Consider the following 144,179-nt stretch of genomic DNA (forward strand, 5'->3'; position numbering starts at 1 on the left):
TATTGTGATATAGTTTGAAATCAGGAAGTGTGATGCCTCCAGCTTTGTTCTTCTTTCTCAAGATTGCTTTGGTTATTCAGGGTCTTTTGTGTGCAAGTTTGATTTCTTTTTTTCTTTCTTTCTTTCTTTTTTTCCTGCACTGCACAGCTTGCCAGATTTTAGTTCCCTGACCAGGGATCAAACCTGCACCCTCAGCAGTGAAAGTGCAGAGTCCTAACCACTGGACCACCAGGGAATTTCCTGTTCATGTATTTTTTAAATGAATGATAGTGAGTATCTGCTATGATATTTAAGGTCCAATGGAAATATTTCAAGTTTAGTAACAGTTTCACTTTAAAAGGTCTGTAGTTACATGCTGGATGTTACATCCTTTGCTCTTGATTAAACTTTTAATGAAACCTTTTAGATGTCAACTTTAAAGTATGCTAGAAGGTGATTTTTTTTAGGAGGACATACCAAAGCGTGTGAAGACCACTGTGTTTCATTGTAGAAATGTTTATGTGATGTTTCACGGTTAAGTCATATATTTTAGGGTGATATAAATAATGTAAAGGTAAAATTTATTTTTAGATGACTGCCATTTATGGTCTTTGACATTCTATTGGACTATCAGATCACAGCCAGAGTAAGGATTTTACGTGCACAAAACCTGAGACTCCAATAAGAACAAGATATATCTTGATTATCATAATCAGTCATTTATTCAATAAATATTTTGGCGAGTCAACTAGATGCCCAGAACCATGTTAGACTCTGAGGTCACAGGATGGAACTAAACAGACACAGTTGCTACTCTCATAGCACTTAACACATAATGAGGACAATAGACATGAAAGATAAACATGTAAATAATTCACTATGACTATAATGTGTCATGAGAACATTTAATAGGGAAATTCGAGAAATTGACATTGAAGGTGGTACTTGACTGATGGAAAGCGATTTTCAAAGAGAATACAGAGGCAGGTGGGAGGGAACCTGTAGGCCATGGAGGATGTTGACTTCTAAGATCAGTGAGAAACTATTTAACTAGGGGAAAGAGGTGATCAGATTTGTGTTTTGTTTTGTTTTTTTTGCAGTACGCGGGCCTCTCACTGTTGTGGCCTCTCCCATTGCAAAGCACAGGCTCCGGACGTGCAGGCTCAGCGGCCATGGCTCATGGGCCCAGCCGCTCCGCGGCATGTGGGATCTTCCCGGACCGGGGCACGAACCCGTGTCCCCTGCATGCGCCACCAGGGAAGCCCCAGATTTGTGTTTTAAGACGGCCACCCTAACTTCTGGAGGAGAAGGAGGTAAGATAAGGGGTAGAAATGTTTTGTACCCATAGTCTAGAGATTCAGTTTCAACTCTTTTCTTAGCTATGTCTAAGTCAGTTAATCTCCATCATCAAAAGTGCCTCTTTTTTCTTTTTTTTTTTTTAAGGAATGTTAATGTCAATTATTAAGTAATTTTAGCTTTTCAAAGTTAAAAAATTTAATCTATTGGTAAGACTAGTGGAGGCATAAAAAATTACCAAGAAAAAATTCAATTATTAAGTGATTTTTTTTCTTTCATGATAATTGATAGATACATGTCTTACACTTAACAGGTGTTTAATTATTTATTGCTGCATAACAAACTGTCCTAAAACTTTGTGATTTGAAACAAAATAATTATTGCTTTTGCCCACAGATATGCAGTTGGGCAGGGATCAGCGGGAAGGTTCATCTCTGCTTCATACAGCATTAGCTGGGACAGCTTGACTGGAAGCTGGAGAATCTGCTTGTAAACGGGCTCATTCAACATGGCTGGGACTGAGGGCCAGGGGTCTCATGTCCTATGTGCATGGTTAGAACAGCAAAACTCTCGTCCAAACCCCTGCACTGAGATGCCATAACTCTAGCATGGCTTCTAGCAGCATAAGGCTGTGTCCTAGGGTGACTCCAGCCCCTATTATTGATAAAATGCCTGCCTGAGAAACCTCAATGCTTCCAGAATTTAAAGATTGTTCTTGCCAACACCTGAGGAAAGGTCTCAGCCTTCCCTTTCTTATAGCATTTACTAAATAGGGCTTACAATTGTGATACCTTCCTCTGTCCTTTTGAGATGTACAGTTGTCCCTGGTATATGCAGGGATTGGTTCCAGGAGCCCTGCAGATACCAATAACTGCTGATGCCCAAGTCTCTTATATAAAATGTCATAGTATTTCCATACAAGCTATGCACATCCTCTTGTAAACTTTAAATCATCTCTAGATTATTTATAATACCTAATAAAATGTAAGTGGGATGTAAATGTAAATGCTAAGTAAATAGTTGCTAGGGTACGTGACAAATTCAAGCTTTGCTTTTTGGAACTTCCTGGAATGGTTGTATGTATTTTGTTTGTTTGTTTTGTTTTTGTTCTTTTTTTTTAAAAAAGGGAAAGTCTTGTTTTCAGTGAGGTGTTTTTTCTTTTCTTTTTCTTTAATTAAATTTACGTATTTATTTATTTTTGGCTGTGCTGGGTCTTCACTGGGGCGCACAGACTTTCTCTCTAGTTGTGGTGTGCAGGCTCCTCATTGTGGTGGCTTCTCTTGTTGTGGAGCATGGGCTCTAGGTGTGTGGGCTTCAGTAGTTGTGGTACGTGGGCTCAGTAGTTGTGGCTTGTGGGCTCTAGAGCACAGGCTCAGTAGTTGTGGAGCACGGGCTTAGTTGCTCCACGGTAGGTGGGATCTTTCCAGACCAGGGCTCGAACCCATGTCCCCTCATTAGCAGGTGGATTCTTAACCACTGCGCCACCAGGGAAGTCCCTGTTTTTGTTTTTCTTAATATTTTTGATCCACAGTTGGTTGAACCTGCGGATGCACAACCTGTGTATACTGCAGACCAACTGTATATCCTACAAATCAGGAGTGTCTTTCTCAATGACCTGAAAGCCATTCCTTTGATATGTAATCATCAGGAAGTACAGAGTCTCTGACTCCCAGTCTCTGTGGCAGGATACAATCCTAACTTCAACAAATTGATAACTAGCAGGTCCACTTGGCCTAATCACATATATAGTCACCAACCCTCTGTAACTTTTTGCTTGAGCTCTGCTCCCTCCCCATCTCTACTCTTTCCTTTTCCCTTTAAATCCCCAATTATCTCTGCACAATTCAGAAAGGAGTCCAGCACTTTCCCCTACTGTCAGGAATGACTGCATAAAATGTTTTCATCCCTTTCACTGATGTCTAGCTTTGTTTATCTTTGACAACAGGCTTCTCTAAGTGACCTGGGCTTCCTCACGGTATGGTGGCTGGGTTCAAATGATCAATGAAGACAGAAAATGACCCCATAGCAAACCAGAAATGCCTTAGGGCTCCTCGTGCATGAAAACATTTTATACCATACCCCTTTAAGAAATCAAAGACGACTGGAAACAAAGTGATTCATATAAATTTGAAAAGAGAAAGCAAAATGAAAATAAAAATAAAGGAAATGTAAATTTAAGCCAATTGGGTGACTTAGAGTAGGACAAATATGTCACTTATAGTGAATGTAAATTCACCCTATGGGGAAAAAAAGAATTACTACTTTAAAAAAAAAATCCAATAATTATTTGAAAGTCGCAAATAAAATTAAAACATAGGAAAGAACTAGAATTAGGAATGACGCCGAAATTTGAATTTAGGCAGACAGGCCCTTTCTATTATCTTTATTTTTTAGATAAGGACACGCAGGTGATGAGTGTTATTTCTGGGGACACTTTGGACACTAAACCTTCACATGTCAACGTTTCTTGGATGTTTTCTCTTCAGTACAGCCCTGCTGAATGGTCTCCCGATGAGGAGGTACTTGAAACGGAGAGAAGTCGCTTTTATTTCCACCCGAGGGAGACGATGCGAGATGATTTTTCTACGTATGAGTTTTGATCCCCGTGGGCCCCCGGCCTGGACCACATTTCCCATCAACCCGTGCTCGGAACTACGGGCACCGATGTGTGGCCCAGCGCCGTTGGCCGCGACGCAGTCGGCAATCAGTCGGCCGACTGGCGGGCGCTTCGCGGTTTGAATGGCTGGGGGCCCAGGCCCTCGGCTCACCTGAGGCGCCGCCGCCCAGGTGTGCGCTATGCCGTCGGGAGGCAACCAATCGCCGCCGCCGCCCCCTCCTCCTCTTCCGGCGGCGGCGGCCTCAGATGAAGAGGAGGAGGAGGATGCCGAGGCGGAGGACGCAGCGCAGTCGGCCCGGTCGCCGGCCCCTCAGACCCAACAGCGGTTCGACGAGCTGTGCAGCCGCCTGAACATGGACGAGGCGGCTCGGGCCGAGGCCTGGGACAGCTACAGGAGCATGAGCGAGAGCTACACGCTGGAGGTGCGCCCGGGGGGAGGAGACCAGCGGCTTTCCGGGCCTAGTGGTCCCGCCCCGCCTCCGGGAATGGGGCCCCTTGTCTCCCCGGCTCGGGCGCCCCGCGGTTGGGGGGTAGGGGGGACCCCTCCGCCCCTGCCGGCCCCGGCTCTCTGGGTCCCCAGCCTGGAGCGGGGAGGGAATCCTCTTTGCGAACCTTCGTCCTGGAAACCTGGCTTTTGAAAAGCTCTGTAGCGGCCCTGAAAGTGAACTCTGTCTCGCTGCTCTTCCCCCTCCGGTTCCGAAGCGGGAACAGCCCTTGCCCTAAAGTAGCACCGCGAGGCTGAGGTCGTGCTGCGGTCCGATTACAAAAACAAGCACCTTGTTGGCAGGATGAACAGGTGTAGTTGTCAAGACCGTACGCAGAAGGGGATGGGGTGGGGCGGGGACTTGCCTGCATTAGCTCTGAAATTAACCCGATGTTAGCGCCTGCGTTTCCGGGCTTCTTCAGTTCTTTTTGAACTGTACCAAATTGCCTTTGTCCAGGCCATTGCCTCCGTTTGAGTAAAAGCGTTACGTTTCGAGCTGTGTTTATGTATGTGTGAACAAAGACGAATCTTTCCCCTGCGCAAATGAAACGGGCTTTCTGCCCGCCTGGATAAAGACACGCATTTGTCTCTAGGAAGTCAGGACTGCGACGACCTTGAGGACCTATTGGTCTCTCCAGACATTGCCCAGGACTCTTATAGTCGCTGCGATCTAGGCATGTTTTGTCCCTTTCTTCCGACGGGGCTTGCAGCGGAGAAAATGGCCATTCTAGCCAGTGAGGCTCAACCCTGTAGGCACCTCCCCTTTATGGGCCAATGGGAAGTGACACGGAAGTCTGCATTGTTTATCCGCTGTTTGACTGCCTGTGTGAGTGGTATTTAAACTGCAGGCCATACGATTTTAAGTTGTTGAATAGTTTGTGGAAAGAGTAGGGCAAATAGGCTTAGAATGGGAAGGCCTAACCGAGGTGTTATTTAAGTATAAGAGGGTGTTTTTGCCTGTGTGGCACTCACTAAGGTTATTATTTTTTTATTCTTGCATTAATAGAATTTTAATTCAGTTCCTTATTCCCATTTTTACATCTGCAGCAGGGCGGGGTTGGGGGGGAAGCTAGTAATATACTGGCTTTGGAACCTGACAGACCTAGGTGACTTTGGGCAATTTACTTAACCATTCCAAACTCAATTTTGTGGTATGTTACTTTGAGATATTTGTACCTACCTTACAAAGCTGTTCTGATGGTTAAATAAGGTAACGTCGAGTTTCTGGAACATGAAGCACTCATATGGATAGCGCTTTGGAGTTTACAAAGCTCTTTCACATGCTTTGGTGATCTGGCTGAATAGGCCATGTTCTTGTTTCTTTCCTAGTGGTTCCTGTAGGCAGACAAAGAGAAGGACTCTTCTTTGGTGATGGGCATAAGTGCCTCCAAATAAGCTCTTATTTTACCCTCAGGATAACCCTGTAAATTCGATAGAAAAAGCATTATTTCAACTCACAGTGGTTAAGTTGTGTGAAGCCCAGGGTTATATAAGCAAGTGACAAATAATAGATGGTTAGTAAATTATTTTTAAAAATAACTGTTTGATTTCTCAGTTTTTTAAAGACTTCGATCTCAGATTCTTAGCTCAGTTTACCCAGTAAGTGAATGATGTTCATTCATTTCCCAAATATTTTTTGATCACCTGTTCATGGCCAGACACTGTTACGTAGGTGCTGGGGATAGAGCAAGGCACAAAACATAAAATCCCTGCCCTTGTGGAACTAGTAGTCAGGTATGCTGTAAAATAATGTCGGGCGTCAGTCTCGTGGAAGTGTACCCTGGAAAATAAAGCTCGTATGATATTTAATATAGAATAGTGGTTATAGAATTTTATCTTTTGATTTCTTGTATTTTCTCAATTCTCACAGTCCTCAGGTAAGAAAATTGAGCCTCTACAATTGTTAAGTAATTTGCCCAAGGTGATCTACTCCCATGCTGGGACTTCCACGGTGTATGTCCTGAGAGAGAGCACCAGGTGGAATTGTATTGCCTTTTATGATCTTGACAGTTATATAGCATCACTTTCACCTGTGGTACTGGTTGAGACAATTCAAAGTGAGAGAACACAGACTTCAACCTCTCCGTGGAAGAATGTCAGTGTCACATTATACGAAGAGCATTTGGGACAGGGACATCACTGAAAATGCAATTTCCCACAAACATATAAATAACACTTTGAATTTAAACGAGTTTTTCATACTGAAATATATATAGTTCATTTGCTAAAAATCAATTTTCTTTTATTTTACAGGGAAATGATCTTCATTGGTTAGCATGTGCCTTATATGTGGCTTGCAGAAAATCTGTGCCAACTGTAAGCAAAGGGACAGTTGAAGGAAACTATGTATCTTTAACTAGAATCCTGAGATGTTCAGAGCAGAGGTAACTATGTCAGAGTTTGTAGAGTGTGACTAATATAAAAGCATAGTGACAGTAGGAATTTCTCTTTATCATTTTCCAAGCATTTGTACCTATGGAGTGCTAAATTTAGAAGTTAGGTCATGGTTTTTCTTTACCACATCTAAGTTAGTGTCCATTATATTTTATTCCTTTGGTGAAAAATAATTAAATTTTAATGTATTTGGTACTTGTATGAAGCGTTTACTATTAGGTTATCATTACATTTAATTACATTAAGATAATCAATTACATTTTCATTCCTACTAGGTTAATATTACACAATGACTTATCATTGTGTAATATTGGGAGAACTCTAAATAAAGATACTCTAAATTGAAAAAGTAAATATTATATGGTATTAAACTGAGAACTACATGTACTGGACTTGTATCTAAAGAGGAGGCAGAAATTGCTTTTTCTATCTGTTGTATAATTGAATTGATTACATTTATTATTTGTGCCATTTGGGTTAATTTTCTCTTGGCTTATTAAAGATTGGTGGAAAAAGGATGTTTGGCATTTTGGAGGAAGTGCCACCGTCAAAATTTATGGACCTAGTGGTTTAAAAAAAAATCACTTACTATTAAAATAACAACAAATGTAATCTTTTAGCTGGAGTCTATTTATTAACCTTGAACTCCATCCTGAGTTATATTTAGGCCTAAGAACAAGAGGCAGCGTGTAAAGAGTTGAACACCTGGGCTGTAAACCTGCAGAAGTGGGCTTAAATAAGGTGCAAAGTATAATCATTACAAAGAAGAAAAGTGGAGTCAGACTCATCCAGTTAAATGACAGACAAGGGACTTTAGAAGCAAAGGTCAAATTATGGAATCATCATTATAAACTCTAGTAAGCTAAGCTTACCTAATATTTTAATGCAAGTAATATCTCAGACTTCAGTTTTATTTCCAATTCGAAAGCTCAATTTTTGTTTTTAAATTTTTACCTATGGGTTCAGATTATTTACTTCTCTGCAGCAATGGACTAAATGAATTAAAAAGAAAGAGCAGATTGGGAAAAGATATTTACAGTGTAACAAAAGATTAGTATCCAGAATTACATAAAGGACTACTAACAAATAGTTAAATAATTGACAAATAGCTACTAAAAAATGGGAAAAGTATATGATTTCACAAAGGCCTAAACTCACATAGCTAATACATGTAGGTAAAGATGTTCAGTCTCACAAGTAATCAAGGAAGTTCGAAGTAAAAATAAGGTAATATTTCATTCTCATCAGATTGGGGAAATTTGGAGTCTCACGATACCAAGTTTGGTCATTATGTAGGGAAATAGGAACTCTGTATTGCTGGTGTACATTGGAGAGAGTATAAATTGGCACAGTCACTCTAGTGGGAAATTTGGCAGTATCTAGTAAAGTTGAAGATGCATATTCTCTGACTCAGCAATTCTGCTTCTCAGGGTAGTTCTTAAAGAAACTTCAGCGTACAAGTACAGAAATGTGTTCATTACAGCATTTTTGTTATAGTGAAAAATTAGAAACCTCAATTTCCATTGGTTGGGGAATGAACGCAAGACATGGTAGTTCATATGAAGGAATATTTTTAGCAATTAAAAATTAGATCTACACGTAGCAACATTAATCTCATAAACATATTGAATGAAAAAACAAGTTGTAGAATGCTACTTACAGTATGATACCATTTATATAAAAATTTAAAACCACACATACAAAAGATACTACTAAACTGTTATGGGTACATATATAATCACACAGTAAGTGTAAAAACTCGGATGGGAAGACTCAGACTATACAGTGGTGCTTATCTTTGGGGAAGAAGAGTCCAGAGGGAACTGGCTGTTTCTGTAGAATCTGAAGCAAACATGGCAAAATGTATTTGATATGTTTATATTTGTTAAATCTGGCAATTGTTACATGAATGTTGGTTATGTTCTCTGGTTAACTACTTATTTTCCACTTCTTTTGTATTGATATGTATTTCATATTTTTTTTAAACTTTTAGGTAATCTCAGGAAAAGAGATTAGGGAAATTAGATTTGGAAGATGAGAGAAATAAACCAATCTGTGAGATTAGCCAGAGAGGCATGAGTTGTGATTTTATATCACTGTCTAAAAGTAATATAATTTAATGAGTTAATTTCAATTACTTTTAATTATCTAATTTGTATATTTTACCCTGTGTTAATTACAAAAAAAAAATCTCATTTTTTATTTTTAATATCAGCTTAATTGAATTTTTTCACAAGATGAAGAAATGGGAAGACATGGCAAACCTACCCGCACAGTTCAGAGAACGGACTGAGAGATTAGAAAGAAACTTCACTGTTTCTGCTGTAATCTTTAAGAAATATGAACCCATTTTTCAGGACATTTTTAAATATCCTCAAGAGGAGCAGCCTCGTCAACAAAGAGGAAGAAAACAGCGGTATGTTTTTATATTTGTTAAGCAGGAATACACGTTTGTCTGTACTACAGTTTTGATCCCTTAGTTTGTGTCCCTCAGTTTATTTTGCTGGTCTTAAGAAACAAATGTGATTTCATAAGTAATCTTTCTTTCCAATAATAATTTCTTGCTTTTCATTGTATGTTAGCTCTGAAGAGTTTGGCTTCTTTCACGTTGCAAAATGTGTGGAATCTCTGTTTCTATAAACTTTCCCTGTTCATTTAAGCAACCGAAAATGCAAAAATCAGACCTTAGATACTCTCACCAGTTAGCAATCTTGGGTATAGAATATGACTACTTAATTTTCTATTATCGATGATATTGACTATTTCTATTATTTTCTACATATTATAATACATATAGACTATTTCTTTATTTGACTTTTATGTCAAACTGAATAGTAAAAAAATCCCCCTGAAAAGGCTTCTCTATGTATTTTGATGTTTACAACCTGTGAAAAGTAGAGAAACTGGATTGGGGGGAGAATAGTGGAACTGAAAACTGAAACTATTATGAAATTCTGCTTCTGACTATGTGTGCAAATCTGTAAACTTATTCTGGCTCGATGTTTTCCATCTTTCCTGGTAGATAAGGGCAATTATGGGATACAAATTCTCTACTTTTATCACGAAAGTTTTTTTCATAAAGTAGAAATGAAAATTTGTTCTTAAAATAGAACTAGAAAAATGTTGACAAGAAAAGTAGGGGAAAAGAAGTTATTGTAATTGAATGAATAATGTTTGCTTCTCTTTCAATATAAAAATGTTCCCAAACTGTGAAGGATGTTTACAGTAAGTGAGCAGCTTTAAAAAATAAAACGATGTTCATTTTTATATACTTGACCCCACTGATACGGAAGCAGCTGGTCTAGTTTGCTTGCAGTTTTAGGGAATTGTCTATTTATAATTAAGTATTCTAAAGTTTGGATAGAAGCTTGTTTCTGAGTCTAAGTGAGGCTGATATGATCATTTATAGAAAGATATAGAATATCTTCTTTCTCTGAAGTGTTGTAAAAATGATTTCAGATTGTATTTGCTTTGATATTTATTAGGGTGTATGGACTACTTAATTCTAATTCAGAAAATTCTAATAAGTTTACCTAAAAATTTTACATCTATATCACCCTGTATACTTTTTATTAGTACTTTTGGCTAATATTAGTAATAGTAATGTATACCATTTACTGAGTATTTATTATGGGGCAGGGACTCTTCTAAGACTTAAGCATGTATTACTTCAGTTAATCATTACCATGGCTTTATGAGGTTGATACTGTTGTTACACGTGGGGGGAAACAAGCCTTTGAGAGGTTAAGTAATTTGGCCAAGGTCACACAGTAAGTGTGGAGCTCTTATTGAAACTTAAGTAGTCTGCCTGCAGAACCCGTGTATTTCACCACGACTCAGTATTGCATCTCACACACTGGTCTTTGAAAATTTCTCACTGAGTATTTATTGAGAGCTTACTGTATGTAGGATACAAATGTTAAAAAAAAAAACAAAAAAAAACCAAAACCCAGAGTCACTGTCTTTTGAGAGCTTACAGTAAGTATAGTCAGGGAGAGGCATGTATAAGTGCAAAAGATAATAGAAATGTAGGACTTTGGGGGCAAAAATAAGCCACTCTGTATAAGACAGTTAGGTAAGGTTCCATGGAGTAGGCAGAAATAGGACTGGAAGGATGGGTAGGATTTTGATAGGTGAATTTGGAGATACAGGTAGCCTTCTATGCAGAGGATGGAGAATGAAGACACCGAAGCAGCAAAGTAGGAGGAAATTTGGCTAAGCAGGTTAAGTTTGTTCTAGAGTTCTAGAGCCAGTTTTTGGAGTGGCTTGAGTGTTGTTTTTTTCTTCCAGTTTTATTGTGGTATAATTAACATGCAGCACTATATAAATTTAAGGTGTACAGCATAATGATCTGACTTACATACATCATGAAATGATGACCACAGTAAGTTTAGTGAACAGCCATCATCTCACTTAGAAATACAAAACTAAATAGAAAAAAAATTTTTCTTTGTGATCACAACTCTTAAGATTTATTCTCTTAACTTTCATATATAGCATACAGCAGTGTTAATTATATTTATGTTGTACATTACATCGCTAGGACTTATTTTTCTTATAACTGTAAGTTAGAATGGCTTCTAAAATGTTTGACTTTTATCTTGCTAGGTATCAAAACTAGGTAGTTTATCACATGCCTATGGTGGGGAGGCTACTTTTTAAAGCAGGGCAATGACGTTTAATCCTTGCCATCGACTGGTGAATGAAATACAGTATTATACCCAAGTAGAATGATCTTTTAGCAGATGGAGAGACTAAGGCACATGGAGAGCAAGTGTACTTAGCTAATGACAGTGCGGGAACTAAACCCCAGTCTTCAGATTCTTCTCTTCAAAGCACCTTGGTAGAATAAGGCTATTGGGATATGGAGCCAACAGATGTCTTACCTAAACATTGGCAGAGGATTTGGTAGAAAAGCCAAGTTTAAAACAGGTCTGAAACTCCCTGTAGCAGACATCTTAGCAAATATAACAGGTACACTTTTATTTTCCCCCTTCCTCCTCCCTGCAACAGGTACTCCTAATGATAGAAATATAAGGAATTAGGGGGAGCCCCGAATTTACATTAAAAAGTCCTTTTGTGGGACTTCCCTGGCGGTCCATTGGTTAAGACTCCGAGCTCCCACTGCAGGGGGCACGGGTTCGGTCCCTGGTCGGGGTAAGATCCCGCATGCCATGCAGCACAGCCAAAAAAAAAAAAAATCCATTTGTGACTCGATATATAATCTGGAATGTCTTTAGGGAGGGAGGGTTTACATTTCATCAACTATGGTGGAGGGGAAAAGAAGTTGGAGGAATATCTGCCTGCATACATGGGTCTTAAAGCAGCATTAGCCTTGCTGATGTCATCAGAAGAACTATTGTTACTCGTTTTATTTTCTACCTTACTTATCTTGACCTGCAAAAGCTTTTACACCTCTTCAGAATTTTCTTCTAAGATGAGTGCTTTCCCTTGCTCCCAGCTATTCCCTTACCAGTATTTGGTTGGAGCAGAACTTCTTGCACATTTTCCATGTGAAATGAATCTGCTGTCACTCCCTCTAACTGTGGGTTTTGTTTCTCACCTAGTTTACAGTCATTTGTCATGTCTTTTTCTGATTCTTCTGTTATCTCATGACTTTTTTCTCCCCCAAAGGCGACAGCCCTGTACCGTGTCTGAAGTTTTCCATTTTTGTTGGGTGCTTTTTATATATGCAAAAGGTAAGGAAAGAGTGATATTTATTTAAATATTAGTTTATTTAAAAGTTCAGGTACTACTATTGTCAACCTATAATGTGTATCAGGAAAAGATTCTCACTGAAAAATTTCTCAAGGCTTTTAGTCCCAGGTTCTTTTTTAAGTATTGCCTTTTCATAAGAGTCTTTTGAAATTCTTTACAGTATCCCAAACTTCCTTCATTAAATGGAAAATCCTTCGTTTTGTTCTTACACAACATTTTTTCCAAAGCACATTATCTCTGAATTATGGACTGAAACACATTAGTGTGTCTGTGCTTATATCTTGGGCTGTATTTTTCACGAGACATGTCTTATTTAATTGAGTGGGACTGATCGTTTTCAGAGTAGTTCAGATTACTTTTTACATCTTGTTCAGATAAATATGCTTGATCAAATACCTTTAGATACAACTTATTTTCTCTACCTCCTCTTCTCACTTAACCTGTCCAAGGTCTGCATTCAGTGAAATACATTTTTATTCTTATTATTGTCCTCTCTGTATTTTTTTAATCAGGAATGAATTGACTATCAGTAAGTTTATTGAAATGAAATATAAAATATGTGTAAAATTTATGCAGCTTATTCCTAGGCATAGTGTCTTTTTTTTTTTAATTGAGGTATAGTTGTTTTACAATGTTGTGTTAGTTTCTACTGTACAGCGAAGTGGAGTTCCCTGTGCTATACAGCAGGTTCTTACCTCTCTGTATTTCTATGTAGAAATGATTCTTACTAATATATAGAAGAGCAGAAAGTACAGTTACACAGCTTTTTCTATAGATTATATAGAATGCCTTTGCCATTAAGATATCCCAATAAAATGCAAAGTTAAAATCAAAGAATTATTAGAGCTGGCAGGTATTTCATAAATATAAGAGGTTCTCATTATTAGATCCATTTGTCCAACTTATTTAAAGAGTCAGTAACTGAGGCCCAGAAACTAGCTGCTAGAAACAGAGCTAGGATTTGAATCCACATCTCTTAGCTCTTGGTTTCATGCTGCATGTGTAGGCCCTCTAGCAGGGATGTGTCCCTTGGTGTCAGTTCAATTTGTCTGATTGTAGCTGGTCCTTTCTAGCTAGTTAGGTTAGAACTTATCCTTCCTTCCCTGAGTTGCATGCTTTATTGAAAAGAAAAATCTTTCTTTTGTCAAAAATGAGCTCTTGGTTATTTTTGCTTTCCATCACACTGGATGTTTCTTTAGCAGAGATGAAGGTGGTGTGATCAGTGGCATGAAATTTAGAAAGGCTTAATAAGAGCATATAAACAGTTTTCATGATGGTTGGAACATTTGCTACCACTTGGCTTACTGTGGCTGGTGTTATGATATTAGTCTTGACAGTAGATTGTGGGCAGGTATATCTGACTTCTAGGATTTATATCTGTTTTATGTCTTATGACATATGTATACTTGGAGGTAAGTATTTGGTACTATATAAATTATTGGAAGAGAAGTGTATTTATTTAGGTTTTGGTCTCACTTGATCAACTGGGGTGGCATAGCTTTTGTCTCTGCAATTAACTCAGTGTTTGAGTTTTACCTTACTGTTATTAATTCCGATATAATTATTTGGTCTAAAGAGCCTTTGTCTACCCACGATCCAGCACTATGATCGTTTATGATTCACTAGGATCTTTTCCAATAGAGTAGTTTAGTTGGTTTTATTCAGTTCTTGATTTAGTTATTTGGGGGATGGTGTACTCTTATAGACACCTTTTTCATGACTTTGTCTGCAACAGTGGGCATCCCAGATTATCTCATTCCTGATAAACAAGCTAACTTTTGCCTGTTATCTTTGTTGACTTCCAATGGCAAGTACACACGAGTGACAAGTTTGGGCTTGTTGTCATGAAGGGCTTTGTGGACTGAAGACTGTTAGGTGCCACTTCCTGTTTTACATGTTATCCCAAGTCTTCAGTCAGATTATCTTTGTTGATTGAAAGATAAAATATCTCACGAAGTGAGATTTATTTCTAAAGTCAGGATTTGAAATGTAGAGTATGTCATGATGGGAGAGTCCTGGCGTTTAGGTTCTGATCTTTAGGGGCATTTCAGATTTTTGTTAGAAGTCACTGTGCTGCCAGTTATTTCCTTCCGTGGCAGGTACAACACCAGCGACAAGTTTAGGCTTGTCAGTGTGTACGGCTTTGTAGCTTGAAACTGGTAGGTACCACTTCCTGTTTTACATCTGAGGAATTGAGTATATTTTAATATTAAGCATCTTTTTTGTGAAACCATGCAAGTTAGTTTGGTTATATCAATGCAAAGTTTAGCTTATTAATTATCATTTGTCTTTTTGGCAGCAGAAAACTATTTTTTCTCTTTAATCCATTTAAATTGATTTGTTGAAATATTTCCATCTATTAAAAAAAAAAAAGAATTGCTTATCCTGCTATGCTGAGGTAAGTGGTAACTTTCTTTAGAGGAAAGGAGAGAAAACAGCCTGAAACAGAGTAGTGTGAGTGTGTGTGTGTATGCATTTGGGTAGTCATTTAGTGTGAAAATGTCAAGGTTTAGAAATAATTCTTCAGATGTATGTTAGCTATTTAAGTTGAATTCATCTGATGTTATAAGAGTGTAAAATCAATATGAAGCATATATATGCAGTGTTTAATGCTTAAAGATACAAAAAAATCTAGAAATATTCCTTAATTTCTAAGAATAATAAAACTGTTTTAACTGCCTATAAAAACTCTTTTCAATGTTAGAGTTAAACCAGAACTACAGAAATGACATGTTTCTTTAGGTTTAGGTTTTGGTTTATTTTTTTGTTACCAAGCATCAACAATTATTCCTGGGATACTAGCTCTAGAACTGAAATATCTTTTATTGTGGTCCTGTTGCATTAATTTATATGAGCTTGTATTACTACATCAAAAAGTATTTAAAATATTACTGTTAGGAGTCTGATTATAGTTTCTGGTCTTTTTAAAATACATACATGAAAAAATAATTACATTAATCATTTTTTCAGCTTTTCCCATCTAAGCATTTCTACCAGTTTTCTTGACAGAAAAATATTTTCATACCAAACAATTTCTTAACAGCTTGAGATAATTTATGAAGTTGTTTGTGTTCAGAATTTTCAAAAGAAAAACCAATTATGATAAAATTTTGATCAGCTATTAGGCATTTAATAAATGCTTATTTAATGAATATTAATGAATGGCATTTATAGTAAAGTTTTGGTTTTTCTTAAACTCTTTTTTTAAAAATATTTATTTTTAAAATTTATTTATTTGGTTGTGCCAGGTCTTAGTTGTGGCCGGCGGGCTTCTTAGTCTTACTCTTATCTATCTAGTTTAATAAATTTCTAAGAGTTTAATATTTCAAACTGTGAATTTGCCAAAACACTTTCTGTAGCTCTTGAGTCAGCTTTGTACACTGTTGTATAATGTCATTTTAACTAAAGGAAGAAATTATTTTAAAAATATTGTGAAGTTGAGGCAAATTTAACTCTATAATTGTTTATAATCCTGTAGGTAATTTCCCCATGATTAGTGATGATCTGGTTAATTCTTATCATCTTCTGCTGTGTGCTTTGGACTTAGTTTATGGAAATGCCCTTCAATGTTCCAATCGTAAAGAACTTGTGAACCCTAATTTTAAAGGTAAGTTTGTAAATCAAAGACTATCAGACAACTCACATTTCTACATTATGTTTACTGTTGGGAGTTGTACACATACTATAGCTTTCCTAGCATCAGAGAACATAAATGCTTTACAAAGCTTCATCACCAGAGTACTTACAACTAGGAGTTGAGCTCTCTGTAAAAATATTTATGGAAAAAGAAATTGCAAATATCACAAAGTTTAAAGTCTTAGATGACAACTTTAGAAGTTTCTGAAATATATATTCAACAAGAAGAAGGAATTTAAAAACCTGGAGTAGCGAAGATGACATTAGAGCTGACGGTGGTTTTCTGCATTGGCAAGTTTCATGGCTGACACACAGGAGGAGGTCAAAGCAGATTTATTGAAAGAATCTCCATTTCAGATCTTTTCTATAGAAGAGGAGTAGCTATGGTTCTAAAATAAGTAAAATGAATTTTCAACTCTAAACTAAAAGGTGTTTGGAAATGATAGTTATTTTGGCTATCCATTTAGTAGGCTTTAAGGTATATAATTTCTATGAATGATATACAGTAAGAGACCAATTATGTATAAAGCAAATATTAAAAAGTATTTATTGGGCTTCCCTGGTGGCGCAGTGGTTAGGAGTCCGCCTGCCGATGCAGGGAACGCGGGTTCGCGCCCGGGTCCGGGAGGATCCCGCGTGCCGCGGAGCGGCTGGGCCCGTGAGCCATGGCCACTGAGCATGCGCGTCCGGAGCCTGTGCTCCTCAACGGGAGAGGCCACAACAGTGAGAGGCCCGCGTACCACACACAAAAAAAAAAGTATTTATTGAGCTATTATATAATGCTGCTGCTATTTGAATAATAACTTGGTAGGATTCTGAGTGATTGTTAGTTGTGGGGTGGTTACAATTAGAATTTCAGCTTGTCTGAATCTCAAGGTAGATTTTTAAAGTCAGTGGAGTTAATTACTTCAGTTGCTTCTGGTTTGGTAAGTTTAATGTTCTCTGTATTCTGTCCTTTCTTTTATTTCTTTCCTAACTCCCTTTTATATTTCTATATAGCTGCTTCCCTTCATTTTATCCCCTCTTCTTTATTTCTCTTGCATTGAATCTAGAACAAGGGCTGTAAATTAACATGATAAATACATATAGTATAATTAAAGTATATAAAGAGTGTGTACTTTGAACAGTAATTTTTTTCAAAGTGCTATTTTTTATTTGAATGTGACGCTTATTGGCAAAATTTTATTTTTCTGGTTTTTAGATCTTATAGCAATATACTAAATTATTTTTTTAGTTTTTCTTTTTTAACCGTCTCCAGGTAGATAACTGAATAACTGAAATCTTTTGAGCAGTGATACGCTTTACCTCTATTTGCTATTTTTGAAGTATATTTAAATAGAGTCAAATTAGGCCCTTACACTATTTCCTGTACACTCATATGCTAACTCAAGTGCTGATTAGACTCTCTATTATTTATAGTTTAGTTTATTACAGTTTGGTTTATGGAATGCTACCTGCTATCTCTATGATTTTACCCATCACAGGTCTATCTGAAGATTTTCACGCTAAGGATTCTAAACCTTCTTCCGACCCACCTTGTGTCATTGAGAAACTCTGTTCCTTACATGACGGCCTAGTTTTGGAAGCAAAGGGAATAAAGGAACATTTCTGGAAACCCTATATTAGGAAACTTTATGAAAAAAAGGTTTGTAAGTAGTAAAGAAGTAATTTGAAAATATCTTCTGGGCAAAGACTTGATTTAATACGATGACTTAAGGATCTTTTCTTTCATCATAGCTCCTTAAGGGAAAAGAAGAAAATCTTACTGGTTTTCTAGAACCTGGGAATTTTGGAGAGAGTTTGTGAGTACTTCTGTTATAAACGTACTTTAATGTTTTAAATTATGTACCGAGGAAACCTCAGAGTTTCATGTTTTTTTGTTTTTTTTTAATTTATTTAATTTATTTATTTTGGCTGCGCTGGGTCTTCATTGCTGCGCGCGGTTGTGCCGAGCAGGGGATGGTCTTCATTGTGGTGTGCAGGCTTCCCATTGTGGTGGCTTCTCTTGTTGCGGAGCATGGGCTCTAGGCGCGCAGGCCTCAGCAGCCGTGGCTCACGGGCTGCAGAGCTCAGGCTCAGCAGCTGCGGCTCACGGGCCTACTTGCTCCGCGGCATGTGGGATCCTCCCGGACCAGGGCTCGAACCCGTGTCCCCTGCATTGGCAGGCGGATTCTTAACAACTGTGCCACCAAGGAAGCCCGAGTTTCATGTTTTTATTGTTTGTGTCCTGGAAATTTAGAATATGTCTTGTGGCAGAATATAGGGATGCAGTAAAAAATTCTGTCAACTATTACTCGAAGCACATGTTTTAGATTTATTGAAAACTGTATGGCCGTTCTTTAAAGCTTTAATAGTTAAGCTTTTGGATCATGATTTTTGAAATAAAGAAATTCTTTTGGAACTACACAGGGGAAGAATGATGATGTGGAAGTACTTAGGTCTTCAAACTTGCCTGGAGCAGCTAAGAAAGATAATTAGGCTTCTCACCAGAAGCTGTACCTACCAGGCAGCTTGGTACAGGATACCCATCCTGAAATACTGTCACCAAAATATACTTACTGTACAATGCATGAGCATAATGGAGCAAGCGTGCATTTTATACTCCTCAGTTTTTATAATTAACAGTGATCCCACTAAAACTTAACTTTTACAAAATTATTAGAATTTTTAGTAAATGAAAAAAATGAAACAAGTAGCCTAAAACAACTGAAATGGCAGTTCCGTGAGTATACATTTTGCCTATTTTTTTTCCCCTATAGTAAAGCCATCAATAAGGCCTATGAGGAGTATGTTTTATCTGTTGGGAATTTAGATGAGCGGATTTTTCTTGGAGAGGATGCTGAAGAGGAAATTGGGACCCTCTCAAGGTGTTTGAATACTGGTTCAGGAACAGAGACTGCTGAAAGGGTGCAGATGAAAAGCATCTTGCAGCAGCACTTTGACAAGGTGAGTTGAGCCATGCCAGAAGAGTGGAAATACAGGAGCAGACATGCCAGAGGTTCTATTTTATTTTGGTAATTGTGTGTGTAGATGCGTTTTACTTGCTTCCAGTGTGAAAAAGAAAATTCACATCCTACTTACCTTAATTGAAAAAGTTATCTCCCAGGAGATGGAAACAACCTAAGTGTCCATCATCGGATGAATGGATAAAGAAGATGTGGCACATATATACAGTGGAATATTACTCAGCCATAAAAAGAAACGAAATTGAGCTATTTGTAATGAGGTGGATGGACCTAGAGTCTGTCATACAAAGTGAAGTAAGTCAGAAAGAGAAAGACAAATACCGTATGCTAACACATAGATATGGAATTTAAGAAAAAAAAATGTCATGAAGAGCCTAGGGGTAGGACAGGAATAAAGACACAGACCTACTAGAGAATGGACTTGAGGATATGGGGAGGGGGAAGGGTGAGCTGTGACAAAGTGAGAGAGTGGCATGGACATATATACACTACCAAACATAAAATAGATAGCTGGTGGGAAGCAGCCGCATGGCACAGGGAGATCAGCTCGGTGCTTTTTGACCACGTAGAGGGGTGGGATAGGGAGGGTGGGAGGGAGGGAGATGCAAGAGGGAAGAGATATGGGAACATATGTATATGTATAACTGATTCACTTTGTTATAAAGCAGAAACTAACACACCATTGTAAAGCAATTATACTCCAATAAAGATGTAAAACAAAACAAACAAACAAACAAAAAACACTTTTGGGGCTTCCCTGGTGGCGCAGTAGTTGAGAGCCTGCCTGCCGATGCAGGGGACATGGGCTCGTGCCCCGGTCCGGGAAGGTCCCACGTGCCGCGGAGCGGCTGGGCCCGTGAGCCCTGGCCGCCAAGCCTGCGCGTCCAGAGCCTGTGCTCCACAACGGGAGAGGCCACAACAGTGAGAGGCCCGTGTACCGCAAAAAACAAAACAAAACAAAAGAAAAAAAAACACTTTTGAGGACGAACAAAAAAAGTTATCTGTATGTTTACTGTTTTAAATTTTGTCAACCTTGACTTTCAAAATTTTTGGTTAGATCTGGGAAAAAGAATTTAATATAAATGTAAATGAATGTATCATGCTGATGATTGTTGGTTTTGAGAAGATGGGCCAGTAATATACAGCCCATATTGAACATAGTAAGTGTTTAGAAAATGTTGATTGACCCAAATTGGTACCTTCATCTAAGAGACTAGAGAAACTGAGAATCTGTAGTCTTCAAGAAAGTTCTGTTAAACTGAGTTTCAGGATCATGTGTATATTTCATGCAGACACTTAGGATGATGGCGACTAGGAGTTTCCCTTTGTTGTGTGGTGTTCATACAACAGAAAATAAGCACCTTCTGACAGGTGCTTCCAGAGGCAGTGTAGCTAATTCCAAGGGGTAACTCACCTGTAAGACCAGACTTAAGACTGGTTTGCTTTCTCATTCAACGAATATTCTCAAGGTATGCTGTATGTCAGATTGTGTCCTGGACACTGGGGCTATGTCAGTGAACAAAACAGCTATGAATATCCTGGAATTTACTGATGGCTTGGATCTAGGGTGTGAAAAAAAAGAAAACAGTGATGACTCCAGTTGGGTGAATGGTATAAAAGCTAAAGTCCTTACAAATGCCTAAAAAGTCTTCAGTGATCTAGCTGTGCCACCTCTCTGAATTCATCTCCCACCACTTTCCTCCTCACCCTTTCCACTCATGCCACATTAACCTCCTTTTTCATTCTTCAGATATGCCAAGCATACTCCCAACTCAAAGCCTTTGCTCTTGCTGTTTTCTCAGCCTAGAGCATGTTTCTTCAAGATGCTCATGTGGTTTACTTCCTCGCTTCCTTCAGATCTCTGATAACCTGACTACTGTATAAAATAATAACCACTAGCATCCTCCCCTACCTCAGGACTTGCTTTCCCCCTTACTTTGCCATTAGTGTTCCTGTTAGTATTTATCAGTGTCTGATGGTTGGTAGGTAGGTAGGTAGAAATAAAGAATTGTTTGTCTCAAGATAATAAATACATAGAAAGAGAGAGAGAAGGAGAGAAAGGGAGGAAGAGAGGGAGAGAGGAAGAAAGGAAGGAAGGATAGATGGATTGTTTATTATCTGTCTCCCTGCATTAGAATATAAGCTTTATGAGGTCTATGACCAGTGTTGTATTCAGTGCTTGTAGGCATTCCATAAATATTTACTATTTACATTTATTGAGGGGAAAGAACAAGTCTAGCGGGGAAAAAATCAAGAATTAGAGTTATGAGCACGTTAAGGGTGAGATGTCTTTGAAATATTCTAGTAGAGGAGTTAAATAGGCCATTTAGAGATACAAGACTAGAGCTCACAGCAAAAGTAAGGGCTGTATATATATATATATATATATATATATATATATATATATATACCCTTAGGATATATATAGTGTCATTAGGATATGGATGGCTTTTAAAGCCATGGAATTAAGAGAGGTTACCTAGTAGTATGAGTTGATAGACAATAAAAGAGGTCTAAGAAGTTAAAGAGAGACTCTTCTTGATCAGAATGCACAGGAAGCTTTAAACTAAGAACTTAAACAGGGCTACCAAGAAGCCCCATGCTGACCTTGAGGACTACAGGCAGGAAGTTGTTTGTGGTTGTCGTATGTCATTTCCTTCGTGGAAGTGCTGCTACCTGTGGGCCACGTGGTGAGATGCTGCTGGCTGCTGTTGCTTCTCCTCCCAGCAATGCACTGGTTCATAAACAAGGAAGAAGGTGGCTGTAAGAAAAGCTGTTAAATATAGGGAGAAATCTTCTGAATGTAGTTAATCTACGTAGATCATCTTATTGACCTAAAAAAAATTACAGAATTAATTTCTTTGAAACAAAGTGAAAGTCTTGGCTCTACTCTTGTTTAATTCACAGAGAAGACACATATAGATTTATTTCTGTATGGCGAATTACTGTGTTTTTCTGTATCTCATGAAACTTGAATAGTTCTGTTGCCAGGTAAAAATTTTGCTGGGTGTTTTTACAACTATCTCTAGAATAAGCACATTTAATACATAGGGAAATATAGTCTATCTTGAATAGTAAAAAACTCTTTAGCTATCTTAACCTTTCAGAGTTTGTTGGAAAAATTAGAAAAGATATTTTATTAGCCTATGTATTTTTTTAACATCTTTATTGGAGTATAATTGCTTTACAATGGTGTGTTAGTTTCTGCATTATAACAAAGTGAATCAGTTATACATATACATATGTTCCCATATCTCCTCCCTCTTGTGTCTCCCTCTCACCCTCCCTATCCCACCCCTCTAGGTGGTCACAAAGCACCGAGCAGATCTCCGTGTGCAATGCGGCTGCTTCCCACTAGCTATCTATTTTACGTTTGGTAGTAAATATATGTCCATGCCATTCTCTCACTTTGTCACAGCTTACCCTTCCCCCTCCCCATATCCTCAAGTCCATTCTCTAGTAGGTCTGTGTCTTTATTCCTGTCTTGCCCCTAGGTTCTTCATGACCATTTTCTTTTTTTTTTTCATATTCCATATATATGTGTTAGCGTACGGTATTTGTTTTTCTCTTTCTGACTGCCACTCTGTATGACAGACTCCAGGTCCATCCACCACACTACAAATAACTCAATTTTGTTTCTTTTTATGGCTGAGTAATATTCCATTCTATATATGTGCCACATCTTCTTTATCCATTCATCTGTTAATGGACACGTAGGTTGCTTCCATGTCCTGGCTATTGTAAATAGAGCTGCAATGAACATTTTGGTTCATGACTCTTTTTGAATTATGGTTTTCTCAGAGTATATGCCCAGTAGTGGGATTGCTGGGTCATACAGTAGTTCTATTTTTATTTTTTTAAGGAACCTCCATACTGTTCTTCATAGTGGCTGTATCAATTTATATTCCCACCAACAGTGCAAGAGGGTTCCCTTTTCTCCACACTCTCTCTAGCATTTATTGTTTGTAGATTTTTTGATGGTGGCCATTCTGTCCGGTGTAAGATGATATCTCATCGTAGTTTTGACTTGCATTTCTCTAATAATTAATGATGTTGAGCATTCTTTTATGTGTTTGTTGGCAATCTGTATATCTTCTTTGGAGAAATGTCTATATGGTCTTCTGCCTAATTTTGGATTGGGTTATTTGTTTTTCTGATATTGAGCTGCATGAGCTGCTTGTACATTTTGGAGATTAGTCATTTGTCAGTTGCTTCATTTGCAAATATTTTCTCCCATTCTGAGGGTTTTCTTTTCATCTTGTTTATGGTTTCCTTTGCTATGCAAAAGCTTTTAAGTTTCATTAGGTCCCATTTGTTTATTTTTGTTTTCCATTTCTCTAGGAGGTGGGTCAGAAAGGATCTTGCTGTGATTTATGTCATAGAGTGTTCTGCCTATGTTTTCCTCTAAGAGTTTGATAGTTTCTGGCCTTACATTTAGGTCTTTAATCCATTTTGAGCTTATTTTTGTGTATGGTGTTAGGGAGTATACTAATCTCATACCTTTATATGTACCTGTCCAGTTTTCCCAGCACCACTTATTGAAGAGGCTGTCCTTTCTCCACTGTACATTCCTGCCTCCTTTATCAAAGATAAGGTGACCATACGTGCGTGGGTTTATCTCTGGGCTTTCTCTCCTGTTCCATTGATCTATCTTTCTGTTTTTGTGCCAGTACCATACTGTCTTGATTACTGTAGCTTTGTAGTATAGTCTGAAGTCAGGGAGCCTGATTCCTCCAGCTCCATTTTTCTTTCTCAAGATTGCTTTGGTTATTCGGGGTCTTCTGTGTTTCCATACAAATTGTGAAATTTTTTGTTCTAGTTCTGTGAAAATGCCATTGGTAGATTCATAGGGATTGCATTGAATCTGTAGATTGCTTTGGGTAGTATAGTCATTTTCACAGTGGTGATTCTTCCAATCCAAGAACATGGTACATCTCTCCATCTATTTGTATCATCTTTAATTTCTTTCATCAGTGTCTTATAATTTTCTGCATGCAGGCCTCTTGTCTCCTTAGGTAGGTTTATTCCTAGATATTTTATTTGTTTTGTTGCAATGGTACATGGGAGTGTTTTCTTGATTTCACTTTCAGATTTTTCATCATTAGTGTATAGGAATGCCAGAGATTTCTGTGCATTAATTTTCTATCCTGCTACTTTACCAAATTCATTGGTTAGATTTAGTAGTTTCTTGGTAGCATCTTTAGGATTCTCTATGTATAGTATCATGTCATCTGCAAACAGTGACAGTTTTACTTCTTCTTTTCCGATTTGGATTCCTTTTATTTCCTTTTCTTCTCTGATTGCTGTGACTAAAACTTCCAAAACTATGTTGGATAAGAGTGGTGAGAGTGGGCAAACTTGTCTTGTTCCTGATCTTAGTGGAAATGGTTTCAGTTTTTCATCATTGAGGACGACGTTGGCTGAGGGTTTGTCATATATGGCCTTTATTATGTTGAGGAAAGTTCCCTCTATGCCTGCTTTCTGGAGGGTTTTTATCATAAATGGGTGTTGAATTTTGTTGAACGCTTTCTCTGCATTTATTGAGATGTTCATATAGTTTTTCTCCTTCAGTTTGTTAATATGGTGTATCACATTGATTGATTTGCGTATATTGAAGACTCCTTGTATTCCTGGGATAAACCCCACTTGATCATGGTGTATGATCCTTTTAATGTGCTGTTGGATTCTGTTTGCTAGTATTTTGTTGAGGATTTTTACATCTATGTTCATCAGTGTTATTGGCCTGTAGTTTTCTTTCTTTGTGACATCTTTGTCTGGTTTTGGTATTAGGGTGATGGTGGCCTCGTAGAATGAGTTTGGGAGTGTTCCTCCCTCTGCTATATTTTGGAAGATTTTGAGAAGGATGGGTGTTAGCTCTTCTCTAAATGATAGAATTTGCCTGTAAAGTCATCTGGTCTTGGGCTTTTGTTTGTTGGAAGATGTTTAATCACAGTTTCAATTTCAGTGCTTGTGATTGGTCTGTTCATATTTTCTATTTCTTCCTGGTTCAGTCTCGGAAGGTTGTGCATTTCTAAGAATTTGTCCATTTCTCCAGGTTGTCCTTTTTTTTTTGCGGTACGCGGGCTTCTCACTGTTGTGGCCTCTCCCGTTGCGGAGCACAGCCTCCAGACGCACAGGCTCAGCGGCCATGGCTCACAGGCCCAGCCGCTCCGTGGCATGTGGGATCCTCCCCGACTGGGGCACGAACCCGTGTCCTCTGCATTGGCAGGTGGACTCTCAACCACTGCGCCACCAGGGAAGCCCCCACGTTGTCCATTTTTTTGGCATATAGTTGCTTGTAGTAATCTCTCATGATCCTTTGTATTTCAGCAGTGTCAGTTGTTACTTCTCCTTTTTCACTTCTAATTCTATTGATTTGAGTCTTCTCTCTTTTTTTCTTGATGAGTCTGGCTAATGGTTTATCTATTTAGTTTATCTTCTCAAAGAACCAGCTTTTAATTTTATTGATCTTTGCTATCGTTTCCTTCATTTCTTTTTCATTTATTTCTGATCTGATCTTTATGATTTCTTTCCTTCTGCTGACTTTGGGGGATTTTTGTTCTTCTTTCTCTAATTGCTTTAGGTGCAAGGTTATGTTGTTTATTTGAGATGTTTCTTGTTTCTTAAGGTAGGATTGTATTGCTATAAACTTCCCTCTTAGAACTGCTTTTGCTGCATCCCATAGGTTTTGGGCCGTCGTGTTTTCATTGTCACTTGTTTCTAGGTATTTTTTGATTTCCTCTTTGATTTCTTCAGTGATCTCTTGGATATTAAGTAGTGTATTGTTTAGCCTCCATGTGTTTGTATTTTTTACAGTTTTTTTCCCATAATTGATATCTAGTCTTGTAGCGTTGTGGTCGGAAAAGATACTTGATACGATTTCAGTTTTCTTAAATTTATAGCCTATGTATTCATGCTTAAATTCTTGACGTTAAGCTATATCTTTTTCATATTTGTGTTCAAGAATTTCACTTAAACTTATTTCTCTGAAGATCTGTCTGCTTTGGGGGGAAGAACTGTGATAGGTTCTAGTAACTAAAGGTAAAGAAGGGCAAGAAGGCTGAAGAAGGCTGTTCTGCATCAGGTTGTATTCTGCATCTAAGAATGTTTGTTTTATCCTCCTGTGAAGCAAATTTGATTATTTTTTAATAAATTTATTTTATTTATTTATTTTTGGCTGTGTTGGGTCTTCGTTGCTGCGCATGGGCTTTCTCTAGTTGCGGCGAGCTGGGGCTACCCTTTGTTGCATTGTGTGGGCTTCTCATTGTGGTGGCTTCTCTTGTGGAGCATGGGCTCTAGGCACGTGGGCTTCAGTAGTTGTGGCACATGGGCTCAGTAGTTGTGGCTTACAGGCTCTAGAGCGCAGGCTCAGTAGTTGTGGCGCACGGGCTTAGTTGCTCCACGACATGTGGGATCTTCACGGACCAGGGCTTGAACCCATGTCCCCTGCTTTGGCAGGTGGATTCTTAACCACTGCGCCACCAGGACAGTCCAAATTTGATTATTTAGATGAGCTTTTGTTAAATCATGGATTTCATTTGGGCCAGATTTATTCTCAGCTTTCCTTTGTCAATCTTTGAGTAATTACAAAAATAGCAGTAGATGGGAACGGTGAAATTCTGTTTGTCAGAGATAGCCTTAATATTTTCAGGCTTATGTTTGCCTTCAAACTCAAGTTTTTGTTTTTTTGTGGTACACGGGCCTCTCACTGTTGTGGCCTCTCCCGTTGCAGAGCACAGGCTCCGGACGCGCAGGCTCAGCGGCCATGGCTCATGGGCCCAGCTGCTCCATGGCACGTGGGATCTTCCCGTACGGGGGCACGAACCTGTGTCCCCTGCATCGGCACGCGGACTCTCAACCACTGTGCCACCAGGGAAGCCCCAAGCTTAAGTTTTGAAGGAGGAATAATAGGGAACTATGCCTTATCTTAAACATTTAACCTTTTTTTTTATTTTTACTTTTTTTTTTTGGCTGTGCCACACGGAGTGGTTGGTGGGATCTTAGTTCCCTGACCAGGGATTGAACCTGGGCCCTCAGCAGTGAAAGTGTGGAGTCCTAACCACTGGACTGCCAGGGAATTCCCATAAACATTTAACTTTTAAGAGACAAACTTCTTAGTTGTCTAAAGTGCAGATTGTCCTTTCACACAATTTCACATGGATAGTCGTGGCTCTTGGTGGTGTAACGTTTAAATTCCAAGAATAATGACAGAAATCACTAATATTTATTGATAATATAAAGTTCTGATTAGCTTGAAATTCCCATTCATGAAGTAATTGAAAGTAGTTTAGGTCTTTTTGACCTAAAATAATGTTCTTCTTCCTCCTCTTTAGTCTAAAGCACTTAGGATCTCTACCCCACTTACTGGTGTGAGGTACATTAAGGGTAACAGCCCTTGTGTGACTCCAGTTTCTACAGCTACACATAGCTTGAGTCGTCTCCACACCATGCTCACAGGCCTCAGGAATGCACCAAGTGAGAAACTGGAACAGATTCTAAGGTTAGTTTGAGCCATTCTTGTCTTCTAAGATTTGGTTGTTGACTATTTTCCAATTTTCTATTTTAATTTTTCACCCTTTGTGCCTTAATTCACCCATTGATAATTTTATATCAATTGCATGCTCAGTTCTGTTGTTAGTCCTTAGAGGACATAGCAATATAAAACGTATGAATAGAAAATGACCCTTTTTTTCTCAGTATCTTAGTCTTCTTGGGCTGCTATAACAGAATATGGTAGACTGCTTATAAACAACAGAAATAAATTTCTCACAGTTCTAGAGGCTGGAAGTCCAAGATCAGGGTGCTAACGGATTCAGTGTCTGGTGAGGACTGCTTCCTGGTTCATAGATAGCTGTCTTTTGCTGTGTCCTCATGTAGCAGAAGGAGGCAAAGGAGCTCTTAGGGTCTCCTTTATAAGGGCTCTAATTCCATTCATGAGGACTCCACCCTCATGACCTAATCCCTCCCAAATGCCCCACCTCCATACACCGTCACATTGGGGATTAGATTTCAACATATAAATTTGGGGCAGGGGGTAAGGAGGGGGGCAACACAAACAGTCCAGAGCTCTCGATTATTTTTTAACATAGTTCAGGAGATAGTAACTAATAACACTAGACAGTGTAGAATAAAGCACCAAACTATCTATTACCAGTTGTTCTCTCTTAAGATTTCAGGGAAGCAGGGGATCTGTAAAGATGGGTGTTTGTCAAAGGGCTTCAGGAAGAGGATTGGACCTGAGCAAATTTCTGAAGGGTTGGTCAGATTTGAAAAGATAGCCAGTTAGATTCATAACCAATGTAAAACCACTGTAACTTTCTAAGTTTTATGAAACACCCTTAGCCTGAGAAGGAAGTCAACTACCTTTAGTTCCTTTGAGCTGTCTGATACTAGTAGGAATATCAGGGAGCATTAGTGAAAAACACAATAGACTGAATTTCATTACCTGTGCATAATTTTTGGCAAATTTATTTGACAAAATTACCTCCAAGACTGCTCCTGTTCCTAAAAATTTATGATTTAATGATGTAGACTCTATAGGAGCCAATTTGATTTCTGGTGATGTGGTGTAAGAAAGCTCTGTATAAACATAAAATAATTTCCCACTCATAGCTAGACTCATTAAATACCAAGGCTGACTAATTTTCCTGTACATTTTCATGAAGTCTACTTTATTCATAAACTTGATTGTGATTGACACCCAACAGGGTTTGTCTGTATGGCCTCTTCCTAAGTCATATTTCTCAGATGGACCTTGTTTACCTAGAATTCAGAAGCATTTTATAAATACATTTTAGAAGCCTGTCTTAACTGTTATGTCTTCCAGATCTCTTTACAGTCTCTAACTAGGAGTAGCAGCTTCTTTAATCTTAAATAACCATTAGTGGAGTTAAATATTGCCAGTAGCTACTAGGTAAAACCAAAGGGTCCTGTTTTTGTAACCTCTGTGTATGTTCATAAATAAAATTCTGCTTGCATATGATATTCAGTAGCCATCTCTACCAGGATTATATTTGATTATATTTCCTTTATAATTTTCTAAACTTGCTGCATTTTTATAGAGAATATTTATGTTTATGATCGAGATAAAGACATAGTTGTTACAGAAGCCCACATGGTGATCATCTGTATTATGCTTCTGCATTGAACATATATTGCCTTTCTAGTAAAAAAAAAAAAATCAATGAAATAAACTTCATTTTAGAGGAAAAAATGTAGAATGCCAATAATGATTTATATAAGTTTGTTGTAGTATAGATCATATACCCCTTCATTCTGTTTTTTTCTAGGAGTTCTTAATAAGAGTTGTACTGCCCTCTAGGGAAACAGTTGAGGGCAGTTTTGTTTGTCATCAGTGATTGCAGATGTGTAGGCTAGGTGGGTCATGCACATCAAATAGGCACTGGTCAAAGTTCCTAAACTTAACTGCAGTAAAAGGTACAGCTCCATGAAAGAAATATTTTTTCATTCAAATGGTAATACTAACACCTTTGATAAGGAATTATGGGATCTCCTGGATTAATAGGGAAGTGTATAGTTTCTATCTGAAGTATTTTATATTTACAGGTTAAAATTACTCTGAAATTACAGAGTTGTAAATAGTTTATCACTTTGTGACTTGACAAAACCTTTAACTCAGATAATTTCTTCTTATTTTTTTAGGACATGTTCCAGAGATCCAACCCAGGCTATAGCCAACAGATTGAAAGAAATGTATGAAATATATTCTCAGCATTCCCAGCCAGATGAGGATATCAGTAATTGTGCTAAAGGTAAGGCTTAATATTATCTATATTGCTCTCATCTTTGAACTTTAACTACATGCATTCCTTTCTTGGAAACCGAGTCAGAAATATGAAGAAAAAATTTGACTTTAGACTGAGAGCCAGAATATGGATGTCCAGTTTTTCTGTCAACCAACTGATTTCTGGGCCATTCTCAATAAGAGAGAAATTTTAGACTGATAATCTCTATTATGTTGGACTTCTGGCACTTTAAAAAAATCTTTGGTTTTCATTTGTAGGCTGGATTTTCAGTATAGAACTATAGTGATTCTTCAAAATGATAAGAACAAGGACAGAATATAATAGTTGTTACATGCCCAGACCCATTGGAGTTGTCTGATGTCATGAAGTATGAATACCAAGTAGGAGTGGAATAATAAACCAATTACATATGTCTTAGCATAGAGCTGCTCTATTCAAAATACAAAAAAAAAAAAAAAAGTGTGAATCTTGATGGAATGCTATTGCAGTTTTTATGTGCAAACTTCATTTCACAATTTTAGAAAAATTTCAGTGTTACCATGAAGATGAAATTAAGGAATCTTAGGGATGATTGAAATAGCAACTGTAGGAAGTGCATGTATATGAAGTGTTGGGTTGGTTTTTAAATTTTATTCTGCTGTAGGGAATGGGATGGATCCTCATTTTCCCCAATATTTATGTTCTTTGCATGTGATTTTTGTGTTTTTTATTATTTATGCAGAAATTGCCAGCAAACATTTTCGTTTTGCAGAGATGCTTTACTATAAAGTGTTAGAATCTGTTATTGAGCAGGAACAAAAAAGACTGGGAGACATGGATTTATCTGTGAGTAAATAGCTAATGTACTGAGCACCACAATAAAATGTAGTTTCCTTTCAGCCCCACCCACCAAAAAAAAAGCCATTATTGAAAAAATAATATATGGCTTTGAGGGAATAAGATTGGCATCTAAGAAAACTTGTGTTCTGAGTCCTCTTACCTCCAGTCCCCCACTTAGTGTTTCTCATTGCAGCAGTTTCTGTGGGTAGTAAGACTCTGTAGTCAAGGATTAAAACATTCAGACTTAACCTTAATTGAGGTTTTTAAATAACATAGAGTTTTAATTCAAGCCATGTATAGAATAAATTGAGTATTGACTATATAGGAATTTAACATAAACATTCAACCATTGATCTTTGGCTAAGATAATTTTTCTAGATTGTACAAGTGATATTACTTTTAATGACATCAATAAAAATAATTTTTTTAAAATTAATTTTTAAATAAATTTTAGAGAAAATTGTAAAATTGACAAATAATTGTTCTAACTCCTTGTAACTATTTACACTTCTCTTATTCTATATAAAAATATGGCTGTGTATACAATGGAATGTTACTGAGCCATAAAATAGAGTGAAATTCTGCCATTTGCAGCAACATGGATGGACCTAGAGATTATTATGCTTAGTGAAATAAATCAGACAGAGAAAGAAAAATACAGTATGATATCACTTACATATGGAATCTAAAAACTATGCAAAACAGAAACAGACTCACATATATTGAAAACAAACTTGGGTTATCAAAGGGGAGGGGGAAGGGGCAAATTAGGCGTATGGGATTAACATATACTAACTACTGTGTATAAAAATAGGTAAGCAACAAGGATATATTGTATAACACAGTCAATTATAGCCATTATCTTGTAATAACTTTATTTAGAGTATAATCTGCAGAAATACTGAATCACTAGGCTGTATACCTGAAACTAATATAATATTGTAAATCAACTGTACTTCAATAAAAATATTATATGGCTGTATATGGTTGTAGGAATTTAAAAGGCTGTTTTAGGACAGTTTTTTTTATTTTGAAAACATACAGAAGGGTATATAAAGGTTTCTAAATGTTCAAGCTTTGTTTTTTTTAATAGGGCATTCTGGAACAAGATGCATTCCACAGATCGCTCTTGGCCTGCTGCCTTGAGGTCGTCACTTTTTCTTATAAGCCTCCTGGGAATTTTCCATGTATTACTGAAATATTTGATGTACCACTTTATCATTTTTACAAGGTATTTTTAAAAATCTGAAACTGATGAGGAAATTGTGGATGAGATCTACTTCCTGTGGTTAGCCATCTAATTCATTTTAATATATGAGTACATTTCTTCTATTTTTAATTACATATTTAATAATTTCCACTCTAAATGGGGAGCAGAGAAGAAATAGGAGTCTTAAGAACTATATATATTCTTTCAATGTATTGTATAGACCTATTTTGTGTAAAAGTTTCATATAATTCCTCCTTTTGTCTGATAAAGTCTTTTAGAATACTTTCATTTTATGAGCTAAGAAGGTTTTAGAAAAGTAGCAAACATATCACTAGCTAATCATGATAGCAACCTTCTTTTTTTTAAAAAAATTTTGACTTATTTATTTGGCTGCGTCAGGGCTTAGTTGCGACACACGGGATCTTCGTTGTGGCATGAGAGATCTTTCATTGAGGTGCGCAGGCTCAGTAGTTGTGGTGCACAGGCTTAGTTGCCCTGCGGGCACGTGGGATCTTAGTTCCCCGACCAGGGATCGAACCTGCGTCCCCTGCATTGGAAGGCAGATTCTTAACCACTGGACCACCAGGGAAATCCCCACAACCTTCTTTTTTATTTTATGAAAATTAAATGAAAGTGTCTTTCAAAAAAAAAAAAATTCCTTTTCACATATTATATAGAAGCACAGAGTTATAGCATTGATTTGGTTTCCCTCTTAATATTGATTTAGTGTATGGATTTAATTCTCCTATAGTAGTCAAAACTAATTTTTATAGTGGCATAAACTGAATGTTCAGAGTTTTTAAATGTGAAATTTTGGGACTTCCCTGGTGGTGCAGTGGTTAAGAATCTGCCTGTGAATGCAGGGGACACGGGTTCGAGCCCTGGTCCGGGAAGATCCCACCTGCCACAGAGCAGCTAAGCCGGCAAGCCACAACTACTGAGCCCGTGTGCCACAACTACTGAAGCCCGTGCGCCTAGAGCCCGTGCTCCGCAACAAGAGACGCCACCACGATGAGAAGCCCGTGCGTCACAGTGAAGAGTAACCCCTACTCAGCGCAACTAGAGAAAGCCCATGAGCAGCAACAAAGACCCAATGCAGCCAAAAATAAAATAATAAATAAATAAATATATTAAAAAAAATAAATATGAATTTTGAGTAATGTTTTTTAATCTCAATAGACAAGGCATGTTTTTTAAAGATTTTTGAAATTTTTAATTTAAAGATTTTTTGAAATGTATTACTATACAAAAGATTTTATATAATTCATACATGCAGTTTAAATAATTATTTATAAAGATAGTGAAAGGAAGAACACCTGTTTCAAAATAGTACTATTCTTTAAACTTGTAATTTTTGATAAATTGACTTTTTTGTTTCTATAAATATGTAAAAAAACTTAAATAAGTTTACCAATTTTGCTTTTGCACTTGAACAATTTTTTTTGTTAAAAAATTATTGTTACTAAACAAACCAAGACATTTTTTAAAATTTCAGGTGATAGAAGTATTCATTAGAGCAGAAGATGGCCTTTGTAGAGAGGTGGTAAAACACCTTAATCAGATTGAAGAACAGATCTTGGATCATTTGGCATGGAAACCAGAGTCTCCACTCTGGGACAGAATTAGAGACAATGAAAACAGAGTTCCTACGTGTGAAGAGGTTTGTGAAAAGATGTTAACATCTTTCTATGATAAAAGTATATCAATATATAGTCTATTCATAATTCTCTTTCACCGACCACAGTTAAACTTAGCATCTTCCTCATAAGTATGGGAGGGTAATAGCTGGGTTTAATTTGGTACAATCACCCCTATATCTAAGAGGAACCAAGAGTCAGAAATAACTTGTGACTGCCCCAAGGTTTCAGTGACAGAGTAAGAGTTCAGTGTTCTTTCTTGATTTTCTAATCAAGTTTCAATACCTTAAAATGGTTGTCTAATTCTCTAAATCAGTAATGAAGGTTAATTTATATTTAGTATCCAATTATTAGATTTGAATTTTTTAAGCCTGCCAGAATTTTTTTTAACTTCAGTATGAAAGTGGAAAAGACAGGGGATTTTATTTAGGTGGAATAACTGATGAGCCAAGATAGTTTTCTTTTGCCTTAGATTATTATTATATTTCTAATTAAAATACTCTTTTGAATAATGGCATTCTGTGTAAACATTCCCTAATAGGTCATGCCACCTCAGAACCTGGAAAGAGCGGATGAAATTTGTATTGCTGGCTCCCCTTTGACTCCCAGAAGGGTGAGTGAAGTTCGTGCTGATGCTGGAGGACTTGGAAGAAGTAAGTTTAAAATATTAAGGGAAGTATTTTGGGGCCTAGCATCTGGAGATTTAAATTCCATCTAAAACTACAAGTGAAGTTAGTAGGGTGTATATAGAAGAAAATATTCTGTACATTATAATACCACATGGATCACTTTAACGCTTTTGAAAAATATTAAAGAACACAGGAAAATGCGTGCAAAGTCAAGTGTCTTTTAAAATAGATAGAATGCTGTATAGTAATGTGATTCCTATTTATTAAGTGTATCTTTTTTCTATAAGCATGCAAAAGGGCTGAAATGGAAAAACCAAACTATTAATGATTATTGTTGGGTAATAGAATTCTAGGTGATTTCTGTAAATTTTTTAAGATGAATATGTATTACTTTTAAAATCGGAAGAAACAGAAAAATCTTCTTAAAGGTAGAGTGTAAGATCTAATTAGGTACAGATGAGCCATTGAGTTAAGAGGACTGAATGGCCTGAGCATGTTCAGCTTCTTTTTTTTTTTTTTGGCTGCGCCTTGCAGCTTATGGGATCATAGTTCCCTGACCAGGGATTGAACCCGGGCCGTGGAAGTGAAAGCAAGTCCTAACCAGTGGACTGCCAGGGAATTCCCAAGCATGTTCAGCTTTGACTCTTGTCAGTTGAGCAGTGCTACCCTGGTTAATACAACAGCATTGCTGGCCCTGAGGTACAGAAAAGGGAAATTTTGCTTTTCATCTGGTTACATTTTAGGCAGTTCTTTATAACATCTGCCAGGTGCAACGTTTAAGTTTACATCAGATAAAACTACTTTTTAAAAAAAGCAATTCTGTAAATCCAGAGAGTTCTAAATCCTTGGATTCCATTAGAAGGACATTCTTGTTTCTAGATCAACTTTTTAATGTAATTGATAAGCACTGGCTATAGAAGAAAGATCAATTTTAAAATGAGGAATCACTCTATGTCAGTGCATATTCAATGAATATGGATGATCTATATGAAAACTTACTCATTTTTGAAAGAAGAGGCATAAAGGCTTAATGGTTTATTTTTCTGCTTATTATCCACTCAGACCCATAGATCTGATAGCTGGTCTTCCTCAGTCCTATTTCTGTAGAGTTTTTCCTTCCCTAATCAATGGATTAGGACTTGACTTTAAACTTCATTTTTTTGTACTTATCACTTCTCCATTTTCATGAGGTCTTTTAATATTTTACAAGATAATGATCATAATTTGAAACACTTTTTTTTTTTGGCCATGCCCCACGGTATGTGGGATCCTAGTTCCCCACCCAGGGATCAAACCTGTGTCCCCTGTGTTGGAAGCATGGAGTCTTAACCACTGGACCGCTAGGGAAGTCCTTGAAACACTTTTAAAAAAATTTTATTGAAGTATAGTTGATTTACAATGTTGTGTTAATTTCTGCTATATAGCAAAGTGACTCAGTTATACATATTCTTTTTCATAATGGATTATCAAAGGATATTGAATATAGTTCCCTGTGCTATACAATAGGACCTTGTGTTTTTTCCAGAGATAATGATCATAATTAGTGTATTCTTCCTAACTCTGCAGCTTTGTTCCAAATATAAATCTAGTACATTTATTTGCTTTTGTATCACCAGGAAATTATAATGTTAAGCCGCAGTCTGTCAGAACTGCTCCTGTCAGTCCTCTTATGAACTCTCTACATAGATTTTAATATTTAAAACCCAGTGATGTGCAGTTTTTACAGCTGGACATGGAAGAGGGAAAGGGATGCCTCTCAAAAATTCAGACAGTGGTGTGAATACTTAACTGTAATGGTTAACAGAGTTTCTGTGTGGGATGTTGAAAAAGCTTTGGAAAAGATGGTGTTGGTGTTTGCACAGCACTGTGAATGCAGTGCCGCTGAGCTGTACACTTAACAGCGGGTGAAATGCCAAGTCCTATGCTATACGTATTTTACCACAATTTTAGAAAGCTAGTGATATACCCAGAACCACTGAACTGTACAATTTAAGTGGGTGAAATATGTGTGAATCATATCTCAGTAAAGTTGTTTAAAAAAAAAATAAACTAAGCTTAATTGAATCCAAAACATGTATGTCCATTCTTGCTAAAGAACCGAATTGAATTTTAGTAACTTTCTACATGTAAAAAATGACAAAGATGAAAATGCATAAAACAGGGGGTAAATGCTCCCAGATGATACGTAGTAATATCAAATCCATCAAGTCTTATCAAGTAGTATCTTTACAGTGAAATCACATCTTACATGAGTGTTCTGTAGGAATTGAATATGGTAGAAAAATAGAAAATTATTTAAATTGCCCCTCAGTCCTCAGGACCCTGTGGTAGTGGAGGGCAAAGTCTAGTTTGATTTAGCAAAAGGTGGAGTGAAGAAGGGAACACTGTGAGACACATAGAGAAAAATCCTTCCTTTAAATCTTGCTCTTAATAGTATTCAGTTGAATTTTCATTCATTGAATGTAGCTATGATGTGACTCCTGTAATTTTTGTTTTTTGATTATATAGTATTTCAAACACTAATTGGTTGTGAACATCACTTCTAGGATGGAAGTCAGATCTGTCTCCTTGAGTTAAATGATTTTTTTTTTTTTAACCCTAGGCATAACGTCTCCAACCACATTATATGATAGGTACAGCTCCCCAACAGCCAGCTCTACCAGAAGGCGGCTATTTGTTGAGAATGATAGCCCCACTGATGGAGGGACACCTGGCCGCATCCCCCCACAGCCTCTAGTCAATGCTGTCCCTGTGCAGAATGTATCTGGGGAAGCTGTTTCTGTCACACCAGTTCCTGGACAGACTTTGGTCACCATGGCAACAGCCACTGTCACAGCCAACAATGGACAAACAGTGACTATTCCTGTACAAGGTAAGGAAGGCAGAGTTGAATATTGCGTTCCTTCTCTGTGGCACTTATTAGAAAGTTACTCGAAATTTGGCTGGAATGATGATATGAGAGAAGAGTGGGGGAAAGGGGTTGGGAGGGGAAATAATTGAAAACCTCCGCCTGGAGAATCTTATAGTATCAACATTTTCTTCATGCTTTTTTTCTCTGAAACAAATTTTAGGCATTGCCAATGAAAATGGAGGAATAACATTCTTCCCAGTCCAAGTCAATGTTGGGGGGCAGGCACAGGCTGTGACTGGCTCCATCCAGCCCCTCAGTGCTCAGGCCCTGGCTGGAAGTTTAAGCTCTCAACAGGTGACAGGAACGACCTTGCAAGTCCCTGGTCAGGTGGCCATTCAACAGATTTCCCCAGGTGGACAACAGCAGAAACAAGGCCTACCTTTAACCAGCAGCAATATTAGACCCAGGAAGACCAGCTCTTTATCGCTTTTCTTTAGAAAGGTAATTTTTCTAAAGAAAAATGTACCCTTACCAGTTCTAGAGCTTGGGAAATACAAGGGTTAGATAAACAAAGTTTGAGATATTTTTGTTTATCTACTAGGTTTATCACTTAGCAGGTGTCCGTCTTCGGGACCTTTGTGCTAAATTGGATATTTCAGATGAACTGAGGAAAAAAATCTGGACCTGCTTTGAATTCTCCATAATTCAGTGTCCTGAACTTATGATGGACAGACATCTGGACCAGTTGTTAATGTGTGCCATTTATGTGATGGCAAAGGTGAGTACCATTAGGAATTTAAAGGAAAAAGTAAAGATGCTACTTCCTTACTCTCAGAACACTTTTAACAGCTTTATTGAGATAAAATTCACATACTGTATAATTCACTCATTTAAAACGCACAGCTCAGTGGATTTTAGTACATTCATAGGTATGTGTGACAATCACCACAGTCAATGTTGGAACATGGTATTCCATTGTATGCATATATAATATTTTGTTTACCATTCATCAGTAATGGACATTTAGATTATTTCTACTTTGGGGCTATTATAAATAACGCTGCTATGAACATTTGTATACAAGTTTCTGTGTGGACATCTTTTCATTTTGCTTCTGTATATACCTTAGGGTGGATTGCTGGGTCATAGGGTAAACTCTATGTTTATTTGAGGAACTGCCAGACTGTCTTCCAAAGTCATTGCACCATTTTACATTTCCACTGATAGTATATGAAGGTCCTTATTTCTCCACATTCTCATCAACACTTTTTATTATCTGACTTTGTTTTTTAAAATAATTTATTGAGGCGAAACTCACATAACATTACCCATTTTAAAACAAACGTTTCAAGTTTTAACATTGGTAACTTTTTTCTTCTTTTTCAAGGTTTGTTTGGCTAGTCTAAATCCCTTGAAATTCTTTATGAATTTGTCAGTTCTGACTTCTTGTCACAAAGAAGTCAGGTGGGGTTCAGATAGAGATTATGTTGAGTCTGTAGATCAGTTTGGGGACTATTGCTATCTTAACCATATTTCACTTTCTGATCAATGAACGTTTGGGACCTGTGCTTTTCTTTATGGGTAGTTTATTGATGGATGATTCTTTTTCTTGTTATGAGTCTATTCAGATTGTCTGTTTCTTCTAGAATCAATTTTGGTAGTGTATGTCTTCCTAGGAATTTGTCTGTCTCCTCTGGGCTTTCTAATTTGTTGGCACACAGTTGTTCATAATATTCCTTTTAGTCCTTTTTATTCTTTGTCAGTAGTAATTTAACAATCTCTCTTTTTATCTTAGTGTAGCTGAAGGTTTATCAATTTTGTTGATTTTGTCAAAGAACGAGATTTTGGTTTCATTTATTATTATATGCTCTAATCTTTATTATTCCCTTCTTTTTGCTTGCTTTAGGCTTAGTTTTTTTTTTTTTTTTTCCTGGCTGTGCTGCACGGCTGGTGGGATCTTATTTCCCTGATCAGGGATCGAACCCAGGCCGTCAGCAGTGAAAGCGCCAAGTCCTAACCCCTGGACCGTCAGGGAATTCCCTAGGCTTAGTTTTTGCTCTTCTTTTTTCAGTGTCTTAAGATGAATGGTTAGGTAATTAATCTTTCTTCTTTTTTACTATAGGCATTAAGAGCTATAAATTTCCCTCTAAGCACTACTTTAGCTGCATCTCATAAGTTATGGTATGTTGTGTCTTCATTTTCATTCATCTCAAAGTGTTTTCTGATTTCTCTTTTGATTTGACTTACTGGTTATCTAGGTGTGTTAATTTCAACATATTTGTGAGTTTCCCAAATTTCTGTTAATGATTTCTAGTTTCAATCCATTGTGGTCAAAAAACACACTTTGTATTAATTACTTCAATCCTTTTAAATTTATTGAAGTTTCGTAGCCTAGCATATGGTCTATCCTGGAGAATGTTCAATATGCACTTGAGAAGAATGTGTATTTTATTGTTGGGTGGAGTGTTCTATAGATGTCTGTAAGGTTTTTTAGTGTTTTTTATAGTGTTAAAGTCTTCTGTTTCTTTGTTGATCTTCTATCTAGTACCCATCCATTATTGAAAGTGGGGTATTGAGCTCTCTAAATATTATTATTGAATTGCCTATTTCTCCCTTCATTTCTGTCAGTTTTTACTTCATATATTTTGGTACTCTGTTATTAGGTGCATGTGTTTTTTGTTTGTTTTTTTGCATGTGTGTTTTTAATTGTTGTACCTTTCTGTTGGATTGACCCTTCATCATTATGAAATGTCCCTTTTTATCTCTAGTAACTTTTATTTTTTGTTTTAAAGTCAGTTTTATAGTGTGATATTTGTATAGCCACCCAGCTTTCTTAGGGTTGCTGTTTGCATGATATACCTTCTTTCCATCATTTTCTTTCATATCTGTTTGTTTTAATGTAAAGTGTGTCTCTTATATAGGGAGTATAGTTGGATCTCTTTTTTTATCTAGTCGGACAATTTCTGCCTTTGATTTTGTTGTTTAATCTATTCATATTTTAACATAATTGTTGTAACTGGATTTACATCTATCATTTTACTTTTTGTTTTTTATATATGTCTCATGTCTTTCAGATACTCTCTTCCTCCTTTACTGCTTTCATTTTCATGTGCATTCATGGCATTTTAATTTCAGTGATGACTTTTTTTTTTGTGTGTGTGGTATGCGGGCTTCTCACTGCTGTGGCCTCTCCCGCCACGGAGCACAGGCTCTGGACGTGCAGGCCCAGCAGCCATGGCTCACGGGCCAAGCCGCTCTGCGGCACGCGGGATCCTCCCGGACCGGGGCACGAACCCACATCCCCCACACCGGCAGGCGGACTTCCAACCACTGTGCCACCAGGGAAGCCCTCAGTGATGACTTTTCAACTTTATTTTTCTTAGTGGTTTCTTTGAGGCTTACCATATACTTTTCTTTTTCTTTTTGCTCTATCCCCCCCCATTTTTTTGCCCCATCTTTATTGATATATAATTGACATATCACATTGTATAAGTATAGAATGTACAGTGTGATGATTTGATACATGTATATATTGCATTATGATTACCACCCAGCTACTTTTTCTTGGTAGTAAGAATATTTAAGATCAACTCTCTTAGCAACTCTCAAGTATACAATTCAGTTTGTTAACTATAGTCATCATGCTGCAAATTAGTTCCCCAAAATTTATTCATCTTATAACTGGAAATCTGTACCCTTCGATCAGCATCTCCCCACTTCCTCCAACCCCCACATATACATCTTTACTTATGAAAAACAGCTTCAAATTTATAGTAACTGAATGCCAGTGAGATATAGAAGTGTTACTTCTATGTAACTGTTTCCTTTTTGTTATACAGTGGTAGTATTGTTATACATATTATATCCATGAATGTTATAAATTCAAAAACATTGTTATTATTTAATATTTTTATGACTTTTAAAGGAGCTGAGACAAGAAAGAAGTGCAGGTATTTATTTATAGCTTTTATCATATTAACCTTATTCACTATTTACTTATTTACCTTATTTCTCTCTGTTGGTTCCTGGGGATTTGAGTTGTCATCTGGAGTCATTTCCTTAGCCTAGAATAGCTTTCCTCCTAATCTCCTCCTTTGTGCTATTTTTGGCAAATATATATATCACGTTTCTTCATGTATGTATGTTGTTTTATACAATTTTTAAAAAATCAGTTAAGAAATATGCATTTTATACTGCATTTCCAGTTACATAACAATCTTTACCATTGCTCTTTGTTTTTTCACTTGTATTTGAATTTGTGTGGGGTCACTTAACTTTTATTTTTTTATTTTATTTTATTTATTTAATCTATTTATTTGGCTGTGTTGGGTCTTCGTTGCTGCGCACAGGCTTTCTCTATTTGCGGCAAGTGGGGGCTGCTCTTCATTGCAGTGCACGGGCTTCTCATTGCGGTGGCTTCTCTTGTTGTGGAGCACAGGCTCTAGGCGTGTGGGCTCAGTAGTTGTGGTGCACGGGTTTAGTTGCTCCGCAGCATGTGGAATCTTCTTGGACCGGGGCTTGAACGCATGTCCCTGCATTGGCAGGTGGATTCTTAACCAGTGGCCACCAGGGAAGTCCTGGGGTCACTTACTTTTATTATGAAGAACTTTCCTTAGTATTTTCATGTAAGATGGTTCTGCTAGCAGCATATTTTCTTTCTTTATGTTTATGTGAGATTGTATTTATTTCACTTTCATTTATGAAAGATAACCTTGTTGGATACTGGATCCTTAGTTTTTACTTTGTCCATCGTCTCATAGCTTCCATGGTTTCTAATAAGAAGTTTTCTGTTACTTTATCGGAGTTTCCTAGTAAGCAAAAAGTTGCTTTTCTCTTGATGCTTTCAAGATATTCTCCCTTTCTTTGGCATTCAGCTTTTTTACTCTATGTCTTGGTATGGAGCTCTTTGCATTTGTCCTACTTGGAATTTGTTAAAATTCCTGGATATATAGATTGTTTTTAAAATAAATTTGGGAATGTTTCTTTATTTCTTTGAACATTTCTTTCAACTCCTCTCCCTCCCCTCCTCCTGGTACTCCCACACTCTCTTGGTGTGCCACATTTCTCTGAAGCTCTGTTAATTTTCCCTCATTCTTTTTTTCTCTGTTCTTTGGATTGCACAACTCCACCTTCAGGTTTGCTAAATGTTTTTTGCCAGTTCAAATCTAGTGTTTCATTCCTCTGATGAATTTTTTGTTACTATAATTTTTTATTCTAGGTCTTGGCTCAAATACCATTTATTCCCTCTGTTGTTACTGAATTTTAGTAGATTTTCTTGAATATATATTTCTTCATTTGTTAAATGCCTTTTAGGGCCATTTCCAGAGGCTTTAAATGATGTTTTTTAATATAATTTTCACCAGTTTCACTGGGGAGCAGGTTCACGGACCATCTCATAGTATTATGCTGGAAGTCAAATTCTCTCTCAGAGAACTCTTATTCTTTGCCAGGTCACAAAAGAAGACAAGTCCTTCCAGAATATTATGCGTTGCTATAGGACTCAGCCACAGGCCCGGAGCCAGGTAACTTACTACATTTTCTCTCATGGCTGAAAATAAAGATCAAAGTCTTTGAGGCATACAAAAAAGTTAACTACAGCTGATTCTGTGGCTTTTTCTCCAGGATAAAAAACTAAGGTTCTACTTTAAGGGAAGTCTTTATTTTAATCTTATTTAATTATTGACAGATAGCAACGCATCTTGATTAACAGACAGCTACACATCTTGATTAGTTTAAGTTCTCTTTTCACCAAAAGGTAATGATGTGAAATAACTGATTCCTTTTTAATTCAGGTAATCACAAGATAGATGTAAATTCGGAAGGTGTTTGGATTCTGTGTCACCTTGAATTCAGTCTGGTTTAGGAAACATAACGCTGTACATTTAACCAAAACGGCATTAAGTGAAAATTTAAAACTCATTTTACCTTTAATGCTATTCATTTGTTTCAAGAGGTAGGTAGGTATGTGAGATCTTTGTATTGATATTTGACTTAGAATGACTTGATTTTACAATTGCATATTATTACTGCTCTGTAGTATTGTAGGCAGTACTTGGAAGTTGAAGCCTGACAGGCCCTGATGTATATATCCTGTATCTGTTATTTAATAGATATGTAACCTTGGCTGCATTTATTAACCTCCCCTGAGTAGGAAAACTACTACTATATGGAGTTGTGAGAATTAAATAACATGTCAAAGTCACATAGTCTAGGATGTGCTCAATAAATAACTCGTTTCTGTTCCCTCCTCATGACCTGTCTAAAGGTGTATAGAAGTGTTCTGATAAAAGGGAAAAGGAAAAGAAGAAATTCTGGCAGCAGTGACAGCAGAAGTCATCAGAATTCTCCAACAGAACTAAACAAAGACAGAAGTAAGTGGGATCTTTATGAACTTATAAAATGAAATTAAAAGCTTCTCTTATTTTTTAGGCCTAGGACTAAGGATTAATAAATTACTGTTGTAGAAACTATGAAAATATTTTATTGGCAAAAGATTTGTTGGACAATAAACCAAATTCTAAATTTAGCCACAGAGCTGTTTGTCCTTTATCCCGTGGCTTTGAGGCACATTGTGCATAACACTTTTCTCTAGAGGGATTAGCACAGGATGGAGAAGGCAGGCATTTGTTGACTTGAGTTTGAGAAAAATGTGGCATGTCAACAGAAACCATGCTATGGAAACACTATCCTTAATTGTTGGTTTATACCACTTAATGCAGGGCTCAGGTCCTAGAAAGCTTGGTGTAAATTAATGAAAACTACTCAGTAAGTCCTTGCTACATTAATAGCATGGTAGTACAGTTAGTATTTTTTTTTATTAATTAATTTCTTTTTGGCTGCATTGGGTCTTTGTTGCTGCGCATGGGCCTTCTCTAGTTGCGGCAAGCTGGGGCTACTCTTCGTTGCGGTGTGTGGCCTTCTCATTGCGGTGGCTTCTCTTGTTGCGGAGCACGGGCTCTAGGCGCGTGGGCTTCAGTAGTTGTGGTATGTGGGCTCAGTAGTTATGGCTCACAGGCTCTAGAACGCAGGCTCAGTAGTTGTGGTGCACGGGCTTGGTTGCTCTGTGGCATGTGGGATCTTCCTGGACCAGGGCTTGAACCCGTGTCCCCTGCTTTGGCAGGCGGATTCTTAACCACTGTGCCGCCAGGGAAGCCCTGAAGTTAGTATTTAATATCTTATCTGTGCTTTGCTCCTTGGTATGAAGAATAAGAGTGCCCATTTGCTGCTGTTCAGTGAGTAGAGCAGGTAGCCATTCAACCTTACCTTACTGAATTTTCTTTTTAAAAGCAATCTGCACTAGCAGTCTTCCTGTTTAACACTTTTTGTTCCACCGGTTATAGCCAGTAGAGACTCCAGTCCTGTCATGAGGTCAAGCAGCACCTTGCCAGTTCCACAGCCTAGCAGTGCCCCTCCTACACCTACTCGTCTCACAGGTGCCAACAGTGATGTGGAAGAGGAGGAGAGGGGAGACCTTATTCAGTTCTACAACAACATCTACATAAAACAAATTAAAACATTTGCCATGAAGTACTCACAGGCAAATGCAGTAAGTTTGATGAGGATCATTTCACACTTTTTTTCACTTGTGAGGAATGAGGAATCACTTATGTTTGAGCTGCTTCTGTGTAAACTAGTTTTACAAATAATTCTTTTTGTTAAGTAAGACTAAGGAAGTCTCTAACAAATAATGGGCTTAACCAACATAATTTCTACTGTTGTGAAGCATTAAACAAGATGATATTTGGATTCCCTACAAATTATAGTAATATGAGACAGATTGCATAGGTTCAAATTATCCAAAACTTACCAGTTGTGGTGACCCTGCAAGTTATTTAACTTCCTCTGTATCTTGTTCCCTTATATATAAAATGGGACTAGAAGTAGTCCCTCGCTTATAGGGTTGTTGTGAGGATTAAATTACATAATGTATTTAAAATGCTTAAAACAGTGACTGGCACAAAGAAAGCACTTAGATGTTTGCTATTTGTATGGTTTTCTTTAGGTTAAATTTTTGCCGCTAATACATCACTATCTACCATTCATAAAGCTACTGGTTTATTATACCTCTTCACTCTTTCAATAAAAATAACCATTTTCAAAAAAAAAGCACCTGGTTAGAAATTTCGTTTACCTTTCTTAGAAATTTTTTTTGTTAAACAGATGGATGCTCCTCCACTCTCTCCCTATCCGTTTGTAAGAACAGGCTCTCCTCGCCGAATACAGTTGTCTCAAAATCATCCTGTGTACATATCCCCGCATAAAAATGAAGCAATGCTTTCTCCTCGAGAAAAGATTTTCTACTACTTCAGCAACAGTCCTTCAAAGGTGAGCCTAATATAAATCTTGGCCTTTATTAACCCCAAAATGCTTAGGATTCTAGAAACAGGGTTTTTGGGAAACCCTCAGTACTCACATGAGTGATGGGATCTGTCAAGGAAGAGTGACCAGTAAGTCCCAAAGCAGCAAAAAAACAAGGGTTTTGGGGGAGAACTTTAGAGCTGGAGATAGGGTAAGGGATCTGGATTTTCATTCCTCCCATTTCCTATTTGTACATTTGAATATTCTGCTATAAATCTGGAATTTTATTTTTTTATTCCATTTGTAAAACTTTTAAAATTCCGAATTTCAGTTAGGGAAGGAAAATTTGGATCCCTTAACTGATTTATTTACTAAGTGCCTCCTTCTGGGACAGGAAGTGTCTCAGTCTAAGGGGAGAAATGGGCATTTTGGACACTTGGACAGTGTTACATTAGCACAGATTTAAGTGGTAGCATCTGCCTCAGTCTGCAATGGGGAGGGAAGCTTGAGTGAAGCCTTAATGGATGAAAAGTTAGCAGATTGCTGAGGGGTAGAAGGAAGGGCATCCAGGATGGAGCAGATAAGGGAAGGGAAACAAAGTTCTTGAGGCAGTAAGGCTAGATCCCTAGGAATCATATGCTATGTTAAGGAGTGCACCTGCATCTTAAAGGTCCTTAAGTGATATTTGTATTTATAAAGATTGCTTAGGAAAAACACATATATAACACATTGCCTAGACTCTCAAAAAATGCCAGTATCATGAAGAGATAGATGATAGATAGATGGTAGGGAGAGTACTGATCTAGAGTAAAGGAGACTAAACAGACATGACAACCAAATGCAAGGCATGATGACTGATTGGATCCTGCATAGAAAAGCACAGCTATAAAGGATATTTGGGGGACAAGTGGGAAAACTGAATATTTACTTTAACATTAATGTTTATCTTTAAATTTCTATTAAATGTCTTTGGTATGGATGATGGTACTAGATTATACAGACTGTACTGTAAATTTATACATATTAATGTGCAATGTATAAATGTATGTTCTACATTAATATATATTAATGTGTTATGTATAGTAAGGTACACAATTATACACTGCACAGTATATTCATAATATAATGATGTATACACATTATATACAAATAACATTTATACAATTAGTGTATACAGTTAACAATTTAAGGAATATTCAAGTAAATGGGAGACTAGAGATAGGAAGTGCAGAGCAGACTTAGGGAGGCAAAGAGTAGAAGAGTCAGTCAGAGGAAAGCTTTCTTAAGACGGTTGAAATTTGAGAAGGTGCATATACTGATAATGAAAAACTGGTGGTTTTATTTAAAACCTCAGAAAAGCCTATTATTTCAAAATAAAAGTAAAATAAATATCTAGGATTTGGTTTAAAACAATCTGGGGGGTGAGAAATGAATGAGGGGTATAGATCAAATAAGACTGGCCAAAATTGTTGAAGTAGGGTGATGGTCATGTGAGGGTTCACTATACACTTCTACTTTCCCGTATATATTTGAAATTTCCTATAATAAATGCATATGAAATGTGCTCAGTATGCTTTTCACTAGGAAACATGGACAATGACATTAGCAGCACATGAAAAAAAATTTTTTTAACTACCAGAAAATAATGCAATAGCTAACTTTTGGGGCTTTGGAGAAACTTAGTGCTGAAGGCACCTATAAATAAATCCAGTCTCTCTAGCCCTCTGGCGAAGTTTTTCTCAATCCGAGTTCTTCATGTGAACCAGAGAATGCAGAAAATAATTGGCCTGAATTTTTCTCAGTTCTCCCAAGGATGACATGTAACTAATATCAATACATTCTAGAATTCTAGATCATACTAATAAATTACCTACAATGGATGCCTTAGGGAATTAAGGCTTCTCTTGTGAAATTCCATGGCTGTTAAAAAATGAGTAACACTAGACTGGGGAAAAATGGCCTAATACTGTGTAAAGTCGTGCTATTTTTTTAAAAAGAAAATGGAAATGTATGAAACTGATTAAATGTGGCATAACAATGTGATGCTCTATAACTTTTGTAAAAAAAAAATCATAAATTTGTGAACTCTTACATTGTGGAAAAGCTTACATCAAAATCACCTCTGGAGCTTGTTAAAAAATAGAAATACTCTGCCTCTATCCCAGATAGTCATCAATGTCAGGCAGCTGAGAAGTGAAATTGGAAGGACATAAAATTTGGTAGTACGTTTCTTTATAAAGATGTTCAAACTCTTCAAGATAAACCGCTTAACTTATTTGAGGTTCTTTGACTTAACACTGAACTATGTGTATCAGAATTTTAAAGTTTTTATATTTATTTTTAACCCCCTGCCCCCCCCAGAGACTGAGAGAAATTAACAGTATGATACGGACAGGAGAAACGCCAACCAAAAAGAGAGGGATTCTTCTGGAAGATGGAAGTGAATCACCTGCAAAAAGAATTTGCCCAGAAAATCATTCTGCCTTATTACGCCGTCTCCAAGATGTAGCTAATGACCGAGGTTCCCACTGAGGTTAGTCTGTTGTTGTACTGAAACTGTCTTTTCACAAACTCTGTTTAGCAGCATCATGTAATGCATGCTGGATTATGGGGCCCTTTTCCTTAATCCTTCCAGTATCCTTAGGATATTTTTACTTATCCCAACTGCCTTTTTCCCTACCTTTCAGTGCTTGCCATCAAGGCTGCTTAGAATCCAAACTTGGATTTTTTTTAACTCTTTGGCAAAGCTACTACAAGAATTGCAGAGAACAGAGCGCACTCAAACGTGTGTATAAGAGGTCTCTTTTAGCGTGTTCCAGCAGAGGAACTGTATTTCAGTTCATTCCTACCTGGCCCTCATGAAAAGCAAAAGTAGGTATTTTTGTCCTAAAACACTTGGTAGGAGTGTAAGATTTTTGCATTCCTAAAAGGTGACAAGGTAGAGCGCCCAGATTTGAAGGTCCTAGGTTATGAGTCCAGTCTCCCATTCCCTTTGTGTAATTCTTCCCTCTCCCCATTAGGTGTGGTGCAGTGTGACAAGTGCTTGACTGGTGTGCAGTGTGTGAGTGAACCTGTATAAGAAGTGGCACTTTAGGGCTGTATAAAGCATGATTTTGGAACCCAGATTTTGCTGTATATTTGCAATGGCACTTTCTACAATGTGAACTTCATTAAGTACAAAACTTCTAGGCTGAACTTAATTCAGTATCTTCTTTGATGCTTTTGTACTTTTTAAAAATTGTTAAAGCCCCAATAGCTACCTTTTGGTTTTGGGCATGTGTTTTAAATTCTCCATTTTTTGTTGATAGGGATCAGCTGGCTAGTAAAGAGTTTAAATCAAGTTGAATTAAGAGATTATGAAAAATTATGACCTCTTCCTTTAGGAGGTAGTTATCCAAAAGACGTGTGTCTTTATTAAGGTGATATATTTTAAATATCTTTGGGTGTGTTCCTGGAAGTTTAAAAAATAGATTGGAGAATTTAGGTTTTTATTAGTACATAGTACCATTTATACAAATTAGAAAATGTTAATTTAACAGCTACTGAATTATCTATATATACCTTTATTAATCACTATTGTTGCAGCAGTTTTAAAGTTGAATGAATAATCTTATTAGGGAGAAAATTCAATTGTAAATTGAATCAGTAAAACAAAGTTACTAGGTAACTTCATATTGCTCTGAAAGAAATATGGAACTTACTTACACTGTTCAATTAGAATAGTGTTCTGCAAAAATATTTATAAAACCTCTCAAGATACTTACTGCTACTGTAATTTTATATGAAAATAAGTATTTTTCAATAAAGCACTTATAAATTAATCTTTGTTTAGTTATATTGAGAAAAGGGTATTTAATGTCCTGCATAAATGACAAAGAACAATCATTTATTGGTTTATTGTCTCTACGAAACACATTAGTCATTCATCATTTAAATATCTGACTTCATTAGAAACCGTTTTAACACTTTTTCTCCCTCCTGCCATAAAAATACAATAAGTAATTTGCTTAAAAAAAAACTATGAACAAGTGTTCTGGTTTCTTCTCACTCACCTAATATGTACCTCAGTGACAGCAGTTTGTACATCAGTAACACAGTAGGCTGAAGACTGAGGTTCAAATGCTCTTCCACTTAAAAGTGCTAATAAGCTATGGAAACTGCTCTCTCTATACATCTCCTCTCCATATCCTAACATATGTACACCTGAAACCACTGATTTAAAAATCATTAGATAGTGCTGAACTCCGCCTACTTCATTAGTTTAAATGAATGCAACTTACCTTTAGCATTATATTCAGAAAAATGCATAAGCCTCCAGGTCCCCAAGAATTTGGAGTACTGAACTAGATAACCACCCTGAAGACACTTCTGACAGAAGTAATGCATTACGTAAAGAGAGGTTTCCAGAACTTGCTGTTAGAACCTAAGCATACACGGACAACACTGACACCAGTCACTGCGCACACCGTTTTACTCTGCAGGCAGTCCTTTGCCATTGGTCAGCTCTACTAGCCCAAGTCCAGCAGGAAAGTGCATGGTGCACCAGATTCGCCAGCTCTTAAGTTGCTACCGTTTTCTCTTCTTTACTGAAAGGTTGTACTGAGCCAGGCTTTACCCATGACAGGCCAGCAACGTGAACACTTTTATTGTGCTGTTCTTCAGGCTTCTTCTAGGCACAATGAAAAACAGACATTAAAAAATGACTGATGAGGGGATTTCAGCACTGTGCAAATTTGTTTCCTCAAAAGTTATTTGTATATACTGAGTAGTCTCCAGTGAAGATATTTTAGAAAGGAAACAGTGAGTTAACGATTTCCAAACTGGTAATCTACTTACTTTCTGAGTTAGCATCTTCTCTCTGGCTTCATCATGTACAGAAGGATTCCATGGAGAAAAGCTTCGGGAAGAGAAAAATATTAAAAAATAGCTTACTAAATTTGTTTAACATCCATTGTTTTTTACATTTTTAACCCACTTCCCCTAACAAAAGTTAACAAGGAACAATCTTTAATCAGTTGTCAATATGTAAGTTTTAGACATTATCTAAATGATTTTCTCACAATAACTATCCCTTAGCACTTTACATGGGTTAGCTCATGTAAGCCTCACAACCACCCCTGAAGTCCTATTACTTGAAGAAAGTGAGGCACAGTAAAATTACGTAATCGCTCTGGGTCACCAAAGCCAGTAAGTGCAAAAGTCACTCAGTCTAACCGTAGAGCCCAAGCCCTTGACCACTCCCACTATGCACAGCAACACCAGTGCTGCCCAAGAGCTCAATCGCTTCCGTTTTCAATACTCCTGCAGACACCCTTCCTCAACATAAACTAACACAATGCTCAAGGAACCCATCATTCACACTATTCACACTGTTCAGCTTCCCTCCTTTCACCACATCTGTAAGTTGGTTGGGGTATGGGAGTTTAAGAGGGGCTCCAACTGGAAAGAAAAGTCCTTACATTTGAATGAGCACATTACAAGGATCCTTAGGAAACCAAAGTCATTAAATAGCTTGCTATTGCCACAATGTGTCAGTCCACGTTGAAAGCAGAAATCAAGCTGATACCAAGTTAGAAAGGTTGTAGGCTAACAGATTATACACTTTCCTTTTAAATCCCCATTCTAAGGCCACCTGGAAAACAGCAGCACAGTACTGCAAAGTGTAGTTTATCTTGATAATGTACCACTTACCTAATTGCATAGGGGTCTTCTATTTTAGGTTGGTCAAACAAATGAGCAGTGCACACCTTAACACTGTCAACCACTTTACTTTTAAAAAGCTGAATATCTTTTTCGTACCTGTGTTAAAAGTTTAAATCAAAAGGTTACCAACATAATCTACTTGGCTATCTTTTCAAATTTATCTTACATAACAAAGCAAAGTAACATACAGTACTGCAGCCTCTGGGTTTAGGGGGCTTGCTGTATCAATCTTGTAGAAAACTCTTCTTGCATACATCAATACTTGCCAAATATGATTATAGTTCCGCCTAAAGGGAAATATGGCAGGATTACTGAGGCTTCCTCTTGCTGGCTTATGTCACCACACGAAACTTTTATTTACTAACCTCCATTTTGCAAATGCTCTCTTCACATCCAGTTCACCTGAGGTGGGATCAACTAGCGGGTGAAAGACGGGAATATCAAACACCAAACGCTACATTGAAAGAGAGACACATCCTTTAATGGAAGCAATGGAGCATATTAAACCCACGCGGATAAGTTGTAAAAGAAGCTTCAGGACAAGGCAGTTTTGTTGCTTAAAGTCAAAGAGCTGCCTCAAGAGGGACACCTAACTACTTTCACCATTTTCCTGTAAGACTAAATTTTGCAGTGAGCAGGGGAAAAGTCGCCCTTCTCTACCACAGCGTAACAATCGCAATTCACGTAGTGAGAGCTGTACTACAGCTTCCAGCCTCACTTGCACACCCTGAGCAGAGAAACAAGTAAAGCTGAAGGCAGAGGCTAGCATGGCAAAAGATGCAACAAAGCAAAAAATCCCCCTGAAAGACTACTGAGTAGACAAAACATTTCGGGAAACTGAAATCATGAAAGTATTAGGCCAGGAAAAGAACCAAGAAATCTTTAAAGCCCCTTAAACCCTCTTCCTGCAGTAAGGAGGGTGAGGAGGGTCCAAGAAAGAAAAGAAGCCAGACTGTATCCCCAACTTACCGGACAGTCACCATCTGGGTAGTTATCGGGGATGTAAACTGTAAACTTAAATACACCATCTTGATAAAGTCCATGCCGTATGAATATTACTCCAAACCACACTGTAGGAAAAAATAAAAACAGTTACAGGCTAAGTTTGTGTCAGAGGAACCAAATATGCTATAAAAAGAGCGAATCCTTCTTACTTAATGCAGATCGATAAGATGGCTGCACATAGACACCAGGTAACTTCTGCTTCACAACCAAGGTACTAAAACAGAAGCAGCAGAACAGTGAGATTGCACAGATGGAAACGACATACAGACCAAACCACCCACGTTCATTTTTTGAAAGAAGGAATAGTCCCTTGAAGGGCAGCTGATACTCTAACCATACAGACAGAGTCATCACAATCTCTCACCTGGCCCTGACTGCTGCCTGTTTACTGGTTTCATAACACATGCTTACAGAGAAACACAGCCAAATAAGGGCCCCAGATTAAGAAATTAAAGCCGAAAAGGGATACACAATCAAGTTTTCCACCCAGAAATCAGCTTCCCCAAAACACCACCGTGGAAACCAACCTGTAGGTAATTCTGGACATCAAATTTTAGGTCAGTGCGAGTATCTGTACGATTATTGCTTTTGTGACCATGAACAACACATCTTACCCACACACGTTTAAAAGCCTTTTTAAAATACAACTTTAGGTAATTAAGACATTAAAATTCCATGGAATTACCCTCATTTGGGGGTCATTTTAAGTTTGAACACCAGTCGGTGCGGCAGTGTTCCTGGTAGAAGGCAGGCAGCCTGAGGCGCTCACACTGTACTCTGCTCCTGAATTTACCCCCAACTCAGACACTTGAACTCTGTGGGCCGTGGCGTGGGAAACGGTGGGTGCTGAAACAAGGGAAGACAGAGGCTGCACTGGCTCTTCTGGGACCTGGTCACCTGACAGCCATTCTGCTCTGTTCCTGTTTTAGCTGAGCTGTGAGCCTAAACAAGTAACACTGTGACCAGACCTTGAAAAGAACAATGTTGACTGAGGGTCTTAAGACACATTAACCTGCCAATCCTGAATGTTACTGCGAAGCAGCTTATTGGACCTCAGCTGTCTGTTTTTATTTATGACCTATGTGCTACCACACTTGTATTTCAATCATTTTAAAGTAGTTATCCCATTTTTAACTCACTGTAATTCAGCATGTCAACAGCAGCATGGTTGGCAGATGTATCTACTACAGTGAGGTTTGCCAAAAAGGCAATTTTGTGTCCTAATACAGACAGCAGATTTAATGCCACAATAGAAGCCTGTCCAACTCACTGCCTCGCCTCAAACACAGGCTTCCATTATAAAGCTAAAGGGACCTGTGCTACCAAATCACACTCGCCATTTACACTGGGGCCTCAGACCCTCTGACCATTACAACGTTAGCACAGTGAGAGACGGCTGGAGGATGCTTTTAAAATTAAACTTCATGTACAAAGGAAGTTTTACATGACTGAAATTCAGAATTAATTCTCCAGACGTTCTGCCCACATAACAAATGATCAAATCAAAGGCCATCTCTACTCAATCACTATTTGAGCCCCTCTGATGGGCCAAGCACTGTGGTACCACTACTAGACTCTGCAGAAGTGCCCGTCTCCTCACACTCTACTGATATGTGCAACTTCAGTCCAATTTTTGACTTCTGTGACCAGTCAAGTTCTTACTTACATGGAGCCCAAATCTTTAAAACTTCCCCATAATGGCCTAGTTCTGCCCCTGGGGGTCATACAGAATAAGTCAAATCCCCTTTCTAATGATGGACCTTCAGGTGAAGACAGCTTTAATAAGTACTTTCCAGGTTTTCTCCAAGTCAGTGGTTCCCGTTCCTTCAACTGCTGACTGCCAAGGTCAGGCTTCCTGACCTCCGCCTACTGGGACCATCTCCTCCTGGGACCATCTCTTTTGGGGACCCTCTCCTCAGTCTGTCAGGATAGATGCCTCTTACAGGGTGATCACCAGAATGGAGCACAAACCTCCAGCTGGGTTTGACCCAAGAAAGAATAGATCGCCACCCGCCCACTGTCCCACCCTCTACAACAACCTCTTCAGAGGTGAGTTCCTCACCTCATATAAAGGTAGACCAAAATTAAGTTCCTGGTTGCTTAATAAATCTGTTTCCCCCCCTCTTGCTCTCCAAAACAGACATGGAAATTCAAGCACACATTTGCCTTAAATCTTACTTAGCCAAGCTCTCGATAAGAATCATTACTTTTAGAAGAGGATATTTATATAACACCACTTAGGCCTTGGTGAAGAAAGGTGATTTTGCTAGCAATAGAGTCCATCCTATATACATTAAGGCTAATACTGGAGGGGGATGGGTTTGAGCTTTAAGATTAAATGGCTGCTGTTTACTGAGTCCTTCAGAATAAGTTTCATTCTTCACCTTCAAGGGTCATTCAAAAGTTAACCCGTTTGTTTCAGAACTTACAATTCCGCAAGAAGGGAGTATTCCAGGTAGAAAGGTCCGTAAGAAGCATGCGTGCCATTTGCTGACTGTGTTGCCGGGGCAGGAGATGAAGGCTTAGTTATGGGCAAAGCATTTTTGGGAATAGAAGGCAGCTGTTTCTTTGGAGCAGTGCGTGGAGGACTGGTTTTCACATCCCCTGTTAATGTCTTTTCTTCACCATCAGATCGCTATTCAAGATGAAGCGGTGAGAACATTTGTTAGGATGATTCTTAAATCACAAGACTACATGTGATGTCCTTTAGTCTTTGACTGAAAAGCTGGAGTTACTCTTTTACAAGGACATTCTAGCACCATGATCAAGATGACCTGAAAGTCTGTTGAGCAGGCAGGCTATTACAAAGAGCAGAGCAAAGCTGAAGCAAGGCTAAATCGTAAGAAAATTCATGCATCAGCTGCAGCCTATAAAGACAATAAGGCCAATATTTACAGGATTTACTTGAAACGGAGAAAGAAATGGTTTCTCCTGGTGGCCCCAGAAAGAGGGCAAGGGGTTACTACACAATTAGACAAGACTAGAAAGGTCCCCTAGCATTTAGCTGTAGAAAGTCGGGTGCTAAGCATCTCAAAATAAATAGTATAGAGGACTGAAAGCAGTCACTACCTGATGCCACCACTTCGGTTAGAAACTAAGAATGAAGCTGTTCTCTCACTTGCATGGGTCTGATTTTGATCTTGTCCCTAATGGACACGTTTCCACATCTGGACTATCATCAGTATAAACTATCATTCTTAGTCAAAGACAGAGGGGTAAATGAGTCAGAGGCTAAACTGCCGTCTCACAGGCATCTCCTCGGCTCAAGCGCAGTCAAAGCCTGCGGAGTTAGCTGTATTAAAAGCGTACACAGCATCGTGTACAGGAAAAAAGATTAATAGTGGTGTTCTCTTACACGTGGAATTATGGGTGACATCCATTTTCTTTTTGTTTATTTTAAGCTTCCCTAAAATGTATTTTATTTAGAAAACTTAAACCAGTGCCCTCAAGTCTGACTTGACCATATTGGACTGGTCTTGCCCAACCAACACTTCTCTGACCATGAAATCTTGCAGTTTGTCAAAAGACTACTACAATAAAGTGTCACAAATTTCATCATGTGTAAATATAACCTAAGTCAAAATAACAGAATTTTGATTACTAGAATGATTTCTATTTGAGATGTGATCTTGGTCTCAGAAACTGACTTTAATCAACCAAATAATTGTTTCCCAAAAGTAAAACCTAAACTAGAAAAACAAGGTAATTTTGTTAACATTATAGGCAACCCTGGTATGAATTATTTTGGCCTCTGGTCTGACACAGATGGGTTTCCTCAGTAAATTTATCAACTATACCTACTTTGCGTACAGAGCTTGTAGACATGCTCCAGAAAGGGTTCATAACGTGTACTCCAAACAAAGAAATTCAGTGGTCTGTGTCATCAAACTCTTCCGTCCGCAGAATTCACTTTACCTTAAAATGAGATGGGAAAACAGAGAAACAGACCAACACCAACAGTTAAGACTTCTGAAATAGTTAAGAACTAAATCTGTATCTCTAAGCAGAAATACAGTATAATGTTATATAACATGTAGTTATAAAAACCTAGGGGGAAAAATCTTTAGAAATAGTTTCCTTCTATACCCCCTCCCTCTCCTGACTCCAATTTCTTTCCCATCTTTAAATGCCGACAGGAATCTGTGTACCAAGTCCTTGGCCAGGATTCAGAATATTCAGTGACACAGTTCAGCTCTGGTGCCAGAAGTGCAAAAGATATGGACTACAGCAGCTGCTACTAGCATAATGTCTAGGCATTTAACTACTGGGAAAGCCAGGTTCAGAATGCACTGTACCCACTGACACAAAAGGTCTATCACAGTTCTCAGGGTTATGGGAATTAAAGATCCAAGGGAGCTGATTTGAGAGTGTCTTAAGTACAGAATGATTCTCTCCCACAAAACTAGCAACCAAAGGCAGAGCATACGAGACAGAGGGGGAGGGAGAACTGGGTCCTGTCTGGACCATCCACAAAACAAACAAACAAAAAACGACCTTTTCCAACTGCTTCAAGTGTGGAAACAGCAGAATTATGCAAAGTGGATAAGAAAGCATGTCTCAAAAGTCACCAAGTCAGTGGGTCATTTACTAAAAATACAAAGGAAGAGGCAAAGGACAAGCAGCAAGCGGAGCGTAAGAACAGTAATTTGTCTGCTCTGGTGACTTCCCCCAGGCTTGGTCATGTTTAAAACAGAGCTCTGCTAAATTCCTACTTGCACCAGTCAACAAGCTGAAGGTGAAAAGGGTAAAAATTTAAAGCAACATTTTACAAAATTTGTAAGAAGCAAATCATTAGAGAAGCATGTACCAAATGTCCCTAATCAGCAAAAATTTGTTTTCTGCCGAGCCTACGACATCCACAGGTGGGTCCCATACCCAACCAGTGCCCATTACTGCTGCTTTGCTTTCCAAGATACAATGCCACCCAATAACTGAATCCAAGTAATGAGGATTCTGGTTCTCCCACCTACCTGATGACTTACATCCAGTAAGTAGCAACTTATTGCTGAGAGCTCTCTGCAAATCTGTCTTTAAAGGTAACTATGATACAAGCCAAAATGGCTGGGACATCAAAACTGTGTGGGTGTGTATGTTCCTGTTTGGTGCAAATAAGAACAACACTGGTTTTCAGATCCAGAGTAATGTGCAGCACCCAACCATCATCTAGAACAGACCTGATTTAACAGGGAATCCTGTCCCCCTGGGATACAGCGCTCACCACCATGTAAATTTACTGGGGTGGATCAGTCACCTGTAAGGTCCCTTCCAAGTCTAACACGTAAAGATTCTATGACTTTGCCCTTAAGAATCAAATAAAACTTAGTCCCAGTTCCTCCTGTCTTTAAGAAGGAGGTATTGTCTACTGCTGCCTTTGTTTCCAGCGACGACATAATCGAGAAATTGTAGCACGCTTTTCCTGAGCAACTACACTCTTTAATAGCTATCTACTTTAGCCAGGCACAGTACAGCATTTTTCCAACAGGAGTGACATAGATGGAAGAAAACACAAGGCACGTCCTACTCATTCCGAAACAACTTTAGAATTTCTGCTGGTCTGGTCGTACAAACAACACATGATTGTCTCTTTATATCATACAGCTGAGAAGTCGTAGCTCGGCCTTATAAGAATGATCCGCACCTGTCCTGAGCCAAAACTTAAGAGACGGGCGGTGCTTACCTCCTATGTACCATAGTTCCTAAATAGGCACATCACCCCGAACAGCCTTAAATTCCATGTTAAGAGGCGACGGAGCAGGGCCCAGGGAAAAGATGAAAACAGCCTCTGCCCCGTCTCTCTGGGGAAAGCCGGGACGGGCACCCGCGCCCGGGGCGGAAACCCATCTCCGCGCACGCAGGGAATCTGGACAAACCTGTCTCGGGATGATGCAAGGCAGGAGCCAAATCCCGACCTCGCAAATAGCTCGAGGCCGGCCAGGCCCGCGAGACCCTCTGGTGGGGGACTGCGAGCCTCGGACGCCCCCCTCAACCTGGGAGCGGGGACAGAGCCGGGAGTGGGGAGCGGGCCGAGGAGTGCGGGCCCCGGACGGGGCGAACCGGTCCGGCTCACCTCCCCTCCTCAGGCCGGCCCGGCCCCGCTCCCGGGCAGCCCCCAGCGCCAGGCCCCGGGCCCCGCGGCGGCCGGTGCAGCAGGTGCCTACGAACGCGGACAGGTGCCCAGCCCCGCCCCCGTGTCCCAATGCGGCCGCCGTCGCTACGGAGTCGAGGGCCCCTGGTAGGGTATACAAATGCCGGCCCCGAGGACGCTGGCGGTCCGCGTTTGAGGACTCGACAGCCCTCGCGTACCTACCACCGGCCTGGCAGCGCACCCCACCTCGGTGTTTTTAATGCAGTGCTCCCGGCTGCAGAGCGCCGTCGCGGCCCCTCAGCATCTCTGGCCGCAGAGCCAGCCCAGCCCCTACCTACTCCCCGCCCCGCCCAGCCCGGCTCCCAGCCTCCGGCTCCGCCCCTTGCCCCCTCCCTTGGACCCGGACGCTTCCGCCCAGCCTCGCGGCGCCGAGTGGCTCCTACACCTGTCCGTCAAGGGCGTTCTTCCGGGGGCGTTGGGGCGGCAGCACTAGGTCCTGCCAATCAAATCTGCTCGGTTCGGGTGGGGCCGCACTTGACCCTCCCCTTACGTAACAGCGTCCAGAGGGAACTGTCAGTCACGGAAGTATCGGCCCCGGGGGAGGGATGGGGCGGAAACAAACGCCGGTACATAATTGGTCACAGCGTCCGCCAGTCACCATGGAGACCCGCCCACAGGTTTGTGCGTGGCCACCGCTGTTATTCAGGCAGGCTATGGCTGCGGGTTTTCGAAACCCGAGGCAGGGCGGGGCCGGGCTCGGGGCAGGAGTCCGAGAGAGGAGCCCGGTCGCCGCCCGACCGCCTGGTGCCCGCCCCTGCTCGGTCCTCAGTCCCTGGCGTCGCTGCGGGGCCCGAGACCGCCACGTCGGGTCCGCCCGACGTGGGAGGGACTGGGGCCGCTGTCAGGTTGATAGACCCTGGAAGAACTTCTGGTGTAACATTGAGAAACGCCCATTTTCTGTGTCAAAGAATGGAGGAGCGAAGGGATGCAGAGGATGGGAGCTAAACTCCCAACTCATCCCTTGGCAGTAGCGCTGCCAGAAGGCTTTTTTAAAAGTGTACGTATCGGACCCAACCTATAGAATCCCAATCCGGGGGGGTGGTGAGTACCAGGAATTTACATTTTTCACAAATTCCTCTGGTAATTCTGGTACGGACTGAAGTTTGAGAACCTCTCATGGTAACGTAGCGCCTGGTCCTCTGTTTTTTTTTTTTTCAACCTAACAAAGGTGATCTGGAACACCTTTACCACATCTAACTCCTTACTGTTCAAAAACCTTCCACGGGAACCGTTTCAGACTGAATAAAATGTAAACTTAGCCTGATTTACAAGGCACACCCTATGCTGACCTCGTTCCCATATTCCCATCTCATTTCCCACGTTTTTCTCCAGCCTCATTCTGTGACGGATGCCCTTGGCTTACACCCTCCGAGCCTTTTATTACGATGGTGCCTCCTCTTGGGATGCCCTTCCAATCTCCACCTAACTCAGTATCTTACACTCAGAAGAGGAGGAGTATTCCCTGATCAGGTTGTTTGTTCAATTTTTGGTTGCCTTTGAAATTCTGGTAAAATGACCTCCTTGTAAAATGGCAGACAGCCAAACTCCCCTAATCCCAAGGGTTGGTTCTGAAATCCAACTTCCTCCTCTAGCGAAAACATTCCTGAGCCACTTCCTTTTGTCCAGTTTGAATACACTTAGGAATGTTATAATGCCCTTCCTTAATATTAGTCTCAATCAATATAAAGAGGAAGATAAACAGGAAATCCTTTCTCCTGGCCACAGGTGGTCTCCCTTGGCACCTCTCTCTGACCCAATCCCTCCTAAACTTGGCAGTCTCATCCTCTCCTAAACTTTTTTCTGATCTCACCTTCTACTCTCCTCCTTGGCAATCTATCCCTTCCCTCAGCTTCACCAAGGACTCACATATATTTCTCCAGCTCAGACCTCTCCACTGAGCTTCAGCTGCACGTATCCAACTGCCCATTTGGCACCAGATGCTTCAGACACATATCAGAATCCTTACAGCCGCACATGCCAGAAAACCCAACTCAAATCGGCTTGCATAGCCAGGGGATTTGCCTCACATGTAGGGCAGTTTCCAGCGGTGGCACTCTGGGCTTTAGGCACTGCTTTCAGGCTGGTCGCAAGATGGCTGCTGCCATTCCAGACACACCCAGATGTGACAATGCCTAGCAAAATAAAAAGCATCCTTTTCTCCCAAAGGTCTTTTTCGAAGAACAAGAAACCCTTTCCCAGAAGCTCCCCCCAAGCGATGCTTACCAGAAATGAGTCACTGGGTCTCTGCCCTCAATGAAACCAGTCAAGGGCAGGTGGAATGAGTCTGTCATGATTGGCTAGGGCTCAGCGAGATTTACCCCAGATCCCCGGCCTTCAGACAGAGAAGTGATATGATTGGATTTGTAGTTTGAAAAGGCCATTTTGTATGGAGAACAGATTGTGCAAATACAAGAGCGTGTGGGGAACCACTGCGGTGGCTCAGCAAGACACCATTGCATGAATTTGATGGTGGAGATGGAGAAGTGAATGAGTTCAGATATTTAAGAGGTAGAATGGACAGGACTTGGCCATGGATTAGATATGGAGGGTAAGGGGTTGAAGACAAGGGGGAGTATCATGGATGGAGCCTAGATTTTGACTTGAGCTACTGGGTGAATAGTGAGGCCACTCACTGAGATGAGAAACAGTAAGCCATACTGTTTACAGGGGTGGGGGAGATGGGGAAATAGTTCTTTTTGGGATAGGCAACATTTGGGGTGTTTCTGTAAGTACTGTTGCTTGCGTACCTGGTAACCATTTCCCCCTTCTTCATTGCTAACAGAGCCTTGATTTTTATTGAGGAGCCCCCCCCCCCCCACTTCAGTGGTTTCCTGTTGCTCTTGGGACAAAGACCAAACTCCTTACCATCACCAAGGGCCCAGCATGGCAGGGCCAACACCTGTCCAGCCCCACAGGCCCCAGGTTCCAACCACTTACATCCTTTTAATTCCTTGGAGGTGTGATGCTCTCCCTCTCTGCCCCACCACAAGAGGGGGCCTTTGCACTGGATGTTCCCTTTGACTGGACCTTTCTTTTCTCTCCCCCTATACAGACCTCTGCTCAAACACCACTTCCTCAGGGCAATTTTCTGTCTATTTGGGAGATGACTTATTAGTAGCTCTCTCCATACTATACAGTAAGCTCCACCAGGCAGGAACCATGTCTGTTTCATTCTTTCTGGTCTCTGCAGCATCCAGTCCAATGCCTGGATGTAGTAGGTATGCAACAAATACTTGACAAATGAAGGACAGAAGCAACTAAAGTATATTTAAAACACCTGCCTACCTGCATGCCCCCAGCTCTGCACCAAGAAAGGATCTCATTATGAAAATGAGGATGATTTATTTAAACGGAAATGAGGAGGCAGCCTTGAGGTACCATTTCTTTAAGACTAAAATATAAAGTACTAAGAAAAAGAAAACTACTGGCCCTAAACACTACCTGTAAAACATTTTTAATCACTTCATATTACATTCATTATTGTAAGTTTTGGAAACATATCTGATATTTGTGTCAAAAGATGAATTCTGCATAGAGGGAACTTTCCTCGACATAATAAAGGTCATATATGACAAACCCACAGCCAACATCATCCTCAATGGTGAAAAACTGAAAGCATTTCCACTAAGATCAGGAACAAGACAAGGTTGCCCACTCTCACCACTCTTATTCAATATAGTTTTGGAAGTTTTAGCCACAGCAATCAGAGAAGAAAAGGAAATAAAAGGAATCCAAATCGGAAAAGAAGTAAAGCTGTCACTGTTTGCAGATGACATGATACTATACATAGAGAATCCTAAAGATGGTACCAGAAAACTACTAAAGCTAATCAATGAATTTGGTAAAGCAGCAGGATACAAAAATTAATGCACAGAAATCTCTTGCAATCCTATACACTAATGATGAAAAATCTGAAAGTGAAATCAAGAAAACACTCCCATTTACCACTGCAACAAAAAGAATAAAATATCTAGGAATAAACCTACCTAAGGAGACAAAAAACCTGTATGCAGAAAATTATAAGACACTGATGAAAGAAATTAAAGATGATACAAATAGATGGAGAGATATACCATGTTCTTGGATTGGAAGAATCAACATTGTGAAAATGACTCTACTACCCAAAGCAATCTACAGATTCAATCCTATGAAACTACCACTGGCATTTTTCACAGAACTAGAACAAAAAATTTCACAATTTGTATGGAAACACAAAAGACTCCGAATAGCCAAAGCAATCTTGAGAACGAAAAACGGAGCTGGAGGAATCACGCTCCCTGACTTCAGAATATACTACAAAGCTACAGTAATCAAGACAGTATGGTACTGGCACAAAAACAGAAAGATAGATCAATGGAACAGGAGAGAAAGCCCAGAGATAAACCCACGCACATATGGTCACCTTATCTTTGATAAAGGAGGCAGGAATGTACAGTGGAGAAAGGACAGCCTCTTCAATAAGTGGTGCTGGGAAAACTGGACAGGTACATCTAAAAGTATGAGATTAGATCACTCCCTAACACCATACACAAAAATAAGCTCAAAATGGATTAAAGACCTAAATGTAAGGCCAGAAACTATCAAACTCTTAGAGGAAAACACAGGCAGAACACTCTATGACATAAATCATAGCAAGATCCTTTTTGACCCACCTCCTAGAGAAATGGAAATAAAAACAAAAATAAACAAATGGAACCTAATGAAACTGCAAAGCTTTTGCACAGCAAAGAAAACCATAAACAAGACTAAAAGACAACCCTCAGAATGGGAGAAAATATTTGCAAATGAAGCAACTGACAAACGATTAATTTCCAAAATTTACAAGCAGCTCATGCAGCTCAATAACAAAAGAACAAACAACCCAATCCAAAAATGGGCAGAAGACCATATAGACATTTCTCCAAAGAAGATATACAGACTGCCAGCAAACACATGAAAGAATGCTCAACATCATTAATCATTAGGGAAATGCAAATCAAAACTACAATGAGATCATCTCACACCAGTCAGAATGGCCATCATCAAAAAATCTAGAAACAATAAGTGCTGGAGAGGGTGTGGAGAAAAGGGAACACTCTTGCACTGCTGGTGGGAATGTGAATTGGTACAGCCACTATGGAGAACAGTATCGAGGTTCCTTAAAAAACTACAAATAGAACTACCATATAACCCAGCAATCTCACTACTGGGCACATACCCTGAGAAAACCATAATTCAAAAAGAGTCATGTACCAAAATGTTCATTGCAGCTCTATTTACAATAGCCTGGAGATGGAAACAACCTAAGTGTGCATCATCGGATGAATGGATAAAGAAGATGTGGCACATATATACAATGGAATATTACTCAGCCATAAAAAGAAACGAAATTGAGCTATTTGTAATGAGGTGGATAGACCTAGAGTCTGTCATACAGAGTGAAGTAAGTCAGAAAGAGAAAGACAAATACTGTATGCTAACACATATATATGGAATTTAAGAAAAAAAATAAATGTCATGAAGAACCTACGGGTAAGACAGGAATAAAGACACAGACCTACTGGAGAATGGACTTGAGGATATGGGGAGGGGGAAGGGTGAGCTGTGACAGGGTGAGAGAGAGGCATGGACATATATACACTACCAAACGTAAGGTAGATAGCTAGTGGGAAGCAGCCGCATGGCACAGGGATATCGGCTCGGTGCTTTGTGACCGCCTGGAGGGGTGGGATAGGGAGGGTTGGAGGGAGGGAGATGCAAGAGGGAAGAGATATGGGAACATATGTATATGTGTAACTGATTCACTTTGTTATAAAGCAGAAACTAACACACCATTGTAAAGCAATTATACCCCAAAAGAGATGTTAAAAAAAAAAATAAAAGATGAATTCTTGGGACTTCCCTGGCAGTCCAGTGGTTAGGACTCTGCGCTCCCAACTCAGGGGGCACAGGTTCAATCCCTGGTTGGGGAACTAGGATCCCACATGCCACGCAGCAAAAAAAAAAAAAATAATAAATAAATAGAAAATAAATTTTTTAAAAAAGATGAATTCTTCTTGCATCAGGACTTAGTAGATGTGTGATCTGTATGAGTATTCAAGACTCGTGCTCATTTTCTAATCAGCAAAATATTCATTGAATCCATTCTTCTTTTGGTCTTTGGGAAATTAACTGTACAAAGCAGTTTAGATCACTGATTTACTACTAAAGGAAGGCCTGAACAGAAGGAAGGGACCAAATGATGGTTAGTTGGAATGTATATGTGTTTCATACATGTGGACACATATGAGCCAGTACGTTAAGCTCAATTCATTTGCCTCCTAAATCCTTTTCTGAAAGGTAGATTCCTATATAGTATGGTATGTGTGTCACTGATTACACCCATCGTTAAAGATACATGTGATGATTGTATAGCTATGCATTTATTTTAATACATCAGAGAAAAACTCAACAACACATCACAACCATGACTTTATGGATAGTAATGTTTAGGATGAGACCACAGTAGGCATTTAAGTTGTTTTTTTCTTTAAGTGAATGGATTTAAGAGAGGATATTAAGTATTACAGTTAATGGTCCTCAGATATGGCAGAAATCATGAATTTTTGTCAATGATTGAAGTTTGAGAAACACTGCTATAGAGGATGATGTGGCTTTTATCCTTTCTACATCCTCACTGATCATTATAATTCTTGCTTATAACATCACAAATGGGCTTCCAGTTTTGGGGTGCATCACATTTTCTTCCCTGACCTTGTTCCTGTAACTCCTGGTTCTTGAATAAATTAGTGAGTGGATGGTTGGATGATTGGATAGACAGATGAAAGGATGAATTTTACAGAATACAGTATTTCAAGTCTAAATCAGAGTAACCGATGGACCACTGTATTTATGCCTTAAGGAAAAGCAACCAGTATACAACATTGCAGCTCATAGAGGGCCAGAATAGAATTGATTTTCTTTTATAAACAGCGCTTTGGGGACTTTCCTGGTGGTCTGGTGGGTAAGACCCCATGCTCCCAATGCAGGTGACCCACGTTTGATCCCTGGTCAGGGAACTAGATCCCGCATTCCTGCCGCAGCTAAGAGTTTACATGCCACAACTAAGAAGCCCGCGTGCCACAACTAAAAGATCCCATGTGCTGCAACGAACGTCCTGGGTGCCACAACTTAGACCCAGCACAGCCAAAATAAATAGAATACTTTAAAAAACCAAAACAGAACACAATCAAACAGTACTTTGAACATGGCATGACACTACAAATAACCACCCACTCTCAGCATGCTAGTAACTATTCCACCAGCCACAAGAGCTATCTTCTCTTTAATTGGCATTCTTTGCAAAATCACCTCACTCTGCAGTTTTAAAGCATTTAGAAAGATGATAAAGGCTTAAGGTTAGCTTTAACTAGAGTGGCAGATTTAGAAAGGGAAAACCAAAAAGAGAGAAAGAAATATTCATTCATTGATAAATAATTCAGGGTCTGCTGTGGGTAGGACACTGTTCCTGACATAGACACCTTCCTTTCTTACACAGGTAAATAGTGATTTGTGGAAGACAAGAAGTCCCAATGATTTTGAGAGTCTGCTACCCAAAGCAAATGACATTGTCACCATCATTTATTCCAACTTTTTAATGTAAAAATTTTCAGTCATACAGAAAAGTAGAGTACAATGACCATCTTATACTCACCACCCAGTTTCAACAACGTTTAATGGTGTAATCGTTTTGCTATATTTCCTTTCCCTGTCTACTTTTTTATTCCTGAATCATTTCAAAAGAAGTTGCAGAGAGAGACAAGATGACAGAGAAGGAGGATGGGGAACTCACTTCCCCCCACGAACACATCAAATACATCTACATGTGGAGAAATTCCCACTGAAGACCAACTGGAGACTGGCAGAAAGGCTCTTGTATAACCAAGGCTGAAAGAAAGTTCCACATGGAATTGGGTAGGAAGGGAAGAGAAGCCATCAGGTCGGGACCTGTGCCCCGGTAGGGGACTCAGAGGAATTCCCTTGGACTCCTTTTACACAGGTGGGGTTCCTCCCTGGGGAGTAAGCACTTTGAGCCACATACTGGCCACACCAGCCATGGGGGATCTGACTCCAGGAAAGGCGTCCGCTTGGCTGGCTGGAAGGCTGGTAGGACTAACAGGAGGACTGTAGGAAGCCTGGACTCCACCTGTGAGGCATGCATAAATGCTTGCTTACTCCCCAGACAGCGGGGAAAGGGCAGATTGAAACTTCCTGGGATGCTGGGTTCTTGCGAACACCCTGGCACTCAACCCAGCCTGAAGTGAGTGCCTCCACCAGCCCTGCCTCCTCTGCAGCACAGCTCCACACTACAGTGAGGGCTTCAGGGGCCAAGGGGAGAGCTCCGTTGTGAGGAACAAAGGTGGCTCTGACTCAGAGTGGCCTCTGAGTGGGGTGGGGGCAGCCACTATGGGTGCTCATGGAGACAGTACATCAGAAGCGATCAGGGACCCTGACTGCAACCAGGACCACCACAGCTGTACCCAGACCCAGGCCAAGCACCAGCACCAGCCCCTCTGGCTCCAACACTGCTCGCCTCTGGGACAGGGGAGCCAGTGCTGGGGTGGGAGGAGAGCACACCCTTAAAGGGAACAGAGCCAGGTCAGACCTGACCGTCAGGGCTTCTGCTCCAGCAACTTGGAACTTGCCTCCACCCTCAAAATAGTGGTGTTGGCCACTGAACAGAGGAGAAGCCCTGGCTCACACTTGGTGCTGGCTCTAGCCCCTTCATCTCCAGCCCCACCTCCTACCAAGGTGATAGCTGCCAGAACACCCTGGAGAAAGGGGTCAAAAATGTATTTGATGGAATTATGGCTGAAAACTTTCTAAACCAGAAGAAGGAAACAGATATCCAAGTACAGGAAGCACAGAGGTTCCCAAACAAGATGAAGCCAAACACACCCACACCAAGACATATCATAATTAAAATAGCAAAGGTTAAATACAGAGAATTCTAAAGGCAGCAAGAGGACAAAGAGTCATATACAAGGGAACCTCCACATAAAGCTATAAATGATTTTCTCTGCAGAAATTTTGCAGGCCGGAATGGAGTGACATATATTCAAAGGGCTAGAAGGGAAAATCCTGCAACCTAGCCTAGCAATAATATCATTTAGAATTGAAGGAGAGAGAAAGAGCTTCTCAGACAAGTGAAAACTAAAAGAGCTCATCAATACTAAATCTACCCTAAAAGAAATGATAAGGCTCTTCTTTAAGTAGAAAAGAAAGGGCTATAACAAGACGTAAGTATAGGAAAGGAAAAATCCCACTAGTAAAGGCAAATATATAGTAAAGGATCAACCTCTTAAATAAGCTAGTACAAAGATTGAAAGACAAAATATTGTAAAATCAATTATAACTACAATAATCAGTAAAGGGATAAACATAAAGATGTAAAATATGACATCAAAAACACAAAATGTTTGGGAGGGGAGCAAAAAGTGTAGATCTTTTGGAATGTGCTTGAACTTAAATGAATGTGCTTAAACAAGTAGATATAGTTTTAGGTCAACATATATGAACCACACGGTAACCACAAATCAAAAACCTACAATAGAAAAACAAAAGTAAACAAATGGGACTTAATTAAACTCAAAAGCTCTTGCACAGCAAAGGAAACCATAAACAACATGAAAAGACAACCCACATAGTGGAAGAAAATGCTTTCAAATGAAGAGACTGACAAGGCATTAATCTCCAAAATATAGAAACAGCTCATGCAGCTCAATATCAAAAAATCAAACAACCCAATCAAAAAATGGTCCTAAGATCTAAGTAGAGATTTCTCCAAAGAAGACATACAGATGACAAAAAGCACATGAAAAGATGCTTAACATCACTAATTATTAGAGAAATGCAAATCAAAACTATAATGAGGTATCACCTCACACCAGTCAGAATGGCCATCATCAAAATAATCTACCAAAAAAAAAAAAAATCTACAAACAATAAATGCTGGAGAGGGTGTGGAGAAAAGGAAACCCTTGTACACTGTTGGCGGGAATGTAAATCGGTACAGCCACTATGGAGAACAGTTTGGAGGTTCCTAAAAAACTAAAAATAGAGCTACCATATGATCCAGCAATCCCACTCCTGGGCATATATCCAGAGAAAACCATAATTCGAAAAGATACATGCACCCCAGTGTTCATTGCAGCACTATTTACAATAGCCAGGACATGGAAGCCACCTAAATGTCCATCGATGGACATAAAGAAGATGTGGTACATACCTACAATGGAATATTACACAGCCATAAAAGAGAATGAAATAATGCCATTTGCAGCGACATGGATGGACCTAGAGATTGTCATACTGAGTAAAGTAAGATAAACAAAGACAAATATCATATGATATCACTTATATGTGGAATCTAAAACAAAAATGGTACAAATGAACTTATTAACAAAGCAGAAATAGAGTCACTGATGTAGAAAATAAACATGGTTATCAAGGGGGGGTGGGATAAGATGGGAGATTGGGATTAACATATACACACTACTATATATAAAATAGATAACTAATTAGAACCTACTGTGTACCACAGGGAACTCTACTCAATACTCTGTAATGACCTGTATGGGAAAATAATCTAAAAAAGAGTGTATATATGTATTTGTATAAATGAGTCACTTTGCTGTACAGCAGAAACTAACACAAAATTGTAAATCAACTATACTCCAATAAAAATTAACTTTAAAAAAGCCCTACAATAGATACACAAAAACTAGAAAGAAAGTAACACAAGCATACCACTAAAGAAAATCATCAAACCACAAGGGAAGAAACTAAAAGTAGAAAATAGAGAGGAACTACAAAAACAACCAGAAAACAAGTAACAAAAAGGGCAATAAGTACATAACTATCAATAATCACTGTGTCAATGGACTGAAATGCTCCAGTCAAAAGACATAGGATGGCTTAATGGATAAAAAACCTAGACACATCTATATACTGCTTACAAAGAGACTCATTTTGGAGCTAAAGACACACACAGACTGAAAGTGAGGGGATGGGAAAATATATTTCATGCAAACGGAAACAATAAGACAGTGGGGGTAGCAATACACATATCAGACAAAATAGACTTTAAAACAAATTCTATAACAAAAGACAAAGAAGGTCATTATGGAATGATGAAGGGATCAATACAAGAAAAGGATATAATACTTATTAACATATGTACATCTAATACAGGAGCACCTAAATGTGTAAAGCAAATATTAACATATATCAAGGGAGAAATTGACAATAATACAAAAATAGTAGAGGTCTTTAACATCCCAATGGACAGATGATCCAAACATAAAATCAATAAGGAAACAGTGGTCTTAAATGAAACATTAGACCAGTTGGACTTGATAGATATCTACAGGACATTCCATCCTCAAACAGGAGAATACACATTCTTTTAAAGTGCACATGGAACGTTCTCTAGGATAGATCACATGCTAGGCCACAAAACAAGTTTCAACAAATTTAAGGGGATAGAAATTATATCAAGCATTTTTTAATACCACAATGGTATGAAGCTAGAAATAAATTACAGGAAGAAAAATGGGAAAAACACAAACATGTGGAGACTAAACAACATGCAACTAAAACAAACAAACAAAGAAAAAATGGATGGAGTTCCCATTTAAAATCACATCAAAAAGGATAAAATACATAGGAATAAACTTGAGGAAGAAGGTGAAAGACCTATACTCTGAAAACTATAAAACATTGATGAAGGGAATTCAAGATGATACAAAGAAATGGAAAGGTATTCCACACTCATGGATTGGAGGAATTAATATTGTTAAAATGTCTATACTATCCAAAGCAATCTACAGATTTAATGCAATCTCTATCAAAATACCCATGACGTTTTCCACAGAACTGGACAAATAATCCTAAAATTTATATGGAACAACAAAAGACTCCAAATTGCCAAAACAATTGTTAGAAAAAAGAAGATAGCTGGAGGTATCATGCTCCCTGACTTCAGACTATACAACAAAGCTACAGTAATCAAAACAGCATGTTACTGGCACAAAAACAGACATATAGATCAATGGGACAGAATAGAGAGCCCATAAATAAACCCACACACTTACAGTCAACTAATCTATGACAAAGGGGGCAAGAATACACATTGGAGAAAAGAAAATCTCTTCAATATGTGGTGCTGGGAAAACTGGGCAGCTACATGTAAAAGACTGACATTAGAACACTTTCTCACACCATATACAAAAATAAACTCAAAATGGATTAAAGACCTAAATGTAAGACGTGAAACCATAAAACTCCTAGAAGAGAACATAGGCAGAACACTCTTTGACGTAAATTGTAGCAATAATTTTTTGGATCTGTCTCTTAAGGCAAAAGAAACAAAAGCAAAACTAAATGAATGGGTCCTGAATTTGTTATATTTGAAAGCTTTTGCTCATCAGAGGAAACCATCAACAAAACAAAAGGCAACATACTCAATGGGAGAAACTATTTGTAGATGAGATGGACAAGGGGTTAATATACAAAATATATGAACAGTTCATACAACTCAATATCAGAAAAACAAACAACCTGATTAAAAGATGGGCAGAAGACCTGAATAGACATTTTTCCAAAGAAGATCTACAGGTGGCCAACAGGCACATGAAAATATGCTTACCATCGCTAATCATCAGAGAAATGCAAATCAAAACCACCATAAGGTATTACCTCACACCTGTCAGAATGGCTATCATCAAAAAATCTACAAATAACAAATGTTGGCAAAGATGTGGAGAAAAGGGAACCATAGGGCACTGTTGGTGGGAATGTAAATTGGTGCAGCCACTGTGGAGAACAGTATGGAGGTTCCTCAAACAACTGAAAATATAAAACTACCATATGATCCAGCAACTCCACTCCTGGCTATATATCTGAAGAAAATGAAAACACCTATTTGAAAAGATACATGCACCCCAATGTTCATGGCAGCATTATTTATAATAGCCGAGACATGGAAGCAGTCTAAGTGCCCATCAACAGATGAATGGATAAAGAAGATGTGGTGTATATATATACAATGAAATATTACTGAGCCATAAAAAAGAATGAAATTCTGCCATTTGCAACAACATGGATGGACCTAGAGGGTATTATGCTTAGTGAACTACATCAGACGGAGAAAGAAAAATACTGTATGATATCACTTACATGTGGAATTAAAAAAAATAAAACAAATGAATGAATATAACAAAACAGAAGCAGATTCACAGATATAGAGACAAAACTGTGGTTACCAGTGGGGAGAGGAAAGGGGGAGGCAAGATAGGGGTAGGGGATTAAGAGGTACAAACTACTATGTATAAATTAAATAAACAACAAGGATGTATTATGCAGCACAGGGAAATATAGCCACTATTTTGTAACCACTTTAAATGGAATATAATCTATAAAAATGTTGAATATGTTGTACACCTGAAACTTTTATAGTGAAAATCAACTATAATTCAATTTAAAAAAGTAAGTTGGGGACATCATGAACTTCACTCCTAGATACTTCAGCATGTATCTCCTAAGGTCTAGGACATTACACTACCTACAGGGCCACTGACACACCTGAGAAACTGGTCTAAATTCCTAGCCTCATTGCATGCCTACACCTATTTAAATTGCCCTTATTTTCACACAGCATAAAAAAAGCTTTTATTGTTACTATTTTTCAAAACCACCATCCAATCAAGATCCATTCATTGCATTTGGTTGTGATGTCGCTTTAATCTCTGTTATAGAACAATCCTTCCCTCCACCCCCATAACATGGACCACTTGAACAGACCAGGATGGATTTCCTGTGATGTTGTTTAGCTTGATCATCTATCCCTGTATTTCTGGTATACAGTAAGGGCTGAACACTTGATTAGATTTAGCATTTCCGGCAGGAGTACTTCGTGGGGGAGGAGCTTATTCTGACTCCTTGAACTATTGATTTAATAGAATTGCATCCTAATGATGATGGATGAACAATTAAAAACAGAAACATTGTGCTGACACAAGTTACTTGACTATCTGACACTGTAAACAGTAGTAAATTTTGAAGTTTCCAGTTGGATAATTTGGCCTTTGCTACTTCCCACTTTTAAGGCTGACTTACTGTAAATGACTTTGTTCTCACAGGAATCAATGAGACCATAAATTGGACTTGCTATTCATGGCCACTTGCTGAGCACTTAATGCCAGCCACGTTGAATCCAGTTGAAAAATTAACTGAATGCGGCTCGGAAGACACTAGGCGGAGAAGGGTGGTTGCTGTGTTAGCGAATGTGAGCGAGGAGAAGTGGGGCCGGCGGGCGTCTTAAGGACGATGGTCATGCATTTTGCACTTGAACGTTTGTTACATCCCACCTGCAGCCAAGCCTGGGCCTCAGGTCCCCACTAAGGGGTACCCTGTAAACCTGAACGACGCTCACTTTTTTCTCTCTCTCTGGATATGACAAGGTACCAAACATTCCTTAACGTGTAGAGCAGGGAAAATAAAGACTGCTTGAAGGAATATTAAAGCCTGGTGCACTGTTGCTTCCTTTGGCAATGTGACTCTAAACAAAGGTGACGGCAGAGACCGTTACTGTATATCCTAACGGGCTCATGTGAATGTATTTGTATTTCCCCAGTAACAGGCAGCAGTTTTTCCTGACACCATTTATATCGCCCTTCCCTTTCAATTGACACTAACTGGCAAACCTTGCCCTGCTGCGTCTAATATGGCTCCACGCCCGGGAAAGCGCAGGGCGAGTAAATTACCCAAGGGGACGTCGACCTTAACGCCTCCTGGTGGAGGGTCGAGTGCCCTCTGGTGGGCAATGGGAAGAATGCGTGCAGCAAAGCAGGAATTAATTTACCTAAGGATGTTTCTCATAGAGAATATTATATGTACATTTTAAATAGACCCCTGCTCTTAAAATCCTGCACCTACACTTGCATTCCTGAAAAAAATCCACAGCTAAAAGAGTTATATTTCCCTTACACAAAATGCTTAATAGTCTCAAGCACGACAGCATCTCCACCAGGGGTTTAAGTACCCAGAGATGAGGGACGGGTTCAAGAAAGAGGTTTTTACTGAATATTTCACTGAAGACGCCTTAAACACGCTGTAAGTATTATCCCAGAAGCCATTTTCCAGGGCTGCCCCACCTAAGAAAGTTCATGCCTTTAACCCCCAGCGTCTCCCCGTTGGTTCTCGCACTTGACTTTATCCCTCTACAACTACCCTCCTCCTACTCCCATCAAAACCAGAACTCGGAATCTTCATTCCCTAAAACATGAATGACTAATGAAAGCTGAACCCTCCCGCACACTCTAGGACCCAAAGCCCGAAGTTAAAGACGTGAAATGCGAACGGGGCGTTTCCAGCACTGACCCAGAGCACGGTTGACCAATTCTATCCACCGCTGGAGGTGGTCTGGGGAATGAAAGGACGGGGGAAGGGATTAGGAGAAACGGGGCTGGGATGAGCAGGCGACCGCTGCATCCCCTCCCCAAGGCTCCACACTGAAGCTGTTAGACGGCTGCGACACAGTCGAGGAAAAGGCCAGCCTCGAATATGCCCACGTGACTAAGGATGGGGGTGGTCAACTGGGCGTCTCTGACCAGGTTTGCGTTTAGGTAGAAACGCAGGGACAGAGGTGTTCCCCGGGAATACGAGTCACTTAAGAGTTAGGCCATCGCCTGAGGGTCATGTGATCCAGCTTCTAAGGACAAATATTTACATTAATCACTAATGACTGGAAGCTGCACTGGTTGCCCTGTTCTGCTGGTATGGGCAGATTAACCCAGATGATGAGTCCTCTGGGGTCAGCTGGGGAAATCCCAACTTCCAGGAGGGTTTGGGAGAAAGCCCGCAGCCTCAAACCACCATCCAGTCACATCTTCACAACCAGTAACTGGGTTTACTGGGGTCTTTCTATCTTAAATCCCAGCATGGGGTGCAGTAGGAGGCCCTGCCTACCCCCGCTGTGGGAGTCCTCCCCTTTCTCTTCCCTTCTGGAAGAGCCACAGTGACTCAACCCAGCCACTGTCCCAAATGCAGCTCTTTGGCTGATTAGAATGTGTGTTGCTACTGCTTCCTGACCAGAAATATCACTCAGCAGTAACACGCAAGGTCGCACACACGGAGAGGAAGGGGAGCAAAGAATTACGCCACAGTACAGACAATCCCTAAGTCATTCATATGCCTCCACTGCTACCACCCTGGTCCAAGCCACCATGACCTCTGACCTCTCACCTGGATGACAGCGCCAGCCTCCTTGCTGGGCTCTGGCTTCTCCCACCTCCTCTTAGTCTGTCCTCAACATGGCGGGTAGAGTGAGCATGTTAAGTCTCAAGTCAGGCCATGTCACTCTCTGCTCAAACCTTCCAATGGTTTCCCATCTCATACCAACTAAAGGCCTAAGAGATCCTAGGTAATCTAGCCACCGTGACCCACTCACCTGTCCCCAGCTCCTTCTCTGACTTAATCCCCTATCACATTTCTCCTCCTCACCCTACTCCAGTCTTGATGGACTCAGCTGTTCCTGGAAATTTCCAGGCATGTGCCTGCCTCAGGGCCTTTGCACTTCCTGGTTTCCCTCTACCTGGAATGCTCTTCCCCCAAATATCTACACAGTTCATTCTCTTACCATTTCAATTTTTTTTCCTATCCATACCCTAACCCTAGCCCTAGCCCTAGCCCTAGCCCTAGCTCTAGCCCTAGCCCTAGCCCTAACCCTAACCCTATTACATTGTGGGCTTTCAATGAAGATACAAGGGGAATGGTATGGCTAGTTATTTTGTTCTTAAATATTACAGAGGATTGTGCTAAAATCTGCCTAATCTCTGCTGATACCAGAGTACAACAGTTACCAAAATACAATTGTTCAGAACACTACAATTATTTTTGCAATACTGTATTTCATTTTAAAATGGTAAAATGTTTAGTCAGCCAAGACATAATTGTGAGTAACTGGATTTTTTTCAGTGTAGGATTTCATTATATCAGGGAACTAGAAATTGGTATATTAAAATTTCCATGAACACATATGCAGGAAAAGTAGTTCTGTGATTTCTTTTTTCTTTATGTTACATGGTTTCCTTTCTTATTTTATTAAGGTATGACACAAAAAGTTGTACATATTTATTTATTTATTTTTGGCTGCATCGGGTCTGTTGCTTGTGCCGGCTTTCTCTAGTTGCACAGAGCAGGGGCTACTCTTCATTGCAGTGTGCGGGCTTCTCATTTTGGTGGCTTCTCTTGTTGCGGAGCATGGGCTCTAAGCATGTGGGCTTCAGTAGTTGTGGTCCGTGGGCTCTAGAGCGCATGCTCAGTAGTTGTGGCACACGGGCTTAACTGCTCCAAAGCATGTGGGATCTTCCCAAACCAGGGCTCAGAACCCGTGTCCCCTGCATTGGCAGGCAGATTCTTAACCACTGCACCACCAGGGAAGTTCCAAGCTGTACATATTTAAATTAAACAACTTGATGAGTTTGGAGGTAAGTATACATCTGTGAAACCATCACCACAATCTATGCCATAAATATATCCTCCCATCCTCTCTCTTATCTGTCATAATCAACGCTTAATATCTACCCTCTTAACAAAAAAAAAATTTTTTTTTAATATTTTGGCCACACTGCACAGCTTGTGGGATCTCAGTTCCCCGACCAGGGATTGAACCTGGACCACAGCAGTGACAGCGCCATATCCCAACCACTAGGCCACCAGGGAACTCCCTTAGCAAAAATTTTAAGTGTACAAGTTTTATACTTACAACTCTATTGCTAACTACATGCACTATGTGTACAGTAGATATCTACGACTTATTACTGTGAATAACTGAAACTTTGTACCCTTTATCAACACCTCCTTATTCTCCCTCCTCCCCTGGTAACCACCATTCTACTCTCAGATTCTATGAATTTGACTATTTTAGATTTGTAATATAAATGGTATTGTGTAGTATTTGTTCTTCAGTGTCTGGCTTATTTCACTTAGCATAATGTCTTCTAGGTTCATCCATGTTGTTGAAAATGGCAGGATTTCTTTCTTTTTTAATGGCTGAATAACACACCTTTGTATTTAAATACCACATTTTCTTTATCCACTCTTCTATCAACGGACATTTAAGTTTCTTCTATGTCTTGGTTGTTGTGAGTAATGCTGCAGTGAACGTGGGACTGCAGATATCTCTTCAAGATCCTGATTTCAATTCCTTTGGACATATACCCAGAAGTGGAATTGTTGGATCATATGGTGGTTCTATTTTTAATCTTTTGAGGAACCTCCATACTGTTTTCCATAATGGCTGCACCAATTTACATTCACATCAACAGTGTAAAAGGGTTCCCTTTTCTCCACATCCTTGGCCACACTTCTTATTTATTTTTTGATAATAGCCCTCCCAACAGGTGTGAGGCTACCTCACTGTCATTTTCATTTGCATTTCCCTGATAATTTTTCATATATCTGTTGGCCAGATACATATTTATATGTCTTCTTTGGAGAAATGTCTACTCAGGTCTTTTGTCCATTTTGTAATTGGGTTATTTGGGGGGTATTTTGCTATTGAATTGTAGGAGTTCCTTATATGTTTTGTATATTAACCTTTTATCGTCTATATGGTTTGCAAATATTTTCTCCCATAGAGTACATTGCCTTTTCATTTGGTTGGTGGTTTCCTTTGTTGTGCAGAAGCTTTCTAATTTGATGTAATCCACATTTATTTTTGCTTTTGTCACCTGGGCTTTTGGTGTCATATTTAAAAAATCATTGCCAAAACCAATGTCAAGGACCTTTGTTTTTCCTGATGTTTTCTTCTAAGAGTTTTATGGTTTCAGGTCTTTCTTTCTTTTTTTTTTTTTTTTTGCGATACGCAGGCCTCTCACTGTTGTGGCCTCTCCCTTTGCAGAGCACAGGCTCCAGATGCGCAGGCTCAGTGGCCATGGCTCACGGGCCTAGCTGCTCCGTGGCATGTGGGATCTTCCTGGATCGGGGCACGAACCCGTGTCCCCTGCATCGGCAGGCGGACTCTCAACCACTGCGCCACCAGGGAAGCCCCAGGTCTTACTTTTAAGTCTTTACTTTGAATTGATTTTTGTGTATCATGTTTTTAAGGTCCAATTTTGTTCTTTTGCATGTGAATATCCAGTTTTCCCAACACCAGTTATTGAAGAAATTGTCCTTTTCCCATTGTGTTTTCTTGGCTCCCTTATCAGATATCAGTTGACTGTATACGTGTCCATTTATTTCTGATGTCTCTATTCCACTGGTTCCACTGGTCTGTACGTCTGTTTTTATGCCAGTGCCATGCTGTTTTGAATACTGTAGTTTTGTCATATATTTTGAAATCAGAAAGTGTGATGCCTCCAGTTTTGTTCTTTTTTTCTCAGGATTGCTTTGTCTATTTGGGGGTTTTGGGGTTCCATATGAATTTTAGGATTGTTTCTTCTATTTTATAAAAATTGTCTTTGAGATTTTGATATGGATTGAATTGAATCTGTAGGTCACTTTGGGTAGTATGGATATTTTAACAGTATTAATTCATTGCATGAGCACAGGATGTCTTTCCATTTATTTGTGTTTTGTTAAATTTCTTTCATCAACATTTTATAGTTTTCAGTCTTTCACCTCCTTGGTTAAGTTTATTCCTAAGTATTTTATTCTTTTTGATGCTATTGTAAATGGGATTGATTTCTTGATTTCCTTTTAAGATTGTTTGTTGTTAGTGTACAGAAACACAACTGATTTTTATATGTTGTCTTTATATCCTGCAACTTTACTGAATTCATTTATTTCTAACAGTTTTTTTTTATGGAGTCTTCAGCATTTTCTACACATAAGATCATGTCATCTTAAACAGAGATAATTTTACTTCTTCCTTTCCAGTTGGGTTGCCATTTATTTATTTTTGCCTAATTACTCTGGCTAGGACTTCTAGTACTATGTTGAGTAGAAGTGGCAAGTGAACATCCCTGCCTTCTTCCCCATCTAACAAGAAAACCTTTTAGTTTTTCACCATTGAGTATGAGATTAGCTATAGGCTTTTCACATACAGCCTTTATCTTGTTCAGGTAAATTCCTTCTATACCTAATCTGTTGAGAGTTTATATCATAAAAGGGTGTTGAATTTTGTTAAATGCTTTTCTGCATCTATTGAGATGATCATGTGACTTTTATTCTTCATTTTGTTAATGTGGTGTATCATATTGATTAATTCACAAATGTGGAACCCTCCTTGCATCCCAGGGATAAATTCCACTTGGTCATGGTGTATGATGCTTTTATTGTGCTGTTGAATTCAATTTGCTCCTATTTTGTTGAGGATTTTTGCATCTATCTTCATCAATTGTTTCAGTTTTCTTCTCAAACACCCCTCATCAGTGAGCTCTTTCCTGGCCACCATATTTAAAATAGCAACTCCTCTCCACCCTCTAGCACCTGCTCTATTTTGCCCCTTAACGTTTATCACCAAACATACTTCACATGTTTATTTATGGTCTGTCTCCCCCACCTCCTTCTCTGACCCATGTAAAGCCAGTAAAGGCAGGGATTTTTATTTTTTGTCTGTTTGGTCACTTCTATAGTTCTTTTGCCTATAAAAAAAAAAGTGTGGCACACAGCAGACAAATAATATGGGTTGAATTGTGTCCTCCCCAAATTTTTATGTTGAAGCCCTAATTCCTAGAACCTCTGACTGTGACTATATTTTGAGGTAGAGTCTCAAAGTGTTGATTAAGTTAACATGAGGTCATATGCATGAGCCCTAATCTGACTAGTGTCTTGGTAAGAAGAGAAAATTTGGACACACAAGGAGACACCAGATTCACACTCTTAGAGGGACAACCATGTGAACAGGCAGTAAGAGGGTGGCTATCCACAAGCCCAAGGTGGAGGCCTCAGAGAAAATGAACCCTACCAGCATCTTGATCTTGGACTTCCAGCCTCCAGACTCTGAGAAAATAAATGTTTGCTGTTTATGCTACCTAGCCTGTGGTATTTTGTTATGGCAGCCTGAGCAAACTGATACAGCATGAAATATTTGTTGGCTGAATCAATGTCTTTGGAAGGCCTAAAATAGTTGCTTCCAGCTGTGGAATGGCTTCAATGTTTTTCTCCTTCCCATATTAACATAAGCGTTCACTATATATCTTTCACTCCTGGAGGGATCTGTTGGCCCCAGGGAAAGTTGGCCTGTGATTAAGGTTTCCCCACATCTGTACCAACATGTGGGGTGGGCCACACTGGAGGTTCTCAGGAGGTAACTGTACAGAGGTGCTTCTAATGATGCTTTCCCCAATGGCCTGCAGCATGGGTCAGTAGAATTGGCCGTCTCCTACGATGACGCTCTGACCACACTTAAAATCAGAAAACCCTATAAACCGGAAGGGGCGGTAAAGATCCCTGTAATAGTAGTAGCAGCTGTGGCCGTAATAGCAGCTATAACTACTGTTGTTTCTGACATTTAGTGAGCTTTTACTCTGAGTCAATATGGTAAGCACTCTATAAATCTTAGCTCTTTAATACTTGCGATAATCCAGTGAGATGGGAGCTTGTACTGTCCCTACTTCACAGAGAAGGTAACTGCGGATTGGAGAATGAGGCCACAGTCAGTGAGAATAAGCAGAAATGGAATTTGTTTTGCAAGTGAACATCTGGATATGCAGATTGCCACCTGGGCCCCTGGGGCAGCTGACCAAACCCCGATCACTGTTCCCTCCTATGGTCCTTCTATCTGCGCACAAAGAATGGGCAGCCTTAGGGATTCCAGTGACCAGTGAAGGGACCATGAGAGAGCGTCCAAAGAAGGAGAAATCACAGAGATAAATTTTCACACAGAGATGAAAGAACAGCCAGGAACCCTGCAGCCGTGGGTGCAAATAATACAGCTCTAGTAACTGGAAAAACCAAGGAAATTAATTCTTCCCCAAAGCTTCCAGAGGGACTGCAGCCCAGCTGACGTTACGTGGACCTGCCCACCAGAAAGACAAGATCCAGCCTCATCCACCAGAACACACGCACTAGTCCCCTCCACCAGGAAGCCTACACAAACCACTGAACCAACCTTAGCCACTGGGGACAGACACCAAAAACAATGGGAACTACGAACCTGCAGCCTGCAAAAAGGAGACCCCAAACAGAGTAAGATAAGCAAAATGAGAAGACAGAAAAAAACACAGCAGATGAAGGAGCAAGGTAAAACCCCACAAGACCTAACAAATGAAGAGGAAATAGGCAGTCTACCTGAAAAAGAATTCAGAATAATGATAGTAAAGATGATCCAAAATCTTGGATACAGAATAGAGAAAATGCAAGAAACATTTAACACGGACCTAGAAGAACTAAAGAGGAAACAAGCAATGATGAACAACACAATAAATGAAATTAAAAATACTCTAGAGGGGATCAATAGCAGAATAACTGAGGCAGAAGAACGGATAAGTGACCTGGAAGATAAAATAGTGGAAATAACTACTGCAGAGCAGAATAAAGAAAAAAGAATGAAAAGAACTGAGGACAGTCTCAGAGAACTCTGGGACAACATTAAATGCACCAACATCCGAATTATAGGGGTCTCAGAAGAAGAAGAGAAAAATAAAGGGAGTGAGAAAATATTTGAAGAGATTATAGTTGAAAACTTCCCTAATAAGGGAAAGGAAAGAGTTAATGAAGTCCAGGAAGCACAGAGAGTCCCATACAGGATAAATCCAAGGAGAAACACGCCAAGACATATATTAATCAAACTGTCAAAAATCAAATACAAAGAAAACATATTAAAGGCAGCAAGGGAAAAAAAAACAAATAACACACAAGGGAATCCCCATAAGGTTAACAGCTGATCTTTCAGCAGAAACTCTGCAAGCCAGAAGGGACTGGCAGGACATATTTAAAGTGATGAAGGAGAAAAAGCTACAACTGAGATTACTCTACCCAGCAAGGATCTCATTCAGATTTGATGGAGAAATTAAAACCTTTACAGACAAGCAAAAGCTGAGAGAGTTCAGCACCACCAAACCAGCTTTACAACAAATGCTAAAGGAACTTCTCTAGGCAAGAAACACAAGAGAAGGAAAAGACCTACAATAACAAACCCAAAACAATTAAGAAAATGGGAATACGGACATACATATCGATAATTACCTTAAATGTAAATTGATTAAATGCTCCCACCAAAAGACAGACTGGCTGAATGGATACAAAAACAAGACCCATATATATGCTGTCTACAGGAGACCCACTTCAGACCTAGGGACACATACAGACTGAAAGTGAGGGGATGGAAAAAGATATTCCATGCAAATGGAAACCAAAAGAAAGCTGGAGTAGCAATTCTCATATCAGGCAAAAGAGACTTTAAAATAAAGACTATTACAAGAGACAAAGAAGGACACTACATAATGATCAAGGGATCAATCCAAGAAGAAGATATAACAATTGTAAATATTTGTGCACCCAACATAGGAGCACCTCAATACATAAGGCAAGTACTAACAGCCATAAAAGGGGAAATCGACAGTAACACATACATACTAGGGGACTTTAACACCCCAGTTTCACCAATGGACAGATCATCCAAAATGAAAATAAATAACGAAACACAAGCTTTAAACGATACACTAAACAAGGTGGACTTAATTGATATTTATAGGACATTCCATCCAAAAACAACAGAATACACATTTTTCGCAAGTGCTCATGGAACATTCTCCAGGATAGATCATATCTTGGGTCACAAATCAAGCCTTGGTAAATTTAAGAAAATTGAAATTGTATCAAGTATCTTTTCTGACCACAACGCTATGAGACTGGATATCAATTACAGGAAAGATCTGTAAAAAATACAAATACATGGAGTCTAAACAATACACTACTAAATAACCAAGAGATCACTGAAGAACTCAAAGAGGAAATTAAAAAGTACCTAGAAACATATGACAATGGAGACACGACAACCCAACACCTATGGGATGCAGCAAAAGCAGTTCTAAGAGGGAAGTTTATAGCAATACAATCCTACCTTAAGAAACAGGAAACATCTCGAATAAACAACCTAAACTTGCACCTAAATCAATTAGAGAAAGAAGAACAAAAAACCCCCAAAGTTAGCAGAAGGAAAGAAATCATAAAGGTCAGATCAGAAACAAATGAAAAAGAAATGAAGGAAACGATAGCAAAGATCAATAAAACTAAAAGCTGGTTCTTTGAGAAGATAAACAAAATAGATAAACCATTAGCCAGACTCATCAAGAAAAAAAGGGAGAAGACTCAAATCGATAGAATTAGAAATGAAAAAGGAGAAGTAACAACTGACACTGTAGAAATACAAAAGATCATGATAGATTACTACAAGCAACTATATGCCAATAAAATGGACAATCTGGAAGAAATAGACAAATTCTTAGAAATGCACAACCTGCCAAGACTGAATCAGGAAGAAATAGAAAATATGAACAGACCAATCACAAGCACTGAAATTGAAACTCTGATTAAAAATCTTCCAACAAACAAAAGCCCAGGACCAGACGGCTTCACAGGCGAATTCTACCAAACATTTAGAGAAGAGCTAACACCTATCCTTCTCAAACTCTTCCAAAATATAGCAGAGGGAGGAACACTCCCAAACTCATTCTACGAGGCCACCATCACCCTGATACCAAAATCAGACAAGGATGTCACAAAGAAAGAAAACTACAGGCCAATATCACTGATGAACATAGATGCAAAAATCCTCAACAAAATACTAGGAAACAGAATCCAACAGCACATTAAAAGGATCATACACCATGATCAAGTGGGGTTTATTCCAGGAATGAAAGGATTCTTCAATATACGCAAATCAATCAACGTGATACACCATATTAACAAACTGAAGGAGAAAAACCGTATGATCATCTCAATAGATGCAGAGAAAGCGTTCAACAAAATTCAACACCCATTTATGATAAAAATCCTATAGAAAGTAGGCATAGAGGGAACTTTCCTCAACATAATAAAGGCCATATATGACAAAACTTCAGCCAACGTCATCCTCAATGGTGAAAAACTGAAACCATTTCCACTAAGATTAGGAACAAGACAAGTTTGCCCACTCTCACCACTCTTATCCAACATAGTTTTGGAAGTTTTAGTCACAGCAATCAGAGAAGAAAAGGAAATAAAAGGAATCCAAATCGGAAAAGAAGAAGTAAAACTGTCACTGTTTGCAGATGACATGATACTATACATAGAGAATCCTAAAGATGCTACCAAGAAACTACTAAATCTAATCAATGAATTTGGTAAAGTAGCAGGATACAAAATTAATTCACAGAAATCTCTGGCATTCCTATACACTAATGAAGAAAAATCTGAAAGTGAAATCAAGAAAACACTCCCATGTACCATTGCAACAAAAAGAATAAAATATCTAGGAATAAACCTACCTAAGGAGACAAAAGACCTGTATGCAGAAAATTATAAGACACAGATGAAAGAAATTAAAGATGATACAAATAGATGGAGAGATATACCATGTCCTTGGATTGGAAAAATCAACATTGTGAAAATGACTATACTATGCAAAGCAATCTACAGATTCAATGCAATCCTTATCACATTATCAATGGCATTTTTTATGGACCTAGAATTAAAAAATCTTAAAATCTGTATGGAGACACAAAAGACCCCGAATAGCCAAAGCAGTCTTGAGGGAAAAAAACGGAGCTGGAGGAATCAGGCTCCCTGACTTCAGACTATACTACAAAGCTACAGTAATCAAGACAATATGGTACTGGCACCAAAACAGAAAGATAGATCAATGGAACAGGATAGAAAGCCCAGAGATAAACCGACACACATATGGTCACCTTATCTTTGATAAAGGAGGCAGGAATGTACAATGGAGAAAGGACAGCCTCTTCAATAATTGGTGCTGGGAAAACTGGACAGGTACATGTAAAAGTAAGAGATTAGATCACTCCCTAACACCATACACAAAAATAAGCTCAAAATGGATTAAAGACCTAAATGTAAGGCCAGAAACTATCAAACTCTTAGAGGAAAACATAGGCAGAACACTCTATGACATAAATCATAGCAAGATCCTTTTTGACCCACCTCCTAGAGAAATGGAAATAAAAACAAACAAATGGGACCTAATGAAACTTCAAACCTTTTTCACAGCAAAGGAAACCATAAACAAGACCAAAAGACAAACCTCAGAATGGGAGAAAATATTTGCAAATGAAGCAACTGACAAAGGATTAATCTCCAAAATTTATAAGCGGCTCATGCAGCTTAATAAAAAAAAACACAACCCAATCCAAAAATGGGCAGAAGACCTAAACAGACATTTCTCCAAAGAAGATGTACAGATTGCCAACAAACACATGAAAGAATGCTCAACCTCATTAATCATTAGGGAAATGCAAATCAAAACTACAATGAGATGTCATCTCACACCAGTCAGAATGGCCATCATCAAAAAATCTAGAAACAATAATTGTTGGAGAGGGTTTAGAGAAAAGGGAACCCTCTTGCACTGTTGGTGGGAATGTTAATTGATACAGCCACTGTGGAGAACAGTATGTAGGTTCCTTAAAAAACTACAAATAGAACTACCATATAACCCAGCAATCCCACTACTGGGCACATACCCTGAGAAAACCATAATTCAGAAAGAGCCATGTACCAAAATGTTCATTGCAGCTCTATTTACAATAGCCTGGAGATGGAAACAACCTAAGTGTACATCATCGGATGAATGGATAAAGAAGATGTGGCACATATATAGAATGGAATATTACTCAGCCATAAAAAGAAACGAAATTGAGCTATTTGTAATGAGGTGGATAGACCTAGAGTCTGTCATACAGAGTGAAGTAAGTCAGAAAGAGAAAGACAAATACCGTATGCTAACACATATATATGGAATTTAAGAAAAAAATAAATGTCATGAAGAACCTAGGGGTAAGACAGGAATAAAGACACAGACCTACTAGAGAATGGACTTGAGGATATGGGGAGGGGGGAGGGTAATCTGTGACAAAGCGAGAGAGAGGCATGGACATATATACACTACCAAACGTGAGGTAGATAGCTAGTGGGAAGCAGCCACATAGCACAGGGAGATCAGCTTTGTGCTTTGTGACCGCCTGGAGGGGTGGGATAGGGCGGGTGGGAGGGAGAGAGACGCAAGAGGGAAGAGATATGGGAACATATGTGTATATATATAACTAATTCATTTTGTTGTATAGCAGAAACTAACATACCATTGTAAAGCAATTATACTCCAATAAAAAAAAATCTTCCAACAAACAAAAGCCCAGGACCAGACGGCTTCACAGCTGAATTCTATCAAACATTTAGAGAAGAGCTAACACCTATCCTTCTCAAACTCTTCCAAAATATAGCAGAGGGAGGAACACTCCCAAACTCATTCTACGAGGCCACCATCACCCTGATACCAAAATCAGACAAGGATGTCACAAAGAAAGAAAACTACAGGCCAATATCACTGATGAACATAGATGCAAAAATCCTCAACAAAATACTAGGAAACAGAATCCAACAGCACATTAAAAGGATCATACACCATGATCAAGTGGGGTTTATTCCAGGAATGAAAGGATTCTTCAATATACGCAAATCAATCAACGTGATACACCATATTAACAAATTGAAGGAGAAAAACCATATGATCATCTCAATAGATGCAGAGAAAGCGTTCAACAAAATTCAACACCCATTTATGATAAAAACCCTGTAGAAAGTAGGCATAGAGGGAACTTTCCTCAATATAATAAAGGCCATATACGACAAACCCTCAGCCAACGTCGTCCTCAATGGTGAAAAACTGAAACCATTTTTACTAAGATTAGGAACAAGACAAGGTTGCCCACTTTCACCACTCTTATCCAACATAGTTTTGGAAGTTTTAGTCACAGCAATCAGAGAAGAAAAGGAAATAAAAGGAATCCAAATCGGAAAAGAAGAAGTAAAACTGTCACTGTTTGCAGATGACATGATACTATACATAGAGAATCCTAAAGATGCTACCAAGAAACTACTAAATCTAATCAATGAATTTGGTAAAGTAGCAGGATACAAAATTAATTCACAGAAATCTCTGGCATTCCTATACACTAATGATGAAAAATCTGAAAGTGAAATCAAGAAAACACTCCCATGTACCATTGCAACAAAAAGAATAAAATATCTAGGAATAAACCTACCTAAGGAGACAAAAGACCTGTATGCAGAAAATTATAAGACACAGATGAAAGAAATTAAAGATGATACAAATAGATGGAGAGATATACCATGTCCTTGGATTGGAAAATCAACATTGTGAAAATAACTATACTATGCAAAGCAATCTACAGATTCAATGCAATCCCTATCAAACTACTACTGGCATTTTTCACAGAACTAGAACAAAATATTTCACAATTTGTATGGAAACACAAAAGACCCCGAATAGCCAAAGCAACCTTGAGAACGAAAAAAGGAGCTGGAGGAATCAGGCTCCCTGACTTCAGACTATACTACAAAGCTACAGTAATCAAGACAATATGGTACTGGCACCAAAACAGAAAGATAGATCAATGGAACAGGAGAGAAAGCGCAGAGATAAACCCACGCACATATGGTCACCTTATCTTTGATAAAGGAGGCAGGAATGTACAGTGGAGAAAGGACAGCCTCTTCAATAAGTGGTGCTGGGAAAACTGGACAGGTACATGTAAATGTATGAGATTAGAACGCTCCCTAACACCATACACAAAAATAAACTCAAAATGGATTAAAGACCTAAATGTAAGGCCAGAAACTATCAAACTCTTAGAGGAAAACATAGGCAGAACACTCTATGACATAAATCACAGCAAGATCCTTTTTGACCCACCTCCTAGAGAAATGGACATCAAAACAAAAATAAACAAATGGAACCTAATGAAACTTAAAAGCTTTTCCACAGCAAAGGAAACCATAAACAAGACCAAAAGACAACCCTCAGAACGGGAGAAAATATTTGCAAATGAAGTAAATACCAAAGGATTAGTCTCCTAAATTTCCAAGCAGCTCATGCAGCTCAATAACAAAAAAAACAAACAACCCAATCCAAAAATGGGCAGAAGACCTAAATAGACATTTCTCCAAAGAAGATATACAGACTGCCAACAAACACATGAAAGAATGCTCAACATCATTAATCATTAGAGAAATGCAAATCAAAACTACAATGAAATATCATCTCACACCGGTCAGAATGGTCATCATCAAAAAATCTAGAAACAATAAATGCTAGAGAGGGTGTGGAGAAAAGGGAACACTCTTGCACTGCTGGTGGGAATGTGAATTGGTATAGCCACTGTGGAGAACAGTATGGAGGTTCCTTAAAAAACTACAAATAGAACTACCATATGACCCAGCAATCCCACTACTGGGCATATACCCTGAGAAAACCAAAATTCAAAAAAAGTCATGTACCAAAATGTTCACTGCAGCTCTATTTACAATAGCCAGGCAATGGAAGCAACCTAAGTGCCCATCATCGGATGAATGGATGAAGAAGATGTGGCACATATATACAATGGAATATTACTCAGCCATAAAAAGAAATGAAATTGAGTTATTTGTAGTGAGGTGGATTGACCTAGAGTCTGTCATACAGAGTGAAGTAAGTCAGAAAGAGAAAGACAGGTACTGTATGCTAACACATATATATGGAATCTAAGGGAAAAAAATGTCATGAAGGACCTAGGGGTAAGACAGGAATAAAGACACAGACCTACTAGAGAATGGACTTGAGGATATGGGGAGGGGGAAGGGTAAGCTGTGACAAAGTGAGAGTGGCATGGACATATATACACTACCAAACATAAAATAGATAGCTAGTGGGAAGCAGCCGCATAGCACGGGGAGATCAGCTCGGTGCTTTTTGACCACCTAGAGGGGTGGGATAGGGAGGGTGAGAGGGAGACACAAGAGGGAGGAGATATGGGAACATATGTATACGTATAACTGATTCACTTTGTTATAAAGCAGAAACTAACACACCATTGTAAAGCAATTGTACTCCAATAAAGATGAAAAAAAAAAAGAATAAGAGGATCTGTCCATCAGCTGTGGCCTTCTGTGCATCTATACACATTTTCCTTCAGTTCTGTCACCTCTTCCAGGTCTGAGGGAGAATCTCGATGAACGGTTCTCTCAGAGTCTGTGCTTGGGAGGAGTGAATGGGAGCACAGTGGTGCCTGGGCGAAATTTAGTGAATCCGGAGGGAGGCCTCCACCTGCCAGAGCCTTCCTCTGGTTGGGTAGATCACTACCCTTATCTCTGCTTACACAGGAGACAGCTGACTGCATGTTGTGAAAAGGGGACATGAAAGACATGGATCTCAGCACAAAACAGTGGTCGCAATAAACCCCTTGGTTTGGCTTGACAGTCTCGGAGACACTGAGATTTTCTTTTTTTTTTTTTCTTTTAAGTTTTATTGGAGTAGAGTTGATTTACAATGTTGTGTTAATTTCAGGTGTACAGTAAAGTGAATCAGTCATACATATACCCACTCTTTTTTAGATTCTTTTCCCATTAAGGCCATTATTGAGTAGAGTTCCCTGTGCTATACAACAGGTTCTTATTAGTTAGACACTGAGGATTTTCCAGTGACAGCAAATACTTCTGCTTGTCCCCTCCCTTTTGCTAACTACACACCCAAGAAGCCCACCCAACAGTAGAGGAAGGGGCAGGGCCGTGCATCAAAGGAGCAACCCCATCTGAAACAGGATCAGGACAGACCACATACATCCTGGCTCCAGAGGACCCTAGGTGGAGCGTCACACATGATTTCTGCATAATTCAGGCCCAGCTGCTGCTTTAGCTGAGCTGTGTCCACAAGTTCGTCACTTTGCAGCTTGACCAACTGAAGGTTGGGGACTCCAGGCTCAGAGGTGTTTTCTGGCACACCCACCCTTGCAGCAGCCTGGCAGAGTTGGAGCCGTGCTTCAGATTCTTCCATGGTCAGCCCTTCCTGAGAGCACCCACAGCTGCCTACATCCTCACATGTCATTTGTATTATTTTCCAAGACACGCTGCTTCGTATTCGTGTCTCTCCACCCAACCCCTTGCTCTGGCAACGACAGGACACCTGACAACGTGGCCACTTGCCTGAGTGTCCCCAGAGAAAGGTCTTTGTGCTTCTACAACTTAGAGTCTTTCTGCTCCTGAGAAAGAGAAAAATAACCCTCGGCTGCAGGGAAGTTGCAGGGAAGGGAGGAAGTTGCAGGCTGCAAGGAAGTTGCAGGCTGCAAGGAAGTTGCAGGCTGCAGGGAAGTTGGGGCTGGTGGAGCTGTGGTCAAGAAGTCCATCCCCAGCACTATCCTGCCATGATTGTCACTATCAGCTGGGACATGGGTTCCCTCTCTTGCAGGAGGAGCCTCTGCTTCCCACACTGGGAACCAAGAAGACTGGTTTCAATTCCCTCGCCCCTCCCAGCTCTCAGCTTGTCGGTGTTAAAGATCTCAAATCAGAAAGGACTTTAAAGATAAAATAGTGCAATCCTCCGATTTTGCAGAAGAAATGGGGACCTAGGAAGTGAGGTTTAGTGTCTCCCAGCTCATCAGCGGCACGTGTGGTGGTGTGTAAGCCTGGTGGAGTGTGCGTGCCCGGGCACGTGTGTGCAACGTATGTGCAGTGTGAGTGCAGAGAAGGGGCAGAGAGGGTGAGAGGTGGCGAGCGAAGCAGAGAGAGAATGTCTCTTTCCTTTCACAGATCACCCCAGAGATTTTCCTGACTTTACAGGTGGAACTGAAGATAAATGGATTAGCCAGATGAATAAACCTGTATTAAAAACTTTCTGAAAAATCAATTTGAGAGAGAAGATTTGGGAGAATAAAATATGACCAACTGTGTCAGGTAGCTCGAATAAATCGATGCCTGCAAGTCTGATAAACAATTTCTGATCTATGGCCCCCATGGTCTCCTTGCTGGTGATAGTTACCTCGGTAATTGGACCGTGGGATGAGGCCAGGCCAGAGCGAAAGGCATTAAAAATGATGTTTCTTCAAGTGAAAATTAATTTATATACTGACCAACAAAGACCAAAGTAATTTCAGAATTTTAAGGATGGCGAGACATCATAAAATTGTTTACATTTTTCACCCCCTCCTGAAATTAGACATAGAAATGAAAGAGAAGTGAGCTTCTCCATCCCCACACATGATATTCCAAGCACAGAGGCAGTCAGCTACTGTTTAGAGGAGGATCTGATGGCTCCAGGAGCGGGGGCGAGGGGGTGGGTAGCATCCCACATCGGGCCACACTGAACCAATATCTGTGCGTACGGCAGGAGGGAAATCAACATGGAAAGTCAGAAAGGGCTTTCTCTTCTGCTCTGGACTTTCTCCACACAATAGTTAAAGAGAAGTAGCTTTTGGCCCTGGAATGAATCAGCCTCCAAAAAAAAAGATGAAATCCACTGCTGAAATAAAATTAAGACCTAAGGCTAGCTTTTCTATATAGAATGGATAAACAACAAGGTCTTACTGTATAGCACAGAGAACTATATTCAATATCCTGTAATAAACCATAACGGAACAGAATATAAAAAAGAATATATATATATAACTGAATCACTTTGCTGTACAGCAGAAATTAACACAACACTGGAAATCAGCTACACTTCTATTTAAAAAGATTGATTAGAAAAAGAATCTAAACTCAGTGTTTATTGCCAAGTAATATCTGCTTATGTACTGCTCTGTGGATATGTCTGAAACAGGCCAAAAATTCCCTTGCCATCTTCACAAGGAATATTCAATACTTTTCTTGTCAGTAGAATGAAGTGAAAGTGTGAATAACTAGTTTTATACAAGTGGATATACTAGTTTTACACAGCATTAAGATAAACTGTCATTGTCTTTGAAATCTGTAATTTCAGAAGTGTATATTCTTAGACCCTGTTGGAAATATCTAATTTTCTAAGCTCAACAACAACAACAAAAAGACGTAAGGCACCTTAGCAGAAAAGGAAGGTGGGATGGAAGAAGGAAATGTGAGGAAGTGATCGGCTTGGCCCTGTAGCAAAGGTGGCGTGTAGGCATGTGTGATTTCAGGGACTCCAAAAGGTCCATAGGGCAGCCGGCATGATCTTGACATGGATCAAAGCATCTCACTTCCCAGCTTAAACCAGCGGTGCGCTGGGGCCCCTTCTTTCCAGCTTGGAATGTTTTGTTTTGTAAAATGCCCTTTAGTACTTTCAATAAAATGAATCCTGAGATGCAAAGAGTTATCATTTTCACCCAATGGATGGTCTTTTGGACACACAGCTCTTCCCAGCCTCGGGTCCAGGGACCTCGCTTTAGTAGCTTGAAATTGGTCATGATGGGAGTATTTCCACCATTGAAATCTGCCAACAGTACAAATCAGCCCGCACGCCCAGCTGACTGTTGCCCATTTACCAGTGCACCATTGCTAAAAACCCTCCTTACTCTTTAAACTGCAACCAGAGACAATGCAGTCCTTCACTGTGGCCTCGGGGGCTCACCTCTCCACCGTCAGCTGGTATTTCTCCCCCTTTCCCCTGCTCTGCGTCAGCCCACGAGCCTTACACCTACTCCTCAGATGTTCCCTGGATAGCCTGTCTCCTCTGCGTGGAAAGCTCCTTCCCCAGATCCTTCTTCAGGCCTCAGCTGAGATGTCACCTCTCCAGAGGCCTTCTCTGACCTTATCCTCTTCACTCACTGTTACAGCATCCTATTTTATCTTTTTTTGCAGAATTCACTACTTCCTAAAATCCTCATTTGTTTGCCTAGTTTTCGTCTGGGCTCCTGCTAGGACATAAGCTTCCTTAAGTGTGGTGATCCCAACTTTCTCATGTCCTCAGAGTCCAGCCCAGTGCCTCATACATTCATTCCAGGCTCTCGGTCAATAGTGGCTGAGTTGAATAATGAATGAATGAATAGCACAGAGCCTCCAATGCCACTATGGACCAGACATCCTTTTTTGGTAAGTATGGCTCCTTGATTACTGTTCTGAAAGTAAATCATTTCAGGGACAATCCCACTTCTAGTCACTAAAACCCTTGAGGGAATAAGTTTCTCGAGTTATTTCCTCCTGGGCAAAGGGGCCCAGAGCAGCTTGGACCTTTGGAAGAGGCCAAGCAAAGGAAAGGACACCAAATACAGACTTTGCTCATATAATTCTTCTGCTGAGTGACATTTCTGGGGGCTGTGTTGAGAGCCACAGGCAATCTCACCTGTACTAAGAGAAATGCAAACTAAAAGTCCATTTTTAAAAACTCAGACTGGAAAAGATTGAATAATTTGCTTACAGACTGTTGGAAAATGTGTCCAACACTCTCATATATACGGCTTGTAGGAGCTTAAATTGGTACCACCTTTGACAATATCTATTAGAAATCCAAATGCATGTGCCCTTTGACCTAACAATTCCACATCCAGGAATTTACCCAAAAGATTTATGTTCACACGGGTGCAAAATTCCAAGCATATAAGGTTATTAATTGCGGAAAAAGATTGGAAACAATGTAAAAGTCCCTGACTGGGGGCCTGGTTAGACAAATGACAGTACATCCAGAAAAGGAAATACTACAGAAATAAAAAGAATCATGAAGTTCTTTATGTACTAATATGGAACAATCTTCAAGATACACTAAATGAAGAACAATAGACCTATGATACCATTTGTGTAAAAATGAGCAAAGGGAGAAGTGGGTGTCCACATGGACACACTGATGCTTGTATATGCTAAGAAGCTCTCAGAAAGAAGGTACAAGAAACTGGGGACTGGACTTCCCTAGTGGAACAGTGGTTAAGAATCTGCCTGCCAATGCAGGAGACACGAGTTTGAGCCCTGGTCCAGGAAGATCCCACATGCCACAGAGCAACTAAGCCCGTGCGCCACAACTACTGAGCCTGTGCTCTAGAGCTCGCGAGCCACAAGTACTGAAGCCTGCGTGCCACAACTACTGAAGTCCACATGCCTAGAGCCTGTGCTCCACAACAAGAGAAGCCACCGCAATGAGAAGCCTGTGCACCGCAACGAAGAGTAGCCCCTGCTCTCCACAACTAGAGAGAAGCCCGTGCTCAGCAACGAAGACCCAACGCAGCCAAAAATAAAAAAATGAATGAATAAAATAAATAAATTTATTTAAAAAAAAAGAAACTGGGGACCTGGGGGGCTCTGGGTAAGGAGTCAAGTGGCTGAGGGGCAAGGGTAAGAGGGAGCCTTTTCACTCTGCTTTTTGAATCTGAACCATGTAACTATATTTCCTATGATAAATAAATAAATAAATAGATAAATAAATAAATAAATTTAAGCTATAGATTTGGCACCAGAGCAGTTGAGAGAACATTCTGTATTTCAGTCATGTTAATAAGTCAGCAGAACTTTTCCACCCAAATTTCCTCCCTGTAAAAGTGATCCAGATGGGGAACAACTTCTAACCCCACTGGCAACTGGCCTGATGCTGTCTTCTTTGCTGGTTTTGCCATGTGTCCCTGGCCTCAGGCCCGGGACCCCCTGTCTTCTTCCACACTCACTCGCTTGGTGACCTCATCCAGTTGACACACTGGTGCCTCCCAATCTGAGTCTCCAGCCTGGATCTCTGTGCCTGAACTACAGACTCCTACCACCAAATGCCTAATCTGCGTCTTTACCCAGATGCGGTCATCTCATCTACTGTGACACATGAGTCCTCCACGGGCTTCTCCTGTTGTAAATGGTCAGAACCTTACAGTCAGCCCTCCTCTCACCTGTCAGCACGTCTGGGTCGCCCCTGCTTCAACTGTATGCTGAATCCAACCGCTTCTCACCATTAACCTGGTCTATCCTGGCTGACGCCACTCTTACTGTTCGCCTGGGCTGTTGGCAATGCCTCCTAATCGATCTCTCCCCGTTTGCTCTGCAAACACAGCCAATGTGATCCTGTTAAAATCTAACTCAGACCATGTCACTCTTCTGACTCAAACTCTTGACGCTTTCCCATCTCAGAGTAAAATCCAAAGTCCTTGCAGGGTCCCTTAAGACTTAGACCATCGCCTGTCCTCACCCCATCACTGTGACCTCGCCTCCTAGCGTTCTCCCCCCTCGCCTGTGCTGCTCCAGCCATGGCAGCCTCCTTGCTCTTCCTCAGATCTACCAAGCACAGGGCCTTTGCACTTGCCCTTTCCTCTGCCTGGAAAGTTCTTCTTCCAGATAACTGTATGGCTCACCCCCTCACTTCCTTCAGGGCTTTACTCAAATGTCACCTCCTCAGTGAGGTCTACCCTGGCCACTTTATCTACAATCGCAACCCTTCTCCCCCCATGTCCACCAACACCCTCCTTTCCCCTGCTTGGCCATTGCCCTTCTCACCATCTACTAAACCATGTGTTTTACTGATCTGTCTTGTATATTATCTGTTTCCTGCTCATGGATATCCACTCCACAAGGGCAGAGATATTTGTCTGTTTTCCTCATGGCTATGTCCCCAGAATTTAGAACAGTGCCTGACACATAGTAGATGCTCAATAAATATGTGTTGAATGATGAATCATCCACTTGCTCGGCTGTCTGGGCAGTGAGTGTCAACCTCCTTGAGTTTGTGTTTCACTGTCTAAAGACAGAATTCTCAGCAGCAACCGTGACGGACTTAAGCTGCATCCCTGCTTATCACGCTGGTCACCTGTACATCACCTACATCACCATCGATCGCCCTGACCACACTCAGCAGGCAGAGTCCTGTATATTCCTAATATCTACTCTTTTTGGTGCTGCATTAAGGATACTGTAGAGCAGCGGTCCCCAACCTTTTTGGCACCAGGGACCAGTTTCACGGAAGACAATTGTTCCACGGGCCAGCGGCAGGGGGATGGTTTTGGAATGATTCAAGCGCATTACATTTATTGTGCACTTAATTTCTATTATCATTACATTGTAACATATAATGAAATAATTATGCAACTTGCCATAATGCAGATTCAGTGGGAACCCTGAACTTGTTTTCCTGCAATTAGATGGTCCCATCTGGGGGTGATGGGACCACCTCAGCTCCATCTCAGATCATCAGGCATTAGATTCTCATAAGCAGCGCACAACCCAGATCCCTCACATGCGCAGTTCACAGTAGGGTTCCCACTCCTATTAGAATCTAATGCCGCCGCTGATCTGACAGGAGGGGGAGCTCAGGTGGTTATGTGAGCGATGGGGAGCGGCTCTAAATACAGATGAAGCTTCGCTCGCTCGCCCGCTGCTCACCTCCTGCTCTGCAGTCCCGTTCCTAACAGGCCACGGACTGGAACCAGTCCATGGCCTGGGGGTTAGGGACCCCTGCTGTAGAGCATTGGCCAGAAATCCACAGAGACTGGATGGGACACAGAAGTGAGGCACTTGAGCCAGGCTCAGGCTGGGGTGAGGTAGAGGCCCAGCCTAAGGGGCAACCCCTGCCCAACTCTCCCTACTGCTGCCAGGCAAGGACAGCCTTTACCATCGTCAGGACTTCTGATTTTTCAGAGAAACTGGAAATCTGGATATTTTTTAAAACGGGAGATCTCCTAACTTTATTTTTTTCCTTTCATTTAGAAATCTTTTATTGAAGTATAGTTTTTAAAAATATTTACTTATTTATTTAAATGGCTACACTGGGTCTTAGTTGTGGCATGCGGGATCTTTAGTTGTGGCATGCAGGTTCTAGTTCCGACCAGGGATTGAACCCAGGCCCCTTGCATTGGGAGTGCGGAGTCTCAACCACTGAACCACCAGGGAAGTCCCTACTGAAGTATAGTTGATTTACAATGTTGTATTAGTTTCAGGTGTACAGCAAAGTGATTCAGTCATACACATATATTCTTTTTCAGATTCTATTCCCTTATAGGTTATTACAAGATATTGAGTATAGTTCTCTGTGCTTTAAAGTAGTTACTTGTTGGTTATCTATTTTATATGTAGTGGTGTGTATATGCTAATTCCAAACTCCTAATTTACCCCTCCCCCCCACCCCTTTTCCCTTTGGTAATCTCAAGTCTGTTCTCTATGTCTGTGAGTCCAGTTCTGTTTTGTAAATAAATTCAATTTTGTCATATTTTAGATTCCACATATAAGTGATATCATATGATATTTGTCTTTCTCTGTCTGGCTTACTTCACTTAGTATGATAATCTCTAGGTCCACCCACACTGTTGTAAATGGCATTATTTCATTCTTTTTTATGGCTGAGTAATATTCCATCGTTTATATATGCAAACACACACACACACACAAGAGATCTCCTAATTTTAAAAGCAGAAGGTTTAAAAACGCTCAAACATTGAGGGTTTGATCCACCCACCCTAGGGGTCACTGGTTGGAGACCTCTGCATAAACCTTGGACCCTGTAGAAAGCCGAACCCAGGAGACAGGGTGGAGAGGGATAGGGTCTATCGGCAGTTATAATGTGCTGGGACGCATACTGTCTCTCTCGTTGTTTTCTAGGGAGAGTGGATCCCAGTAACTGAAGAATCTTGTTCACTGAGTTCAGGCTTAGCCTCCTCGTCGTTGTAAGGCCATCAATCCTTCAATGGCCTGTTCTCTGCTTACAGAGAACATTAAGTTCATGTGGGCAGCAGGCTTGAAGGAGCTGAGTATGAGCTCACATGCATATGAAAGGAGCAGAATGAGAGGAGAAAACAAAGATGGATGGAGGAAGGCTTGGAGGGACGAGAGGAGAGAGAATAAGAACAAGGAGGCCAAATGGAGACTTTTGTTCATCAAGCACTGCGGGTGTTTACGGCGGCCCCTTCCTTGCTCTGTGTACACAACCTTTAGTAAAACATACACGGCCGGCTCCATGTGTTCGTGCCGATGGAATTTGTCATTGAGTGGGGGAGGAGTTTGAAAAAGGAGGGAAGGATACAATTGACGTATGAATCACCGTGGACAAGATTAATTTTAAATATTGATCAAGGGCTTCCCGGGTGGCGCAGTGGTTGAGAGTCCACTTGCCGATGCAGGGGACACGGGTTCGTGCCCCAGTCCGGGAAGATCCCACATGACGCGGAGCGGCTGGGCCCATAAGCCATGGCCACTGAGCCTGTGTGTCCGGAGCCTGTGTTCCGCAACGGGAGAGGCCACAACAGTGAGAGGCCCGCGTACCGCAAAAAAAAAAAAATATATATATATATATATAGAGAGAGAGAGAGAGAGGGAGAGAGAGAGAGAAAGAGAGAGAGAGAGAGAGATCAAAAGTTGGTGGCGATGACCCGGTGATTCTACTCCTAGGGTTACATGTATTCAGAAGAATTGAAAACGAGTATTCCAACAGAAACTTGTACACGGATGTTCATGGCAGCACTATCTCCAATAGCTAAACATGGAAACAACCCAGGTTCCCTTGAATGAATGAATGATGAACAAAATGTGGTCTATTCCTACAGTGGAGCATTATTTGGTCCTAGAAAGGAATGCAGTACTGATACACACTACGATTTGATGAAGCTTGAAACCGTTATGCCAAGTGAAGGAAGCCAGTCACAAAGGACCACATGGTATATGATTCCACACATCTACAATGGCCAGAACAGGCAAATCTATAGAAACATGAAGTAGATTAGTGGTTGCTTAGGGAGCGGGGAACCTCTGGAGGTGAAGGCTTAAAGGTACGAAGACTCTTTCTCAGACGATGACAAAATTCTCAAACTGACTATGGTGATGGCTGCACAACTCTGAATATACTAAAATCATTAAAGAGGACACTTTAATGGGAGGACTGTATGATACGTGAATTACAGTTCAATAAATTTATTTAAAAATAGATAAAGCTGGTGGCACATCTGTGGAAGATTCACAATATATAAGGTACCATGACTCACCTACAAAAACCACAGCCTGAGACGTGCTCAGGCAGGAAGGAGGGCCTGGATCATGGGGCAGGGCCAGGGGTTGGACTAGAAGCTCCCTTAAAGACCCCCACTGTGATGTGTGAAAAGAACACCAGCCTCTTTGCCACACCAAAGGAGGGAAGGATGGAGGAGCAGGAAAATCACCAGTACCCTCTCCTGCGGGGCAACCCCCTCTCGGCCCTTCCCCGTCGACTGCAGCATCTCTGTCCTCTGCAAATGTGCTGTATTTCATAAACGGGAGGCATCACCCAAGACAAAGTGTGTGTGTTTAGAATTAAGACACTTTTAATATTAGAGACTAGGGAGATCAACCAAGAGGAGAGGGAGGAGGGACTCAAACGCTCCCTCTTCTCTCCTTGCAGTGTGACTTGAAACCTGGGATGGGCATCAGAGTGGCTAGGGCTGTGCATGGTCCGGCTGGGACGGCCCAGCTTAGCAGGGACCAATGCAGGGTCAGGATCTTTTGGGTCTATTTCTAAGCACTGAAACTTTTTTTTTTTTTTTTTTTTTTTTGCAGTACGCGGGCCTCTCACTGTTGTGGCCTCTCCCATTGCGGAGCACAGGCTCCAGACGCGCAGGCTCAGCGGCCATGGCTCACGGGCCCAGCCGCTCCACGGCACGTGGGATCTTCCCGGACCGGGGTACGAGCCCGTGTCCCCTGCATCGGCAGACGGACTCTCAACCACTGCACCAACAGGGAAGCCCCTGAAACTTTTTAACAAAGGGCAGATAAAGCCTGTTGGAGTGCCAGCCTTGCCTTTGAACCTTCAAGTGCTACTGACTGGGGCGATGGCTTGCTCTCCCCCGGGGCTGGTCTACACCTGGCTTCCCTGAATGCTGGACCTTCGTGGAGGACAAAGAAAGCCCAGGTCCTTGGTGGCGACCTGGTGGGAAGGCTGTGGTCCCAGAGCAGCTGATGGCAGCTGCCTCTTTCTCCCAGCACTGCTTGCCCTTGGGCCTCCTCCTGGCAAAACCCCTTCTTTTGCCCCGCTGTGGGCTAGACCTGCTGCTTCCAGAGCCTTCATCATCACAGCCGCCATACACCTCAGCACCTTCAATTTTATCAGCAGGACAAACATGATACTTATCCCAGATGCTGTCTTCACGGACATTTAATGAGCAGAGTCACCTAAAGCACCAACCGTAGGGGCTTAAGAAGTGCTCGCCCTTGCGAGGCTATTCGTGGGCAGTTTGTTCCTTCCTAACCGTTAATACTGAACACGGGCACGTGCAGAGGGGAATACGGTCCTGAGGATGACAGCTGCCCACGTGACCAGGCTCTAGCTACATCGGCCAGATAAAGCTGCCGAACGCACGTTTGTGCTCCGTGAAAAACTGTGTCCTCTGCGGAAGTACCAAAGCATACGCGTGCACAGCTTTAACGGTGGCTTCTCCTCTGCCACAGCCTGGCAGAGTCCTGCCTCTTCAGGGGTTACACAGCAGCCCCCAGCCCCACATCAAGTCACTCCATGGCTTCAGCTGGGGCGTCCTCCCTGCAAACCTGCCTCTGCCGGCCACCCGGGGCCCTACCGCATCTCTCCAGGGCAGGTACCCAGGAGACTCTGCTCTACACACCCACCTGGGTGTCCAGCCACCATCGAGGTGATCGGGAAGTACTAAGGCTGTGCGCTTTCCTTTCCACCAAAATAATCACCGGGAGCCCCTTTGATTTGCAAAGAAATCGAGGCTTCTTAATGCACTTGCTGTCAGGCCAGCCCTTTGAACAAGCTCACTCCATAATTTAGAGCTGGAATCTCGTTTTAAATGGCAGTTAAAAATTGTATGTGGCAGTTCACAATGAAATTTAGCTTGACAGCTTGGACATAAAACTAAAAATAAATGACTTCACATCCAAATAATAAGTAATAACAATGTTAGGCTGCATAAGAATAGCAGAGCCGGATTCAAATACAATATTAATTTTAGGAATATGAGTGACTGGGGAGAGACAGAGGCAAAGAAACAAATCCTTCATAGAGCAATCGTCTCCTCTTATCCCCCAGGCAACTGGCTGCCTTTCACCTCCGCGGCACGGCAATTATGTGGTGTAATGGAGACAGCGCAAATAAGCAGAAAGATTTTATTAAACCAAATGAGCAAATCATCTGCGTATTATTGCGATTTGATTGACACTGACAAGTGTCGAGCAGACGCGGATGGGAATATGATAAAGAAGCTTGCAGAAAAGCTCTTGATAATGTTACTCTTGATAAAGTTGCCCGGCCACCCTCTCTAAGTAAATAAAGGGCAGAAGAAGATGACGCATATTAATTCACCCAGTTTGCAGCCTGCTGGAGGACGGGAGGGGGAAAAAAAGTTGCAGTGGGTTCAGCGTATGGCATTTTATATGAATACCAAAATTGCATTCATGATTCGCAGACTTTACGATAATATATTAATATTAAAACTAAAGGTCATTCCACATAACAGTTAAGCTGCCTGAGCTTCAACCTTTATACCAATAACAGACTCTGGAAAGTAAGTGAGAGATATTTGAATACTCTAAAAAAAATTTTTTTTTTTTATTTGGGAAGATTGCTGGGCTAACGTTAGCTCAGGTGGCCCCTCACCCACCTACCTTCTCCGGGGACAATTAAAGGGCTACCTGGAGGATGGCTGCATCTGAGACAGCTGGGGCTGCCGGGGAGGAGAGGTGATTAATTGCCACAGGCCTTCGGGCCCTAGTACACGGCTGTGTTCCGCTAATGATTCCCTTATGAGCTGGCGACGCGCGTTGCCACCGACGGGGCCCCACAGAGTCAGCACAAAACTTTACTCGGCTGCTCGGGGCGCTCTGAGCAAAGGGCCCCAAACGAGGCAGGCTCTGTCGAGGACGATTTACAGGAGACCTGCCTGGAGGCAGGGGGCTGGCTGCGATGACCTCTGGAGCGCCCTCCAGGGGGTGGTTTGCTCTGATTCTGTCAGCCCGTCTGGTTCCAGCAAGAGCTTCCTGGCTGGGTGGCTGGGTGGCTGGGTAGGTGGGTGGGTGCCTGGATGGACTCTGAACTTTTCTTGGAAGAGAAGAAAACGGACATCTGCTAAACGGAGGGGCTATTGACATGGGGTAGCGCATCATCTCTCCATAGAGCGAGGTTAAGCCTGTGTGTCCAGAGAAGGGAGTGTTTGTTGCTGGAAAGTTTATCCAGCCCTTGGTCACATGGGCAGATGCACAGGTCTAGGCAGCTTAGACAGGAGGACAGACATCCTGATGGCTCAGGCTCACCCTCAAATGACCTCGCCGGCAGCTTGAAATTGGTGGAGTCTTTCCACTGCAGAAGTTGGTAAACTCTTTAAATCGGGGCTCCCCCTCCACCAGCCAGTTTGTAAACATTTTAGCGGCGCTCTGCTGGCTGACTCAGGGCAACATATGGGGGAGATTTCACTTCCCACAAGTAGCTGGGTTGTTGCCATGTTTACTGGCTCACATGGGCATCGAACATAGATTCTTTTTTTAAGAAAAATTAATTTATATTTATTGAAGTATAGTATTCTTTTTTTTTTTTTTTTTTTTTTTTTTGTGGTACGCGGGCCTCTCACTGTTGTGGCCTCTCCTGTTGCGGAGCACAGGCTCCGGACGCGCAGGCTTGGCGGCCATGGCTCACGGGCCCAGCCGCTCCGCGGCATGTGGGATCTTCCCGGACCGGGGCACGAACCCGTGTCCCCTGCATCGGCAGGCAGACTCTCAACCACTGTGCCACCAGGGAAGCCCATAGTACAGTATTCTTTAAGTTACAGGTGTACAATATAGTGATTCACAATTTTTGAAGGCTATAGTCCATTTAGAGTTATTATCAAATATTGGCTGTATTCCCGGTGTTGTACAATGTATCCTTGTAGCTTATTTTATACATAATAATTTGTATCTCTTAGTCCCCTACTTCTGTACTGCCCCTCCACCCTCCGCCTCCCCACTGTAACCCCTAGTTCTCAATACCTGTGAGTCGGCTTTTTTGTTATGTTCACTGGTTTGTTGTATGTCTTTAAGACATAAGTGAGATCATCCAGTATTTGCGTTTCTCTGTCTGACTTATTTCTCTGAGCATAATGCCCTCCAAGTTCACCCATGTTGCTGCAAATGGCAAATTTTGTTCTCTTTTATGGCTGAGTAGTACAACATAGTTCCTTTCTTTTTTCTTTTTAATCTTTCTTGGAGTATAGTTGCTTTACAATGTTGTGTTAGTTTCTACTGTACAGCAAAGTGAATCAGCTATACATATACATATATCCCCTCAACATAGTTTCTTTAACGTTAGAAAATATCTAGTCTTTGTGAAGCCACATTTGGTGCAAAGCAAGAGTGGGGGAAAGACTAAATGAAGTCCCGCCTAACGTGATGATTCTAACAACTTCTCTAGGTAGTTTCCTGCCTGTGTTGAGAAAAGAATTTGGGCCTCTTGACTTCTTAGTCTTCCACCTGCCCAGCTGGCTCCTCTCCCAGGTGGCACTTGAGTGAATGGCATGGGCTGTGGCAGGTGTCTTGAGTGTCTGTGTCTCTCTGAAGGTGTCCCTTGACCACTGGCTTCTGCTCACCTGGCTGGCGTTTTCAAGTGTAGGAACTGGAGATCTGGTCTCCCTCGGTCTGCTCAGTCTCCCCCGACAGCATCATCTTGGGCAGGTAGAGCCTGCCTTCTGGCCTAAGTAGGCCTCTCATCTTCTGCTGTGGCACCTCCTTGCCCCTCCTGGACGAGGGAAGCTCCTGGTGCATCCACGCCAGGAGGGGATGGAATGGATGGCAGCTCTGGGAAAGTGTGGTCCTCTGCCTGACCACATACCACCCATGTCCCCTTGCTGTGGCCTCAGCCAGGCTGGTGCAGAGTCAGGTGATGCATTTCTAGGGTCCTAAGGGGAGCTGGGGCAGACATACCTCTTCCTTTGGCTTCTCGCATTCTGGTCCCTCTCCAGGCCAAAGTATGGAACAGGGGAAGAAGGACACACATCTGACTGCTCTCCTCCCTGCTCTGTCTCTCCTGCCTTCTCCCTCCCGTACCTGCCAAGGCCAGTGCCTCTACCTCAGTGTCCTTGAAATAACATAAGTGGGTCGTGACCAGCATCAATCAAAAAGCAAAACCAGAATTTTAAAAGTGAGAAAATACCACGTGTAACAAGGCTAACGTGTGTGCACGCATGGGTGTTCTGGTTAAAATGTAAAATGAAAAGATGCTCATCATCGCTAATTAGTAGAGAAATGCAAATCAAAACTACAATGAGGTATCGCCTCACACCGGTCAGAATGGCCATCAGCAAAAAGTCTACAAATTCCATTGTAAAGCAATTATATTCCAATAAAGATGTTAAAAAAAGGTCTACAAATAATAAATGCTGAAGAGGGTGTGGAGAAAAAGGAACCATCCTATATTGTTGGTGGGAATGTAAAGTGGTACGGCCACTATGGAGAACGGTATGGAGGTTCCTTAAAAAACTAAAAATAGAACTACCATATGATCCTGCAATCCCACTACTGGACATATATCTGTAGAAAACTCTAATTTGAAAAGATACATGCACCCCAATGTTCATTGCAGCACTATTTACAATAGCCAGGACATGGAAGCAACCTAGATGTCCACTGACAGATGAATGGATAAAGAAATGTGGTATATATATATACAGCGGAATACTACTCAGCCACAAAAAAAGAATGAAATAATGCCATTTGCAGCAACAGGGATGGACCTAGAGATTACCATACTGAGTGAAGTCAGACTGAGAAAGACAAATACCATACGATATCGCTTTTTTGTGGAATCTAAAAAAAAATGACACAAATGAACTTCTTTATGAAACAGAACCAGACCCACAGACATAGAGAGCAAACTTATGGTTACCAAAGGGGAAAGTTGGGGGGTGGGATAAATTAGGGGTTTGGGATTAACATATACACACTACTATATATAAAATAGATAAACACACTACTATATATAAAATAGATAAACAACAAGTATAGCAAAGGGAACTCTACTCAATATTTTGTAATCATCTATAAGGGAAAAGAATGTGAAAAAGTATATACATATCTATGTGTATATATGTATATGTATAACTGAATCACTTTGCTGTACACCTGAAAGTAACACAACATTGAAAATCAACTATACTTCAATTAAAAAAATGTAAAATGAATTCGTGCTGTGGGTCCCTGAAGAACACGTTTGGCAGCCACATTTCTGCCTCATGTTCTCCTGCCCCAGGGCAATAGGTCGCACATCCCAAGGCCCATAGGGATGTCCTCTCCACACTGGGAGATCGCCAAACACTGCCACTTCTAAGCTTGTCTCTTGATAAGCTAACTGAAAAGATAAAACAACCCAGAAAATCTTCCCAAGACAAGTCTGGCTGGCCATGCAAAACTATTTTTGAATGTCAGACTCTGAGGATGAATCTTTCTCTTGCTTCCTTCTGTAAACAATTGTGATCTCCCCTCTCTCCCTAAGGAAGACTGATGCCTCCAGCCTCCTAGGGAGAAAACACATTTGGAAAGGCCAAATTGATTAGTAATAAGACACTTGAGTAGTAGTAAGACACTTCTCCTGTCACATGCTAATTGCCTAAGAGGTTATTTTGCTTTGACTCCCATCCACTGGGTCCTCCCATCACTTAGCCAACCACTGGCCCGTGGGTAGTGATGGGCCCTGAGCTACATACTTTTCAAGAGTTACTCAGTGCTAGACTGATCCTTCCGAGAAGCCTCTGTGATACTTCCTGGTTTCAGAAGCCTAGCGAGCCACGCTTGGCTTCAATGAGAAAATCCATGAGAGATTATGAAAAAGCCAAACCAAAGCAAAGCCTTGGAGGTCCCTGCCACCAGGACTAGGCTGGGGCTGCCCTTGCCATTACTGTAGACTAAGCTTTAGGAAGACAGAGAACATACCCTCTTTACTCAGGGCTGGTCCCATACTCTGGTCCTAGCAGAGTATCTGGGGCACAAGGCAGGCCCTTGATAAAGCTGTGTAAAGTAAGTGAGTGTGAACTTATATGGGAGAAATGCCAAACTTCCTATAATTCTTGAAAACATCTCCATCACGGGTTTCAGGGAATATTGTTAATGGGTTACTCGGACCATGTCACGTCACTGTATTAAGACAGTCAAAAACCCTTTTGTGTGCTCTTTGATGGATATGCTAATCAGGCAGAAATCTTAGCGACAAATCAAGTGCTTTCTGGTTTGTCTATTAATCTTTTAATAAACCGTTATCACTGCTGTTTGTTGTTATTCCAAAAGAGTCTATCTTAAGGGCTCATCATTTAAAATAAATGTACAGCTCTCAGTGTGATACAGCAGAGTATTATATGCTCATTCTCGGGGTCTTTACACACTTACTGTTACTGCTAGTAAAAGTGAGATACACACCCATCAATATATTTTATGCCCTTCTGTTCAAGAATACACACAATTGGGCTTGGTGGCGCAGTGGTTGAGAGTCTGCCTGCCAATGCAGCAGACACGGGTTCGAGCCCTGGTCCGGGAAGATCCCACATGCCGCGGAGCAACTGGGCCCGTGAGCCACAACTACTGAGCCTGCACGTCTGGAGCCTGTGCTCCGCAGCAAGAGAGGCCGCGACAGTGAGAGGCCCGTGCACCGCGATGAAGAGTGGCCCCCGCTTGCCACAACTAGAGAAAACCCTCGCACAGAAACAAAGACCCAACACAGCCAAAAATAAATAAATAAATTTATTAAAAAGAAAAAAGAATACACACAATGATAACATCATTCCCTGTTTAATTTTGAATACTGGTCTGAGGGAAAAATAAACAAGGCTATATATTTTTTGGAATAATAGGTCTTTAAATTCTAAGAAATTCCAAGGGGTAAAATCAGTCAGATAGCTCTTAAATGCTAACTGCCATTTCCCTGTGTTCTTCTGTTAACAGAATTGGAAACCACCACATTGGATATGCAGTGTCTATAAGATATGTGTGTACTAATTCCTGCTTCCTTTATGGCCCACTGAAAGCAAAACTTTATTTTGAATGAAGAAAATATTCCCAAGTTACCATTTTCCACACTATTTTCCCACAGCTGACACACAGAGCCAACTTTGTAATCTGGCTCTCAAGCCTTATATAAGCCGAGCCTACAAGGCTCTCCCAATCTTACTTACTCATTCATACAATCTTTCATCAGAAAATACCTAGAAAGTACCAGAATATGTGCTAAGACCTTGGCAAGACCAAGCCTTTCTCCTCCTAGAATTTACATTCCAGTAGAGAAGAGAAAAAAGTAAACAAACAAGTAATTATGGATTGTAAGAGGTGATATGAAGGAAATGCACTGGATGGTGACTTTAGGTGGAAGTGTCAGGGGAGGCGCTGGAGAGGGAGGCCTTGGATCTGAGAGCCAGCTACCAGAGGGTCAGGTAAAAGCTAAGAGGAGAGAAAGTGCAAGGCTTTGTGGAGGGGAACACCTGGCCTGTTGACAGATCAGGTGAGCAGGCTGGAAGCACCTTGAGAAGAGGTGGGAGTTGTCAGCGGCAGCCAGATCACCCAGGGCCTGAGGACCACAGTGAGAAATCCATTTTATGTTAAGAGCATTTTGAAGTCAAAGATCACTCTTCTTTGTCTCTATTCATAATTGCCCCCAAAGAGGGAAAAACTCACATATTCCTCAACTACTAAATGGATAGATAAACTGCGGCACAGCCATTTACTCAGCAATAAGAAGGAACAAACGGCCAATACATGCAACAAGATGGGTGCATTTCAGATGCATTATACCAAGTGTATCTGTTGTCTACGCTGCATAACAAATTACCCCCAAACTCAGCAGGGGCAGGGAAATATAATCTTACCACATATTGGAAAGGAAAATTGTAAGTATTGGAATGAGTGGGACAACAGCCCATTATAAAAGTTGGAGCTATGGTGCTTCATTTCTAGAGAGAAAGAGAAGGTTCTATCATTCTTCACAAGTGAGCCTCATCCAAGGACGTTTGCAGTGTGGTAGAGATAGAACCACGTAATTCATGGTTCTTGTTAGTCACATTACTGGAAGCAAAATTTACTATTTTGTTGGGTCAGCTGGGGAAAGAGAACATCCCGTGACGCGACATAGCTGTGATACGCATGAGACGGCATGTGGCTGATGTGACCTGTGGCAGCAGGTACACAGCTGCAGAGCCCAGTGCTGGTTCCCTGCTGACACCTGTGGGACCCCAGACCTTCAATGCTTCAGAGCCTCAGTTTCCCTCACCCGCAGAAGTTGTGGCTGAGACCTAACCTCTAAGGCTCCTTCTCTATAAATGATCAGCCATCATTCTGTGATTTAATGACACACTGCTTTATGTATGATGCTCTCTCCTGCATTCCCAGGCAGAAATGGGGGCTCCTGAATCCCGTTACCACATCTGTGAGACTTCCTAGGGCTATTTGGGTACCACCTGCACAATTCCTGCTACATCGTCTGGCCACCTGCTCTACTGTTTACTTGATATTTTCTGTCAAATGAACTCACTTTTTAAAAACTTAAATTTGAGTATGTTTATTTTAAAAGTAAACTTTATGTCACAACAGGAAGTGGAAGAAAATCAGTGAGACTAGTCAATTTGAAGCCAATTGTAAAACGAATACAATGATGGCAAAGTGATGTTGCCAATCGCAGCTGGAAACTTGGGTCTAAGTCTTTTTTTTTTTTAAATGGGGGATTTATGTCTGCTCAACTTTTAAAGTGATTGAAGAGAGCACCAAACCGAGATGTCCTCTGTGTTTTATCTAAAGGCTTAAAAGATAATTGAAAAGGGAATAACTTTGTCCTTTGGTGAGTCAGTGTTATCTAACGCCATCTAACACCACTGCACACCGGTATGCCCTCCACACTTTGGGAAGCGTTGAAATTGGCATGCATTATTTCAGAGTTGGTTTCCTTGCTTCCCTTGACTGAGCTCCCGGAGACCAGGTGGGTTCTGGTTTATCCATATCTGCGCCCTTACCAGACATCCCCGTTAGCTCCTTCAGAGGGCTTATGGCACCTGGCACAGGGTCAAGCCCTCATGGGGTGTGAGGAGGGAATGAGATGAGGGCAGCCACCATCACCAGGGTGGTATTTGAGTCCCATCAAGAGCTTTATCTGAAGTTCTAAAGAGGGGAAATTAGCACACCAAAGGAGGAGTTGGCCCAAGTTCAGGTATGGATTTGAGGTGATTTTCGTGGGATTAAGGCTACGAAACAATAGATGCACAGAACTAACCCCTAAAAGCAGTGAACATTTTAGAGTGAAGTTTTTTCAAATGAAAGGACATGGGGTTTAGGGGTTTTAATTTTTTTCTTGAAATATTAAAGCTGAGCCTCCCCTGCCGTGGGAAAACACAGGTAAGAGGTGCCTTAAAAGTCTTGAAGGTCCACATGATAACTTGTACACCGGTGCTCATAGCAGCACCATTCAGCATAGCCAAGAAACAGAAACAACCCAAATGACCGTCAACTGATAAACAGGCATATGCTAGAATATTACTCAACTGTAAAAAGGAACACAGCACCAAAACCTTCTATCAATACACCACGGGCAAACTTTGAAAGCATTGTGTTAGATGAAAGAAGTCAGACACAAAAGGTCTCACATATTGTATGATTCCATTTATATGAAATGTCCAGAAGAGACAAATTCATAGAGACAGAAAGCAGATTAATGGTTGCCAGGAGCTGGGAGGATAGGACAGGACTGAAGGGTGATGGAGTTTCCTTTGGAGGTGATGAATATGTTCTAAAATCGATGTGGTATGTGAATGATATCACAATAAAGCTTTATTTGCTTTATCACAATAAAGCAAAAAAAAAAAAGTCTCAGAGGAGCACAGCTTTGTAAACTAGCTGGAAAGGTGACGGGTGTTGCCTGCTGATGAGGTTTGCTTAGAGCTGCGGTCCTCAGCCCTGGCTGCCCATGAGAATCACCAAGGGGAGCGTCAGGAACTACCGATGCCGGCCCCGCTTGGACTGCTCACATCAGAAGCTCTGGGGGTACAAATGGCCTTCGTAGTTTTGAAATCTCCCCAGGTGATTCTGAGAGGCAGCTGAGGCTAGAACACTGGCTCAGGAAACTGGCAAATAAAGAGGTAGACTCAACCCAGATGCATGCCCTTGCTCATTACCAGATTGGCCCCCTTTGTCCCAGATAATGCCCCGTCCCCCCCAAAACCCCCTCTTTTCCACTTTGTGACCTTTAAAAATAAGTCAGTTACCTGAGAAGCTACATGCTCAACATTCATCAGTCATTAGGGAAACACAAACCAAAACCACAGAGATACCACTTCACACCCATTAGTATGGCTATTATCAAAAGGCGCAAAAGTGTTGGCAAGGTGGTAGAGAAATTGGAACCCTTGCGCAATGTTGGTGGGAATGGAAAATGGTGCAGCCACTGTGGAAAACAGTATGGCGGCTCCTCAAAAAGTTAACTTAGATTCCTATGTAACTTTGCAATTCCACTCCTGGGTATATATCCACAATAACTGAGAACAGTTAAGCAAGTATACACATGTTCATAGCAGCATTATTCATAATAGCCAAGAGGTAGAAACCACCCAATTGTCTACCAGCAATGAATGGATAAACAAAACATAGCATATACATACCATGGAATATGATTCAGCCATAAAAAGGAATGAGATTCTGATACATGCTACCACATGGATGAACCTTGACATTACGCTAAGGAAAATTAGCCAGACATAAAAGGACAGATATTGCATGATTCCACATATCTGAGATACTTAGAAGAAGCAATTTCGTAGAGGTTGAATGTAGAATAGGTTACTAGAGGCTGGGGAAAGGAGGGAATGGGGAGTTATTTTTGAATGGGCACAGAATTTCTGTTTGGGATGATGAAAAAGTTCTTGAGACGGGTAGTGGTGATGGTTGCACAAAACTGTGAATGCCACTGAATCGTATCCATTAAAAAGGTTAAAATGATAAATGTGTTATGTCTATTTTACTACAATTAAAGAATTAGGAACTGAAAAAAAAAAAAGAGTCAGCTACCATGGCAGGCATAGGGAAAGCTTTCCGAACCCCACAGGGAACAGACCCATTAAAAGCAGTGGAGGGGAAGGGCATGCACCACCCTGGAGTCGGACCCTGCGATGGTGGGCTGCCAGCTCCATCTCTCTGCACCTCGGTTCCCTCATCCACCAAAGCAGGATAACAATAAGGGTCACCTGTTTGGGGTGTGGTGCAGATTGAATGAAATAATAGGTAAAGCACTCAGCCCAGAGGTAAGTGCTCAGTGATGGCTAGTGGTATCACCACCACCATCATCATCGTAATCCAGACCCACATCGATGTGTCTACCTTGACTCTGACCTCCATTCAGAGACAGAGTGTATTTTGGGGGTGATGAAAATGCTCCGGAATTATTGGTGACGGTTGCACGATCTTGTAAATACACTAAAAACTACTAAATCGTACACTGTAAAATGGCGACTTTTTACAGATTGTAAATTCTATATATAAAACAGAGCAGGGTGTATAATCATGTAGTAACGTAGACACACAACTGAGTGTAGGAAATGCATACTTGCTAAGGGCAAAGTCAGGACCACATGGCAGAGAAATAAATACTTGAGCTGCTGTTTGGGAAGAGCCCCCTGCTCCCTGGTATTAGTGACCAGCTGGGACTGGAGCTCGGGACCTCAGACACCTCTGTTCTCTCTAGAGCTGCCCCGTCACAGCCTAGGGGCCTGGGGTCTGGCTCCTGAGAGGCACGCCGAGCAGGAAGGGAGGATTCTGGGCCCTTGGGGGCAAAGCTAAGGCAGACACCCTGGGGAACGGAGCTCGCGCTGAAAGACAGCCCAAATCCTCAACCTGTGCCCTTTCCCACGTCACACCTACCTCCTGCAGCGTTCCTGCTGCCTCCTTCCTGGAAGCTGTCTTCACCTTGGCCATCAGGACAAAAACTGCAGGGCAGAAGGGATGGAGGAAGATGTCGATAAGCAGCTCTCCCAGCCGCGGCTTCCTTGTTACTGACCAGAAGCTAACAACACTGGCCTTGAGAGCCTGTTGGGAGGAGGAGAGATGACGCAGATCCGTAGCAGAGGGGGCAGGCCCCAGATAAATGCTCAGAAGCAGCACCTGCTTCGTGATGTTAAGTAGCAGCGCCTGCTTCGGCAGCGGGTCCTCCCCGGGGGCCACGCCTATGTGGTCAGCGCCTCCATAGCTGGCACCTGCTGGCAAGGTAATTCCCTCCTGCAAGATGCAGCGGCCCCAACCTGGGATCCGAGAGCCCAGCTGGAGCGAGGATTCGGATTCAAACACATGGCGAGCTGTGGGAAGAGGGGCGCTGGATGTAGAGGGCACATTCTCAGGTTTCTCGAAACTCAGACTCTGGAATCCTACGAACTGGCTTGAACAATTTCCTTTTGGGGCAGGAAAGATAATTCCTGCCGTGATGATTGTGTGATAAGGTAGAAACCTAGCAACACCCACCCCGAGTCCACCCGGGAAACAACGGATGGAAAACGTGCAAACTGTAGTAACAAAGCCAATGTGCGGAGTCTCAGGAGAGAGGAGGAGAGAGAACAGCCAACAGTCTGTTCAGTCTGGAGGTCCAGAAATAGGAACGAGGGAAAATGGTCCAAAACAATGAAAAATTCAATTTTCTTATGATTACTTAGGAAAGCAATTATAGTATGCTTTAAATATGCACATTCTTTGTATGCCTATCACATCTCAATAAAGCATTTGAACCTTAAGAGGTTCAAAATCACCTCACCCTTGTAGTTTACTTATCAAATCTCATTTCCTTCTCAAAACAGAGTGAAAGGGCAGATGTAAGCTACACTTGAGGTCTGAGACTCATGGTATTCAGGTGATCTGTTAGAGGTCAAAGAGCCGGGTGGCAGGGCCGGGCCTCTGATTCCAGCCCCTATGAAGTATCCACAAATACTTATGAGCCTGGACTTTCCTGGTGGCGCAGTGGTTAAGAATTCACCTGCCTAATGCAGGGGACACGGGTTCGAGCCCTGGTCCGGCAAGATCCCACCTGCCACAGAGTAACTAAGCCCTTGCACTACAACTACTGAGCCTGCGCTCTAGAGCCCGTGAGCCACAACTACTGAGCCCACATGTTTAGAGCCTGTGCTCCACAACAAGTGAAGCCCCTACTCGCCGCAGCTAGAGAAAGCCTGCACACAGCAATGAACACCCAACGCAGCCAAAAATAAATAAAATTCTATAAAAATATATATATTTATAAGCCTTTTGTTCACCGGATGGTGGAGAAAGTGTTGGAAAAAATTACAGGGAGTGTTTCCATTTGGGATTTGCCCCCAACTTGCTGTGTAACTGACCAGCTGACGTCTCTTCGGGCCTCAGTTTCCTCATCTGTAAAATGGGGCCAGCAAAAAAGGGTCTCCAAGACCTCTTTTTGCTCCGAGAACCCAGCAAGGATTTGTGAATAGCTTTTCTAATTTCAAAAACAATGTTGCCTCTCCTTCTCACCTAAGTATTGGAAAGAAAGACCCATCTGTTTCCCAAGTTAAGTGGCACGGTTTCCCCCCCACCAAAGATAACTTTGATTCTGCTCTGAAATCAGCTCCCTACTTCTCTTACTCAGGACTCCAAAGTTACGAATTTTCTAATTCCAATGTCTTGGCTATTTAAGTGTTAGAGAATTATCTTTCTATGAATCAAAGCAGGTTTTTGGCTTTAAGACTAAAAGATTTGAGTATCTTTTTTTTTTTTTTAAGAAAAATGACGGATATCAGCCCTTAGAAAAACCAGCTCACTTTGAGACCTCCATGGCATTATTGCCTCCTTTAATATTGCTGACAGTCTCTTGCAAATGTATCACAAACTGGCATTTATTAGTGTGAGGCACAAGTAAGGGGCATGTTATTTGATTTGAATAACAGCTCGGAGCTACAGTTTGAGTCTAGAAATATATTAGTCAGAAACAATCTCATTTAATAACACAGAAACTAATAAAAGAAAAGTATTCCAACTGATTCAGAATTGAATTTATGAATATTGCTTTAGCAGGATTAATGATCAAAACTCCAACCTGTTTGTCACGTTATAACTGACTTTTCCATTTAAATGCAAAACCAGAAGTCAGTGAGTCCGAAGGATTGTATATTGCTTTGAAGAAAACCAGTTCATTTTACATGTAAGCTTCCAAATTGGCAATAAACTTTAATTACAGGGTCAGATAATCAAATTATAATCAAATAGCCTCACATAAAAATCTATGTTTGAAATTAATGAGATACAGGGCTGCCACTTGGTATCAATGCACCTCTGTAACTTACTAGCAGACATTTCATTTTCATTTAAAAGTCACCTTAAGGACTTTCTCCTCAATTTTCACCGTGTAGCTTAATTTGATTTAGAAAACATTTCATTCTCAGATCATACAGTCCTTTGGATTTTCATACTCATCTCTGCCTTTCCCTCCCCCTCTCACCTCAGGGGAGGTCTCTTTTATAATTGACAACAGGATTTCCAAATTGACGCTGTTGTAAACCTTTCCAACTACGGGGTGAGTACATATCTATCTATGTTGGAAAGAACCCTGACCCGGTGTCAGGTGTCATCTGACAGAGGCAGCATCACACCATGGGGCTGGTTCACCTGGGAAATTTTGCCAAAGGAAAAAAAACGTGTTTAGCTTAGAAATATTTAAATTGTTTTGAAATCAACCAATCCATTGGCAAGTGAATGGCATTAACCCTTACACCTGCCTCCTTGTCTGATTAGCTATGAACAAGAAGAACGCAAAGTCGTGATTTAAAACCTCTGTACTTTAACTTTAAAACCAGCAGTTTCTTGTCTTCATCAGTAACAGATTTTTGGGGGGCCGGGGGGTCAGAATGATGAAGAGACATCTTCTGGGGCTTCCTCTTCCTGGCAGGCAGGCAAGCTGGGACCAAGGAAAAAGACGATGAGCTGAGAGGCACCGAGAGAGGGATGCAGAAAGGACAGGCTTGTACCACTGACATGGTTTCTCTTTCTAAAAATTAGACTTTTCTTGAGCTTTTCCATATTACACAATAAATGAGGTGCATAGCACCTGACCGGGTTGCCAGATTAAAAATTAATTTTTAGCGTAAGTATATCCAATTATTGCTTGGGACATACTTCTGCTAAAGAAATTCATTCCTTGTTTATCTGAAATTCAAATTTAACTGGACATCCCTTATTTTTCTTCACAAACTTTGATGATCCTAGTCTGTAATGATAATAAAGCTTGGCACCTTCTAAAAAATTAAAAGGATTTCTTGGGGATTCCCTCAACATTTCCCAAACTGGCCGGATCACCCAATCACAAGGATCAGCTGGGAGTTTTTTAAAACTACAGTTGCCCAGACCCATCCTAGAAAAGCCGATTCACTAAGTCCAGGGTTTGGCCTGGGAGTGTGTATTTTGACAAGTTTCCCAGGTGATTCTTGGCATCGACAAGTTTGGAAAACGCTGCGAGTATCTCTTGTCACGACATCCCTGAGAAGCAGGTGGTGATGGAGTACAGGAGGTAGGACAGAATGGTTCATTTTCACTTCCAGCTGGGGAAATCATGGCCCAGAAAAGTACGGGGAGTGCTCGGCTGTCTTCAGAACCTTGGACATATCGAAGAGCCAGCTTCAAAATATTTTATTTCATTGTGGCATAAAGTAAAGGTCATTTGGCTTAGAGATGGACAGCAGAAGGTGTGTGACCACGGAAGTTGGTTCTATCTGTGTAATTAGGATCTTTGCTGTTTTGTCTGGCGCGCTCAAGGGTCCTTCTGTGAGCTACTTGAGTGTGGGACATCTATGGTGTCTGCCTTGGCTTCTTCATCTGTAATGAGAACATCTTCCCCGCCTCAAGCCTCCCCCACGGTTTTACCACTAGGACAGAAAACACACACGGAGAGAGAGAGATGAACGGAAAGCCTGGGAAAAGCTCTATCCATCAGGGTCCTGTCCCCAGCGTGAGGGTGGAGGGGTGCATCACACAGGTGAGCATCTCTGTCCCCCAGGGGCCCCTCTAGCCCCTTCTCCACCGCACGCTACAGGGGCACATGGAAGATGCTGGCCAACACCGCACCATTTCAGTGTGAACCAGAACCTGAGTCTCACCCTCACTCTCTGCATGACACTGTAATTATGTAAAAGAGAAACTGTAAGGATGTCAAGGTGATGAGGACGTTCAATAAAAACAGAGAGGGGGCTTCCCTGGCGGCGCAGTGGTTGGGAGTCCGCCTGCCGATGCAGGGGACACAGGTTTGTGCCCCAGTGTGGGAGGATCCCACATGCAGAGCCGCTGGGCCCGTGAGCCATGGCCGCTGAGCCTGCGCGTCCGGAGCCTGTGCTCCGCAACGGGAGAGGCCACAGCAGTGAGAGGCCCGAGTACCGCAAAAAAAAAACCCAAAAAAACAACAACAAAAAAAACAGAGAGGGCCTTGGGTCACGCCCGTGCTGCCCTGCTCTGCGCAGTTATCTCCAGGGCAGGAACGGTGGGTTTGAAGTCAACCATTTATCTCCTCCTGTTCACCAGCAGAAGCATGAATCAACACAAAAGAACCGGATCCGGTTTCTCCTTCTCCTGGCTGCCCTCTTCCACCTCCCATTTTGGGTGTCTTCTTGCTCCCCAAAAACCAAGGCGGTCACATTTTACTTCCATAGTAAAAGCACTCTCTTTTAGGTCAGCATGGAATGACCACTGGGCCAGCAGCCAGAAAGGCGGGCCTCCCTCCACCCCATCTCCTGCCATGACCTCGGGCAACCCTTGTCTCTGCCTTGCCTTCCACTCAGATTACATTTGGGTCTAACGTTCTGGAGTTCTCTGCTACATCTTCCCTTTTATTGGTAACTGATGAGAGTCAATTAGGCAGCCCTTAAGATCAAAGGAACGAAGTTTAATTCCTCCTTTTCACCTGAAGCTAGTTATTTCTGCCCCTTCTCTTTCCAACATTAACCCCTAAATGACTTTTGCTGTGCACTCCTATCTTGTAAGATCTGCTGTTTCACCATCCCTCCAATTGTTTCCACCCTATAGGAGACCAACAAAGGGATAATAAGGAAAATGTTTCAGTTCTAAAAAAAAATGATCTGCAAGTCCTCCCTAAGCCAGTGCACTGACGCTGCAGATCATACCTCATGTTTGAGGGGTGTCAGGATTTTTCCAAAGACCTGATGCATGCAGTTGCCTCTCACACTGTGGCCTCCAGAGGAACCCAGCTCAACCTGATGAGATGTGCAGGACAAGGCAAAGCAGCCATGGGAACAAGCTGTGTACAGGCTGTGGAAGAAGGAAAAACAAATCGGGGGTGATAATAATCATGGCAAGTGGTGGGGTTTGGGTGATGAAGATGAATAGAATTATCCTATCTTCCTAATCTGAGCCTTTGGTAATGTTCTATCGACTACATACTCACCAGGTCTGCAATGTCTTACTGCCTGTCTTCCAGAGGCATCTCAGTGTAAATCGCCCACGAGGTAAGGAATTTATCAAAAACTGTTCTGACCCGCTCTGCTCCTTCCAGTTGTGCTGCTTGGCCAAGCTCCCAAGGAGGACCACTCCGCATCACAGCAAGCTCTTTCTGGAATGGTGAACACTCAGGGCCCCTAAAGTTAGATTTTGGTTCAGATGTGATGTGAAATTCTGGGAGGTTGCTGCGGGATGGGTCTCAGAGGCCTCAAAGGTGTCCACCCTCTTTGATCCAGAAGTTCCACGGCTAGGGGCTCATCTTAAGGAATATGTGTATAAAGCTTACAATTGTGGAAAACTGGGAATCTTGTAGCGAGTAAATTATGGCTCATTCCTATGAAAGAACACCCTTCAGCCATTCCAAATCACGCAGAAGAGCACGCAGGGGCATGCAAGAACGTTCATCTCCTATGGTTTGGTGGAAATACGGTACCAGTTTTATAAAGACAAAAGTCGTGCAGGGCCACTTTATAAACAGTTAACAGTGGTCATCTTTGGTTGATTGGCTTATGAATGCTTTCGATTCTGTATTCCTTTTTTTCTTGTTTTCCAAGTTTTCTGCACAAGGCTAATAATTATTTTTGTATTGTTTTAAATTGGGAAAAAGCTTATTACACTTCGGAGGGGAAAAAAATTGAACAGGACAAAAATCTTACTGACCCTTAGGGAACTGACTTCCAGCTTCCATTATGTCATGAGTCAAAGGATTTTATGTTCACTGTGTATCGAGCTCTGCATCCACTGGCGACCTTGGACTTTCTTTTTCTCTTTCTTGACCCATGTGGAAACATTGCAGCCAACAAGAGGAAGTAGCAAAGTTCTCTCTGATGAGTCAGTTATGGGATGTATTCAGAGCTGACTTATCCTTGTGCTTAGCATGGAACCTGACACATGGAAGGTGCTGAGTGTTTGTTGAATGAATGAAAGAAAATACCATCTTGCTCTTTTGAGGGCTTTTATTCGTTCCATCATTAAAATAGGGGGAAAAGTGGAAAAAAAAAAGCCATTTAACTCAATTCATAACAAACAGTGGTTTAAAATAGAACTCCAAACCAATTTTGGCCGAAAGGGTTCTAGAATAATGTGAACAGCTGCTGTTGTAGACGCAGCCTGAAATAAAACTTCTTAGCGTAGTTCCAGGTCTGCGTTGAATAAATGCACAGACGGGGGGAAAGGGCTTTATTAGCGTTAATTGCAGTGCAGGCCCGGCTGTTGCTCAGAGAGAAACCTCGCGGCAATAAACCTTCTGCAGGCTGTAGATGGAGCCATAACATTACTAAAGAGCGTCCCAGCGCGCGGGGTGGGTGCTTTGTGCTGTGAGAGCCAGACGTTTGGAAGTTTTTCGGCTTTTGGCTTTCGTTTCTGAGTGTGAACAACCAGTAAACTCAGACCTTCTTCTTTTCTCCGAAGCTGACTGCGCTGGTCAAAGCCAAGATGCTGGCTTTGGGGTGGATTCAGCTTCCATTCTCCCAGCAATTATCACCTACGTGCACCTCCCTCTCTGACACTTTCTCTGCTTGAGGGCATGCCGGGGCTGTCAGTCCCACCTGGGCTGGTGAGTTCGTTGAGAACAGCAGACCGAGTCCTGCTCCTCACAATCTCTTGTCTTCTTCTCACAAGAGCCACTCACCCGAGGGGCCCGGGTCTCAGCTGGCCTCACCTGCTTACACCTGGCCTCACCCGGCATCCTGGGCAGAGTGGGTCTCAGCGGTGGGTTTCACAGCTACAGACGGGGCCTCCGTGAGCTGGGCGGGCGCCACCTCCCCTTTCCCACCGAAAGGCCCAAATCTGATGAACTGGAGGATCCCTAAAGGGTCTGGCTTCAAAAGCCTCCCTAGGTTTTGGTTAACCTCTCAGATTTCTTTCTCTTCCCACTCCTGTCTTTTCTCTCTTCACAACACCCCTCCCCGCTTTCTTTCTCCTCCTCTCTTCTTCATCCCCCTCTGCCTTCCTCCTCTCCCTCTCCTGCCTTCTCTGCCCCTTCTCTCTCCCTTTCTCTCCACACACACAGATCCTGGAAGCCAGGGTCTCGAGACAAAAGCCATTTCACATTCGCCACACTGTGTCATCCCACTGGCCTGCCACATCTTCTCACGTCACTTCTTTCCTCCCAAATATTCCATGGCTCCCGCCCTGCTGTCATTCTGGGAAGTCCCACCTTGGCCTGACATTCCCAGGCGTATTGATCTCCCTCCCCGGACCCAGTGCCGTAAGCACAGGCCACGGGAGGCGAGGCCGACCTGGGCCCCCCATGCGTCTGCCTTGATTCACAGCCCACCTCCACTGGCTGGGCTCTCACTCATCCCTCCAGGCGCACAGCACATGCTCTCGCCTCTTTCACGCAGCCTTCTTTGCTTGCCTCCAGTGGGATTCTTCTCTCTCCCGTGAAAGCGCTTCATGGTGGCACATTTTATGTTTGCCTTGGATTCTGGCTACTGGGGTGCATGTCTGGGTGATAAGATAAGCCTTTAAAGGGGTTTCTTGTGTTCCCTTGTACACTCTTCCCAGACTCATAGTTGCAAGAGAAGGAGAGCTGTATACCAGGGTGACAGGCTGCCAAGGTGACATACTGCGCCCTGTAGGGGATGGGGAGGTCCCTGTCAAAAACAGTAGCTTCAGGTCACTATGTGCTGGTAAAAGAGGACAGTCTTCCCATCCCTGAGGTGAGATGACAGGTCCTCAGGCCAGGTGTGGGGAGGGCAGAGGGAGAGGTGAAGAAGATGGGAGTGTAGAAGCTGCTGGGGGCTTGAGAAGGGGCCGTGTCCTTGCCCCACAGTAGGTGGGAAACTAGACAGCTTTGTTGGGTTTGAGAACAGAGGGCCCCTGAGCTTGACTTGCTGGGGGACCTTGAAGAGTCTAGAGGCAAACCAGCCATAGGACGGATCTGGGCAGAAAAGGCCTTAGACCGCCTTGCAGAGTTAGTTTCCAGTCTCCCAGCCTGGCACAGGAGAGACTTGGGGACACACAGAGTCAGACCTTGCAGCAGAAGCAGTTTGTGTCCTCCAGCTCCTGTGGCCCTTGGGCTGTACCTTCTCCTTGCCTTCTGCCTGACCGCCATGCACATGGCAGGTCATTGTGCCGGGAAACTGACACCACAGCAGCCCTGACCTCATGACTGATGGAGCTGGTGGATCAACAGCCCAGCTCTTTCCCCTCACGTGGAATCACTCTACATTGTTTCCCAGAGTTCCCAGGCAAGACTGAGCTCCACCTGCCCACGAGGTACTGTGATAACATGCTCGGTGTCAGCTTCCTTCCCTTCCCTGTCTCACTCCCGTACTCCCCTACTAGCTTTGGGTATCACCTCCAAATAAACTGTCTTGTGGTCTGATTCTGGAGGAACCCAAACTCATACAAGCTCAAAAGAGGCTCTTGAGAAGGAACAAAGAATGCTACAGGAGGAGACCACAGGAACGGTCACCAGCGTGGGAGTGGAACTCTCCTAAATGATTCCATCACAGGCAGGTAATGCCCTGGGCCAGAGATGCCCCCTTTCCCAGAGCCTGTGTCTCATAAGCCCCTTCTCCCCACAAAAAACTTCAGAGCAACCAGGAAGAAAGGGAATGGGGGTTTGTGCCTTAAATTAAATTGACTTGTTGAAAGAGGAAAATTGCATGTTCTTTTCATCTGAGTTTGTGGGTGCCTCCTCCGTCTTCGTCTGCTTCCCTCTCTGTTTAACTGCTTGAAGGCAGGGAATGGGCCTTGCTCAGCTTGTGGGGCTCCATCCACCAGTGTCTCCTGCCAGGAAGGCTTGTTGAGCCAGATTCGGTCCACCTGGCAGTGTGACAAGAAGTGCAGATGGCCTTGAGGAGCTGAGAGCAGCCCCCAGCTGACGGCCAGCAAGGAGGTGGGGACCTCAGCCCTAGAGCCCCAAGGAACTGAATGCTGCCAACAACTGAATGAGCTTGGAAGTGGATTCTTCCCAGAGTCCCCAGATGAGAACCCAGGCCAACTGACACCTTGACTTTGGCCTCGGGAGACATAGAGCCGAAGAACCAATCAAGCCCACCTGAAACTGTGACAACTACAACTCTGAGATAACAAATTTGGGTTGTTTTAAGCTACTGTGTTTGGAGTAGTTTGTTGCAGCAGCGACGGGAAACTAATCAATAGATTATTACGACCAGTGAGTGCTACTGTCTGTGGCAGCTCTGATTGAAATACTGAAATGCAATCTCGATAGCAATGTTCTTTGTGCTTCTGTCCATCCTACAAAGCCTGTAGGTCACATGTGCACTTCCTGTAAGGATGGCTTGTTAAGGATAATAAGTGAATGAAGAAAGTTGCAGGCTCCTTTGGGCCTTAAGAAGGGAGCCGTGGATACGTATCTGCAGTGGCCTTTGTATCGTAGAGCTTGATGACTCTATTCTGACTTTATTAACTTCCTCGGGGTTTTTGGCAGATACAGCCCTGGGATGTGCCGGGAAGTCTGATTGCGTGGGCATAAGAAGTGGCCCGGGTGCAAGACTGACAGCACCCCGGCCAGTTCATCTCGCCGTCCAGGAGGGATGACGCCCGGAGGTTTACCTTCAACTTTACTTAAGCTCTCTTGCTCTTCTGCACCCAAGAACAGGGTACCTGGAGACAGGGTCGGGATTTGCTTTTCCTTCCCAATTAAACTCTGTTTTGACAGGTTTTAAGCTAATGGTCGCTATAGCTGCCAACTGGAGCTGTGCATATATGTCCCGGGGGTTGTGGTAGGGACAGGAGTTCACGCTTTGATCTCTGCAAAGAATGTAAACAGCATTTTCAGTCCCCAAATGGAGGAAGTGGGAGCTGGTTTCCTGTCTTCATCACGGAGCTCTGTGGGATCGACTTCCTGTCTGGGATGGTAAGCCCTCGTCCTTTTGGCTTGACTGTCGTGTCTCTTGCCGCTCTATCTAGAAAGACTGTGAACTAGGGAAGTAACCAAGTGTGGGCTTTGGAAAAACACCTCTGCCGAGGTTCAGGGGAGACTGACCGTGGGGCAGGGGATGTGGACTCCAGTTTGGAGCCCGCCTCACACTCACCTGCCCTCTCTGGCCCTCGGCTCCCTCACAGGTGAAGACACTGGGCCTTAGACAGTTTCTAAGGTTCTTTTTGACTTTAGAATTCTAGGATTGAAAAAAAAATCTGGTAGAACAGACACTAGCTGTTGACAGCAGTAATCTCTGGGTGGGGATGGGGAATAGTATTATAGATGACTAACTTTCCAGGTTAAATTTTTTTAATAAGACTTTTAATTAATTAAATTAATTTTGGGGGACACATCGTTCGGGAGGTGGGATCTTAGTTCCCTGGTGAGGGATTGAACCTGTGCCCCCTGCATTGAGAGCTCAGAGTCTTAACCACTGGACCGCCAGGGAAGTCCCTCCAGATTAAATTTTTAAAAATAATTTTTAATAATTTGTGGATATTATGCAACAAAACATATTACTATTTTATTGCAGTCTTATTGTTTTCCTTTCTTAAAAATATGCTTTCTGTTATGGAAAATTTCAAACATATATAAGAGTAGACAGTATGAGCTAACATACTCCCAGGCACCCATCACTCAACTTCAACCGTGATCAGCTCAGTCTTATTTCATCTGTATCCCCACCTACTCCCTCACCTTCTGTCTTATTTTAAAGCAAACCCAAGACATTACAGCATTTCACTCAATATAGCATGCATCACTTTGGTAATTAGAAATAAAAAAAAAAATTACCTGAGTCATTCTGAAACTAAATACCTCCACACTCTCCTGTAGAAGCACCACAACAGAATGGAAATAAAATGTAACTCTTAGTCTTTGGGGGATTTGGAAGAAATGTGTTCTCTACCCATGATTGTTAACAATGTTTAATCCAAAGGAAAGAATGTCTAATAGTGGATTTCATATATCTGTGGGAGGGACTGTATTGGGGGGCAGGGAATAGGGGACTATTGTCTGCTACTCCACTGTGTAGTGCCAGTCCTGGGAGGGAATGGCTGTCCATTATCTTCCCCAACCTTTCTTGCACTGTATATGTCAAATCCCATAGTAAGTACTGAGAAAATTATTTTAAATGATCTCTCAGGAGTTCACCAGCTTCTCTTCTCCCATCAAACAATTTTGAAATTCCTTGGCTATAGTATGCCACCACCCTTATCAGACTGTGCTTATTAAATGTCCACTTGGACGCACAGTCCCACCTGTTGCACACTGAGGTCTCCCTTTGACTTAATTTCAGGGGTGAGTTGTCCTCCTGCTTTGTACCTTTTAATTAGAAACCCCGTGAAGTTCAGCTGGGCTTACATTTTTCCTTTTCTTTTCTTGAAACAATACAAATGTTTCGAAGGGATTCTGGACTACATTAGCTGATCGTTTTCAATTTTCATGTGAGACATATGGAAAGACTCACCTCCACTTACAGCTTATTCCCTGAGACGGTCTGACCCACGGCCGACATTACAAAATGGAAAAGACCTTCCAGGAAGTCAGCATTTAAGCCCATTTCCCTCCCTCGTCCTGCACTGACCTCAGCTCAAGTCAAAACCTACAGGAACGCTGGACTTTGACGATCCAAGCCATGGAAACTTTCAGTCCTGAAGTGTGCTCCCTCCTCACAGAGGCCAGGCCTCCCAAAACTCTTAAAGTGAGATCGGCCCGAGCTGGGGGTGGGGAGTGGCGGTGATGCAGGGTTTCTTTTCTTTGTTTTCTTTGGTAGAGGGAGAAAGACCAGGGGGACTTGTTTTGCATGGCCGGTGGGGCCTTTTTGCCTGCTTGAGTTAATAGAGAAAAGCCATAAATTGCTATCTGCTGGGCTAGTTATGTTTTCCTTGCAAATACAAATGTAAATTGCTCTAGCACAGAGAGTTTTAATGGATAAGTAAATGCTTGACCTTTGGTAAGCTTCCAGAATTGAAGTGTTTGGGTCTCTTTGCATCATTAGGAGACGTGCTTGCACGTGACAGGTTAAGGGGTGACAGCAGTAAAGACAGGCGAAATCATAGAAGTTGGGAGTCATGGGGTGGGGAGCTGGGAAATGCGGTGCTTGCCTAGGCTCTTGGGCCTTTTGATATGGGGGTTAGAATGGGCTGCAGAAGCAGCCCGCAGTAGGGAGAGTTTAAAGGCAAGATTTCTGCGGTGGAAGCAGATCTGGCGAGGTAGGGAGAGAGGTTTTGAGAGAGAGAGGAGAAAGAAGAGACTTAAGACTGTTTTGGTGCCTGGGGCCTGTGGGAGAAGCGGGGAGGGACGGGAGAGGTGGAGGAATGGATAGCAAGCAGTTCTGCGGTGGGTAAGCCTGGGATCTCTTCAGCTGTTTTTTCCCAAGAACCCCGATGAAGATCTTGCTTTCTTCTCAATTGCTCTCATTTGTTGCACGTGACACTGACGGGCTGTGATACCGATGGAAGCCTGGGGCCTAAGGTGGTCCAGGTCTGTTGGGTCCCAGAAATTGTGATGATGCCCCTTGAGGAGAAGAAGAGGGGAGAAAAGCAGAGAGCATCCTGGGAGACTGCGGAGCACAGCTTTCACCAAGAAATGAGTGGTGGCCTTTGGTTGGAAGACTTGACCCGTCTCCTTTTTTGACCAGGAGTGGGTCTGGGATGGCTGCTTGGATCCAGGACCATCCAGTGTATTCCCAGCAACGTGTTGGAGAATGGGCATTGCGGGAAACCAGCGATCTGCTGGCTGGCTTTCTCAGCCTTGCGTTAAGGGCTGCGTGGACTCAGTTGGCTCTGCTGAGCTGTGGTGCACGGTGCAGGAGGGGAGGGCGGGGGAGCGGAGCAGTGAAGGACAAAGGCACATGTCAGCAAGTCCTTCATCCCGCAGTCCTGGGGGCTTGGCGGGCCAGCCGGAGTTTCCTGGCATTTGGTTCTGAAGTAGGGAAGGCCAGCTGGCTCCGGAGAGGTTTGTAAAAAGCTTATGTCAGTCTGCGTCTTGGGGTCCTGTTTGCTGCCTGGGAGGTGATGGTGCTGGCTGGCTGAGTCCCAGCTGTTCCTTTGGGGCCCACATGGAGGCTCTGGACTCTGATAGCATCTTTCAAGCCAGTAAAGGATGGGGGGCAGGAAGGTAGGGCTGGGGGTAGAACATGAGGTGGGTCCAACAGCTGAAGCTGGTCTCTGGGGCTTAAGCAAGCTGAGGAATTCTCACTGACCTGGAGGACAGACAGGGGGTGTTCCCCTTTTCCCTCCTACTGTGAAGTATTCTGCAGGAACCTAGCCCTCCCTGAGGCGCGCTTCCATATGGGGTGTGGGGCACGCTTTGAAAAGCCATCCTTGACCCAGTACACGCACAAAGACTTCTTCTCTGGAAATAAACAAATGCTCTAAAGCCCAAGTTCTACGCGAACACTTAAGAAGGCAGGCTTTCTGCCTCTCTGCATTGCTATCGTTAGACAGACTCCATTCCAGGCCCGGCCTGCGGCCAGGGAGTTTGGGGTTTGTCTCTGAAGCCAGGGATCTGTTTCAAGTGATGTGCGTGCACACTTGACTCCCCTTGCTCCAGCCTTAAAGGTCGTTTACACTTGAAAACCTCAAGATTCTTCTCCTCTGGAGCAGAGGGATCTTTTTCCAGGGGCCTCCCGGTCTTCTAGTGCTGCTGGGAATGGAAAGACCCCATGCAACCAAGGGTGAATGGGAGAGCACCCCAGCCCAGGGTCTCAGGCACGCTAAGACGACCTGCTGCTCTGTCTGCCTCCTTCACCCTGAAAAATAAAGTCCCCCCCAGGCCAGGAGGTCGCAGGAGTGGCTGACGTGCACGCGCGCTTACCGTGTGCCAGGCGCTCTCCTGAGCGTGCAGCGTGGGATAGCTTGGTTAAGCCCCCCAGCCATGGTGACCGGAGGTAGTACTATTTATGATCCTCAGTCTGCAGAGGTGGAAACTGACGCCCGGAGAGACGATGAAACGGGCACGGGTCGTGCTGCCAGGGCGCAGGGGGAGCTGGGATGCGAACCCAGGCTCTTCTCCTGTCTCAGACTCGGGGGCTTTGGCTCTGTGCTGTGGCATCAGGAGCTGAGCATCTTCTGGGGAGGAGCCTTAATGTGGGGGAGAGAGAGGGAGCTGGGGCACAAGAAGTACTCAGGGAGGAGGGGGTGGACTAGATCCTTCCTGAAAGCCTCTTGGGACTCTGGAACCAAAGGAGTCTTAGAATGAGCAGCATGGCGGCCGCGTGCTTGGGAGTGATGCCCCCCCCCCACCCTCCACCGCCTGATAGACATGGCAGCTCCATCCAGCATTTGCCCTGTGCCAGGCCCAGGTCGTGGAGCTGAGGACCGCGATGAAAGAGACAGCCCTTACTACGGTGACTCTCAGACCTGTGCACAGGCCATTAAATTCTGTATTTGATTTAATACAGGAGGAGAAAAAAGGTTGGCGCAAAAGTTGCCACTTTTGCAGCCCCTTGGGAGAGTTCCACACAGAGGTAAAACGCTTCTGGTATTCGGAGAGACCACTTTAATGGGCCTGCGGGACTGAGAAAGGTGTGACCAGGGCCACAAGCTAGATGAGGAGGTTTAGACAAAAAGAGTTCGGTTGTGCACAAGTGAAAGGATTTATGGACTTACCTTGTTGAGACCTCGAGGAGTTTGGGGTCCTAGAAAAAGAGATGGGAGTGAAGAGTCCCCCCACCCCCAGTAATGTCTTGTGTTGCCGGGAGGCAATGGCTGATGAGATCTAGGAAAACTGAGGACTAGCAACTTCCAACTTAGAGCTGTTTCTTCTTAGTGCAGTAATTATGGACTGTCATCACCTGCTGCCTCTCTGATCTGCTCTGCCCAAGACCTTAAGTAAGTAAAAGTTGGTCACATACAATAGTGTGCTTGGGAGATGCTGGTGCAACTCCTGACACACCGGAGAGGCCCAAGGCTGGAACGGACAGACATGAGGAGATGAATGACAACAGAGGGTCGGGCTGCAGTGACCACTGACAGGGAACAGATTCTTAACAAACCCTGTCTTCCTCCACCACCTGGGAAAGGTGACTTTTGAAAGTGTGGGAGGGTGGATGGGAGGCCGATCCTGTCACTGCAGAGTGTGTGGGTCAGGGCTGGGACAGGGTGAGGCAGGTGAGGCACTGCCTCGGGCACATTTCAGGGCACGCCCTAAAGATAAATCATATTTTAATTCAACATTTAAACAATCAAAATACAGAGGTCTATGATGAACGAAATATCAAAATTTTAAATAAAGACAGAGCCAGTGTATTCCTTTTGCCTCAGGCTGCAATATGACCGAGCAATGCATTGTTATGGATCCTGTCTTTACTTAAAATGTTGATAATTCATTCATCATGGTTTTTTTTGCATTAATCTATGGTTCTTAAAAACTTGCATTAAAACATGACTTACCTTGGGCTTCCTTGGTGGCGCAGTGGTTGGGAGTCTGCCTGCTGATGCAGGGGACACGGGTTCGTGCCCCGGTCCGGGAAGATCCCACATGCCGCGGAGTGGCTGGGCCCGTGAGCCATGGCAGCTGAGCCTGCGCGTCCGGAGCCTGTGTAATCCACGAACCATGGGTTCATGGGGAAGGGCTGCTACCTGGGTGATACATTCTTGCAGACTACCTTCAGAGACTGGTTCACCATTGACAAATGTCTCTCCTCCTGCCCGTTCGTGCTGTGAAGTGACAAAAATTAAACAATTTAGTAACAAGTTTGATTCCTTTATTCAAGGGAAAATAATCCATGGACTGGGGGAGTACCGTGCCTCACAAGCAGTGGGGCACTCTTCCCAAGGGATTTTGGGCAACAGGGAGTTCTGTAGATGTTAGAAGAGGCGATGCAGAAGCAGTGCATGTTTGGCTGGTCGGGGCTTTCCTTACAAGGTGAGTGGGTCTTATTTTGTAGGGGAAGGCGAGCTGACTAGAGCTGAGTTGGAGGATTGTGGCTGGTGTATGTTTGGTTTCCTTGACAGTGAGGTGTCTTCCAGGCCACTGGGGCAGCCTCGGCACTGTGGGTCCTGGTACACGAATGACCTTTATCAGTGCCCTGACTAGGACAAGCCCATATTCACACATCACTCCAGGCAGCCAGGCTGGGGCCTCCCTGAGCACAGATGGTGGGCACAGAGCCAAGGGGCCCTGTGGTCCGAGAGGGAAGTATTTTGGGGAGGGGGTTGATTTGATTTGATGTCTACGGGAACTTTCTTTGGGTCTCTGTTCCCTGACTTCACTGCGCATTTCAAAACAACATTCTTTTATGAACAAGCACCAGGACATCAAATACTTCCACACCCTATGCTAGAAGCGCTTCAGGCCACGCTGCTTTTTTTTTCTTTTAAATAGTTCCATGTAAAATCAGATGTTAACCCTCTCTGAATAAACCCAAGTGGAAAGGCTTTATCTTTAATAACACCAATGACAATCAGAACAGGTGCAAAAAATATGTGCCCCTTAACTAGAGAGCACCATGGTTCAGAAGGGAAAACACTAAGTCGTTACACATGTAACAAACAATTTTTACTTACTGATGGTGAGAAAAATGAACAACAAAGCTTCAGGGAAAGTACAGCGGGAAATATATAAGCAGGAAGCATGATTTATGTCTTTGAGTGGGGCCCATTTCTTTTATAGATGTATTTTGTTTTGCATCTTGGTCAACACCAGCTCCGCCCCGCTTTTTAATTATTAAAGCTTGCGTTGGGTGCCATCACATATTGCAGCTTTTTGAAACCTCTTCAGTCAGCAAACCAAGAAATAGACAGAATTCCAGGATTTGTGACTAGAGGGATGTGTACCTATTCTCAGAGTCCTGCAATTACAGAACGCTGGAGCCAGACGGGATCTTGGAGGTTACAACCCCCATCTTGGTTGCCCTATACCAGGGCTCCCCAACCCGTGGGCCGTGGCCCGGTACTGGTCCTCGGCCTGTTAGGAACCGGGCTGAACAGCAGGAGGTGAGCGGCGAGTGAGCAAAGCTTCATCTGCCGCTCCCCATTGCTCGCGTTACCGCCTGAACTATTCCCCACCCCCACCCCCGTCCCCCCGTCCGTGGAAAAATTGTCTTCCGCAAAACTGGTCCCTGGTGCCAGAAAGGTTGGGGACCGCTTCCCTACACCAACTCCATTTACTGTAAGGAAAATGAGACTGAGGGGAAGGGGTCCCGGCAGGATCTCACAGTTGACTGGTGGTGGAAATGAATTATTGTCTAAGAGATGATTTGTGGGAAGACTCAAGACCTAGTCTATGCTATCTCTGTGTTTTCATGACTGCTAGGCCTGGAAAAACAGAAAATGAAGCAAACTGTACAGTTCGATAAAGTTTCTGCCACATGCTGTAGACTAAAGCAAGTTATATGACCACACTCAACTACAATAAGTGGAATTGGCAATTCTACCATATGCCTAAAGGAGGAAAATCAGGAATATTTGGTGAAGAGCACCAACGATTATGTAATATTTCATTACCTCCATGATGGTGATGTTCAGTCAGAAGTCTTTTACATTATTAATGGCAAGTTTAATGGCTACTTTCTATTCAGTATTGCTTCCCTCCGGCCTGAAGAACTTCCTTTTGTAGTGCAGGTCTGCTGGTGGCAAATTCTCTTACCTTTTATTTATAGAAAATATTTTCACTTTGCCTTATTCTTGAAGGATATTTGTTGATGTAGAATTATGAGTTGGCATTTTTTTCTCTCAGCATTTTAAAGATGTGATTTCCCTGTTTTCTGGCCTCCATTTTTTTCTAATGATAAGCCAGAGATCATTTGTAGTGTTCTTCCCCTACATGTAATATGTCATTTATCTTTGGCCGCTCAAGGTTCTCTCTAGTTTTAGCTTTCAGCAGATTGACTATCATAATGATAGGTGTGGTTTACCTTTATATATCCTGGTTTGGTTTCTTCAAATATTTTTTCCATTTCATCTCTCCTCTATTTTTAGGATTCCAATTACATGTATACTAGATTTTTTTATCACATTTTTCCACAGATCACTGAGGCTTTGTTCACTTTTGAAAATTTTTTCACTGTGCTCCATAGAGTAGTGTCTACTGATACATTTTTAATCTCACTAACTCTCTTTTGTTATCTACAATCAGCTGTCCATTTTTAATTTTGGATTTTAATTCTTGGTTCTAGAATTTCCACTTTGTTCTTTTTAATTGTTTCTATTTCTCTGCCTAGATTTCCTATTTGTTCCTTTGTTACACAAGCACACTTTTCTTTACATTACTGAGCATAGTTATAATAGCTGCTTTAAAACCCTGTCTGAGAATCCCAACTTCTGGGTCATTTTAGGGTTAGTGTCTCCAATTGTTTACCTTCTCTCTTGAGTATGGATCACATTTTCCTATGTCTTTGTAGGTCTGGTAATTTTGGATAATATCCTGAATATTATGAATGATATGTTGTAAAGACTGAATTCATCATATTCCTCTGAAGATTCTTGATTTCTTTTTTGTTTGTGTGTCTACTTAATGAGCAGTTTATTTGGGTGAATTCAAACTCCAAATTGTACGTCTTCTGTGGTGGACAGCAACTGAAATCTCAGTTTGGTTCTTTTATCCTTAGTTGGACTGCTTGAAATCTGCCCCATGCGCGTGTAGGTCAGAGGCAGCCAGAGATCTGAGCAGAGTTTATACACTAAATTTAGGGCTCCCCCTCCGTGGATCTCTTCTTTTCATGATGTTCCCCCAGCTTCCCGCTTTCTAACTGCTGTGGTCACCCTAAACTCCTCTGATTATTCATGCCTCTGAGACTAAGCGTTTGAGGTTTAGCCAGATGCATGGTAGCTGACTAAGGTCTGCCCTCAGGCAAAGAGCTCTGTGTGTGTGTGTGTGTGTGTGTGTGTGTGTGTGTGTGTGTGTGTGAGAGACAGAGAGACAGAGAGACAGAGTGAGACAGAGAGCGAGACAGAGAAGAGAGAGAGATATTTCTCTAGTTTTTTACCTGCTTTGGGACTTTCTCCGGCGCATTCATATATTTGGTTTTTTTAATATATTTATCCAGAGGTCAGTTTAGTTGTTATTCTGCCATTACCACAGTGTAATCCTCTTTTTACTTTTTAAGAATATAAAATCTGATAAACATTCACAGTTCTTTTTCCTTCCATTTCATAAAGACTTTCTCTGTGTGTCTTGTGTTCTAGCTGTGTCCCTTCAGAATATCCATACTGAATCATTCGATTCTTCCCTTACTGGGGAGGAATGTGTGCTTGAGAACCTCTCTGTGTAAATCACAAGGGATCTTCTGTCAGCTCTGAGTCTCTCCTCTGCGGAGGACAGGGTGCTGCCAGGTTTGCTGGCTGATGTCTCTGGTCCTGCAACATCTTTCCTCTTATTTATCCACTACAAGTTACTGCCTGACTTCCAAAGTTTCTCTAGATTAATTGGGTCCAGTGTGACAATGGCCCTGAAACCTTACCAGCTTCTGACTGTGGAAATAAAAAATGGAAAATAAAAATAAAAGAATCACACTTTCAAGGTGCAGGTGATTTTAGAACCATTTAGTCAAATATGCTCATATTCAGGTGGAGGTGAAATGTCCAGGAAGTTGGCCTCATTATGGACATGTGGTCAGTTAGGAGCAGAAGTGGTGAACCTCGTTCAGTGGACTCAGCTGTCTCTGTTTTCATACAGATTGAAGCTATACTTTTCTACTGTCACCCAAGACTCTTATATGAAAGAGCTTCTTAATAACTAAACAGCTCCAGGGCTTCAAAGAAGCAGAATGTGAGGAAAAAATGGTAGGCTATTCCGTAGTTTTAAAAATAGACTTTATTTTTTAGAGCAGTTTTGGGTTCATAGCAAAATTGAGTGCTAAGTACAGAGAGTACAAAATTGTCTTCCCCCATTCCCCCTGCACATGCACAGTCTCCCCTGCCATCAACATTTAGCCCCTGAGTGGTACATTTATTACGTTCGGTGAACTTACATTGACACATCATTAAGTCCATAGTTTACATTAGGGTTCACTCTTGGTGTTGTACATTCTATGGATTTGGACAAATGTATAATGACATGTGTCCACAATTATAGTATCATACAGAGTAGTTTCACTGCCCTTAAAATCCTCTGTGCTCCACCTATTCATCCCTCCTTCCCCCGCTAACTCCTGGCAGCTACAGATCTTTTCTCTGTCTCCATAGTTTTGCCTTTTATAGGATACCATATAGTTGGAATCGAACAGTATGTAGCCTTTTCAGATGGGCTTCTTTCACTTAGTAATATGCATTTAAGTTTTCTTTGTGTCTTTTCAAGGCTTTCATGGTTCATTTCTTTTTAGTACCGAATAACTTTCCATTGTCTGAATGTACCACAGTTTATTTATCCATTCATCCATTGAGGACATCCTGGTTGTTCCAAGTTTTGGCATTTATGAATAAAGCTCCTATAAACATCCGTATATGGGTTTTTGTGTGGACATATGTTTTCAACTCACTTGGGTAAATATCAAGGAGCTTGATTGCTGGGTTGTATGGTAAGAATACGTTTAGCTTTGTAAGAAACTGCCACACTGTCTTGCAAACATTCCACCAGCAAATGCTTGAGAGTTGTTGTGTCACATTCTTGTCAGCATTAGGTGCTGTCAGTCTTCCAGATTTTGGCCATTCTAGCAAGTGTATAGTGGTAACTTGCTGTTATTTTAATTTGTTGTTTTATAGTAACATATGATGTAGAGCATCTTTTTATATGCTTACCACCTATCTGTCTATCTTCTTTGGTGAGGTGTCTGTTCAGATCTCTGGCCCATTTTTAAATTGGGTGGTATATTTCCTTATTGTTGAGTTTGAAGAGTTCTTTGTATATTTTGGATAACAGTCCTTTATCAGATATCTCTTTTGCAAATATTTTCTCCCAGTCTGTGGTTTATCTTTTCATTCTCTTGACAGTGTCTTTCTCAGAGCAGAAGTTTTAAATTTTAATGAAATCCAGCTTATCAGTTATTTCTTTCATGGATCATGCCTTTGATGCTGTGTCACTGGTTTTAGTAACAAAAACAATGACAATAATAAGACTAACCCAAAGTGGGATGTCAACTGCCATAAAAGCAATCATTTTATATCAGCTAGAGCTCCATGGTAATGTTTTACTTGGCATTTGAGAATCCTTCCATGCAAATCATTCCCATGGACATGTAATATGAAAACATATATATTTACGATTACTTTGTAAATACTGAAGCTATTTCAAGTGAGATGTCTGCAGTAGAAATAGATTAGGCTGCATACGTGAGTCCTGACTTGGGATTAGCAGGCAGAAACCACTCTTTGAGCTGCCGTCCCTGACATTTTGCTTGAACTGAAAGCCAGGTAGTTAGCAACACAGGTGTTTTTCCATTCCCTTGGAAACTAGTAATAGTGTTCTATAGAATGATGCCCTCCTTCACTGTTCCCAGCAGCAGAAACCACAGCTGCTAATGACTATACTCTGCAGACATGTTAATCGTGAGGATGTGTACTAGGAGTGGCTATGCCATGGCAAGAAATGACGGTGATAGTGACAAGACAGTCACATGCCAAGGAGTTGGCCTCCGGTGAAACACATGTCAAGGAGAACTTTGGGAAGAGAGGTTGGCATTCCTGATCCAAGAGGTACCACAGCCGGGGTGTTTATCAGCCAGTGAGCTCAGATGGATCAGTTAAGTGAAGAAGAACTCCAAGGAAATGGGGGACTTCTTAAAGGTGACATCAGGAACCTCCACAGCAGCACCTTCACAGTATTCTCCTGGTCAAAGTAGTCACGGGCACAGCCCAGATACAAGGGGGAGGAAAAATAGATCCTATCTTTATGGGGGGAGTTTGTGGCTCTCATTAATCCACCACATTTAGTAATTTCTTTTTTTTTTTTCTGCCTATTAAGAAGAGCCCAAAATAATGGCACACTTGTGGCTTCAGAGGGACTCTCACTGTGTTGGGTGAAATGGTTCCCCTCTCAGGAAACAGGACCTCACAGAACCTAAGACTGCGGACATGGGAAGTACATATTCTGCAATCGGGTTATGGGGAGTGGTGGTGAAGGGGACACTCCTGCTTCTACCTTTTGGTTTCTGGAGTCATATATTTTAGCCATTGGGGACAGAGGGCCACGCTAGCTAGAGATTCAGTACATAATTTGTATCCCGGAGGACAGTACCTCAACTTGCTCAGTTGTCTCTAAGAAGGAACTTCAGCTGGGCCTGCAATAGGGCATTCCTTCGTTCTCGGAGGGTGGCTGCCTCTGGGCACTGCAATATTTGGTAGAAGCAGTCACCCCTCCTCTTCTGTGAAAGGAATCCCTTGAGCGGAGGCAATGCGATGTGGGATCTCATCTGGTAAATCAGACATTCTGTTTTTCTTTTTTTAATTGGAGTGTAATTGCTTTACAATGTTGTGTTAGTTTCCGCTGTACAATGAAGTGAATCAGCTATATGCGTACATAGATACCCTCCCTCTTGGACCTCCCTCAACGCCCCACCTCCACCCCCATCCCACCCATCTAGGTCATCACAGAATACTGAGCTGAGCTTCCTGTGCTATACAGCAGGTTCCCATTAGTTATCTTGGTAAATCAGAAATTCTGTTATCCCTCCAATGGTGGTACTGGTGGAGGCATTGTGGACAGGGAAGACAAACACATATCCAGAGGAGATAGCAATTCAAGGAAGAACAAATTTCTGCCCCCTCCAAAGTGGAAAAAGTCCACCATAAGCAAGCTGCTATCAGTGGCTGGCTGGTCTCTTTGAGAGATGGTACCATATAGAGGGCTCAGTGTTAGTCTGTGCTACCGGCAGCCTGAGCAGTTGCCAGGACCAGCTGTGGTGAAGGGAGGCCATCATCTGAGCCCACACACATCCATCCCTGTCCTTTGGGGCATCCTTAAGTGAGGCTTGGTGTGGCAGCAATCCATTTTGAGCTCACATCAACAAACTGGGCCTACTGATCCATAAATCAAACTCAAGATTTTTTTCTCCCTGATATCTGGTAGTAGCAAAGGGCCTTCCTGACCCATGACACCATAGGTGTGAGTCAAGGACATGGCATTGGTGTAACCCAGTCAGGTGGCATGGGAGTTTGGGCCATTTGTTTGTAGATCTTATGAGCACTCTCTGGATTGCCTGATCCCAAAGGTATCATCATTTCAATCATGCAGTGGATTGCTGTAGCATGTGTACAGGCTAAGTAAACTCCTACAGGTGTTCACAGCTTTAGAGAAGTCGCAGAGCACACAGCAAAGAATACAGTATACACCTCAGGCAAAATGCTGTTACAGTGGAGTGAGTTGAAGCTGTCACAGAACTGGCCACCAAAGCCACAGCTGGAATCTGAGATGTGGCAGCACGGATGTGAGATGGGGCCCCAGAGGCATCCAATATCTTTGCACCCCATCTACTTTGGTTCTGATTTAGATTCTCTGCCCCTGACTCTATCAATTTTTGGTCAGATGGGGAAAGCAGAGCAAGAGATCTCGGAGAATCTCTAGCCATTGAAAAACTACATGACACCCATCATACATTCCCTTCTGTTAAAACACTTCATGTCAAGTTTTACTTTGTTGTTCCCAACCTGTGAAGCTTTTATTTCTATATGAATGCCCGATTTTATCCCCTTTTGTATTCCTGTAGAATGATTTTGGAGCTCCAAAGTATACTCTTTTGCAGTTCCTACTGATTTTTCTTTGAATCGAGAAATCTGTTCCATTCACTGTAGATCACTATACTTATCAATATAAAACCCAAAGACATTCAGTTGGTTCCTGACATCAGTCTCCAAGTCTCCAATTCCTCATTCTTAAGAAACTGATAACTCTAAACCAATGTTACCAAGAGGTAAGTTATACATCCTCCTTTAGTGTTTCTCACGTTGGCCTTGTTCTACTCAACGTATGCTAGAATGTGTCCTGGTTTCTGGGTTTAGTTTCTGATTCCTAGTTGCGGTTTTAACTAACGCATCACCCTTATACTCCCACCCACCCGCCTGCCCTTGTCTTCTCCCTCCACCCTTCCAAATCATTGTTAGCACTCTGACGTGCATCCTTCCATACATTTGTCCCTTCTCCTACAATCTTGTATTTATGTACACATAGTGTCAGACAATGTTCCCATTCTTCTTTGCTAGTAGAATCCTGATTCTATTTGTGATACAAGGTGCTTAGTCTGGCAATGGGTCATGATTGGCCCAACGCAATCATGATAATCCTTTCCTCATATTTCCTGGCTTACCTTGGAGCTAGAGGTAGCCATGTGACCCAGTTTTGGCCAATGAAATGTTAGTGGAAGTTAGGTGGGTTTTGCTGACTCGTTTGCCCTTTTGCCCTTCTCCCTGTGTAGAATGCGCATATGATGCCTGTAGGTGCTATTGGCATCTTGTGGCCTTGCAGTGATACGTCAACATATTAAAGATGGTGGAGTAGACATATAGAAAGGATCTGGGTCTTTCAAGACCATACTAAGCTACCAAGCCAATGCTAGAAGCTGTCTACATCTAGACTACCAATCATGGAAGAAAAATAAAACACTATCTGTTTAAACCACTCTTAGTCTAGTTTATTGTTTTCTTGTACGCAAAAGCATTTATGACTGATACAAGTTGCATATGGGTGAACACACAAATTTTTTGCTCTTCAATTTATAAAAGTATGATCATATTATATATATTTCTCTTTATGGTATCTTGCTTTAGATCCTTCATAATACATAATATAAATAAATAAATATATAAATAAATTCTTTGAGAATTCCCTGGCAGTCCAGTGGTTAGGAATCCTCACTTCTACTGCAGGTATGGGTTCGATTCCTGGTTGGGAAACTAAGATCCCACATGCCATGCAGCATGGCCAATAAACAAACAAACACACCTAGTGGTGGTCCAGTGGCTAAGATTCCACCCTCCCAATGCAGGGAGCCTGGGTTTGATACCTGGTCAGGGAACTAGATCCCACATGCATGCTGCAACTAAAGATTCTGTATGCCACAACTAAAAAGATTGCACACGCAGAAACTAATGATCCCGCATGCCCAATGAATATCCCGCATGCTGCAACTAAGACCTGGCACAGCATAAATAAATAAATAAATATTTTAAAATAAACAATACATAATAGAAATCTCTCTAAGTCAATGGGTATAGCTCTAATTTATTATTTAATAACATTTAATTAATTATTTTAGATAGATAATATTAGCACATGGTTCAAAAATCCAAAATGTATAAATGGAAAATGGTGTAGCCACTTTGGAAAACTGGTAGTTCCTCAAAAAGTTAAACATAGTTACCATACAATCTAGAAATTCCACAACTAGGTATATACCCAAGAGTAATGAAAACATACCTCCACGGAAATACTTGTACACAAATGTTCATAGCAGCATTATTCATAATTGCCCAGAAGTGGGAAAAAAACCAAAATATCTATCAACTGATGAGTGAATAAACAAAGTGTACTATAGTCATACAATGGAATATTATTTAGCAATAAAAATGAATGAAATACTAATGCATGCTACAATGTGAACGAACCTTGAAAATGTTATTTAATGAAAGAAGCCAGTCACAAAACCACATATTATGATTCCATTTATGTGAAATATATAGAATACGCAAATCCACAGAGACAGAAAGTAGATTAGTGGTTACCTGGGGCTGAGGGTAGGGAAGCTGGGAATGGAGAATGATTGCTACGTATTGGGTTGGCCAAAAAGTGCCTTCAGTTTTTAAAAATAAAAGACACATCTTTCATTTTCACCAAGAACTTTATTGAACAACGTATTCACCCTTTTATTCTACTACCTTCTGCCATTTTTCAGGCAACTTCATAATTCCATCTTCCCAAAATTTTTTATCTTGTTGAGCAAAGAACTGTTCCAGATGCCTTTTACAGTCTTCCAGGGAATTGAAATTTTTTCCATTAAGAGAATTTTGTAAAGACCGAAGTAAATGGAAATCCGAAGGTACAATGTCTGGTGAATATGGTGGATGAATCAGAACTTGCCAACCAAGCTGTAACAGTTTTTGCCTGGCCATCAAAGAAACATGCGGTCTTGCGTTATCCTGATGGAAGATTATGCATTTTCTGTTGACTAATTCTGGATGCTTTTCGTGGAGTGCTGCTTTCAGATGGTCTAATTGGCAGCAGTTCTTGTTGGAATTAATTGTGTGGTTTTCCGGAAGGAGCTCATAATAGAGGACTCCCGTCCAATCCCACCATATACACAACACCACCTTCTTTGGATGAAGACTGCCCTTTGGTGTGGTTGGTGATGGTTCATTTCTCTCGCCCCACGATCTCTTCTGTTCCACATTGTTGTACGGTATCCACCTTTCATCGCCCGTCACAGTTTGTTTTAAAAATGGAACGTTTTCATTACATTTAAGTAGAGAATCACATGCAGAAATACAGTTAAGAAGGGTTTTTCTTTGCTTAACTTACGTTGAACCCAAACATCAAAGCGATTCACGTAACCAAGCTGGTGCAAATGATTTTCAATGCCTCATTTGGATATTTTGAGTATGTCAGCTATCTCCCGCGTGGTATAAAGCTGACCATTCTCAATTAATGTCTCAATTTGATTGCTATCAACTTCAACTTGTCTACCCAACCAAGGAGCATCGTCCAGCGAGAAATCTCCAGCACGAAACTTCACAAACCACTTTCGACAAGTTCGATCAGTCACAGCACCTTCTCCATACACTGCACAAATCTTTGTTTTGCGTTTTGGTTGTGTTTTTACCTTTCTTGAAATAATAAAGCATAATATGCCGAAAATTGTTGCTTTTTTTCCTTCCATCTTCAATATTAAAATGGCTACACAAAAATTCACCAATTTTGATGTCTTTTTTAAAATGCATGCTGATATGTCAGCTGTCACATACAATCTAACAAAATTGTTTCAATGAAGTTAAAGACAACTATGTGCTACCAGAGCCATCTTACAGAAAAAAATCGAACAAACCTTTTGGCCAAGCCAATATATGTGTTTTCTTTTTGGAGTGCTGAAAATGTTCTAAAATTTGATTTTGGTGATCATTGCAGAACTCTGGAATATGTTAAAAATCACTTAGGGGGCTTCCCTGGTGGCGCAGTGGTTGAGAGTCCGCCTGCTGATGCAGGGGACGCGAGTTCGTGTCCCGGTAAGGGAAGATCCCACATGCCGCGGAGCGGCTGGGCCCGTGAGCCATGGCCTCTGAGCCTGCGAGTCCTGAGCCTGTGCTCCACAACGGGAGAAGCCACAACAGTGAGAGGCCCGCGTATCGCAAAAAAAAAAAAAAAAAAAAAAAAAAAAAAATCACTGAGGGACTTCCCTGGTGGTCCAGTGGTTAAGAATCCACCTTCCAAGGCAGGGGACATGGGTTCAATCCCTGGTGGGGGAACTAAGATCCCATATGCCGCGGGGCTACTGAGCCCGCGCGCCTCAACTAGAGAGCCCGCGTGTCGCAAACTATGGAGCCCACGCACTCTGGAGCCCATGAGCCACAACTAGAGAGAAGCCCGCGTGCCGCAACGGAGAGCCTGCATGCTGCAATGAAGATCCCGTGCCGCAACCAAGACTCGACGTAGCCAAAAAAAAAAAAATAAAAAATAAAAATCACTTAACTGTATACTTTAAATGGATGAACTTTATGGTATGTGAAATATATCTCAATATAGCTGTAAGTAATACACAAATGGAAGCAAAGTAAAAAGTAAGGTTTTTTCCTACCTCTTCCCCTAGCTGCCAATTCCGTTTCCCAGAAGCTACCACTTATCAACTTCTTATAGTTCAAAAGATATTTTATTTATATTCAAGCACATTTACATATGTGTTTTTTTTTTTGTTTGTTTGTTTTTGTTTTGCGGTACGCGGGCCTCTCACTGCTGTGGCCTCTCCCGTTGCGGAGCACAGGCTCTGGACGCGCAGGCCCAGCGGCCACGGCTCACCGGCCCAGCCGCTCCGCGGCACGCGGGATCCTCCCGGACTGGGGCACGAACCCGTGTTCCCTGCATCGGCAGGCGGACTCCCAACCACTGCGCCACCAGGGAAGCCCTACATATGTGTTTTTTTTAACATCTTTATTGGAGTATAATTGCTTTACAATGGTGTGTTAGTTTCTGCTTTATAACAAAGTGAATCAGTTATACATATACATATGTCCCCATATCTCTTCCCTCTTGCATCTCCCTCCCTCCCACTCTCCCTATCCCACCCCTCTAGGTGGTCACAAAGCACCTAGCTGATCTCCCTTTGCTATGTGGCTGCTTCCCACTAGCTATCTATTTTTACATTTGGTAGTGTATATGTGTATATGTCCATGCCACTCTCTCACTTTGTCCCAGCTTACCCTTCCCCGTCCCCGTACCCTCAAGTCCATTCTCTGGTAGGTCTGCGTCTTTATTCCCATCTTGCCCCTAGGTTCTTCATGACTTGTTCCCATCTTGCCCCTAGTTTCTTCATGACCAATTTTTTTTTTTTACATTCCATATATATGTGTTAGCATACGCTATTTGTTTTTCTCTTTCTGACTTACTTCACTCTGTATGACAGACTCTAGGTCCATCCACCTCACTACAAATAACTCCATTTCATTTCTTTTTATGGCTAAGTAATATTCCATTGTATACATGTGCCACATCTTCTTTATCCATGCAGTCACTATGGAGAACAGTATGGAGGTTCCTTAAAAAACTAAAAATAGAACTACCATATGACCCAGCAATCCCACTACTGGGCATATACCCTGAGAAAACCATAATTCAAAAAGAGTCATGTACCAAAATGTTCATTACAGCTCTATTTACAATAGCCAGGACATGGAAGCAACGTATATGTTTTTACGTAATTTATTGCATAAACTGTTCTTTACCTTATGTTTTCACTTAAAAATGTATTTGGAACACATAGACACAGAGAGGAGAATGCCCTGTTAAGACAGGAGCAGACTGGAGTGATGGGTCTACAAGCCAAGGAATGCCAAGGACTTACCAGTAACCACCGGAAGCTAGGAGACAGGCATGGAACAGATTCTTCCCTGAAGTCTTCATGGGGACTATGGCCCTGCCAACACCTTGGTTTCAGACTTCTAGCCTCTAGAACTCTAAGTAAGTTTCTGTTGTTTTAAGCCAAAAATCAAACAAAAATATATCTTAGAGAGCATTCCATATAAGTCATCTTTTAAATAGTGGCATGATATTCAGTTTCATGACCATAAGATCCATAATTTATTGGATGAATTCCCAACTGGATATTTAGGGCATTTCCAATTTTTCCTTTTTAAACAAATAATGAAATAAAAATGTTGTCCAAGATTATTTCTTACATTTGCAAGTACATCTCTGGGATAATGTCTTCAAAGTGAAATTACTGGATTAAAAGACATGTATGTTAAATTTTGATAGAATTGCCAAACTGATCACCACAGCGTTTGTGGGAAATTACCCTCCTGCTAGTAATATGTGAATGTGCCTGTTCCCTATAACCCTGCTAGCACTATAAAATTTTTGATCTTGTCAATCTGGTAGTTGAAAAATTATATCTCATTGTGGTTTTTATTTGCATTTTTTAATTATGAGCATGTTGAGTATCTTTTCCATGTTTAATACCATCATCAATATAATTACATTCAACAATGTTATATTCACTTCATTAAGTCAGTTGAAGTTTCTTTTGTGTAAATTATTCATAATATTTTTACCCATTTTTCTACACATTGTTGTTCTTTTTCTTACTGTTTTTAGGAGCTCTTTATATATTAAGAAAATTAGCTATTTGCTCCATTTTTAGCAAATATTTTTCGAAGTTTTTCATTTGTTTTTGATTTTATGATTTTTTTTCTTTGGCTATGAAGAAAATTTTATTTTTCTGTAGCAAAGTTATTATTATTTCATTTCATACCTCCTGGATTTTGTGTCCTACTTATAGAGGCTATCCCCACTGGAGATTGCAAAAATAATTATTTATTTACTTCTAGTTCATATATGGTTTCATTTTTTACATGTATATATTTGTAGAATCTATTATGCTTTAACGTATGAGTAGGGATCCAATCATTTCTTTTTACTAGATGCCCTTTCATTGCTTCCAACATCATTACTGAATAGCCTACTTCTCTCCATTAATTTAATAAGCCACCTTTGCTGTGCCAACTTCTTGTATGTATTTGGGTCTGTTTCTAGACATTCTGAGCCACACTGCATTTCTGGAATAAACACCTCTTGATCATGGTGTATTTTATATATAGTTAAATGTGGTGGTCAATTCTATTTGGTAACATTTTACTTGGGATTTTTGCTTCAATATTCATGTGGGATTACTTTCTAGTTTTCTTTTCAGTATGTGTGTGCAGTGTTTATTGGGTTTGCAAAACAGTGATATATTCACTTCTTTAAAAGATTATGGAAATTTTCTTTCTTTTTACATCTCTAAAACAGTTTGAATAGCATTAAAATTATCTAGTCTTTGAAGGCCTATGAGAATTCATCTGTAAAACCTTCTGGGTCTAGTGCTTTTTTGGATTAACTCTTTAATAACTGTATTTCTTCCATGGAAATTGATCTTTTAAGCTTTCTATCTCTACTAGGGTTAATTTTGTTAAGCTGTATTTTCTAGAAAATCATCCACTTCATCTAGGTTTTCAAATGTATATGCATAGAATTGTGCAACTTAGATTCCTGACATTTTATCAATAGAATAGCCACTGATTCAGTAGTTAATCTCCAGTTGTCATGTTTTAATCTGTACTTGTGCTTTCTCTCTTTTATAATAATTAGATCTGTTTTGTTGATTTTTTTTCAAAGAAAGATCTTTTTATTTATTTCTACTATTTGGTTTTAAACTCAAGTATTTCTGCTTTTATCCTTGCTGTTTCCTTCTCTCTACTTTCTAGATTTCCTTTTTGTTCCTTTTCTAATTTTTGAGATAGATATTTAATTCATTTATTGTTACACTTTCACTTTGATTCTTATAAATATTTAATCTATTTTAAATAGATTAAATTTTAAAGAGAATTGCATTCTCTTTTTACCTTTGTTTTAATTGTATCTCAAAGACTGACATATAGTGTTTTTAGAATCATTATTTTTAAGAGAAATTGTTCAGTTTCCATTTATATTTCCCTTTTGACTAAAGAATTTTTTTGATAATTTAAAATTTTCCAGATGGAGAAGACCTCGTGCCTTTTGATTTTATTGATTTTCAGTCTAATTGCATTGTGATAACATAATATTGTTAGTTTGCATTATTTTTATTTGAAAGAACTTACTGATGTTTTCTTGGTGACCTCACATGTCAATTTTCATGAATGTTTCTTGTGTATTTGAAAAGAAGAAATATTCTCTTTAATAAGGGTGAAGAGTTCAATATATGTTTATAAGATCTACCTTGGAATTATGTTGTTTAGATTTTCTATATATTTATTTATTTAGCCTATTTGCTTTGTCTTGAACTAAGAATGGATCTTACAAGTCTCTTCTAAATGTATTTCCATATGTTTCTCTTCTGTATTCTGTATGAAGGCTGCTGCTATGTTCTTTGATACATAGTTATGAGTAACTTTTATATCTTCACTGTGAATTATGGCCTTTAGTTATATAAAGTGTCCTTCTTTGTCTCATTAAGCCCTATTCCCTCCATGAATTTCATCTTGTCAAGATAACAAGTTCACAATCTCTGATTTCTTTATGTGCATTTGCCTGGTTATAATTTTACCTACCCTTTTAATTTTATTACACTTTGTTTTAGGAGTGTCTCTTACAGTATAGAGTTGAATTTCGCCTTGAAGGACAATCTGAAAATCTTTTCTCGTAAGTTAGTTAAGACCATTTACATTTATTGTTACAACTTAAATACTTGATCTTATCTCTGTCCTATTGTTTTAATGCTGTGTTTACTATGTGTTTTTCATTCTCTGGGTTTTGTTTTGTTTTTTAGTTTTAAAAAAATGTTGGTGATTAGAATGATTTGTGGTTCTTGTTTTAGTATCTTTCCACTAATATCTTTACAAAATGCCCATGTTTTCTTTATTTAGGCTTCAACTATCTGATATGTCTGCTTTAAGTGATATCTTTGACTCTCACCTATAATCTATGTGAAACCAAAACGAATTATTCTACTTTCCCATTTCTTTTTCCCTTTTCCCCTCTTAAAAAAAAGGTGTTATATCTACTTTGCCAGAACATATAATTATTTGCTACATACTATTCTTCCATCTTGTCCCCACCTTTCATTGGTCTAAGATCTATAGTTAAATACAGTCAGTGCTTACCACCAGTCTTTTAAACAGTTTCCTCATTCATCTCTTAGTTGGACAAAAGTGGTCTTCCAGTAGATTCCTCAGGAAGGACTCATTAGTACAATACTCCCTGAATTCTTGTCTAAAATTGTTTTTTTCTATAAACAAGCACATGAAAAGATGTACAACATCATTAGTCACTAGGGAACTACAAATCAAAACCATAATGAGGTACCACCTCACACCTGACAAGAATGACTATTAAGAATTTAATATTTTAAATCTTTGCAAGTGTTGCAAGGATGTGGAGAAACTGGAATGCTTGAATGTTGCTAGTGGGAATGTAGGATGGTGCAGTTGTTATGAAAAGCAGTTGGTCAGTTCCTCAAGAAATTAAGTAGAATTGTCACATGACCCAGCAATTGCACTTCTAGATTTATACCCCAAAGAGTTGACAGCAGGTACTCAAACAAATGTTTGTACCAAAATGTTCATAGGAGCAATGTTCACTTAGCCAAAAGGTAGAAACAACCCAAATGTCCATCAATGGATAAATGGACAAACAAATAGTGGTTATTAACACAATGGAATATTATTCAGCCTCGAAAAAGGAATGAAGTACTGATACATGTTACAATGTGGATGAACCTCAACAACACTATGCTAAGTGAAAGAAGCCAGACACAAAAGGTCACATATTGTATGATTC

General features: G+C 41.2%; 2 protein-coding genes across 7 annotated transcripts; one reads left to right on the forward strand and one right to left on the reverse strand.

Annotated features, from left to right (window-relative positions):
• The first annotated feature begins 3,999 nt into the window (after nt 1–3,999).
• On the forward strand, nt 4,000–49,086 carry RBL2 (RB transcriptional corepressor like 2). The gene is made up of 22 exons (XM_082676521.1): nt 4,000–4,314; nt 6,630–6,760; nt 8,986–9,186; nt 12,405–12,469; nt 15,967–16,095; nt 17,609–17,769; nt 17,862–17,926; nt 18,884–19,070; nt 27,424–27,590; nt 29,753–29,862; nt 30,578–30,681; nt 31,769–31,906; nt 33,381–33,545; nt 34,064–34,175; nt 36,754–37,023; nt 37,223–37,503; nt 37,604–37,780; nt 42,453–42,524; nt 43,268–43,373; nt 44,343–44,548; nt 45,163–45,327; nt 47,662–49,086. The coding sequence occupies exons 1-22, from the start codon at nt 4,072–4,074 to the stop codon at nt 47,830–47,832; spliced, it is 3,426 nt and encodes a 1,141-aa protein (XP_082532647.1). The 5' UTR covers nt 4,000–4,071; the 3' UTR covers nt 47,833–49,086.
• Nucleotides 49,087–49,172: 86 nt separating this feature from the next.
• AKTIP (AKT interacting protein) lies at nt 49,173–58,466 on the reverse strand. Of its 6 annotated transcripts, none has more exons than XM_082676531.1 (10): nt 58,316–58,453; nt 55,810–55,923; nt 54,438–54,643; nt 52,158–52,222; nt 51,973–52,073; nt 51,369–51,457; nt 51,192–51,290; nt 50,992–51,099; nt 50,137–50,197; nt 49,173–49,966 (listed from the first exon to the last, which is right to left on the reverse strand). In XM_082676531.1, the coding sequence occupies exons 2-10, from the start codon at nt 55,849–55,851 to the stop codon at nt 49,859–49,861; spliced, it is 879 nt and encodes a 292-aa protein (XP_082532657.1). In that variant the 5' UTR covers nt 55,852–55,923; nt 58,316–58,453; the 3' UTR covers nt 49,173–49,858. The 6 variants fall into 6 exon arrangements, with proteins under 6 accessions (XP_082532657.1, XP_082532655.1, XP_082532656.1 ...); XM_082676529.1 differs by having other exon boundaries at nt 49,173–49,969; nt 58,312–58,453; XM_082676530.1 differs by lacking the exon at nt 58,316–58,453 and adding an exon at nt 58,076–58,170 and having other exon boundaries at nt 49,173–49,969.
• Nucleotides 58,467–144,179: the final 85,713 nt, after the last annotated feature.

The sequence above is a fragment of the Grampus griseus genome (genome assembly GCF_964374135.1).
Source record: "Grampus griseus genome assembly, chromosome: 19".
Classification (NCBI taxonomy): Eukaryota; Metazoa; Chordata; class Mammalia; order Artiodactyla; family Delphinidae; genus Grampus; species Grampus griseus.

What these genes read in the sequence shown, in the direction of transcription:
- AKTIP (XM_082676529.1), bottom strand. Translation starts at nt 55,851, where the DNA reads ATGAACCCTTTCTGGAGCATGTCTACAAGCTCTGTACGCAAA. An exon ending in CTACAAGCTCTGTACGCAAA is followed by an intron (nt 54,644 to 55,809) that starts GTAGGTATAGTT and finishes CATCTTGAATAG; the next exon opens with CGATCTGATGGTGAAGAAAA. An exon ending in ACCCAGATGGTGACTGTCCG is followed by an intron (nt 51,458 to 51,972) that starts GTAAGTTGGGGA and finishes CTTTCAATGTAG; the next exon opens with CGTTTGGTGTTTGATATTCC.
- RBL2 (XM_082676521.1), top strand. Translation starts at nt 4,072, where the DNA reads ATGCCGTCGGGAGGCAACCAATCGCCGCCGCCGCCCCCTCCTCCTCTT. An exon ending in GGGAATTTTGGAGAGAGTTT is followed by an intron (nt 17,927 to 18,883) that starts GTGAGTACTTCT and finishes TTTCCCCTATAG; the next exon opens with TAAAGCCATCAATAAGGCCT. An exon ending in TGCAGCAGCACTTTGACAAG is followed by an intron (nt 19,071 to 27,423) that starts GTGAGTTGAGCC and finishes CCTCCTCTTTAG; the next exon opens with TCTAAAGCACTTAGGATCTC.